Below are 144,179 nucleotides of genomic sequence, written 5' to 3'. Positions count from 1 at the left end.
TTTTTGTTTCCTCCCCTGAAACATTGAAAAGTATTTTTGTATTCTTCTATTTCCTGCCTTTTTTTAAAACCAATTTTTCTAGGGATAATCAGCTGTTCCTACCATCTGGCCATAGTCTCAAGAATTACAGAAGAGTTTTTAGTGATAAGAAGTTCCATCAGCACTTGTCAGGTATGCAGGCAGGGGTCAAGGGACCAGGGGGCTCCCAGGAGTGGCCCTGTTGGGTCGAGACGTTATTTAATATATGACAGTAAGTGAAGATGGGGTCATAGAGCTACCTGCACAGGGCAGACACACTCACAGCCGGAAGTGTGACCAGGAAGGAGGTTGGCCGGGCTTCTAATTCCATGGCTACCACTAACCTGCAGGGACATGCTAGAATAACAACACAACCTGAGAAAGCAGATCACATTATTCCAATTTACAAAAAAAAAAAAAAAAAAAAAACAACTGAGGAGCAGAATTATTTTTGCTCTGAATACCATATTTCTATTACCTGGAATAGTTAATATTTAAATTTAGACCCTGGTCTCCAATCTAACACTCAAACTTACATTTGAAGGGAGGACCATTCATATGGCTGGCCTTCACTCAACACCTGCACGGTTATACCCTTGATGACTTGACCCCATCCTCCCTGCTCCTCTGGTATGTACCTGCTCATCGGAAAAGAGAAGTCTGGCTCATCTACTCCATTTATAGAGCACACCTGTAGGTCTTCATCTCGCCTTTCATACAGCGTCTCTAATCAAATGTATTCAAGGTTAAGCCTGTACCAGGCCTAACTTGGTACACATGGGTTAAAAAGATACGATTTCTGCACATCATGAATTTACAGTGTAGTGGGAGTTTGGGAGAAACGGAACATAAACAGACCATTAAATAAGATACATTCAGATTATAATATCAAGTAAATAAATGGGGGATGTGATTCACAATAGCATTAGGTAGAGAAGGTGGGAAGTTATTTTGATAATCTACTTATGAAAAAAATTCTCAAATGATAGCAGTGAAACTAGGGGTTGGAAGATGAGAAGGAATGAGTAGGAGAAGAGTCTGGAACACTGGTCAGGAAGTGGGCAGAGCAAAAGCAGCGGCCTGCAGAGGGGGAAGGAAGGACTTCTGTTCAGAGGAAGAGGAGAGTCCCCTGTGCGGCTGGACCTTGGTGAATGGGGGGAGGGGGAGAGAGGGTGGGGCAGGACCCTGATGCTGGGGTGGTCATGCGGGCCTTGCAGACAGAGCCAAGGGCAGGGTTTCGATTGTATTTTAAAAGTACTGGGATGCCAGGGAGTTATGAAGCCCAAGGAGTGAAAGATCTGATTTGGGCCTTTGGAGACACCACCCTGCCTGCTGTGTGAGGACTTCTCAGTGACCAGGGGAAAGCAGAGAGATGTTTGCAAGATGGTGCAGAACAGGAAAGGGAGGCTGGAGGCTTGGTGGGAGGGGCAGGAGAGGCTGGAGACCAGAGGGCTGCATGATGCATTTCAGAGGGATTGCACAGGGTATGGTGGACTGGATGTGGGGGAGGCCCAATCTTCTCATAAGGATCACAGTCAAAATGTAAAACTTGGTTAAGATGGATAACAATGGAGAGGTGGTGGGAAGGAGGTGGGGCACGGGAGGGAATTGTAAAAGGGACCCAGAGGCACAAACCTTAAGGTAGGAGACCAGGAGATGTTGGGATCACAGAATGGAGAGGGAGAGGAATAGCCTACAGTGTCAGAGGACACCGGCGGATCCAAAGTGGCAACAAGTGGCTTGGATGTAGTAGGAGGGGTGGAGACAATTCTCTTGCTCTGCTGAGCAAAAGGGCAGTAGAGAGGGGACCTCAAGGGGTGGGGACCTGGAAAAGCATGGCTTTGAAGGGCAGGAGGTGAGTGTGGCCAGGAGAGGAGGCCCAAGGCCTGGGCAGGAGGTCCCAGCGTGGTGTCAGAGCCAAATTCCAGAGGAGGTGACCGCGTGGCAGATGGCCCAGAGAGCAGCATTGGAAGGACTGTCTCCTGATGCTGGGAAACTGGAATCCTAGGGCTGCTGGCCTCTCCTCCAGGAACATCTGCTCCCCTCTGATGTCTTAGCTGTCTTCCCTGCTTCCTTCCTCCCTTCCCTCCCTCCTTCTCACCTCCTTTGTCATCGGACTCCGTTGTTTGAAGTGATTGCCTAGGGCCAGGTGGGGGAAGGAGGCACCCTGATTAAACCAGGGTGCCCTCAAGTGCTGGTGGATGAGGACTCCACACACTTTCTGGGGTGTTACTACTTTAAGAGGACCCGTCAGTAAATCCGGCATTCTAATAAATTAGGGGTTCTTGAAATTATGAACAAAGGCGTTGTGAAAAATCTAGTGGGGAAGGCTGACGGATATGGAGTGATTGATGACCAGGGCATATCTAGATATGGAGCTTTGAATCTGCCTCCAGGGACATCCACAGTGCTAGGCCCACTCCTGGCCTGGGCCTGTCATTTAAAAGCTGCTCTAGAGATTCCCTAATCACAAAATGTGCCTAACACTGGAGGAGCACCACCCAATATGTATTTTATCAAGTATTCTGGATGATGATGATGATTATTATTATTATTATTATTATTATGCATTCTTACAGAGTAGGGTGGAGAAGGAGAGTGCAAAAGCGATACCAGGAAGCTGAGCCTGAGAAACAGGAGGATTCCATTAGGAAAGAGCTTGGTATCACCCCCCTGGGACAGCACTGCCTCATTCTTGCAGGAGACTCTATCTTTGAATGTCTTCTGCACCAAACTCCCTCCCACTGCCCCCTCCCCTACCCCGAAATTTCACAGCTGTGAGACAGAGAGACTTTAAAGGGCGGAAGGACAAGGGAGATTTTTTTTCCTTCTTTCATGGTTATATTAACAGCCATTTCCCAAGTGGTATTAATAAACCTTTAAACTTCAAAAAACTAACTTGACATTTCTACATCCTTTCCATCGTTTTCATGTTTTTGTTGTACAAAACATCTTACTCAAATGATTTCTGTGATACAAGAAGCCCTCCAATGGGTTTTTAGAAATGTGTGTATGTGCTTATGTTTCTATGGGTGCCCCAGGAATATTGGGGTACTGATTGTTATTCTAGAGGTGGGCATCTAAGAGTGCAAAGTTAGGACTTTGACTCCAAGAAGGTAGTTGTTATTAGTGACTTAATAATAGTTACAGGAAGAGAAAGAGGAGGAGCACAGAGTCAGAGGTAAGGTGGCAGAGGAGTGGAGGAGGCTCACACTCACAGGCTATTAGTGGCCAGGCAACTGAACAACCTCAAGATTTTCCAGGAAGACAAGGAATCAAGCTCAGAAAAAAAAAGTACAATGGATGGAGTAAAACAAACAAGTGAACATAAACACACATCAACAGCAGTGAAGTATAGTTTCTCTTGTGCTGGACTAGCTTATACACGGGGTAAGGACACGGAGTCAAGACCCAGACTCCGGGAGCTGGGTGGAAGCAGGCTTGTGGCGAGCAGCCTGCAAACTCGTTTATTGTGGGAACAGCTATACATTTTATAGGTTTCTTGCCCAATCACAATGTGCCATGGGGATCAGACCACCAGGTTCCTATATGGCTTCCCTTGGTGACACTGAGTCAACTTGGGACAGTTTTTTTACTTTCCTAGGTAGCCGGAGCGGAACGCTCCTCCCGGCAAATTTTCCTTAAACACTTGAGACGTTCACTGCTGCCAGTTAAGAACTAGGATTTCTCCCAACAGTGAGGACTCTACAAGCATTCAGACCTTGGAGAGCCAGAAGCTTCCATATTGCTGTAAGGCCCCCGGGGGGCAAGTCCACAAGCCTCAGTCAAGTGGCTAGGCCAGCACAGGGGCCTCTGAGCCTGTCTGCTGCTTGCCTGCAACTGGTGCTGGAGTCTCTCCTAGGAAGTGCTTTGCTGATGAAAAGCATGGACCCTAACAGAAGTATGGGTCATGGTGACCTTGATTCTAAGCGACAGTGAGATCGGGAATGGGGAGGAAGAACGCCATTGCTGTGGGGGTGTGGCTCCATTGCCTACCTGTCCGAGAGACAGGCAGAGAGAGAGGGAGACACTCTGGAGGTGCCGGTGTCCATCGAGGAGAAAATGGCCATTTCTTCACTTGGGGAAAACTGAGTGAGGGTTTGCAGCATCATCTGCAGGGTGTTGGTCACATGGCATTTTAGAAACCCCCGCGCCTGGCCTTTCCCTCCACAGTGATCGACTTGGTGCTGAGAGGCAGAAGAGCAGAGGAGGAGCAGAGCCTTGAGCCCAGGCGGCGTGGGTGGCCCTCTGCCCCCTCCACATACTGCCCACGTGGTCGGCAGTTTTCTTCTTTCCAGGCCTCTGCTTCCTTGTGTGTGCACATAGCCTAGTCATCCCGATTTGTAAGATTGGCAAAGAGATTGCGTGGAGAATCCTACCGCATGCTCGACACAGTGATGGACATCCTCTCTCCGTGATTGTGGTCTGCTCGTGAGGCTCCGAGAGCTCAGAGGCCCAGGCGTAACTCTCCCTTGGGTCAGAAATTCCCTGAGTGATTCTGTGCCATTAGGGCGTGAGAGTTCAGAGACACAGAAACAGGTGAAAGACGTGGGAGGTCACAGATTCCTCATTTTCTAGAATGAGCTCTTCTGCCTGCTTCCACTTGGCTCTCTGAGTCCCACCTTCCCCTCAGGCTGCAAAGGCAGTCAGATCTAGTTCTCGCTGGGTGGCATCCTGGTCGCATTCCTAATGCCCCACCCCCATCTTCCTACCGTCTCCAGGCTCCCTTCCTACACCTGACTTTCCACCTTGTGCCTCTTCTAGAAGACCTTGCTTGTTCTACCTGGACCTGGAATTCATCCTTTAAAACTGGGCTCTCTGGTTTGGGCTGCAGCAAAGACTATCTTAACAGACGAACGCTTTTACGCTTGAGCTTCTTACTGTCCTTGGCCTGGCTTTGATGACTATCATTTAGGTGTCTTTAGGGTCTTTAGCTCACTAGATTGACACTTCCACAGTGGTAAGGGTATTATATTCCATTCCTGCTGGAAAGAATTTGTTGAGTAGATAAACGATTGAATGACTTGGTTGTCAGTCCACAACTTCTTACTTCTCAATGTGATTCACAGACCACCTGCCTCAGCATATCAGTGGGAGTCTGTTAGACTGTTCTGAGCCTCACCCCGAAGTCTTCCTGGGTGAGACCTGATATCTACATTGCTAATGAACTTCCCAGGTGATTACAGTCCATCCGATGTTGGGAATAACTGCTGTAGTAGACAGAGGCAGAGAAAAGCTGGAGACAAATACACATTGGTGATAGCGGAGAGGCCCCTGTGGGGAGAGTGGGCAGATCCCTCATACCATCTTATTGTCCGGCTTCGTAACTGACAGTCTGACAGGTGTCATAGTGATTACATCATACTCTCGAGCAAGGCTTAAATCTGTAGTCAATAATCTCTGTTTAGGGAAGACAGTGGTATATAAATTCTTTCAGGAAGGATTCCATCCCAAACTGGAAAAGCTAGAATTTCAAAAGCTAAAGAATAAAGAAATGAGTTATTTGGAACATTAATGCACACAAAACAGTGTGTTGGTAAACTTCGTAGGAAACTAACACACAGCATATATGTAACCTTCATTTCAGGGAGTTCATTTTTTCTATGGCCATCCTCAATTCCCCTCAGCCAACAAGCCAAACAGGACCTAGGGGACCCATGGGCCAGCGTGTTAGGTGACATGGGTCAGTGCTGTGGTGGTAGGAGATGTAGGGCATTCAGAGGTGCCAACCTGGGCTGGGACCTCACCTCCAGCTCTTACTCACCTGGGGCCCTTGAGGATCTGTTCCTTCTACTCTCCAGTGGCAGGTGGCAGGTGGAATTTCAACTCCAGGAATCCTGCTAACCTGCAGCTTCATTTACCTACAATCAACCATAGTCTGAAAATAGTAAATGGAGAATTCCAGAAATAAATACCCCATGCATTTAAAATAACCTTTTATTAAATCATATGGTTGCTGTTGTTCTATTTTATTATTAGTGATTGTTATTAATCTCTTTTGTGCCTTACACATTAAACTTTCTCACAGGTCTGTAAGTATAGTAAAATACATAGGATGCTATGGGGTTTGGTGTTAGCCAAGCATCCCCTGGTGGTCTTGGGACATATTCCCTACAGATCAGGGAGCTACTGTGTACAGTTGTTAGGTGAATAATATTTGGTGGTAGTTAAATTCCAGGTACTTTAATATATTGTTATTATTTAAAAAAATTTCCTAGATGAGAAAACGGAGATTCGAAGAGTATAAAGCCTTCCCCACAGTTGTTAGCTAGCAAGTGTTGGCATTCAACTTTGATTCCGGCTTGGCTGTGCTAATGTGTGGAGCAATGTGCAGTTCTTGGTAGGATATTGATGAACTTAAATCCTTCCTTTCCCACAGCAGACTGAATTCTCAACTATAAAGCAAGATGCTTGGATCATCTCAGATCTCTTTCCAAACACGGTCTTGGCTGAACTACCAAAGCAGTCAGCATCCCTCTCTACTGAATCCTCTTCATCTGGAAATATTAAAGAGGTCTTGGGCACAGGTGACTGACATGGTGGGAAGGGCCAGCTGCTGGAAGCTTGACCTCAAAGGTGACGAGGATCAAAGTGGATGCAGGCTTTGTAGATCAAAGGCGTTGCCTCCCGCATGGGGCGACCCAGAGAGCCAGTGCCGGGGCAGCCTGCAAGCCCAGGCCGCTGGAACATCATGCTCCCATCGGTTCATGTTCCTAATTAGTCAGCCACGTGCATCAGCTAAGGCTCCTGGGTGGTCTGCATGTGACTCCAGTTGCTCATCATTGCTGGAACTCTGAGGAAGAAGTCTCTGGTCTACAGGGCAGTGGTCAGCCCAGCCAGGGAGAGGATGATCCTACTGTCCATCTGGGGTTGCCAATTCCCGTGGTCACTATGCTCTGGAGGGTTCCTCTGTCTCTAGGAGCCTGCTTTTAAATTATCTGTTGGTTTTATAACTCAGTCTTAAAGAAGAGGTGCTTAGGTCCCCCAGGTCCCTTGGCCTCAGGTGTAAGTTTGCTGGCTTTAGCAAAGAGCCTATCTTTGAAAGGCTGTACCAGGAGAAGCATAGTATGTGGACTCCCACACAGAGTAGAGAATAATTAAAACTTAGTTATTGAGAACTCATTAACTGCCAGAATTTGACACATGTCACTGTAATCATCACAGAACCCCTGCTGGAGGGTAAGGCTAGTCCTATCTTACTGATAATAAAACTGAGGATCAGAAAGATAAAATGACTTGCACAAGAACATAGCTCAGAAATGGAGAAATAGGACTTCTGTTCGTCCTTTCAATTCCAGATCTGCATCCATTATGTAGTGCCACATTAGTGGTGGGTGACAAACAAAATCCATTGACAGTCATTTGCTTTTGCTTTCTGGTCTAGGGGGAAGGTGGAGAGTTCTCTTGGTTAACACTGGGCTCTGCTCACTAGGACTGGGCTCATTCCAGGTCCTTGGTCAGCCGCTGGACTGGCTTGAGGTAGGTTTAGTTGGCATGATCTTGGTTGGGACAATGCTTCTCTGCTCTATGTGTCTCTCAGCCTCCAGCAACCTGGACTTGTTCCTGGGAGGTGGCAGAGGTTCGTGGGCAAGAGCCTCAGTACCCAGACCTGGGTTTGGAACTGTCACACTGTCACAGCAACCCCATTCTAGTGGTGAACATGAAGCGCATATTCAAAGGTGGAGAAACAGATTCTATTTGCAGAGGGGAAGGGGCTCTGAAGTCACACCCCCAAGGTGAAGTTTAGATGCACAGGGGACGTTGATCGAGGCCCTTAGCAATCACTTGATGACAGAAACTGTGATCTTTTCATATGCCAGTGTCTGCTTAGGTATATTAGGGATTTTTTTTTTTTTTACTTTTTTTCTATGTTTAATAAAGAAACTAGAACTTCAATATTGTCTTTCTCTGGGTTGAAGTAACACATATACTAAGTTGAAAGCTACAATTGATGGCTAATGAGAGATGGCAGAAAATGAAGTGTCTGATTCTTTAGTGGGGGGCGTCACAGAATTCAGAGTGAGACCTGTAAGTTCACAGAAGTACTGCAAGGGTTCTTTATCTGTTTTAAGAAAAAAGTGCGAAGTCCTCTTTCGTATTTTGGAATGTTGCCCACCTGGCCCTTCTTCTCCCAGACTCACCTCCCAACAGGTAGCGCTGCGGCTTCCTTCCCGTAGCCGCAGTGAGTGGCTGGTTTCCCCAGCGCCCCTCCCTCCCGTCTCCGGTCTCCGTGCAAGCTGCTCCTCTCCTCTGAGGTATCAGCCTGTTTTCTTCTGTGGCCACCTTCACAGCTCCTGGGCTCTTTCCTGAGCACACCCCTGAATTACAGCCACTCCGGTCTTGGTGGGCTGGGCATGCGCTGCCTCTTACCTGCTGGACTCCTCTGGAGTGAGTTGTTCTCTGTATTTCCAGGACCTCCCACAGGGATAGGAGGTAGAAACTCTTCTGTTTCTTTGTCAAATAAATGGATATGTCAATTAATCATCCACCTGCTTAAAATGTTATTTATTCTTCAAGGAAGAGAACTTTATAAATAAGTAGGTTTTAATTTCACAACTGCTTGTGTAACTTTTGCAATTAAAATTGTATTTTCCTTACTTAATCCCTCCCTTGATGTGTGGCAGGGACCTTTCTTAGCAGTTACATGTGTTGGGTTGTCTGGAAAGACAAGAACAAATCACGAAGAGATGCCTCAGCTAAGAAAACAGAGCATTCAGCCGAGTAAAGGAGTTCCAGGTTCATGAGCCATGCCAGAGTCCGGGAGTGTGGGGCGGGCAGTGTTGTGAGCTGTGTGGACCTGGGGCTGCCTTCCAGCCCTGCTCCATCCTGTTCCTCTCCTCTCCAGGTCTGTCTGAGCACCCGGGTGTTTGGCTGTCCATTCTGGAACACAGTCAGTACTGGAACAGGGCGTGCAGTCTAAAGAATGAGGGTGTGTAGGGGGTGCAGGCTTTCCGGTGACTAACCCTATCCCAGAGGGTTTACTGGAGAGGTGGGGTAGCATAAGGGGTGTCAAGGCTACAGGAATGGAAACCAAATGAACAAGTGCTGAATTATTTGAAAATTGTGTATGTTTATACACACATATCATAGTCTAGTATATGTTTATGCAAGTAAACATTTATTTAACATGTCAATGTGTATCTTCCTAGGTTTGTATATTTGCATGCTTATGTGTATATCTCAGTATATTTACATGCACCTGTGCATTGCACCAGTGTATACATATGTCTATGTGGCATGCTTATTACATGCACCTTATTCATACATAGCTCTGACATTCCACACCGAAGTATAGTAAGTCTTATTCATAATCATGCATGGATAAATATCCATATTCATAAATGTAATAATTTACACATATATGTAGTATATATGTGATGTAGCAGTCTCTGATTATTTATATGAGCAAGTATGCCCGAGTGTTTTTGTACATATACAGAAATGTAGACATACACCATAGCATGTTGCCTTATCAAGTCATAGACTTAAAATTTATAATATGGATATTTTTGTACAGGAAACATATTAAGGAAGAAACTTGAGATTGTGTTTAACATCTTTTTTATTTCCAAGTGTGTCTGGGCAAGTGCTTTGCATATAGCAGGCACCCATGAATATCTCTGTTGATTATATTATATATATTCAAAATGAACAGACTTTGGAAAAGTAGTCTTGGTTGCTGGAACAATCAAACCTAAAACCTCAGTGGGACTCAGGAATGCTGGGTCCTTACTGCTTACCATGGTGCCCTGAAAGTCCCTTTCCTTGGATTCGTTTCTTCCTGTTTTTACATGAGCATGGTGTATCAGCCAGCCCTCAGATTCTTTGTTCGTGGTTACAGGCTTTGCCTTTTTATTTTTGTCAGTCCTTAAATGGACACCCAGACTCAGCTATGCAACGTTTTTAGCAATTGATTTGCATGGACATTGACAGAAGAACTTGGAGTTCAACTGCTCTCTGTGGCCAGAGATGCCTTTAACTCCTCCCACCCCCTTGCACTGATCTCTTCAACCACAACTCATGGAGTTTTTGATAAGGAGAAGTTGTGAAAGCATCAGTCACAGATGCTCACTAACCTGCCATTATGGCCAAATGGTGCTGTCGGATGGGTGTGGATGAGGCAGGAGGATGGGGATTCCAAGCCTATGTGGTTGATTACCAGTTTTTATCTTTAGAAAGCCACGTGACTTTTTCTTACATGTAAGATAAAGATTATGGTACTGCTTTGCCTACCCATAGAGACTTGTTAGAGCAATCACATGAGATCACTTATAAGCTTTGCAAAATGCAAAGTGATTTTGTTGAGACGATAATAGTAATTCAAGGATTTTCTGCTGCTTGGGGTTTTGAAATGTAGCAGCGAGCAAGGCAAGCGCTTAAGCAGTTACTAGTACAGCAGTAAACCTTGAACATCAGCGATGTAACTGGCAGTCTTCAGAGGTTGGTAAAAACAAGCTCTGGGCAGAGGCGATAGAGGCTTGACTTGAGGGGCCGAAGAACATGGCAGAATCCGTGAAGGTTTCCCAGGAAGCGTGAAACAGTAGATTTCTGTCTATAGGGAAGAGATGGTGCAATGACCCCAAAGATACGATCCCCAGGCACCCAGGACAGACTCTCGTGCCCAAGCAGACAAGTAGAGTGAGATTATCATAGTGAGAGTCTGGAATGTGCTGGGCTAGATCAAGAGTTCTTAAGTTCTGGTCCATGAACCTTCTAAGAGGTCTGTGGATAGAATTCAGGAGTTTGTAACTGAGGATGGGAAATACTATGTCTTAATTTTCACCAACCTCCAATTGAAATTTAGCATATCAGTTGTAAATGTAGGTGACAAGCAATAATTGTAAAATCAACTGGTATTGTATATTTTCATATTCTGACAGTTTTTGTAAACCTGTGTTTATACTCATCCCATCACAGCTTCAAATTATGGTATTTAGTAGACTGCTAGTAGACTTTAAAAAAATATCATGTGTTAAAGAAACATGAACAGTACTATGTCATGCATCTGATTTTAATATGAGTAACTATTTCAAGATGATTCCAAAATGATTGCTTTAAAGGTATCCTTTTTTTTTTGGCACATTTATAATATTCTGAGAATTGGTTCTTAAGCCTTCAGCACACAGTTAAAGGTGCTCAAGGCACAGAAACAACCGAGATATCCTGGGTATAACAAAGGAGCAGTGTCATTCAAGATGGCTGAGTGCTACCTGGATCTTGAGCCAACGAGTGCTCCTATTGAGGAGTATCAATAATGTACCATAGATGTAAGGAGAAAGACGAAAGGAGGGCAAATCTTGTAGGAGGAACTAGAAGTCAGAATGGGGAACAGTTGGGAAAGTGGCGAGTGGAGTCACCAATTTAGATTTGTGCTCAGGTGTTAGCAATGACCGTGTGGGCCAGACTGAAAGCTTAAAGGAATTTTTTACATTTATTGTAGTAGCAATGACAGTGTGGACTGTCAACATAACTTAGTATTGTTAGTACCAGATGCTACACTAAGACTTACTTGGGTCAATTCATTTAACTCCAATTACCCCCCATGGCTCATATTACAAACTGAAGCTCAGATCAGTATATTAATTTTTCCATAATTATGCAAATGATAGAACTAGAATTTAAACCCACAGAGTCCAAATATTATGATCATGGGGTTGATTACAATACCCAGAGTTTCCTTAAATGGTGACCTTTCACGTCAACAAAGACAGATATTTCTAGAAGCCTGGAGTTCAGGATTCATTCCTAATGGCAGTGAGGTTCCCCCCAGCCTGCCTTCCCAACTCCACATGTTAATGGAAACAAAATGTGGGAAACCATGTCTTGATTGATCCCCATAAAAGGAAAGGAGTTACAGCTGAGCACAGAATTCCTGGGGGCCAGCCCAGCCTGCCTTGTCTAGGGGAGCGGTGCCTGCAGAGCTTCTGTCTGCGGGGCCTCACTCTGCCTGGTAAGCATTTCCTTGACAGTGACCCTCTCCTACTTCATTGGCTGCACTCCCAAGTCAAGGCATGGGGAACTCAGAGCATCTCGGGTGAATTGAGAGGATATTAGGAATTAACTAACTAGAATCCTTGACCAACTTTGTGTCTGGAGGAAAGGGAGGGCTGAGGTTCTGTGTCAGAGGGCAATCAACTTGCAATTATTTTTAAAAACCAAAATTAAAACAACAAAACAGCATCTTGGGACGACAGCATATACTTCAAATTCAGCGCCATCTCCTCATCCCATCTCTTGTCTACATAAAGCGTAAGAGAGTATGAGCTAACGGTGAAGAGGGCGATCCTGCATCAGCCTCCTGAGCAAAGCAAGGTGCAGCCCACTATCTGGGGTCCTTCTTATCTGGGCGGAAGTGAGCTCATGCCCAGGAATAGGAATGGCTGGAAAAGACTTACCTCCAATGCTACTGAATTCTTTCCACACACTTTTGGACCACCGCTTGAGCAACGTTTATTTGAATTCTTTCAGTGTCAGTACCATGAAAGTTGCTACCTCCAAAGGTAGCCAGTGTATGCTACCCTTTATCAATAGAAAGATTTTCTTCATGTGGATTCATATTTCTCTCATGCAACTTCCTCTCTAGCACATGTGATGACATCTGAGTTAATAATTTCAAATATTTTAAAAATATTTTAAGAGTGATGGCAGAATATATTTGTGGGTAATTTAATCAATTAACTGAAAAATCACTTAAGGTTTATGAGTCTCCCCTCCCCTGCCACACGCACAAGTGCGCACACACACACACACACACACGCATCTATGCACACACATTAACATACTCCTTAACTATTACTACTTTAGTTAATTTAGTTCTTCCTTGATCAAACACATAAGTCTAAGAACATTAGTTCTATTTTTGTATAACTTAGTCTTATAGAAATTCCTTTTTTCCTATTTTTTAAATATGAGCTCAATTTTGAAAAAAAAAATTTTTTTTATTCTTATGCCTCTTTTCCCAGGGCATAGGATACAGCAATTATTGAATTCTTTTCTTCGGGTCATATGCTATGTTTTCATTTACTCTTCTTAAGGATAATATGGGTAAATTTTGTTCTCCAAATTTTCTAGTTAATAAAAGCAGGACTCAAAAAATTCAGCCTGACATAAGGCATCATTCCCAGTAAGTGTGAAAGGCAGGCTTGAAATTCAGCTTAATTTATCTTAAAATCTTTAATCCTCATAACACTATATACCAACTATCTCTTATAACTTACCTTTCTATATTGTAATAATGTCTCATTTTCTTCTCTTCCAATATTTTTGTGTCCTTATAGGTAGAAAATGTATTTTCTTGTGTCTAATAGACAGCCTTATGCCAAGTAATTTACTAATAAATAAGGAAGTAAATGAGCAGATGAATCAATAGAAGCAGGCATGACCACTTTGTTTCACTGTCCACTGGATGCTCCATGTTTTGGAAAACAGAAATCTTTTGCTTTCTTAGATATACGAGTTCAAACAGCCCCAAAGGCCTGACTCTATGGATCACTGGAGGATTTCACTGCAGAGAGCGATGGGGTGGCTGGAGTCTGTTGTTTCTGTCTCGAGGCAAACCAGGTGATTCATCACAGGGGTGGGGGGAATTCTTGGAAAAGAGATCTGAGAGGATGTTAGGGTCAAAGAGAGGATGTGCAAGTTGAACCGTGGTTCACGCAAGAACTGGGAAGAACTCCAAAGGCAAAAGGACTTCCAAAGGAAAAGCATTTCTTTCTTTCTCCTTAGAATTCCATTCCATTACATGAGCAAGGTTTGGAGAAAGGGCAGGAGAAGGAAAGGGGAACAGACAGACTTTGTTTTCCTACGTTGCTCTCTGTGAGGCAGCTTTACTGCAGTGGAATGAGAAATAGCTGTGGAAGCAGAGAGATGGGTTTCAACACTGTGCTCTGACATTTATTAGCTCTGGGAAAATCACTCAGTGGGTTTGAATCTTCATTTCTCATCTGTAAAATATGGTTGATACTATTCAACCTAAGAATTGTGGTGACGATGAAATGAGACATCATTGTAAAAATGTCTAGCACGGTGTTGGCCACACAGTAAATGTTCCAAGAGTGTCTACCTAGATGACTAAGGACAGTCTTAGCTTCCTGACTACTTTCCAGGAAAGACTATCATGGCAGGGAATGTTCGCCAGGCAAATTAGTGAACAGAAGGAAGAGCCTGAATCTGTGTCCCCATGGACCATGGGCAGCTGATTAGTCTTGGCAAGAGTAAGTGAAGCAAAGGCAGACTGGAGGTGTGCTCTAAGCAAGCTCTCATGCCGAGGGGGTGCAGGGACAATCTTCCAGTACCTCTTTCCGTATGTGAAACACTGATCCCCCCATGGGTATTAGGTGGGAGGCACTGTACTAGACTCAGAAGGCAAAGATACAAAACCAGTTGTCCCAGTTCCTTAGGAACCTGTGCTCTGGTGAGTCAGAAGTCTGCTTAGTGGGTGTTCTGACATGCCAAGGAGGGAATTGTGTGGACTTGGTTGCATATTCAAATGGCCCCAACCCTTCAACCCCTTCTTCTTGTTGGTAAAGGTGGGGAGCCCTTGTCTGAAATGGTTGGGAGCAGGAATGTTTTGGATTTGAATGTTTTTAAAAATATTTACAGATGCATAATGAGATATCTTGGGAATGGGACCCAAAGTTAAACACAAAATTCATTTATGCTTTATATACACCTTACAAATATAGCCTGAAGGGAATTTTATACAATATTTTTAATAATTTTGCATGGAAGAATTTGAGTATACCTTTTGACTGTGACCCATTGCATGAGATCAGGTGAGGACTTTTCCATACTTTTTATATGTAAAGCACAATGGTGAAGAAATAGCTATATACAATCAAGGAAAATATTATTACAATTATTTAGTTTATCTGGTGAAGTAAGTAATATTGTCCTAACTACTCTCCTTGGAAATTCCAACATGAAAGAAAGAGGGGTGGAGGAGAAAGAAAGAAAGAGAGCGAGAGGGAAAAAGGAAAGACAAAATATATTAACCCCAAACTAGGGATGGATGTGAATGTTAACAATAATAGTTCGCTAACTATTATTTTACATTCAAAAGTAGTTTTTCTTTTGACAATATCGATTCTGACTTGACACCATGTTTAAATTGATTCCATATTTACTACCTCTCTTTAAAAACCATAAATTCCTCACTCATGACATCTTTATTCTGATTGTTATTTCCAGCACATTTTTCAGGATTGCAGATGTTCTGGTTTTTAAGATGCTTTATGATGAGACTCATTTCATTGCAGTCACCTTTGAGCACAGCGACTCTGCTGGGTAGAAAAATGTGGGGTCACACCCCTTGCTTTTCAAGTCTATAGAGTTTTTTATGCAGGTTTCTCATATTCTTCAAGCGTTGTCTGAAATTGTTAAGCTTGAGTTTTGTTTTCTAGTAATCTCAGTCTAGAAACTATTTTCTGCTGTGCTTCTTTACACTTGAAGTTTACTAACTTTATCAAATATACCTTAATCCGTTTTCTTCAATATTTATTCCTGCAAGACCATCCATGCTAGTTTCATTGTGATGCTATAGTCAAACCTAACAGTGCCTCATAAAAACCAAATCACTGTTGCGATTGAGCCCGAGGGTTTGTGACTCCTCTGGGGTTGACTGTGCTCTGCCATCTTGGGTTCCTCCCTGGCTCTGGGCTGACCATGTGCCCTGGTAACCTTCAGACTACGCTGCAGGAGCCCAGGGTGGAGGAGATTTGGAATCTGGAGCACGTTTTCTGGGGAGCAACTGAAGCTCGAAGTGATTGAAAACTGCCCAGTGCTTCTTGGGTGCCTCTGTGTGGGATGGGTTGCTGTCATTGCATCTGCGTTCTACTGGGCAGTACACCTGCCGTGGTCCACCCGAAGTCAGGGGGACAGGAGTACCCTCAGTTATGAGAGCAAGAGTGAGGTGGAATGCAGTCAGCTCTTCCTTTATTTTAGGAAATATATTTTTTTAAATTTAGATCTTCCCCCCGCCCACTTTGTCCTAGTATCTTTTTTGAACCTTAATCAACATGAGAGATACATACTATGTCTCTAGTGACTGTTCTCCATGTCTGTTTTTTGATCCCTGGTTCTTGTTTGTTTGTTTGTTTATATATTTATTCTTTCCTTTTTCTACTATCTTCAAGTCTGAAGAAGTACAAAAAAGAAAGATTAAAGAGACAAAATTAAGTGTGATAAATGTTGATGTACATGGGCAAACTCAGTGTAATTTTCAAGCGGGAGATTATCAACTTGAAGATTCTAAGTCAATGGAAAAATTGACTTAGAATTCATAAAGTTTTGGTAATTTTAGGTTATGTATAACCAGAAATAAAAATGACACAGTAAATAGGATGAGTAAAATGAGCTTAAACATAATAACCTTAAAGAAAAGCCATAATTTGGTATTTGCTTAGAAACAAATATTTGTGGTACAAAAAATTATAAACTCTTCAGATAGATGCAAAATAAGATTTGAATATACCACATGTGAATAAAAATATCTCAACATCATAAAGTTGCAGATAATATCTAAATTCATCTCTGTATTAAGATTAATAGAAATAATTCAAATGACATGAGGAAATGTTCCATTTCTCTGTAAGCATGAGAACTTAAAACATGTTTAGAAAAATAAGAATAATGAAGAAGGCCTTGTCCCATCAAATATTTAAACCTAATATATTGCCATTGTAATGAAAATATCTTGGGTTAGACAAGAAAGTTCATCAACAAATCAATGAGGCAGAATAGAGAATTCAAAAGTCTAAGGATGTGCACGATGGGGATTCAGTGAGCCATAAAGACAGCATTGTAAAAATTTTTAAAAATGTTGGCCTGTAGTAAATATTTTGGCAACAACTAACCTTGGGGGTCCTGGAGGAAGAATAGACCTTTGTCTTTGACTGGCTCGTAATAGACATTATATGTTTGAAATTTATTTCACTTATTGTTTCAGTCAGTTATTTCATTGCTGTGACCAAAAGATCTGACAAGAACAATTTTAGAGGAGGAGAAGTTTATTTGGGGCTCATGGTTTCAGGGGTCTCAGTCTATACCCAGCCAACTCCATTTCTCTGGGCCCTCAGTGTGGCAGAGGATCAGGATGGAAGGGTGTGTAGGAGGAAAGCAGCTCAGGACATCACACTAGGAAGAACAGAGAAAGCTCTGCTCAACAAGGACAAAACAAACCCCAAAGGCAAGCCCCCGAGAACCCACCTCCTCCAGCCACACCCCACCTGCCCAGAGTTACACCCAGTGAATCCTGCCAGGGGGTTAGTCTGCTGCAATCATTGGTGAATGTTTTTATAATCAGTTTGGAAGACATTTCTAATTTCCACCTGAAATCCAGAAAGTCTCAAAACAAGTTGATGGATCAGAGTATATAAAAATTTCAAACTTCCGAATTATAAAAAGCACCGTAATCGAAGTTCAGGTAAAAAACATTTAAAAAATAGCTTCGACATATCATGTGTAAAGGCTTTTATAAAATAAGAAAAAAATTAATAATCTCATAATGACTAGGGGTGCATGATTTGAGTAGATGCTCTTAAAGAAGATGATACAAGTGGCTGCTAAACATGTTCAACACACGCAATTTCATTAAAGCTTCAAAAAGGATAAAAAAGATAAAAAATTAGAACTTTAAAAAATATGTATCATTTACCAATACTTTAAGTGTCAATAATACAATAGAAGTTCTAATAATCTCCACTTGGCCACCTGGGTGGTTAAACCTCCACTTGGCCACTTGGGTGGATTAACTGTTGCTCTTGTCACACAAAATACCCTGCCATTCTCCAAAAGGCTAGGGCCCTTTCTTCCACTAGCCAACCGGACCTTCTCAAGACCGTCATAGTTTGTTTCCCAGCCGGTTTATGCCAGTTTACTCACTACCTCAATTATTAAATTTAATGAAATAACTTTTAAACTAGAGAGTGCAAAGCAGAAACTGCGTTGCTATGAAGTCGATTGCTTTGGAGAACATCTGCAAGTGTGAATGTTGAGTCAGACATGAGAAAGACAATTATTAAAAGAACAGAATAAGAGAAAGCATATACCTCCTGAAGTAGTCGGCATGTAGATTGTCTACCACGTGTTTTTAAGTCCCTGTGTTCTGTTGGGTATAATGGTGCATGCCCGTAATCTCCATGACTTGGGAGGCTGAGGCAGGAGGATCACAAGTTCAAAGCCAGCCTCAGCAACTTAGAGAGGCACTAAGGAACTTAGTGAGATCATGTTCCAAAATAAACAATAAAATGGGCAGGGGAGGTAACTCAGTGGTTGATCTTCTCTGACTTTGATCCCTGGTTAAAAAAAATTCCTATTTTCTGTAAAGTAATTGAATTTGAAAATGATAAGGGATCAAATATGATTATTTTGTAAGCAAAAGGAAAAGCAGTGATTGTCAATGAATTATTGGACAAAAATTATGAAAGGTCTTTGAGCTACATCCAAAGACTGGCCCACTGGAATTTCAATGACAAATGTGTAAAGACATAAATGTGGGTAAAAACTTCATGGTATGAATACGTTGTGCTAGGAAGATATTTTGGTTCAATTAACTTTTCCAAACATTTATAAGGAGCTGGAGTCATTTTTCAATAGAGAAATATTGATTGGAGAAAAACTCTATAATTAGATGAAATAGGTCTAAATTATGAATTATCATCTCCAGAATATGTCATACAAAGTGGAGCAGGGACCATCAGGAAACCAAAATTGGAAAGAAAAATATCATGTTGCCTGCAACTGTTTGGCTGCAACTCAGATTGCCATTTCTTGTTTTTAACAAACCGTAGAATTCTACCACTTTTAAAAAAAACGTAAATCATTTCTCATTGCAGGTTTCCTGATGCTACAGTCAGCAAGGAGGGATTCTGACCCACTTCAAGAAAGCCTGCTCTCTTCCATGAATTCTTACATTAAACTCTCCTGAACAACTCTCTGTGATGAACCCAAAAGAGGGTTCTCTTTTGCCAGTCTCTGTGGTCCTGGGTTGTTTGTGAAATGCTACTAGTAAAAGATTCTTGCTATGTTTTGGAAAAACATAACAGACATGAATGTTATTTCTTAAAGCATCATTTATAATTATCAACTTTTTTGGTGTCCTTTATAATGTAGCATAAGTATGGAATAAATTTCCTAGTACACCTCCTACTATAACTTCAAACACTGGTCTGAGGTTGACTATATTGCAAAGATCCCTGAAGTATGAGACAAAAGAAAAGGCATGATTTGCCAACTGATCTCAAATCAAATGAACAATCTCCACATCTGGAATAAAAGTTCCGAAGGCAGAATTGTATGCATCCCTAGGGATTAGATTTGTATTTGGCCTTTCATTGGCACATCATAAATATTTGCTAAAAAAATGAGAAAAATATTAAAATATTTGATTTCTGAGGTCCTTGCAGCTTCAGCGTTCTATGGGATTATTGTTTTAATATTCAAGAGAGCAGAGACTTTGAAATGGAATAGGAATTCCTACTCTCAATTTTCCTACTGCGTGACATCGGTTCAGTTATTCTGCCCAAGGGCTTCAACTTTCTCATCTACCAAATAAGAATTTGACCTTTGGTACTTGTTCAGCAGATTAAGTGAGACACTATATGCAATTTTTCTAGTATATGGACAATCCTTCATACGTAGCAGAGGTGGTGACCGTAATGATGGTGATGGTGGTGTAGAGATCAGAGTTTCCACGTGCTCGAGGAGAGCAGAGTGCTTGCTGGTCTCGTCTTCAGACAGCACTTCCATGCTCAAAAAAGGCCACAGTCTCTTGGAGAGGAAATTACTCAGCCCAGAAACAGTTCTTCAGCGGGTCACATTGCAGAAGCACTACTTTGGCAAGCCTAACAAAAGCGCCATTATTCTCTTCCACAGACAACGCCAAGAAGGTGCTGGGTGGTCTAGAATCCAGGAGACAGATAATGTAATGACTCCATTCATCAAAAAGTCGAGTGTGCACACCAGCTGCCCGCCAGCTGGAAAATGAAGCTCTTCTCCATCCTGAGGATAATTTACTTCTGCTGGGGAGACTCTGAGATACCCTTCACCTTAAAGGACCAACGGAATTCCAGCAGGATCGTGTAACATTGTGCTGACCCAGCAGAGGGACTCAAAAGGAGAGCAAAATAGAACAAACCAACAAAGGGGCGGGAGGGGGTGTTTATCCTGCATGTTGGAAAGAGAAGAGCAGAGCAAATGGCACCTTCTCTAAGTTAGCTCCATTTTGACCTTAGATACTTAGCATTCTATAACTCTTTGTGTTTATCTTTGTTCTTTAACCATTAAGAATTTTAATGTCGAACGTTGGTGCTCATCACACCACACCACAAGAAATAAAGGATGCATGTTTGTACAGAGTGTTTCTATGGCCCTTAGTGTTTTTCTACTCCAAACTTGAAATTAATATAACCCATAATCTCAAATTATTAACTTCATCTCTTTATTTCGGGTATCATGAGATCATGATTTAGACCTGATACATGGTAAAGTCTATGTTTCTCTCAATAGAGCTCACATATGATGAAATTCTTAATATATCTTTTCCAGATTTCGAAAAATTGAGGTTTTTCCTTCAATTTATTGAACGCTTTCTGAATTCCAATTAATGTCAACTGTATTGTGGATAAATTATCTCAACGGGTCTTCAAAACAACACCTTCATGGGTTCTATTTAATTTTTGCATTCAAATGATGGTCCTGAGAATGATATTAAATCATTTACCAAAGTCCAATAGTGAAAGTCTGATGGATCGAAGATTTAAACCAGGATGTATCTGGAACCAGAGTCCTATTCACGAGCCATTGAATCAAGCCCAGCCACTCAGTGCGGATCAGATCCCAGGTACCAGGCAGCTGCAGTTTCTGAGGCTCTGTAAACCAGCCAGTGTTGGTTTGGTGATTTGAAAGGAAACTTAACTTCTCTTTCTGAAAAAGCATGTGCTAACTCACATACTGAGCAGCACAAAGAAGTTCTGGAATTGGGTGTTGCAGTCTCCAGGGTAAAATAAAACAACAATAGAACCAGAGAAGCAATGTCATGGAAATAATGAAGGCATTCTGGCATAGTTTTCATGAGAGGAGGGAATTATTCATGGGAGGGAAAGACAGAAGTGAAGGCAAGATTCCACTCTTGGAAAGGAACAGAGGATGGAATTGACCTACCAGGGTGGGCAAGTTCAGTGCAAAAGCTCGGAGCTTAAAAATGTAGAAAGCAATTCCAGACAGTAATTTAGGTGAGGTTAACTATGCTTGCCCCAATCCTTTCTCCAGGGGTAGTCTATGTTCTGCTCATGATAGTTTATTTTCTAAGAAGAAAGACTCCTCACGCTCCAACATGGAAATAATCATCTTAATTGGGAGAAATTCAATCTTTGGAAAGGAATCATCTGTTTTAGTTATATTTTTCCATTAAAAATGATATATCTGACCAGTATTTTTGCTGCAGCACAGTCAGGTTTATACATAAACTCAGAATAAGTCATTAAAGTCTTACTATTTTCAATTCTTTCCTGTGGGCATCTTTTCTAAACAACAGCCAATAGGAATGATTCCCCCCCTGGGTGCCATCTGGATTTTTGTATCTTCCACTGATATCTCAGTGGGTTTGTCCCCCTGCTTGTGGGTTTGTCCAGTCTTTGCATCATCTCCATTTTTCTGTTTGATCTATGAGACCTCTGAATAATACCTGTGCTAGTCACAGGTGACCAGTCACTTAATCCCTCTGTACCTAATTCCATAGCAAGCATTCAATGAAACAAAATCAATGGTGCCTGCTTCTTCCTAAGGAAGAGTCACATTGAGACTAAAAGGGTTTCTCACAGAACAGAAAAGAGACTGTTATTTACATGGAAACAATTTAATTGAAGAAACTGAAAATGAAGTCATGAAAGAGGATTCACTTGAAAAATGGCAGACTTGGTCAAGCCATGTAGCAAGAGAAAGGGGAGCATTTCATGAGACAGAAATGCTAATATGAGATAGACCAACATGAAGCGTATTCTGTGGTGATGACCAGGCTACAGATGATGAGGAAGCAGAATGGGAGAGAGAAAAAAGAGAGGAGAAGGAGAAGGAGAGGAAGGGAATTCAGAGGAATTAAGAGGAGCTCATTTTTGTGAACAATTATAAAAGGAGGTTACTCAGTATGTATTTGTTTTTAGCAGTCAGCTACTAAACAACTATTAAAAAGTTATCTATCGGCCAATCTGGGTTATAGCTACATATATTTATCCATCCCACAAACTGCTACCACGCTTGAACATGGTGGTATTATCATGGCCACCTCACTATGGAGACATTTGTATGAAGACATTCAGTTGCTAATATGTCTCACTGATCTGATACACATCAGTCAGGTGTCAGAGGAGGAGACACATATGTATCACAGAGACATATGTATCAATAATCAAAATAAACCTGAGCCAGGTGCAGAGGTAGCAGGACTATGGCCAGTATAGGTAGGACTGTCCTGGTCCTTCATATGTAGCTCTGTCCCCCAGAGAGCTGTTTCATGGACTTGCTGACCATCCCCTTTCCTTTCAATTTGCATGAGAATCACCTGAGAATCTTGATAAAGCACAGAATTTGATTCAGTAGGTATGAAGTGAGCTGAGATTCTGCAATTCTAAAGTGATGTTCATTGTGCTGACCCAGGGAACACACTTTGAATAGTGACGTGTCACCATATGGCAGGGACTTGCTCACCTCTCTAACACTTGCGAGTAAATGTTAGTTCCATTTGATTGAATCTTAATGGGGTCATCATCTTTCTTCTTGATGATCCGACACTTTGGACATGTAGCTGCAAATACGTTCTTAGGACATAGGGAAGCTGAGTGCAGCCTGGGCGGGTTAATAAGGTACAGACTTCTGTTCCCTGATGCAGGCCAGTGTCAGAAACGGTGGACTAACCCTGGCCAAGGAGGCAATCTCAGACCACGCCTGCTCCTGTGGTCTCACATGGATAGGGAGGTGGGCTCTGCCACTGTCTCCCACACAGGAGTGACTTAGCTTTTACCATCTATTTGGTATAACTTAAGAATAAGATTTTCAATGGTGACCTTTCATGAAGAGGACCTTTCGGGTAGGACAGGCAGTCCTGCCCTGTGCCTTTACAGCACACGGACGGATCCTTCAGTGTGCTCCTCGGTTGGCCGTCTAAGTGAAGCCGGCAGACACAGGAACTCCTTAGAGTCTTTCATCCATGTTTTTCCCGGTCCCCCCCATAGAACTAAGGGGAGGGTCACCGGACTCTGCTCACACATCACAGTAAGCTGGCTTCAGGAATGATGCCCACACTCAGCACCGAAGGGAGGTGTGGGGCGTGGAAGGAACATTCCTGCTGAGAGATCAGCAAATACACGAGGGAGGACCAGTCTGTGAGTAAACCCAAGTGCCGGAGCGCAGACTGTGGGACAGGAGGGAGGCGGGAGGCGAGACGGAGAGCCAGGCAGGCATAGTGGTAATGGGGCACGGGCTTTCCTGGGAGCAGGAAGACCCATCTGGAAAGCTGTCATGTGCAGGCGGCACCTCGCTGTCAGGTCCAACGACATTTCTCCTGGGAATTGCCTGTGAGCCTGTAACCTAGACCTTTCCTCCATCTCTCTATCTGCCTCCCAGGAAGACCCTGTGTGGCGGGCCGGGACTCCTTTGTCCCCTCCCACTTTACGGTCCTCACCTCTTCCTCTCACAAGGAACACAGGAAACAGAAATGCCCAAACTGACAGTTCTGTCCTAGGAAAACAGAGTTTGGAGATTGGAAGTTTGAAGGCTTCAGAATACCTCACACTTTCCGAACTCTGACATTAAAAATATTGAAATATACTTTGACTTTTATGTGTCGTATGTACATATATATACTTCTATACATCATATGTATTTCTTATCATTCCTTATCACATAATCCAAAGACTTTAGATAGTGTCTTTTCTTTAACATGTTCTGAACATAATTTGAAGTTGTCTTGACAAGAGAGAACATGAAAATAAAGAATGTAACTGAGAAATAAGAATTTCCACACTTGAAAATCATGTAGTTTATTTACATTTTTTCCAATCAAAATAAGACAATCTCTTTTGCTATTTACATTAACCCTTTAGTAACTTCAGTGGAATTTCTGTGAAACCAGCACAAAAAATATTGAGTGTGTATTTGAAAAAAAAAAAAGTTATATATAACATCTGTTTCCATTCGTACACATGGTACATTATTTCATCATGATGTATTCTTTGTGGTATTATTTTAGAAACCTATTACCCACAGATCACCAGAGGATCTCTTGCCCTGTCATCCTGGGGATAATGAACATTCTCCATATGTGTGAATCTGTCAGGCCATGCCTTCCTAGAGACAGGTTTACTAATTTACAAATCAAAGAAACCATTCCTGCCTTTTCCAATCAGTGACTGCTTTACTGCAGAAACAGAAAGGTCATCAGCTTGAACTGTAAAATAACTGATCAAAAAACCAATCAGCAGGAAGCAGTTTAAAAGAGATTTTTGAAATCAAGAAATTCAATTTATTGGAAATTTTTGGAAAAATAATCAATAAAAAGAGTTCTGCATCAAATTCACCTAGTAAACTAAGGAGCCAAAATTAATCTGGCAATAAACTATTTTGTCTTGTAATTCTTCAAACATCTATGGCCAATGCCCAGTATAATGTTTAACAGTGCTCTTGTTGCTCTATGCTAGAATATTCTTCACAAGGCATCAGAACAGACTTGGTTTTCTCGAGCAAATTCCAAAGAATTGCAAGTGAGCAAGTGGGAAAATAGAAGATCCCTGCCAGTGGAGTAGGTGCCACCTGCTAAGGCCCCACTGTTGCATAACGACGTAAGCCTCTCCGCCTGCTGCAGAAATCCATTAGATGAGTGTTGATTAAACGTGTGCTGTGTGACAGGTTCTGTAAAGAAACTTACTGTCACTCCCTACCCCAGGTCTGCACGGTAATGAGAAAAAGCCCAGAGAGAGATCAACCACCAAGACTCTGAGATTTCGGCATTTTGTTTGAGACTCTTCAGGCCAGAATGTTCCATCAGGAAAGAGTCAATGACAGGGAGGGCCAGAGGGCAGCTGGCTTCCCAGAGAACTCGGAGAAAAGGAGAAATCACACAGAGCTCTTAGCAAACCCAGAAACTGAAAACAGGGGTTTGGGATTAAATCTGAAAAGAATATCATAGATAGTGTCTCAGAAAAGTTATTTCTGAATAGTTAATTTACTCAGTATTAATCAGAGCAAAGTCAAGGTGTATAAAAACAGAATAATCAAGTAAAATTTTTTTTCTCTAATAACATCATATCCTTTAAATTTTGAGCTAGTTTTATTCTGTCACATTATATTATTAAAATTTTTGTTGAAGCCAAATTTTAATAATTCCTAGACTATTAAAGCACTATTAGATACATCTAAATTGGGGGGCGGGGTGGAAGCACAGTCTCTGCAAATAGAAACTTTGGATGTTTATAAAAAATCTGTTTGTCTTTAGTATTTTTTCCAGGTTTAAGATAACTTTTCTTTTTTTTTTTTTTCTAGCAAGAAAAAGTGAAATCATGTGCACTTATGTTTCCTTTTGACTCAGGAAGAAATCTGCTTGCAAATCTCCATGAAGTTACCACTAGAAGGAAGTACCTAATCGTCACTGAGGCCCTCTACTGATCATGGAAAGCAGAGAGGTGCTCCTGGGTCTGATCCCAAGTTTCCCTTAGCAGGTGAGAGTATTTCCCAGAACATCCATTAAGACAGAACTGGAGGGAAGTGGTATGTGTTGGATTCTTGCCCACACTTCTTTAGAGCTTTAATCCTCTTTTCCTTCTGTCTCACATCAAATTTCGCAAGTGTCCATGGAATTGTTCCATTTGTGGTATTCTTATTAACTTTGAAGTTGATGGATTAGAAAGATGAGAGATTATTTGATTGTGTTCAGAAATCAATCCTCATTGAATGGCATAGAATTATTGTATGCAAGAATATTTGTCCTTTAAGGTGACAGACAGATGAGAGCAGAGAACTCTTAACAGCCCCTGCACATCGATGACAATAATCACAGACATCTTTGGGGGAAAGAGAAGTGCCACAACTCAAGTGAGGAAATTGGGACCAATGAATGAATGTGAAGTGAAATCAGTTTTCATCTAGATTGAAAGAAACCCTTTCCAACCCCAACAAGTGATTAATACAGGCATGTGGTATTTTGAGGATAGTGATCTCACCATCAACAGATGTCTGCAAGCAAAAGTTTAGAAACTCTTTGTGGGGCCATTTCTTAAAAGAATTGAAGCATTGAAAGCATTAATAAATTAAATGGCCTTCTAGAGTCCTTATGGATGTGTCTGAAGTCTGATCTGGTAAAAACCTTCTTCCCTTCATTCTTTTTCTTCTGTGGCACTTCCCAGGTAGCAGATAAATCGGGTTTTCAGATCTTCCCAGATTCTTACTGGAGAAGCAATTCGGGATGTACAGGGAGGCCTTCTTGCTCACACCTTTCCTGGACCCCAGAGTCTTAGGATGCAGCATCTTACTTGTGAGGAGTTTAGAAAGAGGGAATGAGACCCCAAAGGACTTCCCAGTCCTGGCACAAGGGCACTGAGAGCATGCGCTGTTGAGATAGGTGGGGGTGATGGGCTGCTCACCTCTCAGCCTCCAGGAGCCTCATCTGGTTGACCAGGTGTCGGCTAACCCAAGTTCAATCTTTTACATTCTTTCTCAGGAATGGCGACTGAAATGTATTTCCCCTGCCTTTCCTGAGGTTAGATTAGTTCATGCCATTCTGAAATGGGAATTTTTATTTCTTTCTTGTTTGACCTTTCTATACCTCCATACTGATTCCATTATAATACTAATTCCATAATAATTCCCTAAAATATCTTTTTTAGCATCACTGAAGTTTTTTTCTACAACCAGAGGAAACTCCACAGTAGTTTGTGCACAGAGAAGAAAAAAATGAGTCACACTCGGGCCTTCTTTCACGAAGGCAGCAAAATAGATTTCATGTCATTATGGCACAGTTGCCATTTTAAAGAGTGGGGTAAATTTTGTGCTGCTTACCGGAACAACAAAAGGAGTCCTCACCGGGTCTGAGGGTACAGGATGGTAGTGTCACAGGCACGTATGGGGCTCTGCAGCTGGGCAGTAGGAAACTCTCATCCTGCTGAACTTCAGTTTCTCTTCTTCGAAAAGAAGAGAAATCAGTTGATTCCTAAAGTCACATTCTAAATCCTTAAGACTTTAATGCAGATAGCTGAGGCACAGCACAAGTTGGGACGAGTATAGAGACTTGGACCCAAAGACAGTGTTCTCCAAAGTGCTTTATGACTTCTGAGACTCGATTAGTGAACTTTGAACAGCAAAGAGCACTTGTGCCTGGCAATATCCCCCAGTGTGGGAGAGACGGAGGTGCCCCAAACGGAGATGGCTATCAGATCAGCAGGGCCCTCTAACTCCAGCTCACACCGTCTGCAGTTTCAGGATTTGGATTTCTTTCTCCCAAGTTATTTATACATTACATTCGATGGTCACAATTTTTTTTTTTTCTGCTTCCTACAACAGCCCTGTAATTTTTCACTACCCAGTGTCTACTCTGGAACGCTAACAGCAAACGCCAGCGTGTTGTAAAAACTCAGAGAGAACAAAAGCAAGCTCCCCCAACAACAGTAAATCCTGACCTCACACATGTTAATAGCTCCATTTTATTTGATTTTCTATTTTGAGACAGAAATGATTTCCTTTGAACGGTTACCACATCTACTTCTATTGTCCACCTCATCCCACTTCCAGAGGAAAATCCACACCCCTTCCACATGGAATGCGGCTTCTGTTTCCAACCTGCTAGCTCAGTGCCCAACCCCGGCACCCGACTGCAGCGAGGGAAATGAGGTCAGTCTCCTGAGGAGGAACTCACTGTGTTCTCGTGCTGGGACAATATCTGGATGTGGGGACCAAATAAAGACAACACTCTCCTCACCTGTGGTCCCGGCTCCACCCCTGCTGACCATCCCACCTTGAGAAGGTGACTTAACTCTCCAAGACAGACAGCCCCTTGGGCTGTAAAATGGTAGAGCAAACACTCACTGTGGATCGTGCTGGGCGTCGGAAGCCCTGTAACTTTAATGGTGGCTGAAATAAATCATATTTACAATACATAAGAATTTATTTATTTCTTGAGAGTCAGCTGTTTTGAATAGGACACACGAATTTGAGGTTCAGTATTACTCAGGTGATGACAAACGTCCGTCACTGCACCTTGCTAAGCTCACTCTCCTCCTGCTTCTATAAGGTGGTGGAGTTGAACTGGATGCTTCCAAGGTCACTTCCAGCTGCAGGTCTTGTGTGTGCTCCAGAGACTGTCCTGGAGTACCTGACTGGATAGCGCTCGGGACAGAGTTCCTGGAAGCTGGTGGCTGAGGCTAAACTGTGTATGTCTTGGAGCAGCGGCAGACAGAGGTCTTTCTGGAAGTATCAGTGAACATCCATCACAACGAGCTGGATGTGGCTTCATGAATCTGGCTCTACACAAACAAGAGTCTCAAAGAAGTCGTCTGTTGTCTAGGAAGTAAGAATGTCAGCAGAGAAGAGGAATCTTCCTATACATCCAACCGGCATTCCGTCAGGGCCAGGGTGCCCACAGGTGACCACACCCATGGAACCTTGAGCAGAGGCAGCGGCAGGCTCGAGACCAGCCGATGTCATTATCTTGTTATGTTTTGTTCTTTCAGGATGCGTTAAGTTGCATACATTAACCCTCCCTCGGCAATACAGGGGAACGGTCAGACATTTGCACCCTATTTTTACTTTTCTAATTTAGGGAAAAACAGAACTGCGTAGACTGGATGTTTAGATCTCTGCGATTGTGCTGAGGGCCTCTCTGTTTAGCACCGTGAAGCAAGTAGAACGCTGCTCCCTCGACTCAGGAAGCGGCATGGTACCCCAGAGTTCTGGCCCTCCTGGTTTGAAACAAAAGACAAGACTGGCGCCGGAAGGGGGAATGCACAGTCCACATCCCCCGGCTTCCTGTGGTTCCATCCATGTCCCTACCTCCCATTTCTCCTCGGCAGTATGTGTGCCCTTGAAAATGAACAGCATTCGGACACACTTGCCCTGGAAGGACCGAGACACTTCAGAGGTGACTAGACTCCGCCGGTGGGAAGCAAGCCTGCCGCGGTGACGTGTTATTAAACTGGTCAGGGCACAGCCTTCTCATTTCCCTTTAATTCAGGGGCACGGGGACTCGAGCTGCCTGAGGGGAAGACAATGTTATGACATCCTGGGGAAGATGATGTTGAAACAGGCTGGCCTTTCTATTTCAGAGCCGGGCTTATGGGAAGATGTTAAAGGTGCTAAAAATAAGTGGCAGTGTGCCATGGGAGGCTCCAGACAAACCTGAGTGTCTCTGACAAGGTCGTTAGATATTAGCAGGCAACCTGTGGTCATTGCGGCCTTCTACAATTTTCCAGGGATGATGAGGACATTTTTGAAAATTCCTGCATGATTTACTGCCCGACACGTATTTGTCAATAGGGCAAAAACTCTTTGGCCCATGTTCATCTTGGAGGGCGTGGTAGGAGTAGCACAGGGTATGGGTAGGACCTAACCAAGCCAAATTCAATACCCAGGAGATGCTGCCATTGCCAGGCTGGGGAACATTTTCTGAACTTGTGCTTCAGGCCTCAACATTGGATTTCTACATTGCAAAGTGCAGATTTCAACATCAACTTTATTTCTGTTCCTGTCTTTTCCCTTTGTCCCCATATTAAGATATCCTACTCTAGCCTGTAGTCTCTATAGCCATAAGAACACAAATATGGAAGAGCCTCCTAGGAGAGGGAACGGTAACTTTGGAGCCAGGCTAAGTTGGAGGTGTCTTCCAGTTTTGCCACCAAGGGGGTTCCGGAAGCTGCATTGCATTTTACCTTTCTGCTCTAAGTCTGATTCTCCATCTAAGCAAAGCAGAAATAATGCATTTAGAAATTTGGCATGAGTGTCCCTGAACCTGAGCTACAGTAGGTGTGTGGTGGCTTGCAGCACTGTCTGAGGGCCGTTTGTGAATGATACGCCTATTGCTGCCCCCACCTGGTTGCTCCTGCTTGGTTCACACCCTTTCAGTCATCAGGCCTGGTCCTGGGCTTTGAGAACACCTGCTAGATGCCGCACTGGATGGTCCAGCAAGGCTTGCTCCTAACTCCAGCCCTTGCCTTCTGTCTGCTCTTTGATCGGAAGACTAGTTACTTGTCTTAGATTTTTATTTTATCTGTCACAGGACTCACCAGAAAGTGCTTGCCGAGGCCCTGCAGAAATAATTGCTCGTGCGTCTGCAACCCTGGATGGCCAGCCAGCTCCTTGAGGACCAGGGGCGGCTCTGATCCCCATCTGCAGGCTTGAGTGGGTGCGACATGTTAGATGTGCTCCCTGATTGCCCAGTTCCCTGGGAAGCTGGGTTTACTCTGACCGTTGCCACTTCCTCCAGGGCTTTGAGGCTGCATTGAACTTCCTGTTCTCCCTGTACCTTAGCCTAGTAAAGGGTGGGGTTCCAGAAGGCAGCACCCCCCTTCCACCCTGACGCTTCCCTGCTGACCAGGATCCTACAATGAGATTGGCTTCCCCGTAGTCAGTTAGCAATTCAGTCACGTATCGATCGTGGTGAAATGAGGAATGGGACCTGAGGAGATTTACAGTGACAACTATAATCGTCATGATTTATATATTAAGGAACAGGAAGGAAGGAAGGAAGGAAGGAAGGAAGGAAGGAAGGAAGGAAGGAGGGAAGGAAGGAAGGAAGACAAGAAGGCTAGGAGCCAACAGGAAGGAAGACAGAGAGTCGTTTTAGGAAGCTACCTGGTGATGAGTCCCTGGCCAGGCACTTTTACAAAACCCCGGAGGAATGACTTTTGATTTTGGTTTTGCTATAGAGAATGACAGAGTTACCGAATTCTCAAAGCCATCTATGCAGTAAGAGGAAGATGCTAAAATATACCTGATCCCCCCAAATATAATAGAGAAATAAGAAACAACCATCCATGGAGCCAAAAGATGGCCTGGCTGTAGTGTAGATTGCGACTCTGGGAAAAGCCTCCTTCACTTCATAATGGATGGTATTAAACGTTACTTACAGGACTGGTCACGAGCCTTAGGAAGAAGAGTCACCAAGGTTACATTCCCAAGTATACGGCTCTGATGTTAGACAATTCTTCAAATTCTATTTTCTTCCCTTCCTTTGATGTCTTAAGAGTTCTCTGTCTCCCGGGGTGGGGGCGGGTCACATAGCCTGTTTGCTCCCTGTGAAGTTACTGACATTTCTCCCCTTCACTCTGCATGGGTCACATCTTTAGATGAAAGTTGAAATCCACGGAAATATATCTTTTTCACATGGTCAAAAAAAAAAAGACTTCGTTGCCTGAGCAGCCAAAAAAAAAAAAGTTCTAAAATGAATATAAATTAAGAATCACTGGGTTCTTTTCTTTTCTTTATTTTTTAAACTTTTAAATTTTTTTCCTTTTAGTTATACAGGACAGTAAAATGTATTTTGTATATCATACGTACAAGGAGTATCAATTCCCATTTTCATGGTTGTACATGATGTGGAGTTACATTGGTCATGTGATCATGTATGAATACAGGAAAGTTGTGTCAGATGGTTCTAAGGTCTTATGCATATTGCTCAGTGTTTTTGAAGCAATAACTAATCTCTGATAACAACCAGATATGATTAGAGCATGGTGACCATGAGGTCAGTAATGACGGTAAACAAGGGTCCCATAATTCAAGGTTCCTTATCTTCTGCAGGAAGCTGGTTTCGTCTGGTCAGTCTCACCAACTCTTCTCATACAATAATTTATTGCAACTGCATTAATTCAGAAATGTTTTTCCAGAAACACCTAACTTAAATTCATTCTCTTCCAATTTACTGCTGTGTGCACCAACACGGGTTCTCTGAAATCACTGGATAACATGGAAAAGACCAAGAGAGTGTACAGAGGGGCTCATAGTAAATGGCATTTTGAACAATGGTGGTTGGGAAATGTTTAACATTTGGTCTCCAAATAAATAGATCTTATTTTGTTGATATAAAATATATATAGTGAACTATCTATAAACAACAAAATAAGCAGCACTCTTCACTGGGTATTCCATGTAGGCAATAGTTTCTCACAGTATGATTTTCTTGATTTTTGCCCAACTCTTTTATCCATAGACAAAATATGGTTTCAATTGACAGACAAGTACAGTTCCAGCATGAATGTCAGTGGATATCTTCATTTATCTTAACAAGGAAGATGAAAGTGAAACAACAAAGACGTATGTTTGAACTTCACTCATTTGTCAATGATGTGAGTGATTCCTTGCTGGATGAATAATTGTTCTCAAATGCTGGAAGAGTATTTGCTTAACACTCACAATGCTTAATATTTATGCACAGTGTTTTGGCAAAAGACATGACACATATTTAAATTTAATCTGCATTAACATTTTGTCCATAACATTCTTAAGCCTGAAAAATCAACAAAACAATAAATCAAACAATATATTATTCTTAGCATTTGCCAATTTCCATGGTGTAAATGTATACACTCCATGGCTGATTTTAACTCATGAACATGAATCACCAAATACTGAGACTGAGTGTGAATAATACATCATTACATAGTATTTCTAAAATAGAGTTGTAATAGACATAATAATTTTAAGTGCACTGATGATAGTAAAATGTAGTAAAGTAATTATAAAGTAATAATTTTCTAGTATTTATTACCTTTGTTTTTAATGTAATTCAATTATAAGCTTTTGTGATTTAATATTTAATATTGACTGTATTTAGCAACTACCTTGCAAAATTCCTGAATATTTAACAACTCTCCTGCAAGCTGGTAAAAGCTACCTTTAGCCAATGTTAGCAAACAACTGAATTTGGGTTGAAGGGGGAAAGTAGTTGATAATTTAGTATATTTCAAAGCATGAATTTCAGATTTGACACTGTTTTAAAACCCAGGTTTTAATTTGTTTAATTCTAAGCAAGAATTCTGTCACAGGCATTAAAGGGGATCCTACTTCCTACCTTAACTTTCAGAAGATGCATGGTTACTTAAACTTGACTAATGAGGAAATATAAATGTTTTGCAAAATCAAAGATTCAGGGTTTTGTGGATGAGCTCAAAAAGGAAAGTATTCATTGTAAATATTGAATAATTCATTCAAACAAGCACCTAATACATTTTCCTTATTCATATTAATAATTTTATTCAAGTGATAATTTTCACAGCAATTCTACAAAAAAATTAGAAATTGAAGAAAAAGGAAGATTACCAACTCATTCTAAGAGAGTAGACAGTAAGGACAAAAGGAAAACTGTCATTGAACTGTATCTCTCCTAAACACCGAGGCAATGTTCTCAGCAAAATGTCTATTAACACAGCACATTTGAGGTACACCAAGACTGCAAGGTTGAACCTTTGAAAATCAGAGTAACTGACCGTATTCACAGCTTTTAAAATTCATCAAATTCTCAGTTGATGCTAAAGAAGTATCTGACAAAATCCAGAATCTTTTTCTGATAAAACCCCTCTGCAATTAGGGACAGAAGGGAGCTTTTTCAACCTGAGAAAGGGTGAGATTAAAAACTGCAGCTAGCATGCCTGCAAATGGGGAAAGACTGAACACTTTCTGCTTGAGAGAGGGAAAAAGGAAAGGGTGTTTGCTTTCACCAGTTTTATTCAGGTTGTATTGGAGGTTCTAGCCAGTGCAATGAGGAAAACAAACAAACAAAAATACCAGCCAGCATCCAAATTGGAAAAGAAAAGTAAAACAGTCTTTATGTGTAAGATAACCCAGTCATCCATGAAGAAAATTCAATAAATTCTGCATAAAAAGATACTGGAACTAATAGGTAAGTTTAGCAAAATTGCAGGATACAAAGCTATGTCGTATTTCCATAAGCTAGCTATGAACAATCACCAATTGAAATTTAAAATGTCAATTTCATTTTCTCTAGCATTGGAAGATATAAAACACGTGGGGCAAAGTCTGTGAAAAGATAGGTATGAAGTGAATAGTAAAAACAGCAAACAACACTCAGGAGGAATGGCCCATCTAATTATCACTAAGAGAAATGAAGAGATACACTGCCTTCATGGAACACAGACTTTCCCCATACTGATCCTTAGGTCCAAAGAAATTCTAGTCAAAATGCTCTAAGGGTTTTGTTGTTTTGTTATGTTTTGTTTTTGCAGAAATTGACAAGTAGACTTGAAAGTTCAGCTAGAAATGCAATGTACTTAATACCAGCCAAACAAGTTGGAAAAAGAATAAGTTGAAGGAGGCATGTAAACTGATTCTAAGACTTATAAGCTAGTATGTTGTAAACTACCATGTGGGGTGAAGGTAGACAAATACCTCAAATTCACAAGAGTTCAGAAGTAGAGTGACAGAGATATGCCCAACTAATTTTTGGCAGCAGTGCAAAGGCAATTCAATGGAGGAGGCATGATGAAAGAATTATATTATGTTATATTATATTATATTAAATAATATATACTTATGTAAAAAAGATATACTTGAATCCACAGTCACATCGTATACGAAAGTCATCTCAAAACAGATTGCAGACATAAGTGGAACATAAAACTATACTGCTTGTAGAAGCACATGTGAGATAGAACCTTTGTAATTTGGAGTTAGGCAAAGATTTCTTAGACACCTATAAAAATATGATCCATTAAAAATAAAGGTTAACTTGAACTTCATCAAAAGTAATAACTTGTTCCTAGAAAGACACTATTAAAATAATGAAAGGATATAAAGCTTGGGAAAGATATTTGCAAATCACATATTTGAGAATATAATATAATATATAATATAATATAATATAATATATAACCAATAAAACCATAAACAACCAATTTTTATGGCTTGTCAAAGAGTTTGACCCAATATGATAGTCAACATATAGGAGTTATAAATTAACACCTCAAAAATGCTGATATATTTGAAGCTATTAGGAGAGTGAAAATTAGAATCTCAATGAGAATACTGCTACACAATTTTAGGAATGTTTAAAAATTAAGGAGCTGTAACATGTGAAATGCTGGTATGAATATAGAATACTCGGACTTTCTTATATTGCTGATGAGCATGTAAAATGTTTTGGCTATTTTGAAAATCTCCTTGACTGTTTTTAAAGTAATCTTTGACTTACCATGTGGCCCAGCCATTTCACGCCTCCGTATCTTCCCAGGAAATATGTCCTTACAGAGACTGGCACGTGAGTATTCACCATGATGCTATTTGTAATAGCGTAAAACTGGAAATAACTCAAATGAGCATCAAAAGGTAGATGGATAAACACATTGCGTGTATCCAAAGAAAGTTCTGCTATTTATCACTAACAGGGAGTGAGCAACAATAGGTATGCCCTACAACATGGATGAAGTTCAAAGTACATGCACCAAGTGAAAGAAGCTTACACAAACATAACGTATGATTCCATTGTGTTGTGCTTTAGAAGACGGATACCTGTCTTTCATGACAGAAAACTGATCAGTGATTACCTGCCAATGGACCTGGGGGATGGGGCTGCAGAGGGCATTTCCAAGTGGCACCGAGAGACTTAGAAATGATGGACATATTTAATACATTGATTGCGCTGTGCATATACCACTTACGTAACGGTACCCTTAGTCCTATGCAGCTTATTCATGTAAACTGTCTTAGTAAAAATCATTAAAATAAATAAGTAAATAAAGTTCAACACAAAACCCATCTCCAAGCAAAACTTCTTCAGCTATCCAACGGGAATTTTACCTCTTGCCTTTGAGTATCTCCAGCATCCATTATGTCTACTTCTCATACTTTATTTCAATATCAAGTTTTGGGTCACATGAATCATTTCTGTTACTCTACTTGGTGAGCAATATTTCTTGGGGAATTAGTACATCGGACTCTTTCCTGTGCCACCCCAGGTCACTTTGCCCACTCTGACCCTGGTTCTTCATTTATGCAATGGAAGCTTAACATGACCTACTTGAGCAAATAAATGCATATACAGCTTTATTTTCTATTAAAAGCATGGTGTTGCTAGCTAACAGTGTGTCGTCTCCTTGGCGAGGAGCTTCTGGCTTCCTCTTCTCTGTAGCCTCAAGTGCAGGTCTAGCCCATGGACCAGAGGCTGACCAGTGTCTGCAGTAGGTTGATGGTGCTTTGCTGACAGCCCTGCCCACGTGTACCCAGTAAAAGGGTTTCCATGCATTGCTTGAAATTACCCTCAACAGAGACTGCCCCAGATCTGAGCAGTTTAAGCCCTCTGGGCCTTGGCACAATTTGTATCCCAGATTAATTAGTTAATGTTCATAAAGCACTTTGAAGATGGAAGACTCCAAGAGTGCAAAGCGCATGTATTAAGAATGATCATTATATGCATTTAAGTTCCAAATTCAGCAATCCTAATTGAAAGGGCCACCCAGTTGCTGACTTACAGCAGGGCAGTGTCCTGGATGTGGAAATTCCCTTGAGAGGTGTCGGGAGCAGCTCTACCCAGGAATCTGGGGCTTCAGGTGCTCCAGGGAGCAGGTGGGCATGAGTCCCTCCTGAATTGCCCCACTGGGAACGGTTCAGTGTTGCTACTTGCTTGCCAGTGGGGTTGTTCAATTTTCAGTGAATATGTGCTGAGAATCTGCTCTGCAGGAAGCCTTTTCAATATCTGGTAGAGCTCAGACCAGAAAGCTAAAGAGTGACTGAAGGTAGGTTTACACCCCAGCCCAGGCAATCAAACAGAGTGTGACTTTGGGACAGTTTGTTAGAAGGGTATCTGGTGTAAGGATCCCACTATCCCCAGGTTTAAAATTAGTACAAAATGTTGACCTCAGTGTTTCAGAGTTATGTCTCTGAAAAATCCAGTAAGAAACTAATACGCCCTGGGTGCCCCACAAATGGTTCGTTGTTTTGTTAGGGAAACAGGCCCATGATTCCAGAGACCCAGTTCTTTTGTGCTACATCCATTCATGTGGATTTTGGTTGCATTTGCCAGTTGTCTTTTCTTTTCCAGGGCTATCTCTTTTACCCCCCAGGAATGTTCCCCCACCCCTTGTCCCAGTGGCTTTTATTAGAGGAAGGAAAAGGAATTCCGTTTTCTGTTTTCTTGTGCTAGCTGCAGTTCTCAAGGCCCTCGGTAGCTCATTGTCAATGACCTACTTAGTTCGTGGAATAGCCCACTTTTGGAATAAGCTTGATGTCTCTGAGTGCTCTGAACACAGAAGTGCCATCAAATGCTTCTGAACCCTGGCCCAGCATCTTGGCCTCAAGCAAAGCGGTTAAAGGCACACATTTTAAGCAACTCTGGCTGGCTCTGAGCGTGGTGCTGGGAGAAACTCCCAAGGGTGCCCTTCATCAAGCCGTGCCTCATAACCCCCATGGCAACCAGCTGAAGCTGCAGGCTGCTCACCCCATCCCTCCTCAGCCTTAAGACCCTCTCCCTTGGTGGCCTCGCTGGAGCCCCAGGGCCCTCATCTGTACAGCTAAGCTCCACTTGAGGAAGCTCAGCCTGAGTCCTCTGCTGGCACGTCAGGAGAAAGTCCTTTGAAGATACACGGACTGTGAGTCACTCATAATCATCATGATTCATAAGCCAACTTCAGAGACCAGCTTCTCTTTAATACCCATTATCCCTTCAATAGACTGAGTTGGGCCAATAGTTAATTTGCAAATTGCAGGACTCAGTAAGGTGAGACACTAAAGACAGGGTAATTAATAAATTATTTTTTAAAGACAGGTTGGGTCCATTCAATTCTCTAAATTTATTACACATATGAGACAATCTTTTTAATCCCCTCCTCCCTTGAGGCTAAAGAGAGTTAGTCATCTCTCCATCCCCTGTCCTTCTCTCACCTATTCTGTGGAACTCCAGGTCTTGATCACATTTACCTCAAACAGCCACGAGCTCATCGGTGGAGCGTGTAGCTCCAATGGCAGCCTCAATAGGCTCCTGCTTGGAAGACCCATAACTTGTGCCCCAATTCTGTGCCTTTGAATCAGGTCCCATCACTAGCTTGGAGGCGCATCAAAATGAGCCGTGAAAGTCATTCACTCCCTGGTCTCTCTGAGCCTGCTCAGTCACCTCTGCCTTTGTCTCCAATCTGAGGCTCTTTCCTCTATTCCCGGTCGCCTTGGATCTGCTATGTGATGCAGCGTGGTACACGGTGAACCTTGTCCTACAAAAACCGAAAAAGACGTTGAAACCCTAACTCCCAGTACATCAGAATGTGACCGGATCTGGAAATAGGTCTGTTGCAGGTGCGAACGGTTCACACAAGGTCACCAAGGAGGAGGGCGGGCTCCTTCTCCAACACGGCTGGTGTCATTATAAGCAAACATCCACGAGGAGACACAGAGATGCACGGGAAGAACACCACGTGAGAACAGGATCACAGTGGTAGAATCACATGCCAAGGGATGCCAACGATTTCCTGCGAACCACAGAAGAGGCAAGGAGGGATCCCCTCCAGGTTTCAGAGGGAGTGTGACCCTGCAGTGCCATGATTTCAGGTTTCCAGCTCCAGGACCTTAAGACAGTACATTTCCATTATTGTCAGTCATACAGTTTGTGGTGCTTTGCTCCAGTGTCCCCAGCCTGCGGACACCTAGGACAGTGGCAGAGAGGTTGGGTTGAGGCAAGGACAGTGACAGGTAACCCAATCTAAAGATGAGGTAGCATTTAAAATCTTCCATTATGCCATAGATGCATCTTGGGACCCTGTCTCTTGGTGCAGGATTAAATGTGATTATGTTGACATATATCCCCCGGACAAACACCCGAGTGCTTGACAGTTGTCAAAGGTCCATAGTCAGCTGGGCGTGGTGGCACACAGCTGTAATTCCATGACGGGGGAACTGAGGTAGGAGGGTCATGTGTTCAAAGTCAGCTACAGCAACTTAGTGAGGTCCCACGCAACTCAGCAAGACCCTGTCTCTAAATAAAATATAGAAAAAAAGGGCTGGGGATGTGGCTCAGTGGTTAAGTGCCCCTGGGCTCAATCCCTGGTACTAAAAAAAAAAAAAAAAAAAAAATGTAAAAAAGAAAAAGAAAAGCCCACAGTCTATGAAATACTGGTATAAAAACAAAGGAGCCCTGGGTCACAAGACTAAAGCGTCGTGCCAGGAGCATTTACCTCCAAACTCTGGCTGTGGGATTCTCAGAATAATGTCCTGAGCAGAGTAGATCGAGGCACAATTAGGCGTTGAGTTAGGTACAACAGCAGAACCACCAAGTCAGCCGTGGTGTAGCCTCGCTCAGTCTAGAAGCCCCCCGGGGAGAGGTGAGAGGCTGGTGTTAGGAGGATGAGGAGCTCTGAAGTGCTGGGGACGGGGACGAGGACATTCCAGGCAGGTGCCCCTGGTATAAAAGCAGGAAGGCAGAACAGAGTGGCAGACGTGCTCAGGGAGGAAATCAGGAGAGAGCAAGGCGTTAAAAAGAGCAGCAGAAAGTCAGGTGGCAAGGTTCCGACGTCTGCTGTCCCCTAGCTCGGCTGACCACTGAGGCGAGAGTTGTCCTCTCCCCTCCCTTTCTCTCTCCTTCCTTCCTCTTCCCATTTTCTTCTCTCCTATTTTCCTCACCTTCCCTCCCTTTTTCCTTCTTTCCTTTAATATCGAACTCAAATGTCCTGACTGCCCAGGCAGAGCCCCCTGGTGGGCTCTGTGATGAAGACGTGCACCATGATCTGTCCCGCAGGAACCTGCAAACCTTGGGGCACCCTTGACAAATGTCCAGGAAGCATGAATAGCACGTATTCACCGGCAACTGTGATCCAAGGGTTTTTATCCACATCATCTCATTTAATCATTTCAATCATATGATGAACTGGTTGCTATTTTGCCTAATTTATACATGAAGGGACTGAAGCTTAGAAAAGCAAAGAAACACCTCTGTGGGCACAGCTGGTGGTGGCAGACCCAGGGCTCCTTTCCCGTTTTCCTAAACTTTGGCTCATGCTCTCTGAACCCCAGCATGGCATCTGTGGATTCTTAAACAGGAAGGACGACTTGGTCACCTGGCATTTTCCTGGTTGCTTTGGGGTCATGGAGTTCCACCACAGGACACTGGGTAACAGGGATGTCAAGTCAGTCCTCACTGAAGTTCTGCCCCTCCTTCTGTCCACAGGAAGAACTCGCTGCCCTGGAGACAGACATGTCGGACAGGCAGGGCCCCATGGGAGGGTCTGGGCTGACAGACAGGCCCTGTCCTGATGCAGCTGACAAGAGGCACACCAGCTAACAGTGATGGCGGCTGGCTGAAAATACACACTAATCTAATCTTCTGGCTGTTCTAGATGAATCTCAGGAATGTGGGAGGCTAGCATGTCAGATAGGCAATTATTGGCCGGACGCAGGCTTGCATAATGCGATGATGACTGGGGCCTTCCTGCTTCAGCTCGAACTCGGAGAGCTTGCCAGAAAGGATTTATCTTCCCAAGAGAAACATGCCAGCTTCGGGAGGATATGAAGTAACTGTTATTATGGGAAAAAAGACGGGCTTAATTTGAAAATAGCCAAGGTCTCTTAGTTTGTACTCTGCATCTCTTTCCTTTTTTTTTTTTTTTTGGCTCTTGCTTTGCTTTTCTGTCTTTTCCTGTCACTTGGTTTTTCCAGTGTCTGTCTTCTTTATCTTTCTTTTGTTTTGCTGTTATTTATTTATTTTTTTTTTCTTGCTTCCTGGCTCTTCATTCAAATCTTCACACCAATTTAATGTTTGAGGAAAGGGCCTTGATTCATGGCCTATAAAAGAAGGTGCTGATTAAAAAGCAGTGTCTGCCGCGGTTTTGTGTGGGAGGAATATTTTAGGCTGAAGTTTAAATAGGAAGGACTCCATTTGTTAATATGAAACAATCCGGTGGATCTCTTTTGATCACCAAACAAGCCAACTGCCCAGGTACCTTTCTTCGCCCCCAGGACACACATCACTGCTACGCGGGGGAACCCTGGCTGTCATTTGGGCTCCTTTGAAATGTGAACTCCTCAGAGTGGATGGTTAAAGGCTTCAGAGAGAAAAATGGCTTCCCCAAACTCCAAGGAATATGGGAAGAACAGGAAAGGTTTTAGAGATATTTATGATTATTTTTTTCAGTAAGAACAGTGAATTTCAGGGTGGCATTTAGTGAAATCTCAGGCACCAGCTCTGAGTTACCCAGCTGCCTGTTAAACGGCTTGAACCAGCAGCTGACAGGTCAAACTCCTGATCCAACTTTCTCTTCCTGTTAAATAAGATATGTTTGTACATGTGAGCATAGCTCAATGGAAGAGCCTTTGTCTAGAATGCTCAGGTTCTGGGTTCCAGCCCCAACACCACACACACAAAATTGTAATGTAGCAGCTAAAACGTTATGGAGTCACAAGACATAAAAGTGTATAAAACCTGAGAGGATTTGTGTTAAATAGAGAAAACCTCAATAAGTATTTATTATTTTCTAGGACAATCCCGTACCATAAAGAAAATGTTGCAATGAAGATGGCAAAAAATTAGGTAATAACACTTAGAAATTGGTTTAAATGGAGTTAAAATTCTCATAAAAACCTTCTTGGAATTTAAGTGCTCAACATTAATTAGTTTTCTAAAAAATATACCTAGTTCTCTCAAACAAATGCATGAGTGATTAACCACTTATTGAAGTTATTATTGGTCAGGCTCCATGACAGGCATATGAAACAATCTTACCTCTTACCACTTTTGTAATCTTTTACTGTCTTAGTTTTAAAAAGACAATAATCAAGTTAGAAGGTAAACAACAGGGTCCAGGCGGTGCAGGCTGTAAGTGGACAGGTCAACGTGAAATTCTGGTCTGCCTGACGCCTAAATCTCTTCCTTTCGTACCATATTCTCTCTCCATTATGGGCCAGGAGCTCCCCCAGACAGAGATAAAAGCAAGATCTTATTGCATTTTATTAAAATGACTCCACTCAATGCCCTCTGTGGATCTTTGAGGGTATGGAAGAAATGCAGCTGAATTTGACATCACTATGGCATAATTAACCGACACAATAGGCTTCCTTTTAAAGGCCTATCACTACTATGTTGCAAGTCCTGATTTCACTTCCAAATAACATCTATTCTTCCACTATCTACCTGTGACAACTATCAGATGGAGTTTTTCTTCAATGTAGAAAAAAATGCATTCTGTGACCATAGGTGTCAACTTCCTCCCTAAATCTGGTTAGCATTCAACTCTTGCAGCAAAGCGTAGATTTTCCCAGTGTGTTCTTTTGACATTACAGAAGTGTCCTGAATATGAAATAGGGGCTAATCGCACATCATGGTGCTTTATTTTATTGTATCCTTAAAGTATCTTCATGATAAAGGTTTTCAACCTCTATCTCCCTGCAGACTCCTCCAGTAGGAATCGCCCTTGCAGCAGAGTCCCAAGGTGATCCTGAGCTGGAACAGCAAGGATCCAAGAAATCCTACCCTTAGCTGAGGTTGGAGGGCTTGATCAGATACAAGTGCTGCCAGCTTTGCTCCCTTGTCATGTCCACCCTGGCTCAGCCTGAGCACCGGGCAGCCAGGGCATGGATGCTCACCACCCGGATCACATCACCTTCACCCTCTCCTCTCTTCTTTCTTTGCCCCTCTCCCTTGTCCCTCTCCTTCACTTTCTATCTCCTCTTTCTTCTGTCACTACCAGTCAACACTGCCATGACCAACATTTAAACTAATTCCTTTAAAGCAAAAAAATTGCAATCCAGAGTTCAGATAATTCACCCAAGTTCACAAGGCCAGTAAGTGATATGGGGGAGGAATTCACACCCAGGCCTGCCTGCCCGCCTGCTGAGACCAAGCCTCTCATGGCTATCTAAACATTAAGATTTAACCCTCCAAGACCCACCAGCACCTCGGGGCACCTTTGGCACCCCACGCTCACCCAGTAGTGACATCTGTTTAAACCACATCTTTGGCTGGGTGGATACTGGTCTTCTGTGGTCCTGCTGGGAAGGATTCCCGTGACCAGTGCAGCATCCTCACCTCTTCTTAGGCTATTTAAGCTTTCTAACCCATGGTTTCCTTTTCCTAGAACTGGAGTTCTAACTGTCTTATGCCCGAAGTTCTCAGAGTTAAGATATTTGCAGGAAACTTTCTATTAAAAATATATTAACTATGCTTTATTTATAATAAACCTCTTGCCTCGTAACAAATCGCCTCACCAAAATGTTACCTTCTTGAAGTGATTCCTGCTGGTGTTAGTCATTTCATCTCTAGCCACTGAAGACCCACCCACCTGTCAGCCCTTGAGAACACCTGCAAGCACCTAGTTGTGCCCACGACCTAGAGAAAAATCCCTTTTCTGGTTCCCAACCTGTTATCAGTTCCAACCCAGTTCCACGTGATTCTGTGAGCCTGCTTTGCAGCCGCTGCTGACCCCTTTGGACTTCGGCTCCCATACTTGGTTTCAGAACTGAGAACACCTCTCTCCCTTGCTGCCCTATGCCTTCCCTGACACTGGTCACCTTACTACTGAGATGGCCTGCCTAACTCCAACCCAGTCCCTTCCTAGAAAGGGAGATTAGACAGGTTTTTGTTTGTTCCTTTTAATGGCAGGAAAAAACAGAAAATATCTTTTCTCTGCCACTAAGCAACAGATACTTCTCAAACCCTCTCTCTCACCCCTGCACCAAGGATCTGAGCTTTGAACAGGTAAAGCACCACAGAACAAAGTTTAGAACTCCGAGACCACCCTGAAACAAAGTGATGGTACAAAAAGAACAGTTTAAGGAGAAAGATGAGTCCCGATGAATCTATGTGTATTTTCCAATCCTCTCTGACTTCACTAGTTTTCAAATAATTCTTTCCACTTGTCTCCTCCATATGGAGATGCTGAGGAAGATACAAAAACCTCCCCGGAGGCTGCAGCAAAAAGCTGGCTCTGAAATCCCAGATCCTAAACTCTACAGAGGCTGTGGGTAAGTCCAGGACCACAGCTGGTGCAGCAGGGGAGACCCGGGCACAGCTGGAGGCCGGTCCTGGGGCCCTTGCTCTGACAGGGCCTGGCTGCATTGTCCTGGCAAATCCCTTCACCTTGCTGCCTTCGGGATTCTTGTGTATAAAAGGAAGGGTCCTCTCCAGGTCATTTCCAGGATCGAGGTACATGAAGGAGAAGGGGCTCTGGGCGGGAGCAGGCCCTGTGTGAAGGGCTCCTCACGGGCTTGGCAGTGCTGGTGGGGGATGGCATCGGGTGGTCTCCTAGGTGGAATTACTGAGGGACAGCGCGTGGACACCTGTGAGCGTCAGTTCCAGGCATTTTTGGAGGCTGTGGAGAGGAGGGTGGGGCTGTTGCCCTTTGGCCTTGGCTGGTCTTCTGGCTCTGCGGGAGCCAGTCCATGGTTAGGAGAGAGGCCATCCGGTGAGGATACGCTTCCGCTCCTGCCATGAGTCTGCTACTCCTAAAATGTTTACAGAGGCTTCAAGGAGTGAACCAAGTTATTAAAAGAGTAGTAATTAGGGTGGCCCATCCCAGCAATTTAAAGTTTCCTGTCTCAGGAAGCATGTGGGGGAGGGGCGGCCAGGGCGGGGAAAGGGAGGGTGCATTCCTGTCTCCGGATTGGGCCTCCCCAGGATTCCCACTTCTCAAAGCAGACTCGGGAGTGGGGGAGAAAGGTTGCCTCATGCCGGGGCCACCCTGCCCCTGCTCCCCGCTCCTGGGAGGACTACCATCCCTGCAGATGTTCCAGCAGCGGGTTGGGCCCTTCCTCAAAAACAGTGTCTCCTGCTTCCTTCTTTAGGGGGATCCTGGCTCAGCTCGGGAAGCCTTTTGGCCACTTTCCCCTGCTTCCCCAAAGTAAGCTGGGCTGCAAGCTGCCTGAGAAATCCGTCTCTGTACCTGGGTGCCGGGGACCCCAGAGAGAGGCTGTGCGTGATGCGCCCCTGCTGTCCCAGCCCCAGCCCCGCCCAGGGCGTCATCTCTGACCGAATGAGCCTTTTGTCCAGTTTAAATTGACAGCGAAGACAGGAAGTGGGATGGCTTTGTTCCAGCGTGGCTGGCCACCCCTCCCTCCAGCCGGTCGGAACCTCCAAGTTCATGTCTTCCGTGCAACCTGAGCTCAAGCACCGAGGTCCAGAGAGTGGTTTTTTGATGGGCCTGTGGAGACCGCCCAGGGGAAAGGAGACTTTCTTTTTCTGAATTGATGTTACACAATGCTGGGCAGGCCCTCTGACTTGTGGTCATGGTTTCCCAGAACCCCCAGGGGCCCATCCAAGAAAACGCCCATGTGTCCAGGCCTTATCATCTGCGGGCTCCCGAGGGATTCCGTTTCCTTGATTGTGCTCCACAGAGCCAGGCGCCCAGGCCAAGTGATGTGGGGAGGAAGCCTTTCCTGTACACACTTCTGAATCCAATTTCGGACTCAGCACGCGGCAGGTTCATTGGCCCTTAGCTTTAGATCTGCATCTCTAAATTGAAAACAAGAAACCCTTCCTTGACACATTCTTTTTTTTTTTTTTTTTTTTTTTCACTTAAACCTAACATGATAGGCAGAAGGTAGGTAAAAGGGTAAATTCAGATAAAATATTTTTCAAAGATATTTTATTTCTTGTTTTCTGGTTTTATCGTATGTATGCATTTATTGTTGCTCTTTCCCCCTGCTAGCAATCTTTTTAGCCTACAATTCTTGTAGGAACCCCAAAAGAATGCTAAAAAAGTGGACTAGGGCTGTAGCTCAGTGGCAGAGCACCTGCCTAGCATGTGTGAGGCACTGGGTTCTATCCTCAGCACCACATAAAAATAAACAAATAAAATAAAGGCATACTGTCCATCTACAACTACAAAAAAGAAAAAATTTAAAAAAAAAGGATGCTAAAAAAATGCAAGAATTATAAACTTAGAGCATATTTGCTAAAAATAACCTCCCTGACTAGATTTGAGTGGACGCTTTCAGGTATGTGAAACCTAAAGGTTAAGGGAGATGTTCTTAGCACTAGAAATTTGCGACAGGACTCTGATCATTAAAAAAAAAAAAAAGAAAGAAAGAAAAAAAGTGGGCTTTTCCTATAGTTTTTTTGTTTCAGGGGTGAAAGTCTCCTTGAAAAGATTTAATGCTTAAGGACAAATGGCAGATCATTTGAAAGAGCAGAAGCGAAGGTGTTTACTCTTGCTTTCCAACTGCGAGTCTCTCTCCCCCTGAGGAAACCAGAAACCCAGAAACCATTATTTCCTGTAGGAAATGTGCAACATTTATTCTGAAATGTAGATCTCCTGCCTCCCACTCTAAATATTCTTGCAATTCGTGTTCATGCTCATGCTCCAAGAGAAAAGTAGCAAGATTTTATTAACACAAAGTGGAAAATTTACCCCTTTTTTCCTTTGTTTCTTCTTCTTCTCCTCTTCCTTCTTTTTCCATGTCTGTAACTGGTTAAGAGCAACCTAAGTGTACCTAAGCTCATGGCTCAATGTAAAACCTCATCCTAGAGATTTCCCTGGGATTCTATGTCTCTTGATATTATTTAGAAATGTGTTTGAAAGAGCAGGGAAAAGGTAAATTAATTATTATTGTTTTCTTCCATCTTTCTAGACCAGTGAGTCCTCATCTCCTCTTTTCCACCACGTCACGTGCACACATTTACACAGGCCCACACGTTCCTGGTCCAGGTTTTAAGGTTGTTTTTTCTATTTCTTAGAAGGATATCATTGATATTTCAATAAGGATTGCCTCAAATATGTGGATCACTTTGGCTAGTGTCAGCATTTGAAAAATATTAATTTTTCTAGTCTGTGAGCCTGAATCCATTTATTTGTATCTTTTTCAATTTCTTTCATCAATGTTTTGTGGTTTTGATTGGAGTGCTCCTTTACCTCATTGAATGAATTTATTTTTGAATATTTATATTTTTGTGGCTATTGTGAATAGGATTGTTCCCTTGATTTCTATTTTAGACAGTCTGCTATTAGCTTATAGAAATGTTACTGATTTTTTTGTATGTTGTCTTGAACTCTGTATCTTCACAGAATTCATTTATTAGCTCTATCAGTTTTTGATGGAATCTTTAGCAATATCTGTACTTAAGACCATGTTGTCAGCAAACATGGGCATTAGCTTCTTTGTTTCCAATTAGGATGACATTTATTTCTTTTTCTTGCCTAATAGCTCTGGCTACGATGTCCAGTTCTGTTGAACAGAAGTGATGAAAGTGGGCATTCTTGTCTTGTTTCAGATCCGTGTGAAGTTGGCTGTAGGTTTGTCATGTCTGACCTTTCTAGTGTTACGACTCTTTACTTCTATACTTAATATGTTGAGTTTTTTATCAGAATGGGATGTTGGTACCATATGATTCAGAAAACTTACTACTGGGTAAATATTCAAAGGATATGAAGTTAGGATGTGAAAGAGACATCTGCATTCCTGAGCTTTTCAGCACTGTTCCTAATGGCCAAGATACAGAATCAACCTACCTATCGGCTGGTGAATGAATGAAGTAAACATGCTACTACATGAAGGAGTACTGTTCAGTCATAAAAGAATGAAATCCTGTCATTTCAACAACATGAGTGACCCTGGAGGACGTTATGCTAAGTGAAATAAGATAGACCCAGAAAGACAAGTATTGCATGATCTCACTTGGATGGTGAGTCTTGAAAAGTTAATTTCATAGAAGTTAAAAGGAGAATAGTGAATCCTTGAGGCCTGTGAGAAGAGTGGGGTAGTGGAGGGACAGGGAGAGGTTGATTGACAGTACAATATCACAGTTAGCAGGAATAAACTGTGGTCTTCTATAATGGAGTAGGTAGCCAATAGTAATATATTATGTTTTATATATATAATGTATTTCAAAATATCTAGAAATTTTGAACATTTTGAATGTTCCTACAACAAACAAATGATACATGTGTAAGGCAGTGGTTATGCTAGCTACCCTGATTTGGTCACCATACGATGGATACATGCTTCAGAACATCACATTGAACTCCAAAAGTATATGCAATCTTTACGCGTCAATCGAAAGTATAATAAAACCTTAAAAAACGCACCTGGGTTTGTGGCATGGACGTCTCTGTGTGGGGCATGTAGGAGATGGGGGACATCTGGGGAAACGTCTTAAAAGAGCATCAGCTGGTAAAGGAATTTCAGGTAGGGGGAGATTGGTACTAAGGTGGAGATGGCTGCATATTTGCTCCCGTGAGGACCCCTCTACACATCGCTTTCCAGGGCTAGCAGCGGTCTCACCAAGCAAACCTGACAGCCCTCATTTAACAGGTGAGAGGACCGTAGCTGTGAGGCATGGACTGTGTGGCAAATGGATCTGTCCCTCCGAAGCAGCAGAGTTGGACTCAGGTCTGATCGTTGTAAATAACAGTGTCGTGTTTGAGGCTCCTATGGAAGTTCTGTGTCCCACTGACAGCTATGACTTCCGTCTCCAGGTCCCCAGGAGGACTCTGTGGCCTGACTTTTAGGAGCAGGCAACAAAACAAAGTTTTCCTGAGTCCTTCAAATACCCATGACTTATTCAGAACTGCTGAGGAGTCCACATATGTAAATCCTAAGTATCTGCTCCTCATTGTACTTTGCCAGAAACAGTAGGTAACAGAGTTTTTTAGTCTAAATAGCTTTTTTTTTTTTTTTTTTTGTCAGATCACAGGCTTTTAAGCCAAATTTGCACTTCTGGCAGCAATCTCCTTAGACTAGGTTGGGGATTGAAGCTAAATGCTTTGCTACCTTTTCTTATCTGACAAATCAGTTTTCTTACAAAAAGGAAAAGAAAAGTCTAACTGTAATTCTTCTGTAGTTTCTAGTCTTTTTTCAACTTTTGGGGAAGCAGTTAGTTTCTCTCCTCCTTCTAACCTTTTCTCTTACTCTGAATTAAACTTCAGCTTCAATCCTTTATGTATTTCATAGTGTCACTGGGTGGCCAGATGCTAACACTAAATCTGCAAGCTGAAATAAACCTTTTTTATTTATAAAGTATCCAGCTTCAGGTACTTTGATAGATGCAACATCAAATGGACTATTTGACTCAACTAGAGAAGAATCTGTATTGATAGGTATGAATTTCACAAATGTAACAGTTGAAATGATAAGCCTTTGAAACATTTACTTAAACTTCAGACCCCTATTTTCTCTAAGAAATAGGCATATTTCCTTCACTTGCTAAGTTGAGGAACAAATACTGCATATAAGCTGTCCAGTGCAAGAAGTATCAAGTAGATATTCAGAAACTGATAGTTTAGCATTTCAATTTTTATCACTGTAATTTAAAAATATTAACAGCACTAGTGGTATATAATGGTTTAATTTTGATGTTTAAAGGCATTACATAAATATATGCTGCTGATTTGAAATTGGTATATTTATTGGCATCTGTGCTGGCTCACTCTTCATTCACAGGCTGTAGGCAAGAGCAGTCAGGAAAGAGATTGAGAGATCATTTATTGAGCACCACTGTATAATGCATTATTATTATTATTATTATTATTATTATTATCATTAACTTCATCAAGTGTCTGTTGTGATCTCCATTTGACTGATAACTATTAGCTCCCTGAGTTCAAAGGCCACCTGTGAGCATCTAGGACAGAGCACAGCACTCGGTACACATCAGACTTTCAGTACATCCATGCAGAGTGAATGTTTGCATCTATTTTCCCCAGTAACTAACAGGCTGCAGAGCACATGGGCCACATCTCTGTAGCTCCATACCATAGCACAGACGCTGGCATGTCAACACATTGTTAAAAGCCAGAACTGAAAGCAGGAGGTTTAAAACATGGAGAGAATAAGAGAAAGAAAATGTGGACCTATTTCAGTTTCTAGAAAATTCACTGGTCCTGAGGACAGATTTCCACTGTTAACCTCATCATGTTTTTGAAAGACCAACACTGAACAGAGAGCCTGGGAGAGCCCAGGTTCTAGACCTAGCTCTGTCACTCACACACCACCTTTCATTTCTTGGGACCTCAGTCTATAGATGTCAAAATCAAAGTTGTCCAAGGATGTTTCCGATTTTCATATTCTCGGGTACTAAATATTGAAGCAGTGTGAGGTCGTGCTAGCTGGTGAGACTGAATGACTCAGGATTACAGGGTGGTCTTGGTTTGGTCCAGTGTGGCACCGGTCACATTTGAGCCCTTTGCTGTCCTTCCATCACAGTAGGCATGCCTCCACCTCCAAAAGTCAGCACTGGCTGCACCCTCTGCCTCCATGCTCTTTACCCAGAGATCTGCTTGTCTCATTCCTCATTGCTTTCAAAGTGAGCTCAACTCAACCTATTTAAAATTGGGAACTCCATCCACATCACTGCTCTCTGTACCATGATTTGTTTTTCTCCAGAACCTTCTCCTCTTCTACTAAAACCTCAGTTTACTTTATCTTTTCTTCCCAATGGTATCAAAGCTCCATCGTCATTAGGACTTTCTGCTGTATTTACCTCTGTGTTCCCAGTGGCTAGAATAATCCTTGGCACATGGTAGAGTCTCCCCACAAATGTCTTCAATAATGGACTGAATCTGCATGTGCTATTGCAGCCACTCTAAATCCAAAATCAAACAAGCCATGTTTCAGGGAAGAAGTGTTCTAACTGTTCTGTATGGAGTAGACACAAATAAAAATATATGGGGGCCACAAATGCTTGCTGAGCACCTACTATATGAAAAAGCTTTGCTGAAATCACTTATTTTGAATCTTACACTGAATGTAGCAGGAGGCTATTCCTACCTCCTTCTTTGGAGGAAGGACTCAAACATGTGGCTCAGGTACATGCATCGCCAGGTTTTCACCTGTATTTGATTCCAGTCATGCCTGTCTGACCCCAATGCACATGCTCTTTTACATGATACAGTGTTAGGGTTAAAAAAATCCAAAAAAGACTTGCGTTATGGAAGAGCTCTCTCCGGCTTATGTGGAGTTCTTTGAGAAGATGGGAAAGTGCCCTTTTTCTTTAATGGGCCAGCAACTAGATATGACTCCGCTGTCTGTGCAGTGGTGACCTTGAGCAGGTATGGAGCCTCCCTCTACCCCTCTTAGAGGAAGAAGGCTGAGTGAGATCACTTCTAATGTCACGGTCAAGTTCATCCTGGGCAAAGCATGCAGTCACCAAAGCAAGCATGGCTGAGGCTTGGGGATTTGGGGTTTCAAAGCTAAGAACAAAAAGAAGGAGACTGGGCTTGCAGAGAGCAAGAGGCATCTCTTTACTAGCATCCTGTAGTCAACACCTGTCCCCGTCACCCGGCCAGGATGCTGCAAGGATCACCTTCAATCGGTGTCCTGAAATAGCTCCGATATTGCATTTTTAATGATTTGAAGGAGAGTTTTAAAGGGACTGAGGAAGCAACACATGCTTTCTTCCATGGCCTGATTCTGGAACCAACTTCCTTTTTTCAGTTGGAAGTTTGCCAAGAGCACTGATCAAACGCAAGATCATACAAAGTTTTGTCAATCGATCCAAGCTGGGGATGTGCTTGCATCATAAAAATGATTCTGAAAGTGTGGGAAAACACACTTTGGAGTTGATATACAGAGTTTTCCTGGCTTTGCCCTGCACTAGCTTATAGCATTGGGACAGTTCAATGGGCTTTTGTGTGGCTTGGTTTATGTATCTATATAATAAAATTAAAGATATCTATCTTGCCTTATTTAAAGTTAAAAAACAAAATGTTAACATGTAAAACTCTTAGGAAAATGTGATTCAATGAATATTAAGACATACTGAGAAACAGAGTGAGTCTTCAGGGATTTTAATATGGCAGTAATGGTCCTTGGGGTCATGTTACCCACATGTACTTACCTATTCTTTTAAGATCTCTTGTCTTCAGACTCCTTGGGGTTCATGGCATTGGAAGCTGGGCTGGTCCAGACTCCCACTGGGGAGAGGCAGAGCCAGAGGTGGGGTTCTGAGGGGTCGATCTGAGTGTGCAGGCCCTGCAAGGGGGACTGGCTGAGCTGCACACCCAGTATCAGGTGCTTCATGATTAAGAATCTGAGATGCCAGTGGCGGAAGGGGATGGAAGACAAGTTAGAAGCCAAGGGATCAAGCAAGGGATCCACCCCATCACTTCCAACACTGGGGACTAAGTTAGCTGCTCGTCATGGTAGGAACAGGACATGGTAGGAACAGGAGGCTCCTGGCAACAGCAACCTTCTGGTAGGGACAGTAAGGTGTGATTCCGGGTTGGAGCAAGACTGAGGAGAGAATGGGCTGGAGAATGGGGTCCACTGCCCCGTGCAGTCATCTTCAAGGGACAGAATCTTTGGAAACAAAGTTTGGTGGTTTTAGGGAGGGCTTAAAAGAAAGAACTGTTGAAGGAGAAAACAAGACACACAGGTGTAAGAAAAGTGAAGAGTCATGTTGTTCTGCCACTAATGCTTCACAAAAGGAAGTTGCAAATTAAATGTGATTCACATCGAATAAAAGAGTGATCTTTTTCCCCATTTGTAAGCATTTTGACTTAGAAGGATTTTATTTGTGTTATATTTGGGGTAAACACAAGAAGATATGTCAGAGATACAATGGATGAAACAGGAGCAGGGGTCACTTTTCTTCTGATTAGATCTGATCTTCGTACTTGTGGGTTGATTGTTCTGAGTCATGTGGGCTGGGCCAGGTCCCTTCCCTTCATTGGTTTTCTTTGCTGATCTCTGAGGAACTCTGCATTTTCAAAAGTTTTTTTCAGAAATAAAACATGACTAGATCTCCAAGTCTCCCCATACCCACCTCAACAGAGGGCTCCATGTATAAGAATTTCATAAAATAATTGTCTCTGTAGTTTCCTTGGACTTTACAAATCACTGCCCTGAGTGGATCTGGAAACGCTTAGCCAACAGACGTGCTCTTGGAAATGCTGTATGCTGGGTGGTTGAGGTATAACTAATGTAAATGAGAAACTAAAGTTTTAATTTCATTTCATTTTAATTCACTTAGATTTAAAGGCCGGTGTCTATTGAATTGGACAGCCCAGTTCTACAGGGTAAGGATGGACTGAGTTGATTTTGCTTTCACTCTGTGGGCCAAGTAGACCGAGTATCCCAGAGTGGGAAGGTGCAGGATACCAGAGTTCTGGCAGGACATGCAAGGACCTCAGTAGGACTAGCAAGCGAAGGCTATGGATCAAGAGGTTGTGTGGACAGAAGAGTATGAATGACAGCCAGAGTATATGGGGGTAAAGGGATGAATTTCTAGGGAAGAAATAGATGTAGCTATCACACTTTCAAGGAAAAATGAGAAAGACTATTTTCTAATGATGATCATAAACATGTTTCTCATCCCACATTTTTTAAAGTATATTGTCACATTCTTCCTATACTAAAGGTGGAATTTGTTTCTTAATTTTAAATTGGGAAAGGCTTCCAACTGTGTTGGAATGACAGTTAGTGCCTTCTAAGGCCAGATCACAAAATGTCACACAGCTTCCACATGACTCCCTTGGGACACTGCGTCTAAAAACCCAGCTGCCATGCAGAGAGGGAGCTGGAATTTGCCTACATGCAGAGACAATATGGAGAACCCACATGTCAGGTCCCAGCCAACAACCATGCTGAGGTCCCAGCCAACAGGCAGCCTCAACTGGCAGACATGTAGATGGAGGCACCTCCAATGACTCCAGTCCATTGGCCATGGGGTCACACTCCCACCCCCAGTCAAATCTTTCCATCTAAATTCCAGACATTGCAGAGTAGAAATGAGTCCTCCCCACTTGGCCCTGCCTGGATTCCGGACCCACAGAATTCAAGAGCATCATGAGATGTTGGTTTTTTAGGCGACTGCATTTTGGGCTTATTATAAACATAGTCATAGTTACTAGAATTGTAATGCATTTAGAATAACCAAAAGAAGGTAATTTTAAGGCATATCTTCTCTTTCCACAGAAGGTAGTCTAACTTATTCTGAAAATCTTCCAGTGACTCCAAGAAAGGTAGAAGAAAGAATGGGAACAAGCAGGGAGGAAAGCAAAATTGGAAAAGGAGGAAATTGCTGGTCACTGCCGGGAAATGAGATGCTTCCTCCTCTCAGGGTCACGGGAAAAGGGCAAGCAAGGGGCACAGAGGAGGAGCAAGGAAACCCCTCAGAAGTTGGCACAGCCGAGTGGCTGAGAACTCCTGCGGGGCACCCCAAGGAGCTTCCTTAGGATCTTGCCTGGCAGTGACTGAGTCACCTAAAAGCTCTGGGTCTCAGTTTTCTCAGCTTTAAATTTGGCATCATAAAATAAAAATCTCACGACATATCATGGTGATACATGTATGTGGAAGTGCCTTGTACATTATAAAGGGCTATACCCAGGCACCACCGGCATGCACAAAATCTCAGAACCTGGCACTTGTGGATGCTGAGGGTTGAATCTATTCTTGATATGCAGACAGGCCTTTCTTCACTTGTGTGTTCTTAAAATGAATCAATGTCTCCCATAGCTTAGAAAGTAAAAGACCCAAGATAAGGGATTTATCTTCTTTTCCAACCCTATTTCATAAAAATTTCATTAATAATCATCTCTGAAGAAGTCTTTAAAAATTCACAGAACCTTCAAGAAACCGGACAGTGAAACTAGCTCACCTGACCCAATTATTCCTCCAAATGGTAAAGCAGAAGCAAAATACAATTTGTATTAATGTAGTGGGTTTGTTCTTCCTGCAGTGTGATTCACTGAGTTCCCGATCCAGTTAACTTTGGAGACTAGAAAGGTGAGATTTGTGTTTATTATTTTGTGTTGTTTTGTAAGACAAAACAAATGCATACATGTAATATGTATTTCTGAACTGGGATTGGGACGCCCCTCTTATTTCTGCTTATTTTAAATGGCTGCCTCTGAAAATGGTTTGGTTTTGTACCCTGTAGGCAAAGGCAGAGAAGGGGTGGCCTGTTTTCCTTCCTTGCTTCCTCCCACCCAGGCTCCAAATTAAAGTGTGAGCCAGGCCCTCCCGCACATGTGGGTGGCAACTCTGTTCTTGGTTCAGTGGGAAAAAAGCAGCACAGGCAAATAAGAGGCATTTTAGCAAATTGTGGAACTTGAAATCTTGCATTTGTAATAATCCATGGAAAATGTAACAAAGTCAATTATTGTTCAAGTACAATGGAGTCGATTGCATTCATCTGTTGTTTTGTGGGGGTGGGCTCAGGGCAGGCAGCCACTGCAAACTCTGAACCCCTTGTGAAAAGCTTAACTGCTGACAGTAAACCCCAGCGATATGCAGCCATTTTTTAAGAAATCAGTCTCCACTTGCTGTATGATGTTGGCTCTCCAGGATATCTGTAGAAATCAGAGCATGTAAGAATGCATGTCATTGAGAATAAGGAAAAAAACATCTGATAATAACTATTTGCAAAAATGTTTTTAAAAGTATGTTTTTAAATGTATGTTTTAAAAGTGTGTGTGCATATATATGTGTATATACACATATATATATACACTTACAAATTTTTGAGTGTGTGTGTGTTCAGATATCAAGGAGAGAAAAAAAAATTGACTCCATGTGGGTATATTTTCTTTGAATGTGACTGAACTTTTATTTTGTTATAAAAGGTATTGTCTCATGTGATACCCTTCACCTACCACCATTACACCGATCTTGTAATTATGTTATTTACTACTCCAGCACATGCATTTTGGAGTATAATTTGTAACAATGACAAAAAAACAGAATGGAAATCCTTGGGCTGTGGTGTCTCCATAGACTGAGTATGTTTATGAATCTTGGTTGTGGACTGGGTCATCCAGCAAGGCAGGAAGTTCCAAAGGCCCAGGACAGGTAGCAATATTCCTGTTTGTGTTGTGACTTCCTTTTACCTGCCATCTTAGCATGAGAAGATGAGATTTTATCATTGACCTAGAATTTTATGGACGTATTCCCCAGGTAGTGAGCACACAGTTACTAGTGGTTGGTCTGCACATGCATTCAAGGAGATGCACCCACTCACTCTGTAGGCATGTGAGCATGTCACTGTCTATAAGAAGCATATTTACTGACTATGTTTAGACTCCCAAATCTACTTCACTCATTCTTAAATCTCTCAAGTGAAACATATTCCCTTGTACCAATAACTTTTGAAAACTGAGCTTCCGAAAAACTAGTAACTCACCTTAGTTAACACTGGTCATTAATTTATAAAGCTAGAAATCTTAAGTCTCTGATGTCTATACATGAAAAACCTAATTGACAGGCTTATCTCCACACCTAGCCCTTTGGGAAATTATGCATATGTACAGTTGCTAAGGACAGTAAGGACTCTCCCCAAATGTTCCATCTGCAAATCCCTGGGACCTGTGAATCTGTTACATTCCATAGCTAAAGGGACTAAGGTTAAGGACTTTAAGACAGGAAGACAATGTGAGCAGACTCCTGGTAATCATATGAGACCTTAAAAACACAGTGCATTCTCACACTGGGGTCAGAGAGACGCAGTGGACGGTTTCGGAGAAGCTGATGGTTAGGAGGACTTTACCCACCGCATTGGAGGAGGACCCATGGAAAGTATGAGAAAGAAGGTGGCAACCTCTGCAGACAAGATAGGCCACAGCTGCCCACTGCCAGAAATGACTGCTCCAGAGCCAGAGCTGTGCAGGTTCAGTGCAGCCAGCCACCTGAGCCGGAGCTCTCAGGATGCAGCTCGGTGCTGCAGACACCTTGACTTTGGTGTCATGAGATCCTAAGCAGGGTACCTGGCTAAACCCTGCTGCACCCAGACTTCTGACCTATAGACTGGGGAGAGTTCATGGTCGTTGTTTTAAGCTGCTAAAAGAAAACAAACACAGGGAGTCTGAGACTGGAGGTGAGGAGCAGAGATATCTATCTATCTACTACCTTCCTACATTCAAATGCAGCCAACGAAACATCTACGGATTTTCCTCTGATTTCCTCCTAGCGCTACAGTTCTTAAGATTCCATTTTAACTTTATGTAATTTTAGCTCAAAAAGCCCAAAGGCTGCAATTATTGAGGAGGGATAATAAGGTATCTAATGTATGCTACCCAAAGAAAATTGGACATGTTAATTTTCATGGAGAGTCTCCAGTGAATTTCCCAAGAAATTTCATTTTCTAGCACCTTTCAGCTCAAAGCAATTTGCAGCTTGGGGATTTGCAGCTGATACAATCACTTATGTGAGGGCTACACAATCATTTTTCAATGAAAAGCTCATCACAACCACACCTGCAGTGAGGTACAAGGAACCAGAGACATACTGTCTTTCTGGAAAAGTTTTACTCCATTCCTGGATTGAAGTGACGACCTTGGCCTCACTGGCTGATAGTTCTGGCCACTTCAGAGCTGCCTCCCCCTGCCTTTGATCCTTCTCCTGTGCAGTCTTCTCCTGAAAGGATTTGTGCATGTTCTTTGTCTCTTCTATGCCGTATACTTCGTGGTAGAAGAAAGTGCATCTACCATTTATTAATATTTCCACAAGAGCCTAGAATCTGGCTTTTCAATAAATGCATAATGATTTGTATTTTTAAAAATTAACAGCTTTGAAAACTCAGCCACCCTGTTCTACACTATGCCTGAGACTCTGCTTGTCTCCAGGAACGCACTGAGGCATCCAGTGATTTCTGCTCTTGAGGCTCTCCCAGGTTCATGGGGCATGGATTCCCAAAACAAGTTTATAGCACACTGTGATAAGGTTTATAAGTGGCAAATGTGCAGACCTGCTTCTAACCAGTAAGTTAGAAGCCCAGATGGGAAATAACTGGTACCTCTTGTGGGAGAAGGGACCGTCATCTAAATTTCTGAAACAGAAATAAAGTTCACATATAACTTCATATATCAAGGGACGAGAAGGTGGTCCAGGAAAGAGCAACGAATCTGACCTCCAAGTAGGGTAGACCTAGGGAAGTGGGCAAAGAATAGCAGAGCCACATAGAGCAGGTTAAGAAAGGCCCCTGTGGCATGGGACTTCATGCTGAGGAGTGCACTGGAGTGAGAGAGCTGCATTTATGTGGCAGCACGCAGAGGCCGGAGCTGGCTTGCTGTGCAGAGGGTTTGCAGGAGGCCAGGGCAGCCATGAGAACCAGCAGGCAGCTCCTGCCAGGTTCCAAGGGGAGAGAGAGCAGCTACATGCTGGGCGGGGCTGTAAGGTGATAGCAGTGACCAGCACGTGGTATGAGGAATCCAGAACCACAGGTCAGAATCGCAGTGGACAAATGTGTCAAAGCGTGTCGCTTGGTGACACACGGCAAAGATGTCAGGCAAAACAGCGATGTCTTTGTTGAACTCAGCTTAGCTTCATTTGGTGATTGAAAAAGGCCAGTTCAGTCTTTCTGTTATGAAAGCAAACAAATTAAAAAAAATTAGAGTACCTCTACTTCTCCTAAGCTTGAACAGATGTGTTTATATCAATAGCACTTTGACTCCCACCTGGGGAGATGGGAGACAACCTCCTGTGAACCCCACTGAGAAAGGCATGAAATCACTCATGACAACCACGTGTTCCCAGAGAGTATTAAGATTTTTAATTCATCCATTTTTTAAAATAATGATTTTACATTCCCTGGTTGATAGACCTGTGTGTCCTCTTAGGAAGCATTTATGGTTGGTTCTCTGGATTTTAAGGCTTCCAGACAGAATTGTTTGAAAATCACAAAAATTGAGAAATGTGGTAAGGGTCTCCATCATTGCCCAGTCAGAAAACACCATCTTAGTTATTTCGAAAAAGAGGGAATTTAACATAGAGTCACATCCCAAGCCCTTTATAATTTTTTTTTTTTTTTTAAATTTAGAGACAGGGTTTTGCTAAATTGCTTAGGGCCTTGCTAAGTTGCTGAGGCTGGCTTTGAGCATGTGATCCTCCTGCCTCAGCCTCCAAAGCCACTGGAATTACAGGCGTGGGTCACCGCACCTGGCTACAAATAAATCTTAAAATACCAGAATAGGAAACAAAATACCTGTTTAAATCTGGGCAAAAGATCTGAATAACTTCTTCACCAAAGAGGATACAGAGTCTTAGGTAGCACAGGAAAAGACACTCCCCATCAGGAAGCTGCAAATCAGAACCACAATGAGATGCCACTAAACGCCCATGGAGTGCAAAACCCTGACCATTGTCAAACCAAAATAAGAATACAGGGCAATGGGCACCTCGAACCTTGGCTAGTGGGATTGCAGAATGGTGCTGCCACTTTTGGAGAGAGTGTGGCATTTCTCATAAAACCAGGTATACTCCTACAATTTGATCGAGTCATTGCACTCCTCGGTATTTACCCAAAGAAGTTGAAAACTTAAGTCATCTAGACACCTGTACAGATGTTTACAGCAGCTTTACCTGTAACTGTAGAAAACTAGAACCCACTCTGATGTTCTTCAGGAGGTGAAAGAATAAACAAACGGTGGTACATGCAGTCCGTGGAATACTATACAACACTCCGAAGAAACAAGCTTCCAGCCCCGAGAAGACATGGAGGTAATGCAAATGCATATTAATAAGTGGAAGAAGCCAACAGAAGGGGCGTAACTGTGTGATTCCCATGAATAACATTCTGGAGTGGCAAGAGCCTTGGAGACAGAAAAACAGAATCAATAGCTGCCAGAAGTTCACCAGGAGGGATGAATTGAGGGAGCAAAGGGGACATGTGAGGGAGGGGGACTACTCTGCATGACACTGTGTGGCGGACGTATGTCACTACACGTGTGAAAACCGGCTCAGTGTCCCACACCAAGAGCGACTCTCAGGCAAGCCAGGAACTCGGGTGACAGAGCCGGAACAGAAGGCCATTCCCACGTGGCCCGGGAATCTCGAGGAATGCTGTATTTTTTGCTACTGCTCTAAAAATAAAGTCCACTGCTAGAAAAAGTTGGGGGTAGAGGAGGTGACGACTCCAAATTGGAAAGTCTAGGAAGTTGTCAACATCCCTGAGGTCTTAAGAAAACGGGGCAGGTGTGGTTACACTAATGTAACGAATATAGACAGAGCCCACCACCACTCAGCTCCTGCTTCAGGGACACTGGAGCCACCACTTGCAGGACAGTGCAGAGGCCTCTTTGCACAGAAGCCCAGCAGCACTGAGCTGTCATGGGGACGGCACTGTGGGGCCAGGCAGCAAGGACTCCCTCGTTGACAGGCTTCCAACCGAGCTGGATGGTTCCACAGACAGAGGGGCCACTGGCCCATTAGGAGAGATCCCCACCAGCGTGACCCCCGGACTTTGTCCACCTGCAGCGTCCCCTTGGCAGAAGCTCAGGGGAAGCTAGCTGAACGCAGTCTGGGGTCTGGTTTGCAGACTTGCAGCCCTTGTCAGAGGAGAACATGACCAGGTGGAAGAAAACAGACTGGCAAGCCAGGAAGCAGCGCAGGAACGTGAGGGAAGACTGCCAAGGTTCCTGCCTTTTCTTTCTGCTAGTCTCACCCCTTCCCAACTGGAAGGACAGACAACCAATCCAAAGAAGAAAAGACAAGAAGGTGGAAGTCGCCATCACAGCCCAGGGGTCACGATGCCCTTTGGCTATTTTGCATTCATTATTTCGAGTTTTTATAACAACTTGGCAAGGTGGCCCCCTCCCCTCTATCTACGCAGAGTAAGAAACTGCCTGAGAGACCCAGTCACACCTCCAAGGTCAACCGCTCTGCTACGGCCGACACCAGGGCTGTGCTCCGATCCATCCCACCTGTGAGCTCTGCCTCATCCGATGTTGGATCTTCTTTTTATTTCCGAAACTCACACAAAGAATAGCTCATTTGAAAAACACAGACACACACTAGCAAAGTCAAAGTCACAGAAGGGCAAGTTGGAGTCCAGTTATTTGCTTGGCCTCTCCTCTTCTCCTGGTAACAGTCACTAACCTCACGATTTTCCCTCCCATCCATTATCTAGGGAATAGGTGTTTAAAACCCTGCTCCAAAGAGATGAAGATAAATCGGCCGGTGCTCTGACTGCTAGCAGCAGTTACCTTTGCTCTCTTCTCCACCCATAAACCCAGGCTCGGTGGACTACACACAGCCCCTGGACCCACAGAATGACAAGACTTCTGCTGTGCTGAAGTCATGTCCCTCTCTGCCAGGAGGCCTGGGAAGTCTCTATTAGCCAGACACCTGTGCCCCCATGGACACTCAGGGGCAGGTTGGTCTGTTAGAGGACCCACCGTCCCGGGGAAGAGGGCTCAGATCTGAGTCCAACCCTTGGTGAGGGTGTGTGACGAGATCTGGCTGTAAATAGCAAAGGTCAGGGTGGAATCCTGACGTTGCTGGCATTTTTGGTCTTATGTGTTGTGTGGTCTGAGGGGAAGAAGGAATGAGCACGTAGGACGCGGGAATGGTGCTTTAGAGTGGGCTCTGCTCAGAAGGAGGCCAAGAACGAGAGAAATGTATCTAATGCCTTAGCTCAGGCCCTGGTTAAAAGTCTGGAATGCTTGTGTTCAGCGTGGGTGGAGAAGTGTGGGTCTTTTCCTTGGACTCCACCATTATTATTGGGGGAAGCCGGGTCTCCTCACGACTTCAGAATCTCCCCCCTTCAACCTCAGTGTCCCTACCTGAAGATGGCGATGTGTTGGTTGAACTCAAATTATGCAGCATTATTAATCCTTTCTCTTTACAAACTACTGTTGGGTAATAAAGATGGATAAGTCATCTCCTTTTTACTCACAGAGTTTACAATCTAAGTTGTTTAATAAAAGGGGTAAGGCACGAAAAAATATGACCCAAAGAAAAGTAATGAAACTCCCACCAAGGGAAGAGGGGAAAAGAAGCCATTGTTGACTGAGAACCTCTTCATTCAAGGACCTTCTTGTAGGTCGTCCCATCTAAACCCCACCATCTCCAATGAGGTAAATACCATCCTCACCATTTCGCACATGAAAGTGGAGTTCAGAGAAGCCAAAGAGTGTTTCCAGAGTCACGTGGTGAGGACCCCTGGACTTCCTGTGGAGCTCTGCCACAGGTAGAGACCCACTCTTCCAAGATTGGTCCAAAATTCAGTTAAATGACAGACATCTCACCCAATGGAGGGCAGGGTTGAAAGTAGGGCAATGAAAATTTGTGAACTGAGCCCACTTGAAGCAGGACTTGAGACATATGGAGGCTGTGGAGGGACAAGGGGACATTCCAAGAAGCAGCAAGAGCATCGCGAACCCAGAACAGACCTGAAAAGGCTCAGTGGGAGGTGACTTTAAAAGACCACAGGCGCCCTTTGGAGGGACAAGCGATAGAAGACCAGAGTCCTCGAGTAAGCACCCAGGACTGGCCCCAGGCAGGGAAGAAGGCGGAGGTGGGAACCAGTAGGGTTGGGCTGACGTGGAGAAATTCTAAGAGCCCAGGGGTTAGTGGTGAAGCGCATCCACCGGTGTGTGTTCCTGTGTTTTCTGTGCAGGTGCCATTTATATTTTTCTTCTCTTTTTGTTATACTGAAGCCATAATTTTGAGAATTAAAGTTTCAAAATATGAACAAACGATCAACTGTTTTTTTTTTCTGTAGTACTCAGTCTAGAGGTCTGTTTTCCAGGGTCTCACTCTCCTGACTGTTGAGTATAATAAATAAGAGAAGTCATGGATAGGTCCCCTGTCCTCATTCTGTCTGTGATGAGTGTCAGGCCAAGACTGGCCCCAAGCATTGTAGGCTGTTGAGAGCAGAGCCTAGTTGGGAAGCAAGCCTCCTAACACCAACGCCAATCAGTATACGTTGATGTTCTCAACTGGTGTTTCATGATAAAAGCCCATTCCCACCCTGCAATAGGCTCAGCATCTCCTTGTTTAAGGTGCTCTGCTTTTTGTTACCACTGAGGAGCGTCCCAGAGCAGATAGAGACAATAAAAGAAAGCAGTAACTTTCTACATGGCAGATGAGCCTCTGCAGAGCTAGCCTTTGATCCAGCTCCTGTGATCCAGCAACAGGCAGGGACTGTGTGCCCTAGCTGGCTGCTGGTGACTGGGACTACTCTGTCTCCGGGTGAGAGCTAGGCTTCTGCCAGCTGCCAGTTGGCAGTCCCCACAGCTGCCTATCACAGAAACATCAGGAATAACACGCAGAGAAATTCCTCATGCATCTCCCATGCGTGAGTCCATGTCCAGACAACCCAGGATCATTACTGCAAATTGCTCATTACAGTTCTTCGCTGCATAACCAAACGCAGGCTTTGGGGCATTTCCTATAGATGAAGACCTCGTGAAACATTTTTGGGGGGGTAGCCGAGAGAGAGGGACCACAGTGCCCTATAGCAGCTGATATAGCAGGGGGTGGAGAGACACAGGACTGACTGCAGTTCATGTGAAAGGCAACTTAAAGATGAAACTGACGAGCCTGAGATTAATTACAAGTGCCAGATAACCATCCACACAGACGGAGTGCTTGCCTTTGAAATGACTTTGCAGGGAAGCCACCGCTAAACTGCACTTCCTTGGCTGTATAACAAGCACTGTCGGAGCCCCGCTGGGTCAGCCATGGATGCCCACGTCCGTCATGGGATGGCCCTCCTCTGGTCTGGCCACACGCTCTCTACCTTTAGCTCCGCCTTCCAATCCAGGCTATTATAAAAATTCAAATCCATTTCCAGGGGCCAGGGTCACTCTTATTGTCTTTATTAGAGAGGAAGGAGATGGCTTCAGGTTTCTTGTTATTTTTCTCAAACAAGAATCCCAGCATTCACCAAGTCCTCCCTTCCTGCCATCCGTCAGCCTTCTGGCCACACATCAGGTATCCTGAGGTACTTTTCACACAGGTCCACCCACCTGGTGCTCTACCAGGAGCCACTGAGGCCCTGAAGATGCAAGAGGAGCCCAAGCCAGATGAACCACCTGCCCTGGCTGCTTTAGAGGAAGGAGTGCAAACGAGTGCACAGATAATTACTCCAAGCTCGGAGCATGCTCAGTGACACTTAGGCAGCCTGGGTGGAGATCCAAGTAGGTGGGAGAAGACAGAAGACGCTCCAGGGAGGTGACAACCTGAGAAGGCTGAGCAGGACCTGGGAGAAGCACGGCAGCAGGGATCAGTGCTGGGCAGGAAGGGCTTGGAATACCCAGCACAGGGGAGACGTGGGGTCCTGCGTGAGCCGCAGGAAGGGCGAGGCTGTTCTGCAGGGGCTGCCCCCCCCCCCCCCCCCCCCCCCCCCCCCCGGCACACCGGGCACGGCCTTCTGGGAATGTGTTTGGGTTTTATCTTAACGGTAAAGGTTTTCTTCCCAGGATGAAGTAGTCACATGCTTTGGGACAGGTTTGCCTGGCGGTGGCGTGGGTGGAGACTGTGCTGCGGGAGGTCCCCGGATCAAGGAAGTGCTGGGATGTGTCACAGCATCTACGGAAGACAGGAGGGTCAGACTCACCAGGTGCGCAGGGCAGCTGAGGGCCCCTGGGTGATCCGAGGTGGATTCTGGAGTTAGAAACGCCAGGACTCGGTGATGCAGGAGAGCCGGGAACGACAGGGAGGATGTTGAAGATGGCAGTGTGTCCCTGGCTTCCCTGCCCACCGAGGGGTAACGTCGCTACACGAGTCTTTGCAGATAAAGTGGAGTTTGTTAGCTGGGCCTTCTACAACCAGAGCTATCCAGACTATCATGGGGCCGACGTTTGTAACGACTCCGGCGTCCCTAACACCCCCGGTGTCCCAAGCTCTTGCCACACTTATTCCTTTTTGCCAAAACTAAACCTGGTGCCGCACATCTTCCAAGCAGCCTTAGACGGGGCGCTCTTCCCCGTGCTTAGCTAGACCACCGCAGTGCTCTGCCTTCAAGACCAGCAAATGCCAGCTCCTCTGAGTCTCCCAGGACCGCCCTAGGCAAGGGCAGTCGCTCTTCCGTCTGTCCTGCTTCAGCTCTTGTCTCTTTTCCCTGCATGTGTGATACTGCAGAGTCCCCAGCAGGGAGAGTGGGCTCAGAGAGGCCGGGGTTCCACCCTGGCTTGCCTCCCTATGGCCTTATCACTTGGGGCAAGTTACTCGGCACCTTTCCCCCCAGTTGCCTCACTGGTATAATCAGCATATTAATATGCGTGTCCCTTGGATGAGATGCTGTAGGTCAATTGTTTAGCGTGGCACACTTGAAACACTGTGAACATTAATGAATATTAATCAGCATCATCTTTATTACCTGTGCCATATGGTCATTGATATTTTAAGTCATGTAAATAGTGTTTGCTCATCTTTTCTCGTACTCTCTAGACTGAGCATTGCTCATGGGAGTCAGGATACTCACTGTGAGGTCCCTGGCACCTAAGACAGTATCTAGAATAGTAGATACTAAGAATACATTTTTGAATGAATGGAAAAATAATGAACTCTGTGAGAGAGGGCTTCTTATAAAGTAGGTACTATGTTGAAGAAGGAAATCAGGGAGCCAGCAATTTCCCTTTAACCCAAATATTTTTGTTTATTATATAATGTAAAATTTATTACCAGGAAAGTAGACACATCTCCTGTTCTTAAAAGCCACTGCCGGTGGGAACAAACAGGAAATCCCATTGCATGTGGGCTTCTGAAGTGGAATTCCTCCTCTCCTCTTGTACTCTGAAGAGCTGTTGAGTTTTATGGGAGGCTGTAGAACTTGGCTTAAAAACTAGGGTTTGATGTCTGCAACACCTTCCTCCAGAAGTGAAAAGAAAGCCAGAAAGGGAGACCATCATGGCATGACGATGACGCTGAATGGCAGGTCACAGGCCATGCTGTTATATATCTTTCAACAAAAGGTCATTTGTGAAACTGTACTACAATAACAGTCTCTGTTTAGTGAGATGTCATAGCAGACTGAACTATACATAGACATTTATGAATGTCCAGGCATACGAGAAGGAAGTATTTTTCATTATTTATCACCCCTTGTTTCTAAATAGGATGGATCCAATGATGTGAAGTTTTGTTCTGCCAGGTAACATGGCGGCTATGTAGGCCAGTTTCAAGATAAAGATGGAGCAAAGCAGAATTCCCTGATCTCACACAGGAGAGGATGAGAATATCCACAGGAAGACTAAAGATAGACCAGGAAGCAGCAGAGCAGCGGGGAGGTAGAGGAAGAGGCGAATCACCACCCGGCCCCCACCACCTGGGATTCCCAGCACCACAGAGATGTCGAAGGAGAAGTTCAATTTGCTCTTGACTGGGCTAACGTAAACCCCACATTGGCTCCATGCAATCTCAGTAAATTACCCATTGCTCATGAGCGCTTTTGTGTGAATGGATTATTTTAGGGGGAAGCAACCAACTGAAGGAAACTGGAAAGAGTTATTTTTTCTTCTTTGAGAAAGTAGTAAGACACATTTTTAAATGAGTGGAAATGAGATTACAGGGTATAGTGCTTCCCAAGCAAAGAGAGGTCTTCATGTGCTTATTTATAAGGATAAAGGAATAAGAAAGAGCTAAGAGAAGCTAAAAGAAGAGGAAAATTCTACATGCACATATGTTTTGGTCCTTATCGAATGTGTTCTCCCGGCCTGTTTCTTTTCAGGCCACCTCTGCTGGTAGGGAACAAAGGGGAACAAATCAGTGAGAAACGATGACAGCGTATCAACCATCACCCTGGCCTGGAACCCAGTGTGCCGTCGTTTGGTGTCAGTTAAATTAAGATACTTGGAGAATACCGAGAGTGGCAGGGTACAGGCTAGTGGCCAGCTGTTTCTGCCTCTGGCACCCATTTTCATTGTAAATGTCCATACCCTTGCTTTATCAATTGTCAAATGTTTTAAATATTTTCCTGCCTCGGTGTCTATATTTTAAAGTTTATTTGATGTCGAGATGCAGTTTCTCAAGTTGGCTGACATTTGGTCTTTTCTCTCTTTCCTTATATCCACATCTCCTTTAGGCCCTAAGGGTTTTGACATGGAAGTGACAGCTAACAGTCCTCCAATTAGGCTTGTTCAGTTTCAGCATTATTGGTGCCTACCTCTCATACACCTTTTCAAAACTGAACTCTCTCTCTCTCTCTCTCTCTCTCTCTCACACACACACACACACACACACACTCACACACACTCACACACACAAACACACACACACACCAGATAATAAAGGATACAAGTAGCAACAGCTCTCACCATTTGATCCCGACTTCTTTGAAGTAATTAAGACATTTTATTTACAGGTGACAGATACTTAATTCAAGCTACCAAACCAAAGCAAAACCCTAAATTACTCATGAGTCTCCCCTGAAGTAATCCCGTTTCCTTAGAGGCTGGTTGGAAACATACCAAGGAGCTTTGTTTATCACAACTGGGAATATTGAGGGAGTCTGGGGCCAAGGAGTGTATGGCCATGGGCAGAACATTACACCCCATGGGGAAGGCTCTTACCCAAGATGCGTCGCTCTTCTTTGAGACACCCTGACCAGGTGAAAGAAGTGTTTCTTCAAGAATCTGTGTCTCTTGCCTCTGCTTTGCTCGAGATGGCTCTATTCTCAGGATGACTGTGGGGTTGGTAAAGCAGTCACTTGGAGGCTTAGGCTGACCGCTTGGCAGTGTCAGCAGAATGGTCTCCTTTCCCAGCTGCTTTAGCAGAGGTACCGATTCCAGTGACTAGGACTGACCCGAGCTGAGGGTGGAGGGACACAGGGCTCTCGCTGGCCTGACTGGGCTTAGGATGTACGTCTTCCTGCAGAGCCGGGGGTCAGGAGCAGCCTTCCTGACCCACGGGCACTGAGAGAGATGGCAGAAGCTCCCCAGGAAGAGCTGGAGTGATTGACAGAGAGAGGGCGATGGCGGGAAGGCGAGGGACACAGGTCCAGTTCTGTGTGGTCTGATGTCCTGGCCATCTCTTCAGTTACGCTACATTCCAGGGATCTCTAGTGCACCGGGCTTTAGCACTCAGTGTTCCCGTGTCCCGGGTGCCGTTCCTCATCACTTTTATTTGGCAAACTTCTATTTACGCTTCAAGACCCAAGTCTCACCTCTTCTGAGGAGTTTCTCTTTTAGCTGCCCCTACAAAACCCAAACCTTCCTCCTCTGTGCGCGATTAGCACTGAGAACACAAAAAGAAGGAATTGAGTTGATCAGAAAGGAGAAGAAACTGAACAATCCACGTCCTTCGGAAAATGCAGAGCAGATGCTGCTAGATTGAATAAGATGGAAAAATATCAGACCAACAAACGCCTGTTGAAGGTGTACGCAGAGTCGAGCGGAGGGTACAGAGGGCCCCGGCCGGGACTGAGCTGTCTCTTTTTGGCTATTGTGTGTGGATGTTCAGAATCACAGGCTTTAAGATTTTGGTTTCTTAAAGCTTATCTAGTTCAACCACTTCCTTATTCAGATCAGGAAACTGAGGCTGAAGTGGGTTTCTTTCTAGCTCAAACAGTAAATGATCTGACCACTAAAAGGAAGAAAAGGTTGGCCCAATGCTTGGCTGAAAAACCACAGCTATGCAGCTTAAGTTTCCTGCTTCAGATGCCATGCCAGGATGAAGCCTGGGCTACGTGGCCAGTGACCACTCGGGAGAGGAGCAGAACCAGAACCAACCTCTCTGTCTTTGGGAGAAATGGAAAATAAAGGGGAGTGAGCGGCAGGACCCCGGCGCTGGAACTGTGATTCATACATTTGGTGTTTCTGCCTTGCCGATGTGTCTGTAGAAGTAAACTCTTCATGACTCACTGCACGGTGAAGAGATGTAATAAATTTTGCTGGGAATTCAAAGCGTGCAAACAAGAGCATATATCAGATGTGTGGGAATTAAGGGGCATAAGATGGTCTAAAGCAAAGGGACAAAGGTGACTCTTCATGGCAAATGTCTCTTCTATTTTTATGACGATATCTGCATAGACAGTCTCTTTTGAAAGAGTTGAAATTGGCCAGAAATAGAACTTCATGAACTCTGCCATATCAAAATGGAAAGTGGAGATTTGTTTGGATCCCTGCCAGGTACACGCAGGAATAAACACGTAGAGCTATTTCCATAAAATATTTTTATGAACAAAAACCCCACAGGCCCCATCCTTCCCCGTTTCAGCCACATGTGGCCCTTTATCCCGTCTCTGCATTTAGAGTCCCTCCAGTCTCTGCCTCTCGTCACCTGCTTCCTGGCACTTCAGAATTTCCTTTTGAGCACTTGTGTGTCTGGTTCAGAAATGACCTTATGAGATAGAGTCCTGCATCCACAGCCTAGGGTCCGGGGTCCTGCTAGCTGACCCGGACTATCCGTGCAAGTTTTAAGCATACTCGATGAAGCAGCAGGGATCTGGGGCAGCGTTCCAGCAAGTACCATGCAAACAGGTAAGTGCCACGAACAACATAAAGTCAGGGGATGTGACCAGAAGCTCCTGGGGGGAGTGACAACCTTGGGACATCTGGGGAAGGTCTCTGTCTCAGGAGGCGACACCGAGGCCCAAGTAACAGAAAGGAGGTAACCTCTGGGGACATCCGGAGATGATCCCTCCAAACTGAAAGAGAAAATCCCTGAGCAGTGAAAGAATTTAATATTCACAGAATAAACACAAAATGGTGAGACGAGACGTGGCTGCGAGCAACAGAAGGAGGTGGGCAGAAGCCCCACCCAGGCAAGTGCTAACACCCAGCAGACAGAGAGAGAGAAGCGGGGTTCACTGGAGGACGATGGACGTCCCAGGTCCAGTTTTCCACTTGAAGGGACACAGGACACATTTGACCAGAGCTTGCTCTGTCCTCTCTGGGGGCCACAGGCTGTGGGGCAGGCAGCTTTGACATAGATCCTGCGGGTCCCCACCTTCTAAATCCCCACCGTGGCCGTTGGTTACCGTTTCTGATTTCCTGATTTGGGGGTCCATTTTCTGCCTTGTTTTCTGTCTAATGACTTTACTGCTGGGTAGTCAACCAGGCCTGGATTTTCTGTGTTGAGTTCAGGAGTCAAATTAATTCAACAACATGCAAATCATGGTAGTGATTTAGACTTAGACTTGTTTTGACACGTTTTCCTCAGACACGTCTAGAGACCCTCTCCACAGAGAGTTTAGGCCTAAAAATATGTTGCAACTCTTTGGGGGTCTTTACCAAATATCCTTGACGTTTAAAAGATCCCTCCTCTCTGCTGTTTCGACCTCAGAGGTCTCTCAGGTGTGTTCACTGTGCCAATGGTTTTCCTCAAAGAAGTTGACTGGAAAGGGACCCTTGAGCATCCTCCTAACCTGGCTTTGAGATCCCATCAGACAATTTTAACATGACTTTTTCCCACACCTCATTAGTAAAACCTCCATGAACATCTGGATTGTTGCTACTATCAGCTAAATTTTTATTTAGCATTTACTATGTCCTTTTTTACATTTACTTTGTCCTTTTTGGTTCAAAGTGCTTTCCGAATACGCACTCATTCACTGTTCACAGTGACTTCATGAATGTGTGAGCTTCCTGTGGCAACAATGGATTAGCATGAACCCATGGGGCTCGGACACGTCATCTATTCTCTCAATGTTCTGGGGGACAGAAGCCTAGACTGAAGGCATCAGGCGGGCTGCTGTCCCTCTGGAGGCTCTGGGGACAATGTGTTCCTTGCCTCTGCCAGCTTCTGGGGGCTGCCAGCATTCCTTGGCTTGTGTCCTTGTGGCTGCCTCACTCTGATGTCTGCTTCCATGTTCATGTCACTTCCGTCTCTGTGTGTGCTCCTCTTGCCATCTTGGATCTTCCCAAATCTTTCTCCTATAAAAACTCTGGTCACTGGATTTAGGACCCACTGAGGTCATCCAGGATGACATCTCAAACTCCTTAACTGAAGACCATTTTTCCAAATCAGGCAAGCTTCATCGGCTCCAGGGACTTGGTGGGGACATATCTTCTGGGGATCACCAAATAACCTGCTACAATGAACAACACTTATTTTTTTGTCTTCTGCTCCCTGATCATACTGGTAGGCAGAATTTGAACTAGGTCATCTTGTTGCAGAGTTCCTGCAGATTTTAAACTCTAGAATGTTTCATGATGAGAGTTAACACTAAGGTGTGTGAAGCACCAAACATTGTGCCTGACACACGGCAGAGTCACTGTAACTCATAACTTACTATTAATAAAGTTATTAGTCAAAATTAGGGTGATTGCTTATTTACTATGTGGTGTCCAAATTGCGTGGTGGAATTCCTGACCAAGTTCAGACAGCTGAGGTCCTTACTCCTCACGCCAGGGAAACTTCTAACCAACACAACTTTATTAGTCACCATTGAATTCTAAAGTGAGTCCTGAAGGAGCAGAGACTTAAAGCCAGAGAAACTGAATACTTCTGAGTGGTGTGACATGAATTCTAACTCTGGGGCTCCTTGCTGACTCTCAGAGACACAGGTGAGCTGGCACACTAAATAATTAAAGTGACATCATGTTGGCCTATGCCAGTTAGGATTTTAGGACCCAGTAGCTAGGAGGAAGTGAAGAATCCCCACTGAGTCCAGGGGAATCAAGTCCTGCCTTCTGCTTTCTCTTCATGGGTTCACAGAACTTGGGGCAGCACATCTGAAACATTTACAGCTACCATCCTTACAGCTTCACACTGCACATTCTCCACTTGCCCACCCGAAGCCTTAAGTATGAACTGCTCCAAACTTGGATGCTTCTGAAGAATGTCTCTCCTTGGCTTTGCCAGGGCCCTGGAGGCACTGCTCCTCACAGATACACACTGCCTCTCTCTCTCTTCACCTATTCAAAATGTTAGAATGAGGAGTCACTGAAGACTTCTGGGAACTCTGTGGAAGTTGTGTCTGTTATTTTCCTAAGTGTGGTGGTTATCATGTCAGTACAGCAAACATGGTGGACTAGGGATGAGCTCCTTCCTTCCCATGGTTAAGTTCCCTCCCTTGGCCCCTGAAACCAACGCACATGGTAGCTACTCTTGGCAGAGTTGAGGTCTATGGCTCCTTCTCCATGGTTCTGTAGCAGGGTGTGTCTCTCCTGCTCGATAACCCACCACCCTCCGTGTTTCTCAGGGTGCCTTACTACGGTGTAACCATGGTGGAGCATCATGATCACACTGGTGCTGGCCGCTGAGCACCAGTTCTATCATCTGCCAGCCGAGTGAGTTTAATCAAGCACGTCAATCTGTCCATGATTTAGCCATACTACTAATATTAGCTTTGTATAATCCAAGAGTCACGTGAAAGTGCCTTATAAACCATGAGGCTGTATGTGATAAATTATCATGTTACATAATAGAGAAAAACATTGACTTAATGGAATTCCTTAGCACTCACAAGTGTCCCTTGCAAACACAGCAACACAACAACCACGCATACACAGTAGTAACATAACCCAAAAGACAAGCAGAAAGACTTGTCAACTCAAAAAACCAAAGTAACTCAGAAAAGTTGCAAAAATAACCTGATTGCTAATTGCTCTGCCTAAATGAGCGTCTCTCTCCTTGACCTTTGTGCCCTTTCCACAATTGTTCATTTTTCCTAAGGATTCTTGTTTCATTAAATTGCCTATATTTTTTTTGCAAAGGTGGGATTTTGACTTGAATTCAGACTGAAACATCAGAACAGCGTTTGATGCGAGTGGAGAGTCCAAGTTTTGTTGCTTTAATCCTGGAATTGATAAACTTGTGTTTGAGCTAAGAATTTTTTTTTAATTTTTAAATTGTTGAAAAAACATCTAAAGACTGGTAAGATATTGTGACACACGCACTTGAATGAAGTTCATATCTCAAGAATCATGACTAAAGTTCTATTGTAACCCACTCGCCCTCTGTCTTTCACTATTGTCTGGCAGGGTCCGTAGTCGGGAGAGATGCCCCAAGGCCCACGAAGCATATAGTACTTAATTTTAAGTCCTTCACAGAAAAATTTTGGTCAAATTCATTTCATTCCTACATTCAGCCCACACATTGGGCATGCCCACATGTCCTGGACATTCCCAGGCTTCTAACAGTGAGTTAAATAAGACATGGCCCCTGTCCTCAAGAATTTCGTGTCCATTAGCAAAAAAAGACAAGTGACCATAGACTCCACGGAGCCTTGGAGGTAAAGGTGGGTAGGCACAAGTTGGTGGGGGTCAGACCTCCAGCTCAGGCAGATTACAGTCCACCCAGTGGCTGGTGGATCAGATGCTTTCCTCCCTCTTCATGTAAGGCTCCCTCTGCCTGCTAGTGCCCAGCACGCCTGCCTCTAGACACTGGGTCTATCTTCATTGTCTAGCAGATGAATTCTATATCCATCTGCCTTGCATGTGTGAAGGAACAGCTGGTGAAGACCACCTACCTTCTTATGCACGTTAGCTCCCTACTTCTACATTTGGATGTAGCTGCCTGGGTGCATCTGTGGGGTTTTTGCATAAGCTGTTTTGAAGGTGGTCACTAGAAACTCCCTGAGAGTTGGCACTGCAACTGGAAACTTCTCTTCCAGTACTGCTCCTTTCATTTGTGGTTCTGAAGGATACAGGCCTCCTGAGTACCTCCTGCCTCTTCTTCAGAGCTTCTGTATCCGGCCTTCCCAGGAAGTGTCTGTCTTCAGACCTAGAGCTCAGGAGAGACAATCTCCAGCTGCTTCTTTGTCCTTCTACAAGAAGAGGGCCTGGAACCTTGAGAGAGGGCCTCAACTACGATCGGGCAAGGCAGACGACACTCATCTCAGACAAAAAGTGAAGGGGGCACCCAAAACTCAATAATCACAAAAATAATATTTGAATGTAATGTTTAGAAAATCAAAATCAGTTCAAAATCCCATAATGAAGAGAAGACAGAGTCAGTCACAGTGCTGTGCTGTGCTCTGCTATATCAGAGTTTGAGGCACATGGAGAAACAGGAACAGGAAGTGTTCAGGACAGCTAAGCGTCTTCTTTTGTAAATAGTTAATACCAGGAAAATCCACAGATAGGGAGGTCTTTCTTGAAACTGGATCAATGTGGAGTTTTGGAAAGAACACTCAAATTTGAACCAGACAACAGAGGTTCTTTGTGTAGCTGTGCGCACTAGAAATCACAACCCTTCCCAGAGCCTCAATTTCCCTTTTGTAAGGGAAAGAGGATAGGTCGAATACCACCATGGACTTCATCTTGCTAAGAAATGTTCTGCATGCCAGTCGTTGTACACTGGATCTCACTTGGAACTTGAGTTAAAACACACAGGAATAGCATGGTTCCACTCCTGGACCCAGCTCAGGTGTGACCATAGACCCCATTTAAGCAGCACTCTGGTCTGCAGGGGTTGGAAACGGCCCTGAAGTCCTTTCAGTCACTGGGGCTTGAGTTCACCATTTCTAGAGCAGAAATTTCTGAAAATTTCTAATCGGCATGGACTCTGATGTGTAGTGGGGAGACACCGGCCACCAAGCAGCTCTGAGGTGGACAGCCATTTCCCAGTGGGGAGCCATCACGCCACTGGGGTGTGAAAGGCATTGTGTCCAAAGTATTTCAACACCCTGTTACAATCCGAAATCCACGCCCCACATCCAGTTGGCAAGCTTTAGCTCTTGGAAACAAGTGGGGTTAAAGATAGACTTTTCATTTTATGGGGTATATGTTGAAACAGGACACCCTGGCCTCCCGTGAGGCCCAAAGGCACTATCCGAAGGTTTAATCACAGATAAGAATACTCAGAGGGGCAAATACAGACAAACCATATCTGTTTTTATTGCCCAAGGATGTTGAATTTACTATTCAAAAATAATGTTTCAGATCTGCCCTCCTCTCTTAGATTCCAGTTCCTCAAGGGCAAGAAGCAAACACAATTAATTTCTGTATTCTCTTTGCCGAGTATAAATTCTGGTACAAAATACACAGCCAAATATATACTATCTGAAAGGAATTAAAATTCCTATAGTCGCTGCGTAAGGAACCTTGGAAATTCAATAGTTCATATGTCATCTGTTTCACAAAAGCAACCAGAAGCCAGATTCTCATAGGCATTTTGTAGAAGAAAGGGAGTCAGAGAAAATGCACTTTGCTTTTTAGTTCTAAGTCTTGAGCTTCTTAACAGACACTAGGAACCACCCAGCCCTAGGTTGGAAATTCCCCTCGCCTGAAGGTTCAACTGAAGATGGGTCTAACTTCTGAAAGAATCAAAAATATAGAAAGGAGGAATGTTTTGCTCTTGCATTAAATATGCATGAACTTCTACAAAGAAACACACAAGTTTAGACAGACAAACAAGTGAAGGAGAGTCTTAACGCAGTCCTGAGCATCTGCGTGACCTTAGGCAAGTGATTAAACCTCCCTGGGTCTGCTTCTTATTCAATAAAATAGGAAGCATCATGCTTTAAATTTTATAATTCTGAAATTGCACATCTATAAAATTTAGTATGAAATGGCTCCAAGGGTCAAAAGCTACGTGGTTCATTTTTAAATATGGATCCTTAGAAGGCAGGAAATGAGCAATGTGTCAAAATGCTTTATGTGCTCTCCTCCGCAGGGCTTCTCCCCATCGCATCTTCCCTCCAGGCCCAGGACAAGGAGAAAACGAGGCCGCAGGGGCCTGCTAAGGCTTGCTGCCTCAGCCAGGGGCAAAGGAACTGCATTTCCCTTGGAAACAAAGTGGCAAGTTTGCCAAACCAGGCAACTGGTGGGTTATGCAATGTGTCTTTGTCTTGCAATGGCTTCATTCTGGCTAAATGACTCATAAGATCAGCTTTACCGTATCCTAATTTTGCTTTGGCCCTGATAACTTTAACTTTGGGATAGCAAACTTCTCTGGATGAGTTCCCCAAGGTCTCATCTGTTGGAGGCCTCCTCCCCAGTCTGTGGGTGCAATTGGGAGGTGGTGGAGACTGTTGGAAGAAGGTTGCATCACTAGTGGTATGCTCTCGGAGTAGGTATCCGGAGATCCCGGACCCTTCCTTTCCTGGTTCATGCTTCCCAGCCTCCGTGAAGTGAGCACTTTTCTCTTCCATGTGCTCCCTGCAAGATGTTCTGCTTTGTCACAGGCCCCAAAGCAACGGGGCCAACAGACCTTGCACTGAAAGCCGTGAAACTTTAAGCCAAAATTAATCTTTCCTCCTGATAATTTCTCTATCTCAGGTGTTTTGTCATAGTGATGGAAAGCTGACAGGCACATAAACAGTAAACTCCGCTTTCAGATCTGCTTTCTAAACTCAGATCTGCCACTTACCATGTAACCCTGCACAAATTATCTAAAGTGTTTAGATCTAATTTTGTTATTCATAAACTGAAGAAATTCCCCACCCTAGGATAGATAATGAATAATTTAAATTTGTATCCAAAACTTGTAACTCATACTAGATGTTTAGTGAATATTAATCTACTTTGAAAAGCATACTTCTTTATTAACAGGAGAGCCTTCATTTAAGGATTATCACTCCATTTATTCACTAGAAGGTGGATTTTTTGCCTCCCTTTCCTGTGTTCTTGCAAGCATTCATTCCAATCTTTACCTGGACCCTTATCCTTGATAAATTTTGGTTAATTTAAAAACCAAAACTTTGCAGGATAAATCCATGAAACAGAGGTAGGCAGAAACTTTGGCTAACTTTTTCTACCTGTTACTGATAATTAGGGATCTAAAAGAGATGCTTCCTTGGAAGGAAAGTGTATAGGTATGTTTTATCTTGTGCATAATAGAAAATTTCTGAAAAGATATCAAACATTGGACTTATTAGATGTAGGAAGAAGTAACAAATATAATTATTTTAAAAAGCAAAAAAAAAATTAAATTTGAAATGCTGCAGGAAAGATGAAACTACAAAAAACAACCTTACAGTTTAGTGAAAAACCAATTAGTATATGCCTTGAGATGGAGTTACAAGAAATACGATTTTAAAATCAAATGCAGATTTGACATAGTGAGAAAAAGTGAATTTAAATATAGACCAGTTTTCCAGAATAAAGTATGTAAGGATAAAAAGATAAAAAATATGGAGATGAAAGAAACAGAGTTAGTGTGCTTAATATATATCTGACCAGAATTCCAGAGACGGAGAGACAATGGAAAAGGTACATTATTTGAAGAGAAATTAACTAAGCACTTTCCAGAAACATTGGGAAACATCACCTACAAATTCCAGAAGCCAGGAATATCTTAAATAAAATAAAATTAAAATTAAGACAAAACAAAACAAAACAAGACCCACACCTAGATACATCATCATGATACACAAAAACAAGTATAAAAATCAAAATAAAATCTAGTTCTTCAGTGTTCCTTAAATTCTGTCTGCTGATGCTTTTTAGACAATTTACTAAAGTTACATCAAATTAAGTTAATTGTAGTTGTCAATTGTTGATTTATAATTGAGGGATATGATAATGAAAAGTTCAAACATGGGCAAAAAAAAGAAAAAAAAAAACAAAGTTTAAATGAAGAGAAAAAAATTAACACCAAGAGAAAATAAAAATTACAATAAGTATACTAAATTAAGTTTAAATGTAAATGAACCGAACACTGTGGTTAACAGAGAAAGACTATCAGGACATAATGTGCTTTATAATGTTTTCCAGACATCTGTAATGGATGTGCAGGGCAGTCATCAGGGAAGGAAATAGAACATGCCATGTACTCTTTAGTTATGAAGAGGAAGCGAGAAAGCTGCTTTGTCTCCATTATATTCAAAAGGTTTTTAAAATTTTTTTGGTAGCCGATTGAACTCAGGGGCTCCTAACTACTGAGTCACATCTCTACTCTTTTTGAGACAGGACATCACTGGCTTACTGAGGCTGACTTTGAACTTCCAATCCTCCTGCCTCAGCCTCCAGAGCCGCTGAAATTACAGGCGTGCACCACCACACCCAGCTTATATTCAAAAGTTTTTAAGGCAAATAGAAGACTTACCATTTGCAATGAAAGTTACTTCATGATGACAAAACATTAGGAAAACGCCAACCACTTTTAATGGGTATTACTAAAATGTTACTTCAAAATGTGCAAAACAAAATGGGCATGACTTCACGTCAAATGGAGAAATCAACCACCCAGTGGGAGATTCTTTCAGTCACTGATAGAAAAATTAACAATGGTGGAACATTTTTACATAATATTTGATTAACAATTGTATGGATAGTTCTAATTCTTTCCTGTACACAAACATCAAAGATGAAATTTAGCTCTTGTTTATTAGACACTCTTCTAAAGCATAGTTATTACTGGGCAGAGAAACAAGCCTCAGCATATTTCAGCATTAAATCACACAAAGTGAATTTGCTTTCGTTAATAAATATGGAAGTTAAGATAACACTGAGCCAAAGGATTAAAAATAAGGACAGTTCAAGAATAATTGTAATTAAGCAGAAACAGAACACAACATGAGAACAGGAATATGTGAGGATACAGCTCAATGGGTGCTCAGGGGAAATTCAAGTTTATATGAGAGATGAAGAAATGAAGAAAATCTGTGAGCTAAACATGTATATCAAGAATTTAGAAAATGAATGAGAATATGGAGAAGCTATCATTCTTATATGCTGCTTGTGGGAATGTGAAATGGGTGGTCACTTTGGAAAAGGGTTTGGCAGTCCCTCCGTGGTTAAACCTAAAGTTCCTCTGTCATCCAGTTAATTCCACTCCTAGGCATGTTCCCAAGAAAAATGAAAACATATGTCCGTAGCAGGACTTGTGCATGAATGTTTATGGAAACTTTATTTGCAATGGCCTCAAATTAGAAGCCATCCAAATGTCCAACAATGTGTGGAGAGATAAATAAAAAGTGCATATTGATACAAAGAATATTATTTGGAAATGAAGGGACATGAAGTACTGATGTGTACTACAACAAGAAAGAACCTTGAAAATATTTTATGTGACAAGACCAGTTACAAATGACCATATATTACTTGATTTCATTTAGGTTAATAGTGGGGATTACGCAAATCTATAAAGACAGAAAGTAGATTAATAGTTGCCCAGGGCTGGGGGAGGGGAAATGAGGATAACAGCATGTGGTGCATATTTTCTTTTTGGTGAAACTCAAATGTTTAAAAATCGACTGTGATGATGGGTACGCAGCTCTGTAAATATATAATAGCCCTTGAATTGATGTTTGGAATGAGTGAATTAGTATATAAATTATCTCTCAATAAAGCTGTTAAAAAAACTTCAAAAGCAAAATGAGGGAAAGAGAAAGGAGGGAATAATAAATATAAATGAAGAAATTTAAAAAGTGGGAGGTAAGCACAGCCTATGAGTCCTTCTTAAGTTCTACAAGAGAAACTGTAATATCCTGTTGCAGAGATTAGCACATTTTTATTTTAAAGGGTGAGACAGTAAATAATTCACGCTATCAGACCATAAGGATTCTAGCTTTAGTTACAGCTATATAATGCTGCTCTTGAGTATGCAAACAGTGTGGGAGCTGCATAGAAGATGTAGAAATGCATGAGCAGGACTGTGCTCCAATAAATCCTTATTCCCCCAGTTGTTCCAATTCACCTTATTTCAACACTATAGTAGCCAAAGAAAACACAAACCAGGCCTGCAGCTTGCAACCTTTGACCTATGCTGGGAGCAGGAAGGAGTTTGCAGTAGAGAGTCCTGCATTTGAGTGGAGAACCTCACATTTCCAACAGATCTTCTTTGCAAACAACATGGCGGCTCTGCTTTCCCAGTCAGGTTCCTTAGCTCACTGACCCCTGGCCTAGGCGTCCACCATGCGTGGAAAGCCGACTTCTCTCCTGTGCTTCTAGACTGCCGTGAGCTATGTTCCATCCTTGGGGGAACTAAAGAGTCACTCAAATCACTTTCTGCAGGAGTTAATTGTTTTGTGGACCTGAAAATGAAAAAGATTTTGTCAATAATCTTTGTTATTTGGGGGGAAAAAATCTAGTAGAGTTGAAAATTCTCTTACAAACTTGATCAAGAAAAAGTACAAATTATCAAGTTGTGAGTCAAAAGGGCATCAGTTTAGAACCTGCAGATGCTGGAGGCTAACATTAGGGTGTTAGGAACAACTTCACCCAAGTACATTTGAAATATTGATAAGGTAGATCATCTTCTACCAGGCAGCGGAGGGAGGGTTTGCCAAAACTGTGCACGGAGAAATAGAAAGCTGGAGAGATATATATCATTAAATAAATTAAATCATTGCTTAAAAATTCCCTAGAAGGAAATCTTAGTCTCAATTGACTTCACATTCAAGGAAGATGTAAATCAAGTGTGAATCCAGAATAGAAAAACAGGAAACGCCTCTCAATTAATTTTTATCAGGCAAGCAAAACCTTTGTACATAGTCTAAAGAGACTATAAGATGAAAATGAAATTACTGGTAAGTTTCATTCATGAACTGAGCTGGATAAATTGTAAACAAATCAGCAAGTTGATTTTGGCATCAAATAAATTTAAAAAGATGTGAATCATGATCACATTGTATTTAATACAGGAATGCAAGAGTTTGGAGAGATACTCCAAGAAACCAATTCATTCCATTAACAAATAGTGAAAAAATACTCTAGAATCACTGTAATTGATGCAGAAAAAGATTAGGTCAAATCTCAATATTCATTTGTGGTTTTAAAACATTTTCTTGAAAATTAGATGCAAAAGAGAAATTATTTCTAGCAGAATATCACCTGTTAGAAAAAATAATAAAAACGACAACAAATATCAAACTTAATTACAAACTTAATTACAAACTTAATTACAAACTTAATTACATTGATTACCTTCCATTTGAAACTTAGAATATAGCAAAATATCCACTATCACTACCTCTATTTAACAATTTGCTAGAAATACTATCCAATTTGCTAGAAATAATCTGAAGGAAGAATATAAGAACTATAAACAAGGAAAAGAACTGTCATCACACACAAACAAAATGACTATGTTCATGGAAAATCTAAAACAACCTACAGGTAGATTGTTGGATTTATTTTAAAAGTTTGACAAGGTTGCTGAATATTAAATCAATATGCAAATAAGTTGTATTCCCATATATGACAAATAAATGATTAAAATAAAAATTTAAAAACAGTATTTAAAATAGCATAAAATATAAGGTAAATAGGATGATTATAACTAGGGGAGCATATAACTACTGAAATTTGACAATGTTTTACTGAGAGGTGTCATATTTAAATAAAGAGTCACTTCATTTGTAGGAAAGGCCTCACTGTTAAACTGTGGGCACAGCACAGTATTTTCAGTAAATGTGTTACGGCATTTGGATGTTCAAATGGAAAATAATTGAAAGCATTTGCGCCTCTTACATGGCATACAAAAATTTCTTGGGTAGATTAGTGTTCACATTGTGACAGAAACAACCACGAGGCTTCCTTAGGTCACAAGGAAGACTGTCCTCATGAGGTGGTAGTAGCAAAGGGTGACTCAAACATGGCCTAACAAGATAAGCCAATAAACAATAAGTTAACCTAAGTTGAAAGTCAGAAATTCTACTTTCCAAACGACTCCACAGGTAAGAGGAAATCCCAGCCACCAAGTGGAAGATGATCCTAATGCATCAAAAGGGGTGAGGTCCCGGTCGGGCGTCACCACAAACCATAAGCCCCTGGGAGTTTCCCAGACAGCCACCACCACCCAGGAGCAACCATGGAAATGCAAGCAATGCCAAAATGGAAGCAATGCCAAATGCCTACGAAATGTGAAAAACTGCTCAATATCAGGGAAATGTGCACACACGGCCAGAGAAAGCTGAAACATGGCTGACATTGCAGATGGAGACAGGGGAAGGGTAGATGGCGCTGGAGGCCGTGTCCTGGAGCAAACTTTGGAAACATTTTGCCGTTACCAACAAAGGGGTCGCTCTGCACGCACTGGACCTTGGCCTTCTGGCCCTAGGGACCTATGCAAGAGATGGTTTTCCGTTACAGGAGGCATTGCAAGAGTGCTCACCGTGGGATCACCAATAACAGCCCCAGTAAGTAGGCTCCACGTGGATGTGGGATATGCTGAGAAAGGATTCTCTACAGAAATGAGCGTGAATATCCTACTGCTATTCAAAATAAAGTGTGTGAAGATTACCAAACAATTGAGGGACGACCCAAACCCTTCACACAGCAGGAACACAGTGCAATTCTATTTATGTGAGGTTTTAAACCAGAGGACAGTGGAGCCACACCCCTCAGCCTGTCTAAGAAGCGCAAGTCCCCGGGATCACCCGTGGAGTGTTACAGTCTCCTAGGGCGAGGAGGGGTCTTCCTAGGAGGACCGACGGGAGGGCGGCTTGTGCCCTCTCCACCCGAGGGTGGGTTCCGTGGTTTGCACTGTTTTAGAGCTTTTGTTGGAAGCTTTCTGTGCTGTTTGGTATAAATCACATTTAACATAGGTAAAAACTCGGGTGTGAGGGGCACCTAACAAGGAGGGTGCCGCAGAGGTCCTCTTGGAGCGGGGTGAGGACTGCAGCAGGAACCTGGGAAGGGCAGGGCGAGGGCCAGCCAGGTTCCCTGCAGCATTGTCACCGCGAGGGACAGTCCTCCGGCTGTGGCCAAGTGGCCCTGAAGGCCTTCAGACGAAGTCACTCGGATGGAGTGTTCCGTTACTAAGTCTTCACAGATGCCATTTTTGCGTCCTTCAGTGACATGCTATTAACAGCGAACGTGCCCAGAGGGTTGTGAACACCATACCTCTCAGCACAGCCTGAGGTGGCCTTCCTCGACTCGCTTCCCATGCAGAGGAAGCTGAGGCTGGGAAGGCGAAGTCGGGGCCTCCAGCTTAGGTAGCCACTCAGGTGCAGCCGTATCCACACACACACTTGCGCTGCAGGCGGGCCTCACTGTCTCCTGTCCCTGTGATCCTGTCCTGGGAGACCCTAGAGGACAGGATTCCGGCTTATCCATTCATTCGCCAGGCACCTGTTTATTGAATGCATATTAAATTCCAGAGAGTGTCCCAGGTGGGGCTGACAAACAATTGTAAACTCTGGAGTTGTCTCTTTCCCCTGTGAATAGTGCAATAATTCAAAAACACTCAGAAAACTTGGAATAGGACCACCATTTGACTCAGCTATCACACACATTCTAAGTCAAAGGACTTAGAATCAGCATATGACAGCGATATAGGCACATCAATGTTTGTAGCAGCTCAATTCACAATAGTCAAACTATGGAACCAACTTAGATGCCCTTCAACAGATGAATGGATAAAGAAAATGTGGTATAGATACTCAGTGGAATATTACTCAGCCTTAAAGAAGAATGAAATTATGGCACCTGTAGGTAAATGGATGGGGCTGGAGAACATCATGCTAAGAGAAATAAGCCAATCCCATGAAACTGATATGTGGACACTGATTCACAGTAAAGGGGGTGGCTAGGGAAAATTAGAGATATTTTGCATTAGGTAGAAGGGAGTGAAGGGAGGGGGTGATGGATGTAGGAAGAATAGAAGGAATCAGACATTATTACCTTATGACATATGACTACACGACAGAGTGATTCTACATCATGTACAACCAGAACGAGAAGTTCTACTCCATTTATGTATCATGTGTCAAAATGCATTCATTGTCATGTATAATTAGAACAAATAAAAAAACACACATAAATATGTATATGTGATTAAAAATTAAAACTATGATAAATGCCAAGAAACAGTGGCCCCAATAGAAGGCAGCATTTTCAGGATGTCTGCTATGTTCCCTGGGGTCAGGAATAACTGCCTTGTTGCTGACGAGTAGAAGTGTCCTCGTTTGACAGAAAGCCAAGAGGAACCTGTTGCAGCCAGGTAAATGCCTTGCCGAAGGATAGACAGCTAGAACACTCGGGAGCTGGAGCTGCACCCAGAGAGCAGCGAGCGCTGAGAGTGCCGGCTTCTCCATCTGCCATCGAAGGCAACTGGACCCAGCTCCCTCCCTCCCTTCCCTCCCTCCCTCATTCTCTCCCTCCCTTCTCTCCCTCCTTCTCTCTCTCCCTCCCTCCCTCTCTCCCTCCCTTCTCTCCCTCCCTCCCTTCCTTCTCTCCCTCCTTTTTCCTTTACATAGTGTATATATGACATTTGATCTGGTTCATAGAAGCCCCTTAGGAGTATAAATGACTTGCAGGTTATTGTAAGATACTAAAGCCTCACGGATTAAAGCTGGATTTCATGCTCTCTAAGGAGTCATTCTCCAAAGGGTGGAATTAAAAAATGGTGGATTCATAATAGAGAATTGGGACTGGAAGAACAATGGGGTCAGGAGCTTTCCCAATACGATCCTAGTGACCCTAAGTCAAAGCACCCCTATAGCACTAGCCTCAGGTGATGATAATTCTGTTCATCACCGATGGTCAGCTAGGAAGGAGAACCGACTGTAGACAGCACATTTGGAAACACAAGGCCAACAGAAATATGCCAAGCCATGAAAGCCACTGGCCTGTCCCACCTCTTGCTCTCTAAGAAGGTGCAGTAGGAGGGACTTTGCTTTTTCAGAACTTCAGTAAGTCAATCATTTTTTAATTCCACAGCTTCCTCATTAAGGTTTCAAAGAAAACCAGGCCCTAGTGTCCTAGGCATTTATTTATCCAGTGGTCCAAATCAGCTGGAGGGTGTGATCACGTGTCCCTTGTCCCTCAGTTTCTGTCTTGGTTGGACTCCAAGGCTAAGCATTTTTATCATGTTCCCAGGTGATGTGATGAGGCTGGCCACTTGGCCATGTGGAGATCTACTGCTACAAAGCATGCATTGCCTGGGATGCAGTGCCTGGAGCAGATTCATTCACTCCTCTCCTATGTGGCATGATCCTTGGCAGAGCTGAGGAAAGTCATTCACATTATTTTCTGTACTCTGCAGATCAGGTGAGTTCTTCTGCTTGTGAACACTTTCAAGAGCAGCCAAGGATTCTCCTGTTCTTCAGACTCAGATGTCAAATATCTCCTTCACCATGGTCATATGGATTTCTAACAGACAGCTCAAAAAGAATGTGCCCCAACTGAGCTTCCCCGTGTCCGTATCATGCTTGCTTCCATCTCCAGGAACCCAATACATCTCACATGTTTTCCAGTTGTCCAGGCCCCAAACCTTGAAGTTAAATTTAATTGTGTTCTTTTGCTCAAAGCCCCTGTTAAAGTGAGGAGCACATCAGGTCAGATACGCTGAATCGACTCTTGAATGGGTCTCTCTGCTCCCACCCCATGGTTCACTTCCACGCCTTGTCCAAAGCCTCCCCTGACTTTCTTTCCCTCTCATTCAGAAGAAAACTCCCAGTCTGACCACGACTGGCACCACTGCCCTCCTGGTGTTTTCCTCTCTGAGCCTGGTGACTGGTCTCTGTCCCCTGAGTGCAGAGCTCTGCCCTGCCTGGGGAATCTTTGCACTTCCACGTCTCCTCCTTGCCCCTTACACCCCTTATTTCTGTTCTGCTTGGCTCTGTCTTTCCCTGTGTGCCATCACCTGTCATGTATTGTATTTGTTTATTTTTTGTCTCCTGCCCCTAGAATAATGTTGTCATGTGTTTTAGTCAGCTTTTCACCCCTGTGACCCACATATCCACCAACAAGAGCAACTGAGAGGAGGGAAAGTTGATTTTGGCTCACAATTCGGAGATTTAGCCCACTGCTCGGGGTGAGGCAGAGCATCATGGCAGAATGGCATGGTGAAGGAGGGCCGCTCAATTAGGGCAGCCAGCAAGCAGAGAGAGAGGGAAGCAAGGAAGGGGCTGCGGGAGGTGCCCCCTCCCAGGGCAGGTCCCCGGTGACCTCCCTCCTGCTCAGTTCACCCGCTCAGTCCATCCAGACTAGGACGGGTTGCTTGGCTACAGCTCTCACCGTCCATCTCTGAACACCTCCGCCTAACACAGGATCTTCCGGGGGACCCCTCACATCCAAACCACAACGTGGTGGGAGCAAGGGTTGTTTTCCTTTTAGTAGCCGGTCTCCAACATCTAGAACTCTCCTGGCATGCAGTCGGTTCTCAATTAATGGGTTTTTGAATAGAGAAAATTTTGCCTGTTGAAGGTCAGGGCTCCGGGATGGGATGTCTCCGGCTTTCAGACATCAACGGAGCTGGCACGGGATAGAACTTACCAGATCCCATCTCTCCAAATCCCAAACTGAGTTCCTTCTACTAAGCCCACACAGACTTAGGCTCACTCGTCTGCCTTCAGGAAAGCGGTGTGACCTCCGTTTGAACCGCGAGTACTTGGGCTTAAAATAACCGAGGTCGTGTCCTTCCCTGCTTCTTCCTTCCTGCAAGGCCTCCGTTTGTTCCCAGAGCCATTCCCCAGAGGACATCAGCAGTGTGGCGTAGATTCGAGGGTCCCTGGGAAGACAAGAGCTTGCATTCCTTAGAATGTGAAGGGAGCCGGTCCCAGGGCCTGTCCAGGAAGGAGAGGACGGGGCCGAGCTGGCCGATGTTTCCAGAAGGAGGGTCACGGGGGTCCGTCACTGCTGGGCCCTGGGCGCAGCTCACCAGCGGGATGTTGCTGGCAAGAGCACCGTGTGCGCGAGTCTCTGGGTCCAGAGTGGGTCCCACTGGCCAGCTTGCCCACCCCACTCCTCCCTGAGGTCATGGACTCCTTCATCCCACAGCTAAGGTGGCACTGTCACCCTCTCCCCCTGCGCTAGGTGAGCACAGCCGACCAACTGTGAACAACATCGACGTGACACCTGACCTCGAACACTTGAAAGAGACTGTAACTGTCCCCCGGCGAAGGGCCATGTGCAATGTGCACTGTGACGTAGACCATCGGAGAATCAGGAGTCAAGGAGTACTGAGGTCCAGAGACTCCAGCTCGATTCTCACCCCCTGGTTGTATAGATTAGGAAACTGGCTGAGGGACTGTCCCCTTTGTGTCCTTAAAGAGTGCTGATGATCACAGCGTGGTGCCTCTGTACCCCAGTGTATGATGTATTACCCGCTTGGCTCAAAAAAAAATGTTTGTTTCTTTTTGGTACAGCTCCCAAAGTGAATTCTCTCTAATCTTTAATGACCTGCTCTGGACCATAAATGCATATAGTGCATACAGCAGGTGAATGTTGATGCTCATAGTTTAGCAGGCGTATTATTCTCGGTGCTGCTGATCAACCCCCAAAGAGACGGCCTATCCGCGCCGGGAGAGAGCAGTTCTGCCGAGATTCCTCCAGACCTCAGCCTCTCCGTTCCCAGCCTCCTCCTTCCCAGGTCCCAGCCTCCTCCTTCCCAGGCGACACCTGTCCCAGCCTGTGCGTTGTGTGTGCAGCCGGGCGGTGAGGCCGGTGACAGCAGGCCCGTCTCACTGCTGATGAGCCAGGAGACCCTCACGCTGTGACCGCCACACCCTCTGTGTCGGGGGGACGAGAACTCAAGCACGGGAAATCCAGGGCTTCTCTGACCTACTCTGGCAGCGCGAGGTGCCCGCTGGTCTCTTCCTCTCTGAATCGACTCAGAGAGTCTACTTTCCATTTGAATTTAGGGTGGGCACATTCTGTTTCTTGTATAAGCGACACTTACTAAGTATTAATTAAAACATACTTATGTTTTCACAACATATAAAAGCATAACTATGCGTTTGAGTAATACGTGTAAGAAAGAATAATGTTTACAACTACTTGACCCTATGAAGAATTTTTCAGAGATCAATTTAAAATTTGAGAAGATGGCGTAGTAGCCATCCTCTTGGTCCCCCAAATGATCCCCACCCCCTGGTATTGACAGCCCGCGTGGTCACCTCGCAGGATGCATCAGAGGTGGGTGTGTGACCCGGGGCATGTGGTGGGGGTGGCAGTGTGTGGCTGGCCAGGCCAGGTCATTGCAGGTGTGTGGCTTCCTCCTCGGGCTCCTCAACACTTGATAGCTCCGTGTAGTAATGGCCAACGATTTCAGAGCTCTGCGCCTTGTGGGAGGGGTGCGAAGTCTCCCCAGGACCAGCAGGTGGAGGAGCCGCAGTCCAGATCACACTCGGCCTGGGTCTTGGGGAGGAAGAGGCGTCAGCACCCACGGGAGGTGAGCTGTCCAGGGAAACCAGACTCTTGGCAAAGCGCACAGAGAAGCCTCCCAGAGCGCGGGGGAGGGAGTGGCATATCCATTTGTCCCAGTAACAACCCACAGGAAAGCCCAGAGGCTGGGTCTGTTCTAACATCAGTGCCCTGGATCTGTGGTTGGGAGACGGGAGGCCAAATGAGCGCATCTCGCCAGGCTCTGTGTCCCCAGGACCTGCCGGCTGTGTCTCCAGGGATGCCATGCAGCGTTCATGCAGAGGACCCACCGGCGCCCTCAGGCCCACTCCTCACTCTCTGCAGCTCCATGGCAGGCTAGCATGGGGCCTGCACTCAAACAGTCCACTTCTCAACGTCTAAGCCAGGTCTCAGGTAGCAAAAAGCAACACTAAGATGAGACCCCGAAAATCAACTCACTGTCCAGAAAATAAACATGGATGCAAATGACTCCAAAAGTCATTAACCCTCATGTGGGACAAAGAGTCTGGTATTGAACTGGATCATGTCTTTGCCATCTGATATGTTTGAACCTTTGTAGAACTCAAAACAAACTATCACTACTGATTTGATTGAATTTTTCATTAGCACTTCTAATTAAATTGGTGGTGACGTAAATGACATGATGTGCTTTAACAGTATTAGGCCATCCTCACAGTGGGTGTACTTTACACCACAATCTTGAGTCAGGATGGATCCTTTTATTTTGCAGATGTGGAACCAAGCATTAGAGAGCTGTGTAGTAGCTCAAGTTGCGCACTGAACAACTGCAGGGAGTGCACGGCGCATTATAAGGAATCATGTGGCGGCTGAGAAGAAGTCACACAGCTCGTGGTAGAAACCTTTGAGCCCATGTTGATCTTTCATCAAAGCACTTCTTTTTTTTTCAGAGTCAGATGTTCTGCTGTTTTTTGTTTCTTTCACAATGTGCTTTTCATTGAAAAGAAGGTGAGCTTGGGGTTCAAAGAGAAACAAGGGAACTTTTGAAAACTTTTCCATGGAAGAAAGGAGAGCTAATGAGAAGGCGGGTGTGCGGAGGCCGATGGGTGCAGGGAGCTGGCGGGTTTGAGCTGGGAGGGGTTGGCACTGGGAAGGCTGGGGAGGAGGAAGCTCCAGGATCTACCCAGGCAGCTGCAGGACAGGTGAAGCCGCTGAGGTTGGACTCTCTGTGTCTGGTGTCAGATTGTGTCTGGACACTTGCTTCAGGTCATCCCTGGTGCAAAAGGACACCACACACATGCAACAAAGAATGAGAAGCGGGTCTCCCTCGGCCGGTGAGGGACGGACGCTCCGGGCTGGCATTTGAGCGCCGTCCAGGAGGGCGCTGGGGCCTTCCTCCTGAAGGTCCAGGAGTTCTGGGGAACCTGCTGCCTCGCAGGGAGCCGGGGGAGTGGCCAAAGGACAGCCTGGACTCCCTGGGCAAGGTCACAGGTGTGCCCCTGCCGGCTTGTGCAGCCTGGGGCGGCCCTTTGCAGGGGCGGCACCCGGGCCTCGGCCCCATGAGCTACCGGGTGGCTCACTGCCGGAGCGCGACAGTGACCACGGAGGTCCCGAGTCTTCCCACAGGTGACTCGTGACGCGCACGGCCCCAGCCCCGGGTCTCCTGACACAGCCATGTGGACAGCACGCAGGGGGATCCCTCTGCCGCCCAGGGCCTGGCGGATGTTCTCTGTGTCTCACGGAGAAAGGGCTGCAGAGCAGCGCAGGCGCTCGCCCCGAGGGGCCTTCGCAGGGCGGACTCAGACCTGAGGCTCTCAGTGGCCACCGCCCTGCCTCGCGTGGCCTCCTGTTTTCCTCCTCCTCCTCCTTTTCATGTGTGTGCACGTGTGTGTATGTGTGTGTGCGTGTGCGCGTGTGTGCGCGTGTGTGTGCGCGTGTGTGTATTCCCCGCTGTCCGTCAGTGCTGGGGCTTGCATCCAGCCTCAAGCGTGCCAGGCAAGCGCTCTACCACTAAGCCCCGCTCCTTTTCCTTCTTTTGGAAATAATTCCCTCCCTCCCTCCCCCTTTTCTTTTTTAAAGACTGGCAGGTGACCGCTACTTTATAGTTTGGGGCATTTCACTCTCCGTGGGTGAAAGAACATGAACCCACTGTATGAACGAACCCGGATCCATGCCTTATCTGATCTGCTGAGGTTACATGGAATCTGTGACGTGCATGAACAAACGCAGCTGCCATTTGTGGGTCCCTTAGGAGTCCACACGTGCCCAGGCCTTCCCCAACCTCCGCAGGATCCCGGGCGCCTGGGTTCTTGTCCTGCTTTGCCGAGGAAGAAACCGGCCGTTGTGCCCGACTGCTCCCTTCTCTGTGCCAAGGCTGTAGGGCGAGCATTTGCTGAGCGCTCTGGGAAGCCCCTCTTCAGGACCACACGGAGAAGCCTGGTGGGCTCCCGAGGGCTCAGGGCCACTGCTGCCACGTGCAGCCGGAAGTCCTCCTTACAGTTCCAGCAAGACCAGGGCAAGCCGGGCACCAGCCTGAGTGACAAGTGCTGAGTCGTGCTTCCTTGTGCTGGCGCTTAGTCTGTGCAGCAATCCCAGATCCCATGATGACCTCGATTTTATGGTGAACTTGAAACCCGGAGAGCTTAAAACCTGCCCAGGGACACAAAGCTACTATTGGACTGTTCAGATTTAAATGCAGGATTCCGGCCCAGCGAGCATGTTTGTAATTTACCGTGTACAGAAAGCGTGGAGCGTGGTGGCCTCCAGGACACAGTCTCTGCCCTCGGCTCTGCTGAGTGTTGGATTCACCTGGTCCAGGGTTGCTCTGCGTCCGCGGGTCAATGTGGCTTGCACGCAACAGGGCTAGCATACTTCAGCTACTGAGCAGGGTTCACGTGACACAGAAACCGCTCAGAGCCTCTCTCTGGACTCCATAAGCGCAGCACTAGGAAGGGAATTCAAGGTGCTAGTTTTTCTTTCCCCAGTAGACACCAAAAGAAGGAAAAAGAAAATAGGATTCGATCAATGGCCCCAAATATATCAGGTCTTGAACCCTGGAGACCGTCACTGTTCCTTCCCATGGTGAAGTATCACAGATGTGACTCAGGTGAAGTGGTTCTGATAGGAGACCACCCTGGATCATCAGGTATCTTCACTGCTATGGCGAGTGACCTATTCAGAGAGAGGCAGGTGGCAGCGAAGCTGGGTAGGCAGGTAGGGCTCTCTGGAGCTGCCCTTCACTCCCTGGCTCCATCTCTGCAGATCCTGCTGGCGTTGGCAGTTCTTTGATGCTTTTCTGGTCTGACTTCCCAATTCTGCATAGCAGAAATGTTGGTCTGTCACTTCTGGATGTGGAAATCAAGAGCCAATATGGTTCTGAATACAGGGTTCACAAAATAATAATAATAATAACATGCCAGTTGCCACTCCTGTCATCCCAGAGACTTTGGAGGCTGAGGGAGGAGGACCGCAAGTTTGAGGCCAGCCTCAGCAATGTAGCATGGCCCTGTCTAAAAATAAAAATTAAAGAGTTGGGATGTAGCTCAGTGGTACAGTTCCCATGTTCAGTCCCCAGAAAGAAAATAGAAGGGATCTTGGCTACCAAGGAACTTGAGGAACTCAAGAAGCCTGACCACTGAGAGTTTAATAATTCTCTGCTGACCTTAATCCAAGGTCCTAAGAGACAGATCTTTTGGCCAGTTTCATGAGAGAAATGGTTTTACACGCAGCAGCATGGCACAACAGAACAAGAAAAACATCTTTTCTCAAGTTCTTTTTCCTTTTACCAACCAACTAGGTAACATGAGGGACTGTTCCTCATGTCTCTGAGCCTGTTTTCCTCTCCACGGTCTGCTATGACTTGTACCCTAAAGCACCCCCCAGAGTCCGTGGTCTTTTGCATACGTGGGAGACATTACTCTCCCCCATTCTGTCCAAGGGCTTTAGTGTCCACCCCGCCCTCCAGCCTTATTTACGTGAGCTCTCTCCCCCTTTTCCATTTCTGCCATTACATTTCTCCAGGGAACAGGCAGCTCGGATATTTCTTTCCCTTCTGTTATGGCTGAATATTATTTATTATTTAGATTTATAAGCCAAACCCTTTTGCAATAAAGTCACTTCAGGGCACACACACAAGGTTAAAAGCTTTAGGTCAGATTCACAGAACTATAAAAATAAACAGCGCACACAGTAGAAATATTATTTAAAGAAAAGCGGTGACTTCAACAGAGTGGCCCTTTCAGTGGAAGTCATTTGAACAGATACAAAGATGAATGAATCTCCGGGAGCTTTCCAGCTGCTTAATTAAGGAATTGGAAAAAATAACCCACCCCTCAGAAATTGCTTCGAAATTTCAGTTGAGCCAAACAGGGCAGACAGCCAGGCCCTAACCAAAGTGAGAGCTCATTAGCGTTTCTCAAAACAGAGGGAGAGGAGCACACGCCTCCCAGGGTGTCCGCCCAGGACGGGTGTTACTGAATGCCACCTCCTGGAGGTATTTCAGAAAGCAGCAAGATGTCACCTCAGAGTGAGCAAGCGGGGCGGCCTCGTGACACCTCTCTTGGCCTTCACAGGACCTGCCACATTTCTCCATGTGTCTTCGCTTTCCTGTGCCCTTTCTCACTGCTTTTAAGACTTCGTTTGATCTTGTCAGGTTTGCGTCTTCCCCCGGCTTGGAGCCTCCTGCGGAGGGACTCTGTGTGAAGTCGGCACGCACAGTTCCTGCTCCTAAGTCTCCATCACTGTTCATTGCATGACTGGACTAGCCGAGACGGGCGATGGGCATCTTTCCCCAGAGATGCTTTTTGCAGAGCTGAAATTGTTAGGTAGGATGTTTGCATTTCAACAACCTGTGAAGCTTGGAAAACAGGAACTCGCTCAGGAGGTTGGAAGCAGCCAAAACTGAGGCTGTTTGCATTTTAGCTTAACCAAGTGTCAGTGCTGAGCTCACAAGAGTTTAAAGAGAAAGTGCAGAGCTGCCCCTGAGATCCAGAGATGGCCCACAGGGAGCCGGGTGGCTCCTAGCCATCCAGGGTTCTGCATCCTGCCTCCAGGAGCAGCCTGGGTTTCAGCCTTCCCAGTTGAAGATATTCATCCAGCAAAGGGTCTTCATCAGGCCTTGCTGAGTGGGAGGATTTGAAAGGTGGTTCTTTCTGGAAGGAGGAGGGGCCTTCCCACTGGAAATCAAGGTGGGTGACAGCTTATCTTCTGAAGCCCACCACTAGGTCTCCTCTTAGCTTAACCTTTACTGTCAATGATCTTGCATATGCCACTCAAGCCACAGATTTTGAATATGTAAAACAGGAATGAAATCAGTACCTTTCATAAAGTTGTTAATAGTAATTAAATGGATTAATGGGTTAGATCAATGCCTGGTGCATAATATGTGTTCTATAAATACCTGCAGTTATTTGTCTGTAGCTACTTTTATAATAGTTGTAAGAATATATAACAATAATTATTATTATATTAGTATCATAATAATATTGCAATCATTGTAAACCTATCATACTTTTTTAGGATCTCTTTGGGGTCCCTTGCTCTGTAATCAACATATAATATGCAAAGCCAGTTAATAATGTTGTTGTCATTGTTTCTACTTTGCAGGTAAGAAACAGGCTCAGATAGAGAGGTAAGCCACCAAGGCCACAGCGCCAGTCAGAGAAGGAATGGGACCTGAGCTGGAGATCCCCAACGGCCTTTCTGCTGTAGCGGCCGCCTCGCCTTCCCGCGTCTGCTTGCAGCTCTGAGGACAAGTCACCACAGCTCCGTTGGTTTTCAGCTGGGGACAGGCCTCCACCTGTTCCTTGATGGGACCAGCTGCTCCAAGGCTCCGGCTCAGCTCTCCAGGTCTCTGACTGTCTCCCCGTGTTGCCCAGAACTCACGAGGAAGGCCTGGTGGGTTTTGCTCCGAGAGAATACTTCACACCAAAACCTGTGCCCTTGGAAAATGTCGGAACTCAAGTCAGGTGGACTCTGAGTCATTGCAGATGAGGGACAGAGTAAGGACTACAACCCCTCACGGGCTCCAGGTCAGCCGGGTATGGACCAACTCACCGTGGAACTCCGCAGTTGCTCTGCCTCTCCCGGCCTCATTTGATAATGAGGGATGGGACTCGTGAGCTGCGGTGACTCTCCAGCACTAACATTTTGAGAGATTGTCATCGGTTTGCCGTCCGTTCACTCCTTCATTCTAGACTATGTGGTCTGATAGAAGTTTCTGCAAAGCTGGATCCGACTCTCGGCATGGTAGCTACCAGCCAGATGTAGCTCTCGGGCAATCGAATGCAGCTAGCACCACTAAGGAACTGCAGCTTCCATTTTAATTAGTTAAAATTTAAATAACCACATGGATCTCGTTGCACATACATAGGTTGGGGGATTATTTCTTTACACATGTACTTTTTTTAGGTAGTGACCCTGCCAAAAGCCAGGATCATTTACCACTCTTGTGACCCAAGCAAGTGACTCAGTGCTTGCTGTAAAGTAAGGTGAACTCCATATCTGTCCCTTGTGTTAATGACATCACCAAGAAACAGCAACTAGAACTATGGACATGTTTATGAAACTTATATGAAAATGAGATGCTAGGTTTGTTTGTGGGAAGGGTGCTGGGTTGAATGGTGACCTTCACAGTGGTATCTACACGCCAATTCCTGCAAACCTGTAAATTTCACTTCTATGGCAGAAGAGTAAATGTATGCTACCTTCTTCAGAAAAAAGTAGTGTCTGCAGATATAATTAAGATAAGGATTTTGGAGGAGAAGCTTATCCTGGATTATCAGCACCGCCCTAAATGTAATCACGTGCATTCAGTTTTTTGGAGGAGGGTGCTGGGTATGGAACCCAGGGTCTCCTTGCACATGGTAGGCAAGAGTTCTACCACTGTTACACCACAGCCCCTTCCGTGGATTCTTACAAGGTCATGGAGAAGACAGTCAGAAGAGGCAAAGGCAGCAGTGGGGCTAGGTGAGAGTTCACTTGATGTGTCCACTTGGCAGGGCCACAGAGTCCAAGTATCTGTTCGAACATTTTTCTGGATGTTTCTGTGTGGGTGGTTTTAGAGATGAGCATTTTAAATCGTCAGACTAAGTGAAACATGCGTCCTCCCCAGTGTGGGTGGGCCTCGCCAGTCAAACCCTGAAGAGCACCGGAGGCAGACCCTGGGGAGAGAGGGTATTGTGCCAGCATGTGGCCTTCAGACATGTCTTCCACCTCTTCCCTGGGCCCTGGCTACTGGCCTCTCTATGCAGACCTTAGAATTACAAACCTCCATACTCAGGAAACCCAATTCCCCACAGGAAATCACTTTCTCTCCCTCTATATAGGGGCATTGTATATGTGAGTCCCCTTTGCTCTGTTTCTCTGCGAAGCCTGACTAATGCAGGCCATGGGAAAGGATGGTCGCTGGCCACGAGGAGCTGGCCAAAACAAGGAGGGCCTCACCCTAGGGCCCCTGAGTGGTCGCAGTGCTGCCGGCACCTTGACTTTAGACTTCCTGCTTTCAGAATCATGAGAAAACACATTTCTGAAGTTGCACGTCTCTGGGAACTTTCTATGGCAGTCACAGGAAACCAAGAAAGCCTAAGAATGAATGAGAACCACACGTAGCATTTGAATCCCAGTTGTGGATTGGGGGGCTGTGCATGGGCATTTGCCTGTGGGGTGGGACAGGCATTCAGAAGGCAGCAGGCAGGCTGAGCAGACAGAAGGTGCAGAGTACGTGCAGGGACGGTGAGTCTTCTAGAAGTTCAGGGTCGATGAAGACCAGCAGTGGGAAATGAGTGTGGGACAGAAATTTGGTGAAATTGTGGTGAGGACTGAATATTTGTCAAATATTTACAAATTTTTTATTATCTTTATTTTTCTTTCTTGGAGACCACGGAAATCTTATTGCATTTTTGTTAAAGGGATCTGATTAGAATTATTCTTTGTGGAGTTGATTCTATAGCATATTGTCTAGGTAGTTCCTGGTTGGAGAAAGGTTAATGATTTCTAAAACCTGCATAAGCCAAAAACTAAAAGAGTTCACACTGTGGGGCCCTATGCTGTATTTATATGTGATAAACAGACCAGCAATGATACTCTGCACCTCTTCTTATTTCAAGAGAGAGTAATTTTATTAGAACAGTTAGACATTCTTACAATTGTGTAAAGCCTTAATATTTCCAAATAAGTTGCATTAGTCAGCTTTCTGACACTGTGACAAAATACCTGAGGAAATCAACTTAAGGGAGAAAAGATTTATTTCAACTCATGTACATGGTCACTTGGCCTCATCACTTTGGGCCTTTGGTAAGGCAGAATATTATGGTAGGGGGAGAATGGTAGAGCCAGGACACTTATGTCATGTTGGGAAACAAAGAGAAAGAGGGAGGAAGTGGTCAGGGACCCAATATACCCTTCAAAGACATGCTCCACATTGATCTACTTCCTGCAGTGAGACCCCATTCTCTAAACTTTCCATCCACCTCCCAAAGTGCCACTGACTGAGGACCTGCCTTCAACACATGAGCCTTTGGGGGACATTCCAAATCCAAATTATAACATGTATTTTCTCTTGCTCCACTCATAGCTCTGAGTCATAAATCCATCTATCCTCATTTGATTTTATAATTGAAAACAGTTAGACAACTAGTGGTTAGCCATAGTCTTTGAGATCATAAATTTCAACAATGTCAGGCTGGAATGGAGTCCAAGACTCATAGTTAGTTCTTTTTCTTTTTTGGATGAAACACTAATAATGATATAGTAGTCATCATTTACTGAGCCTGAGATAATGTGCTCCTTCCACCATTTGCATACATTAGCATATCTGGATATTCCTAACCTTGATGCAGTATGTACTACTAACCATTTCATTTTATAAATGACAGGACCAAAGTTAAGAGATCAATGAACTTATCCAGGATCACACAGCAAGTATGTGGCAGAGGAAGGATGAGAACAAGTTCTTCCGGGGGTGGCCGAGAATGTGTCTCTAGCCTAAGGATTGTGCATTGGTAATTGCAATTTTTGGGAAGATGGAAAAATCAAAAGCGGACGGGAGTTCACAGAAGTCAGTCAGCTCCATGTTTCTGGGTTAGCCGCGGAGACTTCCTTTTCCAGAAGGCCATGGGATTTCACGGAGAACTTACTTTATGAAGCGTGGGCCAGCTGTTCAGAAATGGCAAAGAACACCGTGAGCTCAACACAGACCTTTTTATCCTGGGCCTGCCTCTTCCACTTGTTCCTATTTATCTCAACACTTATCAGCAGACACTGGAGATTAGAGAGCGCACAGTCTCTTTTGAAATAATTACCTGACCCGATTATCTTAAAAGACTTGCAGACTTGCTAGGCATTTCTCTGAGCAGTGGTGGGTGGGATAATCGGCCCTGCGTTACTAAGTGTTATCCCGTGAGGAATAATAGGACCCAAACAGCAGTCTTTATTCCTCACTGAAATGTTAGTCATCCGAAGAAATTAACTCGAAACGCGAAGCCCTCTGCCCGCAACGGTTGTGTGGGCTGCAGTCAGTTAGTGGGTGAACCTGAAAGTGGATCTAATGTCTTTATGAGTCTCAGGCTGGAGAAGACAGAAAACCTCGGTAAGGTGGAAATCAACAGCCTCCGCCTGCCTGTGAAGCGAACACCACCATTTCAACCAGGAGGAGTTAGTAGGAGAAAAACCACTGCAGAATATCTGAGGACATTAAAAAAAAAAAACCTGTAGCCCTTTCTCCCTTCACCATAGAGGAATTTGTGGGAGGAATAAGCCTAACTGAAGTCTAACTATGGTGTGGAGGAAAGACATTAAAACCGAAGAAGGGACCTGGGCCCCAGAGCCAGGGACACCCCCTTTCCCTTTCCTCCTCCTTTTTCTTCTTCGGCTTACATTTCTATTTTCAAATAATTATAAAGCCACACAAAATTTAAAAAGTAACAGAGTGGTTATGCGGGTACCGCCATGCCCGCCTGCTTCTTAGGGGCAAGGTCTTCTCTTACCTATGGAACAGTATGGAAGCCTGGAGGTTGGGAACGGATGTTGGTTTTCCATCCATCCTCCTCGTGTTTGGCCGGTTTGTATGAACTGAGGCTCACGCGTGCGTTGTGCACCTGTGGCTCTCAGTCTGCTCAACTTGGTCACATGTGTCTGAGTCTCCATGATACCACAAAGATCTCCCTGCTGTTGTCTCTTTATATGCACACCAACCCACCTAGCCGCCTCCGCTAGCCTCTGACAACCACACACCTCTCTGTGCTCCGTCATTTTGTCTTTTAAGAATGAAATCAAATTCAATCAGTCCAATTATTATCACCATTTCCAAAATATTCTGCCATTTCAGATTTGATTGCAATCTGAATCCCTCTTTGATCCAAGAACGGTGTGATAAAAGTTTACAAGTTCTGGGTGATAAGGCTTTCCGGCCATCTCTCCAAATTTGATATTTTCGACTGCAATGTATTATTGTCTGAGACCTGGAAACAATTTTTAATTGTGTGCAGGTTTTATGTGGACACCATTTTCACTGATGGACACCTAGAAGTGTACCTGGGTTAGATGGTAACTTTATATTTAGTTATTTAAGGAGCTGCCCAACTGTTTTCCAGGGGAGCAGGCCATTTTACATCCCATCAGAACTGTAGCCAGACTCTGCATTCTCACTAGCATTTGGTATTTTAGTCATTTCAGTGGCCTGGGGTGATATGCAGGGCTTTTACTTGCACTTTTAGATGGCTAACGATGGCAGAATCTTTTTATGGGCCTACTTGCCATCCACATAAACTCTTTGGCAAACGTCACTTCATGTTCTTTGCTTGTTTTCTAATTGAATTTCATGATTTCTCTGTTTACTAATACATCTTAGGAATTCTTTATATATTGTAGATTTCAACCCTCTGTCAGGCACGGGATTTACAAATATTACTTCTCCTCGGAGACAGCACAGTGCTTTATGCTATTACAGTGCACACAAGGATGCTCAGTATTTGGGTTTTCACATGCAAGTCAATGAGCTTGGAACAGAATCCAAACATCATTATTATTTCCACTTTGACAAAGGGAAGCACAGGAAGGTTTTTTCTTCCCAGGGCCACCAGACAAGGATTATTAGATACATGGCGATGATCTCTGTGGTTGGAGAATTCACAGAGCTGGAAGAATAACTGAAAGGTATACTCCCGTCACATGGACAAACGAGCTCCCGGTATTCCCAGGCATTGACTTTGTATTGTATCTGAATTCCCCCAAGCCAAGCTCCGCTGTGAGGATATGAGTCTTCCTGCTGTTTCCAGACTCCCCCATGCTTCCTTGAGACAGTAGGAAACAATATGTTCTGTGAGTTGAAAACTGGTTTTGGACACTGATTTCAGGGTAATCATCTCCTAACTCTTCTCCTGCACCTCGGTTTTGGAGGTAGAGACCAAGACTAGCTGTATTATGTTGACCGAAGATGAGACTGGGAAACTGGGCCATGGGAGTGGAATAGCGACATAGAGCTGCTGCAGTTTGAGTAACAGGGAGTTCATTAACCTTACTCTGCAGGCAGGAAGCCATGGCTCCTGTTACAGTGATAAAATACTACAAACATAAGAAGGTACAGAAAATAATACAACAGGCAGCCATTTACCGCAGGACCACCACAAGCTCATGTCTTTGGGCCAAATAGGAAGGCCTACTTTCTGACAGGTGGAAGGAACACCACGGCAGGGGATGTGGTGGTCTGCAGAGCTGGGGCACAATAAGATCAGCCTCAAGAATCACAGGTGGAGGGAACTGTGGCCCACACTGAATACAGGTGCACCTGCCGCCATGTTTGTCTTGGTATTTATATGCATGAGTGTGTGTGTGTGTGTGTGTGTGTGTGCGCGTGCATGTGTGTGTGTTTGATAGCTCAAGAACTATGGTCTATGCCTGGCTCCTCTTTTCCTCACCTCTTCCCTTCCACATGTAACCATGAGTCTCATATTTACAGTGTACTGTTCCCATAAAGACATTTTACCTCCATGATTAAATCTTACACATTTCCAAATCACGCATTTTTTTTTTAAATGTATCCTACTTCTTATGAAATTTCATTAATATATTGAAAAGTAAGAATACCGAGAGGAGTTAGATGTGGTATCCCTCATCCTGTGGGCTATGTAGGGTACTGAGCCCTTTGGACTCAAAGCTGCTGTGCATCCTATCTCCTTTGTTATGGTGTTTTGGAGTATCTGTTGTGTCTGCATGTGCAGGTGCGTGTATGTGAGTGTCCATTTCTGTGTTCTTTTTTCATCTGAAAATGCATGTTTTATCACTTTTGAAACATCATCCACTGTTCTCTATAAATGCTGCTTTCCTATCTTTTCTTAGACTGTCTCTGGGCAATCAGTGTTGGGTCTTCCCATCTCATTCTCTCTTAGTGACATTTTGTTTTACCATGTTATCGTCCTTCACTTTATTCACCAAAAAAAAAAAAAAAAAAAAATCAAATATATTTCTCTTTGTGCTGATTTCTTAATCTGGTGAGTCTGATCTGTGTTTGGTTGAGTTTTTAATTTGAAGGAAAGTGGTTTCTCTTCTCCCCTCTACCTATTTCTTCATTCTCCTGGGTCTCCTTTTTCTTTTCTTAGTGTGCTGTTTTCCTAGTCTTGTCATTGTTTACTTCAGTTTTTTTTTATATTGACTAACGTCCTGAGGTTTACCACAACCCTCCTGTTTGCGTCTCCTGTCCTGTGCTTAGGAATGATGGTTTCCTCATGCATTTTATAATTTTGGTGAACTCAAGAAAGTGCCCCATCCCCAGCCTTCTGAGCCTGTGGGAAATCCTATGTAGCTTGTATTGCTGAAATTCCTCCAAAGTCTTTTATATTTATTTTTGCCTGGTGACTCAGGTGGTATAAATTTAGAGTCCAAACCCATGTGAGCTGCCAGTGGAGACAGATAAGCTTTCTGCTAGTTTTTAGGGGAGAGGAAGATTTATTTTCCAATCCACTTTAAAATAATGTTGAGATTTTGTTGGTAATAACAGTGGTCTTTTTCAAACCTCCTGGCTTTTTGTGCCCAGGGTCTCATCTCCAGATCCTGTGTGGTGAAAACACCCAACAGCCTATTGTTCTGGGTTTCGAAAACCCACTTGGGGTCAGTTGTGTCCTGTGTTCACAAGCCTCCAATTCCCATTTTCAAAGACTAATTAATTCAAGGATATGTCGTATCCTGTCTTTGTAAGTTTAGGTAGAGAAGATCCTTCTCCTTCTCTTCCTTGTTCTCCTCTTCTTCCTCCCCTTCCCCTTTTTCCTTTTACATTATCTTCATCTGCCACCTTGTCATAATTGGATTTCGGACAGGATTAAATGATTTATGCATTGCTTTAGCACCATGAGAAAATGCACTTTAAAATAATGCCACTGTCAAAGAGAATTTGTACAGGTGTCACTCGGGTCAGTGACAGAAGTATGGCATCCCAGCACCACCCTCAACATTTCCAAGTAAAACAGGCAACCAACATTTCACAGAATCATTTCTAGTAAGAAGAGACTGTGTAGAAATCACTTACCTGATGAAATGTTTATCTTGAGCAGAATGGTGAACGAACACCTGGGACCATTTGATAGTGAAAACTCAGTAAAGTGAAAAAGCAGGATGCCAAAGAAATGAGCTGCCGGGTGTGGACATCAGAGTGACCTGGGACAGGGCCACCTGGCTGAGCAGCTGCACAGCCAGGCCAGGCTGGGAGAAGACCATGGGTGACCCTCGACTTTCTTGGTCTGCATTTCCATGATCTGGTTACAGAGGCCTATTTCTCCATCTATGATTAATCCATCCTCTGTGTTTTATCAGCTTTTGCACTGCTATGACCAAAACACCTGACAAGAACAACTTAGAGGAGGAAGGTTGATTTGGGGTTCGTGGTTTCAGAGCCTCAGTCCAAAGGGGGCTGACGGACTCCATTGCTCTGTGCCCAAGGTGTGGCAGAACATCATGGGGGAGTGGCCCAGTGAGGAAGGCTGCTCAGCCTGTGGTGGAGTCAGGAAGCAGAGAGAGGAGGCAGGAAGGGACTGGAGGGCACATGCTCCATTCTGGGGCACAGCCCTATGACCAGCTCCTCTAGCCACCATCCATCTCCTACTGTCACCACCTGTCAGCTCATTCAAACTCGGATGGGTGGATTACGTTTTGTTCTCACAAACCAATCACTTCACCTCTGAATATTCCTCATGAACCGTAGCTTTTTAATCCATGTCCAAACCGCAACCTTCTCTTACCTTGTCTTACCTACCTACCTACCTACCCAGCCATCCCCTCTCCTGATCTACCACTGATACTAGTTGGATTCGGTGGGCTGTTTGAGCACAGAGGGGTCTCAACTAATGCACAGATCCCTTGGTTGGAGAGAATTTGAGGATTTCCCCGTCTGTCACAGGAGTCATTCCTGTGGTCACCATGCATCTGTCCTAGAACTTAACCCCCTTCAGTACTTTAAATTGCTTTTCTGTTCTGAATGAGTTTTCCTTGGAAGGAAGAGAAAAATCTGTAGAAAGTCTCACTTTCCTGCTAGGGATTTTTATTTTTGAAATTTACATGTCAAATTGTTCTGAAATTAGAAAATGGGAAGGTTTTTGCACATTGACAGGCCCCGGGGGCTGCTTGAGGGGGCACCTGAGTATCCTCCAGGGGTAAAGGGAAGTGCAGAGCAAGAGAGAAGGCTCAGGCAGTCACAGAGAGGCCCTGCTGGTGACTGGGTGTCAACTTGGGCAAGCTGTTCAAATTCTCTCACTTTCAGTCTCCACGTAAATATAGGGAATAATCGACTTTGCAGAGTTGTCATGGGAATGGAACACGTTGTGCCTAAGGGTGCTTGCTGCCTGTTAGGAATGGAATACATGGCAGTTAGTGTTGAAATTTGCCATGAACAGAAACGTTTGGAATGTCTTTGGGGAAAAGATCTCTTTCTTCATGAAGGGATCGTGTTAAAATCCTGACTTGGAAAGGGGACCAGATAACTCGTGCCGCTCTCCCACACTGCCTGAGGTTTCAAACCACACTCACTTTTAAAAAGGAGTGAACTGGAAGCACATCGACGCCCCGAAGGCATCTGTACTTCTGCTTCTTAGAAGAACCTGATTCGTGACATTGGTAATGATTCTATCAACTGTTTCTAGACTTCCGGGTACCGAAGTTGACTTCCTCTGTATCCTCCCAATAGCTGATGTGGTTGGGACTGAAGGCTTTCTGATCTCGCTCAATTGAAATCTCCACAAAACATTGAAATTTATCATGACATATCTGCCTTTTAGCTTTCTCTGTTCCATTAGCACATGGAATTCTTGACAGTACCACATAATTAACAATTATACATAAAGTGAGAATACATGCATCAAAGAGAGTTGCTTTATTGTGCTTAGCCCATTACTTTCTAAATTATGGAACACCTTTTAGCAAGGAACAGATTTTCACGTCTTCCAGAAATATAGCTTCATTAGAAACTCCGGAAAGGCTTCAGTAGACAGGTACCATCTGACTATGCACATTTTGTAGTTCAAAGTAGAATGTGTTAATCAAAATGTGTTAGAAATGAAAGTAACATGGAGGACAAAATGAAGTCCACTAAAGAAAATGGAAGGACATGGTTTATTTTGAGAATTTGAAATAGACAGTCAAATCACAAATATTCCCTGGGTTAATGTACATATTAAGTGTATTTTTGCAAATGACATCCCTCTCACCAGACAGGCCTATGTGGGGGAGAATCAGTATGATTTAGTGAAACTACAGAATTGCAGACCATCATGAATACAGTGTAACTTCATTCCTTGCACTCCTTCCTCATTACAGCACCAATAAAAGAAACACTGGGGGAACCAGTCTTCACCTAAGCTCAGGATAATGCAACAAAATAATCCAAACACAGGGGTCTGTGTAGCACAAGATGCCTCATGACTGCCAATGGCCTGGTACAGTTGTTCAAGCACGTTGGAAAGCAAGAAGGCCAACCACTGAGGCCTATGAGACTGTCCATCACACTCTACTATCTATGTTTAGTGATGAAATTTCATTTTAAAAAGTACTCAGAGAAAAGGAGTGAGTGGACAGATGAAGACGTCTAGCAATAGGAAGGGAAAAAGAACTCAAGTTTTTGAGGACTTGGGTCTGAGTGCTGGGTTGACTTGATCCCCCACTCCCATTCTTTTCTTCTGCAGACTTTTCCAAAATGGCAGCAAATTGAAATAGCTAACAGTCCGAGGAGAGTTAGCAAAGCATTGCTCAGTTTAGAAGCTCCAATAGGACTGTGGGAAATAATGAAAATTATTTTCCAACCACGAAAGTATTACGCAGGGAGGGAAGATGAGAAGTGTCTCTTCCTCATCCTCACAAATGAACTGAACAAGGAAAAGAAGAGCCTGGGAATAGAAAAGTGGTATTGACAGCAGGGGTGTCTAAGAGGGGTCCACTGAAGCATACCAATACCCAGGTAACACATCTATATTAAAATGCTAAAACAAAAATACAGTTCAGGCATAAATTTACCTGTACAATTGAAAGGTTGAATATTGGTAGGTATCTTTATATGTTAAGTTGTTAACATCCTAACTGAGATAACAATAATGCATATAGAAAAGACACAAACTCATTTTTGTAGACAGCTTCCTATCTTTTTCTTAATCATTCATGACACCTTTTCATTGAAAGGATTCTGAATTCATTCATTTGACCAGTACTAATGAATGTGAACCTGCAAAGTGCTGGATAATACCAGGGCAAAAGGAGAGAGAAAGAAAAAAGAAAAAGAGAGCACAGTCTATTTTAAGAAAACTCAAATTTATGTGTTTGTGTGTATTGCATGTATGTGTAAAATATGTGTATATGTACACACACTATATATTATATATTACAGATATTATGTTTGTTTATGAGTAAAATGAACAATTGATTTCTATTGAAAGGATCATAGTAAAAAAAGGCTATGACTAAGTTACTGTTGGTAAGATTTTAATACAAGCCATGGGTGTGGGGAGTGGGAATAAGGATGGGCTGAGGAAGGAAAGAGTGATTCTTTGCCTGTTTTCTAGTGGTTTGAGCAGGTAACGTCCTTCCTTCCTTCGTGAATCCTCTCCTCATGTGCTCATCCACTGCTTCTTTAGATGTCTCGGAGTACAGCTGCCACGGGGGAGGCATAGAGGAGGACGTGGTTCCTGTCTTGCAAGGACCTCACCTTCCATTACCAAGGATGGGGAGGTTAAAGAGAAGCCTCTAACAATGAGTTGGGATCTTGATGTGAAGCAGATGGAGAAACAGCTAAGTGGGCTTCAATTTCCTCAGCATGGTGACACCTGTGTCCAGTTATCATGAGGAAGAAACCAGATGCTGAACACAGAGGGTCCATCACACTTCACCATTCCTGTGCAAATCCAATCAACACCTCGATAGACTCGGTTAGTCTGCAAAGAGCCACTCACGACCACCTCCCAGCCTATGTCCTCTACCTTCAGTCTTCGCTTCTCTAGGAATTTCAAGCTTTGTCCCGCTCTCTCAGTAAGGTTGCTTCTCTCACGGTTCCTTGCCCCAGTGGCTTTCCCACCTGACAAGATCCTGCTTCTATGAATTTACTCCTCATGCTGCCGACTCAGTTCACACAGCACGGTTCGACCTTCTCCCCTTCCCAACGCAGTGGATTACTTCTTTTTCTTCGCACCCCTAGAGCATCTGGTGTCTCCAGAAAAGAATGCATCAACCCCACCCATCTGCCCCATTCACCTGGACCTCCTGAGGATTGAGTCCCTGTCCTTTCCTTACCACCAACACCCAGTACTGTGCCTAGGTGAGTGTTGGCTGTAAAAACAAATGTATGTGCAGAGGACACATTATGCAGTGAAAAAACTAGCAAATGAATGAGTGCTCAAATTAATGAGTCAGTAAATTATTGAATAGTGATTGAGGAAATGAAATGATTGAGTAGTAAATTATTGTCTAGTAATTTAATTAACAAATAAATGCATTATTTAGTGAGTGAATAAATAAATCAATGACTTACCTAAGGGAGCTCATTACAGGTTTTTTCCAGATCAAAGAGGAAACATTGCTTCATATTCTCACAAGCCCCCAGGACTTGATGGGCGTAAGTTTTCCCTCCAATCCTGCCTGCTTATTCATTACCATGTGGCAGGTACTACTTGTATGCCTAAAGAATTAAGAATAGGTCACCTATAACTATTCTGGAAAACTGTCAGAGAAGTGATAGGGCTTTATGTTTGTTTGTTTTTGCTTTTTGCAGTGCCAGGGATTGAACCCAGGGCCCTGCAGAGGTGAGGCGAGTTCCCCACAGTTGGAGCTACATGTCCCTAAAGTTGTAATTTAAACATTTCCAAAATCCCATTCTGTGACCCCATTCTGTGGACATGGCCCCCTGTCAAATGCTCAGAATTGTATTTATTTTTTAATCTCTCAGATACTGGTAACAGATAATGACTTGTATCCTATATCTGGACTGACAAATTGTGTTCTTTCAGGGCAAATAGGTCTTAGCTCTAAGCTCTAATTTACAAGAGTCAACCTTGACTTGGAATAGGCCAATTTTTTGTTATTGTGATATGATTCATCAAAATAAGACCAGGCCTATAAGGTTTCATTTGCACTAGCAAAACCATGTACTTGTGAGCCTCAGGGATGACCTGCTCCTGTTTTTAGGGCCACAAGGAGACATCTTGTCTTCACAATATGACATCATCACGTAACCTTTATTTTTAAATTTTTTAAATTTGTTCTAATTAGTTGTACATGACAGTAGAAAGCATTTTGATAAATGCATAAATGAAGTATAATTTCTCATTTTTCTGATGTACCTATTGTAGGAACACATGGGTCATGCAGTCATATATGTACATGAGGTTAACCTTGATTATAAAAATCATACCTAGTAATAATTGCTCTGCAGTTTGAGAAATTTCTTGTGGGAAATGAGGGTGAGATCAAGATTGGGCACAGACTTAGCCTGCTGAATGAACACACTGCAAGGCAGGGGACCTGTGCATGTGGCCATGGTGAACAAATGTGGAATTTACCAGCCTTGGTCATTCCCTCATTTCTGATACTCTGAGTAAAAATAAGCAGATAAGTGTGCATATGGTTTACCAAACTGCAGGCATTAGAGAAAGTACTAAAAATGATTAACTTCTAAAATTGCATTAACATGGCGAGAGGTAAGCTTGGGTGTTATCTACCATTTTGGTTTCATTTTTCAAAGATTAGGCTCTTCCAGGAACTTAAAAATTTATATATATATATATATATATATATATATATGTTTATGTATACATATAGATACATATACACAGAAATATCTGCTTTATATATATATGTATTATGCATATATGTATGTACATATACACACATATATATACATATAAAAGCAGGTATTTTTAAAAAGTTTGGAATGATAGAGATGAATTATCCAAGATCTCAATCCTCAAATTCAGCAAATGTTAGCACTTACTGTATTATTATTTTTATGTCTTTTGTAATGTACTGATTCTGCTTTAAATATATTTGATTTCCTCCTGTATCATTTCAAATGCCACTACGTTTAGCTTAATAGAAACATTTAAAATAACTTCATGGTTTTTCATTGTTGTCCTTGAGTTATTTAATTATATCCCCAAATCTGGTCATTTACTGTTTTCAACGTTTGGTTATTACCAAATAGACCTGAGTTATTCATTGATTTCCTTAGGATTAAGTCCCACAAAGGGAACATTTAAGTTTAAGTTTTGACAATTTCAAAGCACTTTTTACATATGATCAAACTCTCTGCAGAAAGAACTGAATTCCCCCTCTGGAAGGACCTTGGGTCTCAGGTCAGTGCTGGAAGGAATTGAAGTGTCTATCAGGTACCCTGATAGAACTCTATTCATGGTGATTTTTGGGTTATCTCAAAAGCTTTGTTCAGAAACAGTCTTGATGCGACACTGGAGGGAACCACTGCTTCAGAGTTGGCCGTGTGGAAGAGGCTATGGAGTTTTCTTGTCTTATGCTGCAGAGGGCAGAAGTGATTCCAAAGAGAGGACATTCAAGGACAGCTAGATCAACTCAACAGGAGCAGAGCTTTCTGAAGTTCTGCATGCACCTGGCTGACAAAGAGACTTGAATCGGGATATTATATCTCTGCAAATGTCCAGAGAGAGGTTGGATGGCCAACACTTTGGAGGATTTTTAAAGGTATCCTCATGTGATTTGGGTAGTCCAGCTACACAGAATGTAAAATCATGCCACGCCAGCTATCATCCTTGCACACAGCATGTGCTCAATTAAATAATTAGAGATGAGTACATCTTCAAAGAGACTGTAAACTGGATTTTAATCAGTTATTTCAACCTCTCCTCTATTAAAGCCCTTTTCAAGAACCACAAAAGTAACAGAAGGATAGTTTAGTAATTTTGTTAATAGCTTGGGTTTATTTGCTTCCATCCTAAACCCTTCACTCTCTCATATTGGACGCGAAAATGAATGAGAACAAAAGGCACAGAAGGAATGAATGTAAAAATCTCTATAAATTTTATATGAGATCTGTAGGTTAGTCAGCTTTCTGTGACCGTGACAAAATAGCTGAGATAAACAATTGATAATGAGGAAAGGTTTTTTTTGGCTAATAATTTCAGAGGTTTCAGTCCATAGTTTTTTGGCCCTGTTGCTTTGGGGTTGTGGCGGCACAGTGCATCACACTAAGAATGAGTGATAGAGAGGTTCTGTTCACCTCATGGTAGCCCAGAGCAAAGAAAGAGGAAGGGGCCAGGGTCCCAGTATCTCCTTCCAAAGGCATGACTCCAATGACCTCACTGCCTCCAACTAGGTCCCATATCCTGAAGGTTCCACCAAGAAGCCTTTAACACATGGGCCTTTGGGGGCATTTCACATCCACACTGTAACCACCAGGGATGGGGATGGAAATGCAAAACAATTTGAGGTCTTAAGGAAGTAGTGACCTTGATGAAAACAAGAACAGGTGTCGAATGACCACTCTGGCGAAGCTGTGGCATGCTCTCGGAGCTGGAATTAAACTGTTGTTGTGACTCCTCGAGCTGGCCCCTGTCCCTCCCTGTTCGGTTGACTGTCCTGATTCTTCTCTCTCACAACATGCACCAAGCACGTGCTACGCTATCTTTCAACGTCATGGGAACCGTGTCTCTCCTGTGGCAATAGAAGCAATCCTCAAAGGAATGCCGGGTATTTGCCTTGATGAAAACTTTGTTGGAAGAAAGAGATAGTTAGAAAATACTGTTCTCTTTGAAGAACCTTTTGAGAGAGAGAGAGGAGAGAGAAGGGGGCCGAGACATGTCCACGCATTCCCATGGATAAGAATTAGTAGAAAAGACCATCAGGCGTTCTAATGGAAAAGGCTTGCCAGATATGGGATATGGAATATGCCCCTGAGGAGCAAGGTTTCAGCCAAAACTTACTGAAAATGGACTAGGTATTCCAGCTAAGTGAAGGAAGTAGGTCAATTCAGTCCATCAGATACTCTAATTGTACGAGGCAGCAGGAAACCGGGCTGCCATAGTCCCTCGCTAGGCCCGGACAACGGTGGGTGTGGCCCAGAGTCACGATCAGGGTTCAGGTGAACCAGGAAGGGAGAGTAAGAGAGTCTTTCCAACGGGGTTTTAAAAGGGAGAACATTCCCCCAATCCACATTTTCGAATCTGCTGGGCGATCCTCTTCGGGTTCACTAAAAGAAACCCAGGCAGTGTAAGTATGTTTAGCAACTGGGCCTGTTCCCAGGTTCTGCGACATGCAGCAAAAATCCAGAGTTATTATTAGATCTAAATGGAGGCTTTGTCAAAAGGCCTCTTGAACTGTGAGGAAATCAGAGTGCAAATTGATAATGACACACAACACGTCCCTGGCCTGGCAGGTCCCCGAAGGCCACACAGACACCCCAGGAAGGGCTTCGGTGGCCTCCCGACAGCCACAGACTGCTCGGCACTTGTCTTCCTCTAAGCCAGCCTGACAGCTGCATTCTTCTCTTCCTCAGAAGAGGCGAAAGGAGATGGATTAAGGAGGATGTTTGAACTGAGACTATTAATTTCCCTGCAGTGTGTATTCAAGTCAGATCCCTTTATAAGAGCTTTTTGTGGTTTCATAAAATTACAACTTGGTGTATTTGGCTGGCTTTTCCAAAGCACACATTTGGCTTCTAAAGAAAACGTACTTCATATGAAGAAAGGAAAAAATGAGTCTGTAGTTATCTTAACTATATTCATTTTATATAATCACTCTGTTATGCACAGAAACAATTACAGTATTAACTACTTATTAATAAAAGAGATCATAAAACATAGCCTTCATAAAACTTATAAGGTTTCTTTCATATTTATTTGAAAAAAAATAGCAAAAACTCTTCCCTAATAGTTTGCAAATGCTTAAAAATGCTTTTGTAAGCTGTCAAGTTCAAAATTAAATGTCCCTCCCATTCTAAGATCATTATGATACTTTCTGATATTTCTTTTCTCTTTATGATTTTTTTTTTCTTTTTTGATACTGAGGATTGAACCCAGGGGTACTTAGCCGCTGAGCCACACCCCAGCCCATTTTGTTTTGAGATGGGGTCTTACTATGTTGCTTAGGGTCTTGCTAAACTGCACAGGCTGGTCTCCAACCTGAGATCCTCCTGCCTCAGCCTCCTGGGTCACTGGAATTACAGGCATGTGCCACCGGGCTCAGCACTTTCTGATATTTCAAAGATCAGGTAAGAGATCATTTTGTGTGTTAAGTGCCTGTGACTTGTGTCATTCCAGAACTGGAGACTGGGATGCTCCACTCCTTTGTCTTAGCGCTAGGGGCCATTATCATGCTTTAGGTGAGCCTGATATTCTGCTTTCTGAAGGAGAATGTTCTTCAGATTATTTGTAAGCACTGCACACAACCCAACACAGTGCCTCACACGTGGCAAGAAGTCTAATTTCCTTAATGTGTCCTTAAATGTAATACCTGGGAAAGGAGAGATTGGAATATCTGGAAGAGAAGAACCCCCTGTTCTTGGGGTTGGACAACCTTTTGACTGGTTGGAACTGATAGAAAGCTAAAGCAAATTTATCATCTAATGAAGAAAGACGCATTGGGTTTCTGGGTCACATCAGATATTGGTGCATGAACTTCAGGCACATGAGGTCACAGTGAGATTTTAGAAGGGTACTAGCTGTCCCCCACCCTCCCTGCTCATGTCTTCACTGTGTGACGTTCTGCACTGGGCTCTCTTCCTTCACCGACATGGCTGGTCCCCAACGTGACTGCGCACCAGAACCACACTGCAAACCTCGAGAATACCTGTGCCCTGTCCCGCACAGACCATTCAGTTGAGAACATCTGTGAGTGTGCTCCAGTTGTGGGTTATAACAAGTTGTCCAGGTGATTCAAAGTGAAGTTGGGTTGAATCCACTTCTCCGGGTCAGCATTTCTGTCTTCAGTGTGGACAGATGGCCTGGGATGGGAAAGCATACAGATCCCGACTGAGTGAGACTGAGGTGTCGCGTGAGCTTCTGCCTCTGGAACAAGTGCCCTGGGTCACTGATGGTCTCCGTGGCCCCAGATGAGGAGGATCTAAACCTGGGAGCTTGGGAAGCATGAATCTCAGGCTCCACCTGAGGCCCATGGGATCAGATCCTGCATTTTAAAGATTCCTAAGTGATGTGTAGCACTTCCCTGGCCTAGATCATCCATAATAACCCTCTGGCTATGATACGCGTGGCCCATAATGGGGTGGCCTTATGTTTCCTTACGTTCTCCCTGAGCTCTCTGGGAGCCTCCTGTGACTGTCCAGGTGTGCCCTGCTTCTTCCACCTCTGTGCCTTCGCCTCCTGCAGTAGAGCCTTCCTTTACGTTGAAGGGATCTCCTCTGGACCTGCTATTTCCTACTTATCCTTCAAGATTTAGGTATTCAGTCCTGCAGAGAAGCTGTGTGTAACTATTACCACACACCACACGCTGCCAAGTTAGGTGCACCTTCCTGTAACTTCCATTGACATTTATCATACAGAATTAAAATTACCCATGTACATGTTGAGTTCTCCATCTACACTCCAAATTTCTGAAATGTCAAAAGTATGTCTGATTAAGTTTTCTCTTAGCACCTGTCAAAGTTCCTGGTGGAAAGTCCATCCAATGATTAGTTGGAGAACCCACCAGGTTCTTCTCCCAAATCTGCATTTTCTGCCAGGAGACTGGGAAACGAAGCCCGGTGGCTGGTAGATAACCTACTGTAGCTTGGCACCAGATCTGGAGGGGATGTGGGCACCTGAGAGTGCTTAGGCTCAAGATGAAGGGGTTTGGGTGGGCTGTCTTCAGAAATGGTAAAGGATGGTTGAGAATGGTGTCCCCCCCAACCCAACTTGATCTCTCTGCTCCTTATATTTTTAACATTTATCAAAGCTGACTTTGCTTTCCAGAGGCCACAAGAGAAAAGAAGAAACAGATCATTTTCATCTGTCTTTTAGCTATTTCCCAGACTGACTGAAAACAATTTGCATCCTGTCCAGGTCCTGTAATTTCTGGTTGTTGAAGACAGACACAAGGGTATTGCCAAAGCCTCGTGAGCTCTTTACTCAGTGTGGTGTGACTCGAAGGATGTGGGAAACGTGGGGGTTCCTTTACTTTGACTTGCTTCCTGAGGCCCACACTGGAAGCTTCCTGTGATGGGGTAAGCATTGAGTTTGTATTTGTCTTCAACTTGATTTTGGATTCATATTGTGCATATGTACAAAATGGACATCTATGAGGTGTCCCTGTGTGTCAGACTCTTCCTCAGATGTTGAGGGGAGTGACCTTCATGAGTCATAGATTGTGCCTTTTGGGAGTTCCCATCGTGGATAGGAAGGCTGCAGGACTGAAGGTTATCCCGAAGAACAAGACAATACAAGAAAACAGAAGAAATCAATGAGCTCTACTGCTTATGTTATAAAAAAGATAATGGGGAGTAGAATGTAAAAACAAGACAAAGCAAAAGCAAAACCAACACTTAAAAAAGTGAAAGAAGTCCTAAAAATAGAAAGAGGAGAAAAAGCTTTCCAAATAAGAAAATAGAGCATCTCATGAGGGCAAAGCACAGTATTCAGCTTATTATAGCCTGGGAATTAAGATTAGTACCACCTCATCTCAAATGTAAATATGTTTATCATTCATATACCTTTCTGATTTTTGGGGCATCGTGCAATCATTTATTCATGAATATTCTGAGTAATCCCACAGTATACTAGAAAACATTGGGGAAACATTGGGGAAAAAGGTCAAATTAACACCTAAAGCATGATGATGAAGTCAATTTTATCTCAACTTGAATGAAATGTAACAAAGATGGTAGATCATGGAAAGTGGAACAAGGAAGTAAGGCAGGTGAAGATGTTCTGTTAAATGTAGGGTTGGGTCTTGGCCAAGCCACTAACCAGCCCTGTGACCTTGAATAAATCATACTGTCAACATAATTTTTTCTAAGATGAAGGATGAAAGGAAAAAAATCAAAGTAGAGAGAAAGAAAGAAGAAAGAAGGAGAGAAAATTCCAACCAGACATACCTCAAGAAATTGTTCAGCACTGGAAGAGACAAGAATCTAAACTTCCTCAGAAATGAAAGTGGACAGGCATTAGATTTCCCATTAGCAAAGCAAAATTCTAGAACACAGTGGAACAACACCTTTGTAGTTCGGAGGGATAGAGCTTTCACCAGAGGACCATGGTTAGCTGTGGTGGAACCTCCTGGAATCTTCCCCACCGACCATGTTTTCCTTCTCTGCCTGTAAGCTCATATCTGGTTGTGCGAAGGCATTTTCCAGCAGGAATATGCTAATGTGAAAACCTCTTTCACACTTCTGGATAAAAAGGCATCATTGGTTTAAGTCAATTAAGATGAAACCTTTGCTATTGATTATTTGAAGCATGGAATTATACACAGTTCTAAGCAAGAGGTCTTCAGGAGCTTCTGAGAAAGTTTGTGTTTACTTGGTAAAAGTCTAAAGCTATTCAAAAGGTCTCTTTCTCCCTGCAGCCCTTCTTCGTGCCTCAGATGCAGTTGTTTGAGTTTACGAGGCTTGGATGTGTGTCGTGCCTCTTGTGACCAGGAAGTAAGAAGCTGAGGTGTAAGAAGCTGAGGTACTGTGGATGGCCAGGTAGAATAGAGAAGCCTCTGCCCAAGATGGATACCCCAGAGCTCCTGTTATCTGAGATAAGTGAGTCTTTATTGCCCACTCCAGGGTGGGTATGGTCTGTCACTTGCAGCAGAATGCACCAAAGGGACACATGGGCCCAGTTATCTGCTGGGCTGAAACCACAAAGATATTTTCATTATCAAGTGAGGAAGTGGTTAACCATTTATTTCTTATGCACTTCATTTTAGGGGTTTGTCTGAGGACTTATTCCAGTAAATTGAGGAAAGAAATCAGAATCTACCCCACAGAGCATTAAGAGAGCCGTTGGGAGGACAGCATAAAGGACCAAACCAGACAGGACAAAATGGTGGAAGGATTCCAAATACAGATCAGGAAGCAGGCAGGTTGGGGGCTTCCAGGAAAAAAAGATTGGGTTCTGTGGGTTTTGCTCCGTGGTGGAACACTTGCCTAGCACACATGAGGCCCTGGGTTCCTTCTCCAGCACTGCAAGAAAAAATAATGTGATGGACTCAATGGATAGCGATGAGATCTGAGGGGACAACACACCTGTCCTACCATGTAAAAGCCAGGTATGAATCCTGCACATGTGTGTCTACCATTGGGGGACACAGGGAGTAAATAAGAAGAACTGGTGCAAATATGAAGAGAACTGTGCTCTTGTAGGTAGCATGTGGGGCAGATTAAAGAATGAGAAGCTACTTAATCTCCCTCAGCAGGGATGTTGAACTTGAAGAAATGAATAAAGACAGCATTGGATGCATATGGGCTTAGCAATGTACCATGTTGACATCATTTTAGATTTTAAATGCAAACAGATGCATTATAATCATGTAAATGTAATTTGTAGAATTAATGTTCAAACAAAGAACAGAAATTTGGGTTGTGGCCGTATGACACACAGATCATCACTATTGATCGAGGACAAGTACAGCTAATGTAGAGCGGGAACTCACACAGGCATCTTAAACTACGCTCTAGTAATGATCATTAGCTAATGGTTTCAATAAACTATTCAACATTAAAAGTAATTGATGTAATATTGAAGAAGAATAATATGATAACAAACCTTTTGAGGTTTGGTGAAGGTGCCAAACGGGTTAAGGGAGTGAAATATTCATCTTTGATATTGGAAGGTCTTGCACAATCCTCTTGTTCCTATTTGTCTTTCAGATACTACCTCTGATTGTCACCTGCTCTGTGGAAACTTCCAGTCACCTTCACTTGCAGGTGGGAACACTTCATAACAGTGTCTCCGTGGAGTTCATCCATTGAGTCGACAGTGCTACTTGAGGATTTGCTACCCCAGGTTCCATGGTGGTGCTAAAGAGGAAGAGTAGACAGTGCCTGAGAGCTCTGCACGTGGGACTGGCACTTTATAGGCAGGAAAGAGGGAAGGCTCTGACTACACAGTGAAGTAAGGACTTACAGCTATGACGGGGCCAAGAGGACACCCACGGGGAAGCAGGGTGTGCAGACTCACAGGACTGGGCCTCATTGGAGGAGTGCAGGCAGCTTCTCCGAGGAGGTGATGCCTGAGCTGCTTTGCTAGGCCACGGATGGAGGGGTTGAGCCAGGAACTTGGTGGGAGGGAGTTCGCCGTGGTGAACTGGGCACTGGGATGTGGAAAGTGGGGAGGAAAGAAGCTAAAGATGGTACTAGGGAGAGAGAGGGGAGCGGATGCTGGTGGGGACGTAGGAACTGCATATCTGAGGTCCTTGACAGCAAGTGGGGGATTGTGTCTTTCAAGTGAGAGAATGGAGAAACCACTGAGCATTAGTCTCCGTCAGCTGTCCTTGGGAATGGATCAGGCAGAGCAGCTGGGCCTGGGGCCAAGTCCAGCACGCCTGTCGTTAAGCGTGGTTCCCCTGGAGCACAGCTGCACTGGGAGTTCTTTATCTGTGGGTGCTTCCATACCATCCTGCCAGGGCGAGCCGTGTGACAGAGAGCGTGTAGGTCCCACAGACGAAATACTAGTTACTTTGCTCTTCACAAGTACATTGACTGACTGCTGGAGTTGACTGACCGCTGGAGTCCACCATCTGTCAAAGGATGCAGGGAAGCTCCTGCCTTCTGCTAGATCCGACTGCGCTGAGTCCTCACCTCCTCCGCATGCTCACCTCTGACCTCTGTGATGAGCCCTGAGCTCCTAAGGACAGGACCCTCTTCAATGCGTCTTGGTTTTTCTAACTTTGGTAAAATGATCAACGGATTGATTACATCAGTTCACTCATTTACTTCATTAACCATCCAGTCTGGCTGCTAATTAAGCTGATTTACAAATTAAGGCCAAGGGAGATGGACCTTCTCCAAGTTAGAACCCATCCTAGGCCTCTATCTCAAGCTGCCTGGCTCTCACTTCCTGTCCTTCCTCTAACTCACTGTCCAAATTAGTCTAAAAATAAGCAGCGATCTGAACATCAGTGAATCCAGGAGACTGAAGATATGCATCTACTTATAGAGTCATACGTTCAGAGTTATCATGACTCATTTATGTGAAAAACGTGCCTGGGAGCTTTGACTAAATGTGAGTTACAATAATTTCTGCAGAGCAGAAGTTTGTGCATTATCTTAGCAAGGGGCTCCATGGAACACCCCAGCAATCTCTGCAGACTCCACCAGGAGCTCCACCAGGAGGTCAGAGATGCAGAAGGCTGCGTGTTGCTGTTCCATGCACCTGCTCACCCTTCCTATTAGGAGGCTGCAGACGTGATTAGGCGACAGCACCACAGATGCAGCAGTTGACAATATCCAGAAGAAACCGTCGAAATGGGTAAGACACCGAGGATAATTTTGCTTATACAAAATAGCAGACTGCAAACTAAAACCAAGAAAAACAAACAGGCAGATGGAAGGAGTATAGAAGGCATTGGCACAGCTGTGAGCAGGATTTAGACACCCAGATGCAATGCAGTTTGGGGGGGAGAGATGGGAGAGGATGGGAATCGGAAAAAAGTTCTAGAAAGAAAAAATGATGCTGAAGAATAATGCGTTCCTCTTCTTTTCACCCGCAGGTGAAGAGTTTTTCACAGGCATCATACCATGGGTGCTGCAAGTCACTTTTGGGGGACGGGAGAAAAGTACTCAGGACAGAAGAATAATTAGGCATCATTCCTAGCAGAGGAACCAGCGGCCGTGAACTTGACAGCTATGATTGCAACAGGAGAAGAAAGGCATAACCATTAACCCAGAAGAGAGGGAAGAGTGGGCTTAGCTTTGCTGTTAGCAGAACTATGTAGATAACAGCACAGGTGCATGGCCGCCTCTCCAGAGAGCCGCCATGGGCTTGAGGAGGGGCAGGGAGGCAGGGCATCGTGCCCCGAGTTTCTGCTGTGCCTTAGCCGCTGGGATGGCAAGCGCAATGCCACCTGCCTTAGTCCTCCCTGACCATCGATGATAGCAAATGACAAACCAAACAAATAACCCAACAGCCTCGCGGGTGTATTGTTTCCCTAATTTTCTGGAGTTAGGAAGTTGAATCTCTAAGTGGGGAGCAGCTAAGATTTAAGCCCAGGTCTTAGATGACCTCGAGAGCATCCTCCACCCACTCAAGTACAAACACTACTCGAAGTTTTCAGGGAAAGCGGTTTTGTGAAGTGAAACCAGACTTAACACTGAAAGAGAGAAGCAATGGGTCCTTAGGCAAATTGTGACTGAGAAGGATGCTCGGCAGAGGGTAGCGTCCCTGCCACACTTCCAGAGCAACCTGTCCTCGCTTCTCTTGGAGCACTTGAGTCTTTTTTTTTTTTTTTTAATCTCTTATGTTTATTACTGGCTATTTGTACATTTTAACTCTCATTATAAAGTACAACTGGACATTTCTTATCCTTCCCTGGGAACCCAGCATGACTCGGCTCCCCGAGGTCGCACACTGTGGCGTGGACGTGTGTGACGGAACTGGAGCTGTGCGCCACAGGAGTCCTGCGCAGAGCAGAGGCTGGTTGGTGATGGGAAGGTCGGACTCCCCCAGCCAGCCCCCACCAGGTTCCCAGAACGCCCTCTCCTCTCCCTCTTCCAGTCCACCGCCTCCTCCCCTCAGTCCCTCTTGTGAGAGGACCTCTATCCCCAGAGTTGCTTCTGCTCAGAACTCATTCTCTGAGCTCCCTTGAAGTGGCCTGGTCAAATGAAGTGAGTCCTTATTTTAAACAAAAGAATGGGCTTCTTTTCTGAAAGAAGACTTCCTTATCTATAAAACACAGCCTCTACAGACCCCTTCACGCACCATGCTCGCTAAGTAAGATCATTTGCTTTATTGCCTGTTCCTTTACTTCTTCCAGCGCACAGAGATCAGCACAAAGCTGAGCCCAGCGGGGGGGAGCGCCCCCGTGGGTGCTTCCCAATGGCCATGAGGAGGTAGAGCCCCCTGTTTCAGAGGATGCTTCTCGTCATGGGAGGAGAAAAACCATAGCTTGCTGTTCCAGATCCTGGGCTGTTTGCACCAGCTATTTTGGGGAAGGGGAAAGCCATTCTCACAACACCATCCCCGGAGAAAAGATGCCAATGTCAACGTAACTGTTAGGAAACATCATTAAAGCAAATGAGAAATGGGTTGTGGACATTTTTATGAGCCCAGAATACTCTGCTTGGAGGTTTTATGGGGACCACAGGAAACCAGAGAGACAATCACATTCATAGCTGTTTTTAGAGTCTGGTGAGGATCAATCTTTTTGCTTAACACCGAGTGTTTGGAAAGCAGAAGTTGTCATTGGGGACCATGTTGAATGAAACTTCTTTCAGAGACCTGTGGACCAGAAGAGAGAGAAGGCTCCAGGCCAGGTGGCTGGGGAATCACAGCCCAAACCCTCCCAGAGTTGCAAGGAGAAGCCTTCCCTGTGGTTCCAGGACACTCAGAGAGCTAGCTTTGAGAGAATGGCCTTCTGTTTAAATCTCGGTGGTTGCAACATGGCATCTGTAATCTCTACATGTTGGTTTTCTTCTTTCGTCACATGACATGTGAAGCTCAAAAAGTTTGAGGCAATTACAATGACACAAAAATAGCAAGTGAAGGAATCAGAATTTTACTTAACATCTTCTCCCCTCCGCCTCCCAGTACTAGGGGTTGTACCCAGGGCACTCTATCATAGAACTACTCCTGACCTTTTTATTTTATATTGCTGAGTTGCTGAGGTTGATGTCACACGGTCCTCCTGCCTCAGCCTCCTGAGTCACTGGGATTACAGGCCTGCACCACTGTGCCCAGCAAGCTTCTAATCATGTTGTCTCCCTGATGTAAGGCAGGGATAAGAAAAGGGGGCACATGAAGCATTGTCCCCAAATGAAGCCTCCTGGGCCTTTGTTTAGGGTTACAACCTCTGCAGAGCTACTTTTCTCTGTAAATCAGGAGCTGGGTTTTTAGGCATGCATCCACACAGGGAGATAGGAGGGAGGTAAGCACATTCCTGGCGGGTTGCTTTCTGCCTTCAGAGTACTGCAATTGTGTGTTTTCCCTGGAGCCCTAGGAGAAGGAAGGGCAGATGGTCCAGAATATTCCTGAAACACTCTACTCTCCTATTTATACTGACATCTCGTGGCAGTGTTGTCCGACTGCAGTCTGCATTGTCTCAGGAGCCAAACCTTCAATGCTACCAGAATTCTTTTATTCACTCACACGTTATTGAACCAGAAGTTGCAATGCATCTGGTAGGTGCCAGGCACTAATCTAGCTAGGCACTGTAGGCACTGGAAATACTAAGACATGCTCACAAAAGGACTGTAGAAAAAGCCAGTCAGCAGCTCGACTCTGATGAATGTGAGTACTCAGACACAGAGGAGAGCGAGCACCTGTCCTGGGGAATGCCGAGTACCCAGTGGTAACTACGGTCTGTCCTGTTGTTATTCCCCCAAATCCACCCTAGCTGGTGAGGATTCTTGCTCAGATTTCAGACTTGGGGAAACTAAAGCCAAGCATCAAAAGCTTGTAAATAGTAAAGATAGGTTTTTTAAACCTTGACTTTTTCAGATCTCAAAGCCAGGACTATACTTCCCCGTGAATAAACAGCAAGGAAAGATGAACTTCAATGATCTGGTGACATTAGAAAAGTCTTCAAGAGTGACTAAGCTTATTCCATGTGATTTAGACCCTAAAAACAATGACTTACCAGACTTCCTTGATGTCTAGTGCTTAAGTTCTGTTCAAAATAATTCAATTCAAACAAAACCCACTGTGGACATCATTGTGTATATGCCTCGGCCGGTTTTTTTCTGCGAACTCCTAAGTGCATAAATATCTAATAAAATGGAAATCAAACTCTATGTACTGTTTTGTAACCTGCTTATTTTATCTAACTTACTAGTGTTCTATTGCTCGCTGCACTTTACCGCAAATTTGTGGCTTATGACACCATCCATTGTCTCATAGTTCTGTGGGTCAGAAAGTTGGGCAGACTGGACTAGGTTTTCTGCCTAGGGAAATCTCTCCATTTTAAGGAATCCTTGTCATTAAATTAGGTTTACCTGGATGATTATCCCTAACTAGTTGACCTTAGATACATCTGCAAAATTCCTTTTGTCACATAATACAACTTATGGGAATGTCACCAGCAGGCAAAAGTCATGGCCGCTTTAGGATTTTACCTATAATTTTAACAATTATTCTTTTAACACATACTATGCCTATTGATGTCTACCATGTGTTAGGTTCTAGGCCGTAGACCCATGACACGAGGACTGAATTCACAGAGTTGACATGCTTCTGTTCTGGAAAGATAAATATTTTCTATACTGTATTATAGAATATGATGGTCTTTTCATTTTTAATGAACGTGTGTAATCCCACTGTATAAATGTATCACAATTATAATAAATTACTCCAACTATTGAACCTTTTAGATTCTTTTCAGTTTTTGCATTTGTAAATAACAAAGCAATGAACATTTTCTTTGCACTATTATTAGATAGAGGCCTGAAAAAAAAAAAGTATGGGCCAAAGTATATGATTCTGGTAGGTGATAGTAAACTGTTTACTGGAAAACTTATACCAGTCAATACTCCTGACATATTATTATTATTTTTTATTTTTGTGCAAATATTTCTACTGAGATTGAACATTTTATCACAAATGTGATGTTTCATTATGCACACATACACACACTCACACACAAGATATAGACAGTACAGTTGTAATTCTAATATGGTCTATATTTTTACTAGTTTTTTTTTTCTTTTTTATAGTAATTTATTGGGTTCTTTAAATACTAAGGTATTAAGTTTGTTGTCTTATATACTGCAAACTTCATGCAAATTCATTTTCTTTTGATTTCACTAATGTCATTTAGATAAGTGGAAAGCTTTTATTTTAATCCAATTTATTCCTGTTTTCTTGTATGCCAAGACTAGGTGGCGAAATTTTTTTCATCCCTTTGTGAAAGAATGCACATATATTCTCTTTTGAATTTATTTTTATTATAGAAATATTTAACTTAGTTATAAATTTGGCATCCTACATTATTTTCCAGGCCATTGCCATTATTTCATGAATAAACAAAACAGTTCAACATGTCCTAAAGGTCTACAAATACTTTATTTTATTTTCACACTTCTGACCTTCCTGTATATTCTCCATGTAATCTTGAATGGAAGAGATCTATGATGTCTTAATGTCAGGTAAGCAAGTCCTTCCTCAATATCCTTTGGAAAAACATCTTAGTCAATCTATAGTTTATCTTTCCTGGTATGCCATAAATATGATTTTTTTTTAATTCAACTCCAGCCTTTTCTGTGTTCAGAATGAACACAGGAACATATTGAAAGGCCATGTCAGCTTTAGAGAGAAGCACTATGAATTGCCTTCCCATGTCTCTGTTGTGTCCAAGCCTCTCATAAAAATTCCCCGAGTGCACCTGTGATACCTCTCTTTTGATTCCCACTCTGCTGCCTCCAATCAGTTACTTCCACCAATTGCAATAGGTCTTATTTATATGTGTTGCCTGCTTCCCGATCTCTGCTGTCTTGGTCTTGAGTGTCCTCCTCTCCTCCTGGTCCCAGTGACCTGAAGACCATTTGCTATCTTCAGGTCCACCAAGTTTTCTGCAGGCATGACTACAGAGATTATCTAAAACACTCCTTGGATCCCATTCTGCCAAGCACAAGACTTCCAGTCGTTCTTTGACCCCTACAAAGTAGAAGCTCTTCAGCCTGACCACTCCTCACATTTTGGTCCACATCCATCTCTCCACCTGTACTCTTCTTCAGACTCGGTCTTGCGACTTCCTCCCATCTGCTTCTTGCTCCTTCTCCACCCACGGTACTCCACACTGCACCTCCACGTGCTTCTCCCAGGGCTCTCTCCATCCCCCAGCTTCTTGTACTGAGCATCTAACACTTGCCTGGCCTTTAAAAGTGGGTTCTGACTTTCTCTCTTTCATGAAGTTCTCCAGAAACCCCCATGTTCCAAACATATAGGGAACAGGGTAGTGACATTCTCTCTATATCCTTAGACAATCATCATCACCTCTCCACAGAGTATGATCATTATTTAGTTAGATGCTTATTTTTGATAAATATAAATGTTATGAGAGCTCAGGCCGTATACCACCGAGGTATGACTTCACAGTCCCTGTCATTCCATGACTGCGTAGCAAGCTAATGAACCCGTGTGGACCTATACTCTATTTCAGTTTCTGCAACAAGACTGACCCTCATCATCTCGGTCCATTCCTTCTTCCCTGCTCGCTGTCTCTAATTTCTCCTCTGTTTTGATCACAGCCTATGAAAGCAATCTGACCGCTGTCTTAGAAGATGGAGTCACCTTTTGCCTTAGGATATTTTGTTTTGCCAGTTGAACACCCATAGCATGGATTTTGTGAAGCCTGTGTCTTATTGCCAATTTTGGAAACTGAAAAGTACAAGGAGCAAGACATTTCTTTTTTCCTAGCTGAGGAGTATCATCACTACCACCTTCACACGTATGCCACTTCCTTGAGTGACTGCAGTTCCTGAGAGAGGAAAAAAAAGATAAAGGGCTGGCTCTGCAGACCTCTCGGAAATTAACTTCACGTGTTATCCAGGCCATCCTAGGTTGCCATGGAAACCAACATGTCAGATCAGCAAAACTAAGATCAAGATCTGGAAGAACTCACTAACACGGCAACCTCCTCTTCAGTCTTTCTCTGATCCTCTCTGGGCAGACACTTACGTACCTGTGTGCCTGGGTGCGTGTGTGTGAATTCTCCCCTTGCATCCCAGTCTCTGAGTTGGGACTGGACTCCCCAACCTGTCTTTGATATTGTTGGGGATTTTTCAGGTAGGTGGCCTCAGCAGTGAAACCACCAAAAGAACCTTTCCTATTAATATCTAAAAGATCTGAGGAGCAATGGTTATGTAAGGAGAACTAACCCACCCTCAGTCCTGAGGACTAAGTCACATTCCACAGAAAAGAAAATAAAAAGCTGCGGTCAGTGTTTTGCTAATGTCTCTGCTGTTAATCCAGGCTCCAGTCCAGGGCCAGGGAAAACATCTCATTCAGACCTTGGAGGCTCTTGTAAAGGTCCCTGTTTCAGCTTGGTCAGGGAATTACCCACCCAGGCAGCACAGCGGGGAATGTTTCCTACATAGACATTCCAGCTGCATGTTGCAGTGGCTTTGGGCTCCAGTTTGGAAAAAGGTACACTAAAAAGAAAGTCCCAATAGCTGGCTGATGCTGACTTAGCTTCTCAGAGGGAGGGAGAAATGGGCAGGGCTCTGGGTTCCTGAATGTTCTCCCTGATGGGGAGTGAGGGGCGAGGGAACAGTCCCCAAGAGCAACTGGGAGTTTGAAACCCTTAGGGAAGACACGAACAGTTCTGAGCACTGATTGAGTGCCAGGTGCTGTCCTAGGGGTTTCAAACATGGTATCTCAAAACTCACTTAATTTTCACATCAAACCTGAAAGCTGTGTTTTATCCAAGCTTTGCAGATACAGAAACGGAGCAGACACTGAAAATCGAAACACCCAGATGGCACAGCGAGGCTGGTGTGAGCTTGGCCCCCAGCCTGCTGGGCAGCTAACCGGCTGCAGCATACAGGTAGAGGCCACCAGCACCGCTCGTGTGCCCTGTGGCTGCACCCTGCACCTTGCCTAGCGTCCCTCTATTTGAAAGTTTTCAGAGCACTAGAGAAAGCCTTCATGACTCCAGGAGGGGTCGTTTCCCCCCAGGAAAACTGCCCAACTTCAGATGTCATGGGGAGACAATTAATCTTGGATTTTTTCCTCCTCATCCTCTTTCCTTCCTCCACCCTTCCCTCCTTTCTCCCTTCCATTCTCTTAATAATTCAACAAATGAAACTCGAACATTTATTCTGTTTCAGTCTCTGCATTTGGCAAAAAGGCTAAAGAGATAATCTTCTAGTTTTTGGCTTATCTTGTCATGCTCCTTGACAACTTAGCTCCGTGTGTGTGTGTGTGTGTGTGTGTGTGTGTGTGTGTCTGCACACACATTCTTAATTGTATTTATTCACAGTCATCAGTTCATCCTTTCTTTATTTTTAGTGGTGGTGGGCACTGAACCTGGGGCTTAGCAAGGCAAGCAACCTAGGGCCTCATCCATGCTAAGCAAGGTGAGCTCTCTACTTCACTGCTACACTCCAGCTTCCTGCTTTTTATTATTTTTAGACCTTTTTTCTTGGGTCTGGGGTTGTGGCTCAGTGATAGAGCGCTTGCCTTGCATGTGTGAGGTCCTGGATTTGATTCTTAACACTATATATAAATAAATGAATAAAATAAAATCTATCAACAACTGAAAAAAAAAACAATAAATCTTTTGTCTTCCTTTAAAGAAATTCCTACCTCATTTTGTAATGCCTCTTAATGACTGTATTTACAAAGTTTTGAAGTTTCAGCACTTGCACTGAAATCTTGATTGCACAGAAAGGTAACCTTTGGATAGTGTTAGGTAGCAATGCAAGTTTTCCTTTCTCCTCCACCTGGAGAAGCAATCTGCCAACCCTCAGCTCTGAAGAGTCCACTCCTCTCTCTCCCCTGTTGGACCAGCTGCCATGTGTCCTTTCCGGGGACCTTCAGATCTCACCCAGTGCCTCTTTTTCCCTTAATACTGATATTTATAAGATCAAACACCCAGCATTGTGTATTTTCATTCTGATTTCATTTTTGATACTCAAATCATTTACTAGGGAATTCCAAAAATATGTTTTTAGAAATACATATCAGGTGCTATTGACTTCTAAGATCTATTCTGATGAGAGATCAAGGTAGTGTGATATTCCTATTTTAAAATTTGCTGTGAATTAGTTTACGGTTTGCAAAATGGCCATAAACTTTCACATTTGCCTAAAAATTATCTTTCTTACAATTGTTAGATTAGATTCTATGTTTCTTGGTTCAAATTCATCAACAGTGTTTCCTTTAAATTTCTGTCTCTGCTTTTACTTTTTTTTTTTAATTCCTGAGAGGATTGGTTTAAAACTTTCATTATGTTTATAAATTTTCTTTGTACTCTTGTCATATTTTGCTTTACGGCTTTTCAATATATTGTTATGCTCATACTTTTTTTACTTTACCTCTTATTATTTTATGACCCATAGCTAAATAGTTTTCTTTTTATCAGTATCTGGTTATATGGCATGTATTTGCATATCCTAAACTTCCAATCTTGTTATATTCCTATGTTTTTGATATTTTATGAAATTCGTAGGCTGATATCTTTTCAATCAATCTTACACTCTAGTCTTTTGGTTAAAGATGGTTCAATACATGGTTAATTTGTTTCAAATATTGTGTTTTGTTTTGAATGTTTCTTCCCCCTTTCTCATTTTCCTACATTTAATTTTTTTCAAACATACCAAATATTACAATTATGTATCTGAAAAATTCTGCTACTTCTTGTTGCTGATGATTTTCACAGGTGGTTTCTTTGAGTTGTGTCTAGTGTCCAGTTCATGTTTTGAATACTCTATTTTTGGTGATTCATTGAGGTTTTAGTGTAGAAATTTTGTATTTCCTTATGTTAGGAAAGTGTAGTATAATTTAAAGCTGCGAGGTTGTGCACTTTTTCTGCTTATTTCTTTGTTTTTATGTAGATCGTGTGACTTTGGAATCTGGGGCTGGCTTGTGGGCCTGAATTCTCAGGGAATAAGTTTCTGTGGCCTTCTGCACACAGAGCTAATGGCAGGTGAGCACTGTGTGCCTCTGGAACCGGAATGTTCCACGGGTCCCCAGTCCTCTGAGGAAGTCCTTCTCAACAGGCTCCAGCATCATGCCTTGTCCTCAACTCTAATTTCCCTTCTCTGAAGCTCCAGGGTGTCTCTGTTCCTTCCTCGTGGGTGCCCAGGAAGCTGTCCTCCAGGGCTCTGGGACTGGAGTATTCAAAGGTTCAGGGCTCCTTCATCGCTTCCTGAACACTTATGATTTGTTACTGGCCTCAGCTGACCTACTTGGTAGCTTAGCTTCATGGTAAGAGCAACATTTTAATTTTGTCTCCCCTTTCTAGTTATTTCCTGGCAAGAGGGTGTCAGGATTTTCATCTTTCATCTTACCTTGTACCAGACACACTCAGAGCCCTCTGGAGAGAAGCTTCCTGCCTTTTGGAGATACTGCAGATGCCTATGTTCTGGCCACAACTAAAGCAATTAGTTTGTGCCAGGAAGTTTCCTAGGCACTGTTGATACGTCAACATGGGTATTTCTGTAATGACTTAGTGATAATGATGCTATTATCTGTACTATTTTATGGGTCCAAAATGAAGGCCCAGGGAAGTTGCATACTGCTCGACACAAGGGAATGAACACATCCAGGAATGAAGTAGAAATTCAGGAGATTCAAATTCAAGTCCCTGTGAAATCGAAAGCACCCCAGTCTGCTGCCACACTGTGTCCTGGTGAGTCCAGCAAAGTTTGAAGGCTTTTCTGACTCATCTCCTTTTTTGATGTTCTTCTTGTTGATGAAACTCCACCTGGCTAGTTCTTTCAGAAAGCTATGTTACAGAAAGACTGAGAAACAGTTCTGGTGAAATGAGTCCTGGAGTGAGCCTGGAGCCACACCTTGTACTCCAAACGTTTAAAACTCGAGACCCACGAAAGTTTCTCCGATGTCAGAGGCTCATGGTATTATGGATCAATATGGTGCCTTACAGTTCCTTAATAAAATATTCATTCCAAATTTCCTTCTAAGGAGCTGGAGATTCTAAGACACACTCTGCCATTGCTGGTACTTCCTGTTTGTGAGGCAGACATCATTCTGGCTAACCAACATGATTTTGGTCATTGTATATTTGCTAAGTGCATAATTCATATGGATATTGATAAGTGTTTTTATTAGAAAATGCAGTATGCCAAACATTGGGTCAAAATTCTTTTTTATTATAAGTTATTTATTTTTAAAAATTTTTACAGACTGTATTTTGATTCATTGTACACAAATGGGGTGAAACTTTTTGTTTCTATGGTTGTGCACAATGTAGATCCACACCATCCCTGTAATCAAACCTGTAAATAGGGTAATGATGTCTGTCTCGTTCCACCATCTTTCCTACCCCTGCCCCCGCCTCCCTCTCAGTTCCCTCTATGTAATCTAAACTTCCACCATTCTTCTCATTTTGACTTCCATTCTTGCTTAAGTCCTTTTACACATAGAGTGCTCTTGCTACTGATAACACACCCCGAACAAGAGGAAAATGACTATAAAGCAATGCATGGTGGTAGCAAAATAATTTCTCCTGTTATCACAGAATATCACCATCGTTGTTAACATTATACAAGTCAGAAATTCCTACAGCGTTCACCACAGTCCAATGGTAAGGAGTGCCAAGGGGATCTTTTCCAAATGGGCTAATCAATACTAAAAAATTGCAAAATTGCACAGAAAAATATTTTTAGTAAAGAGTCAATGTGTCTTTTGATGCTGCTTGTGCCTACATCTCTAATGAAAAAAACAACCAACAGTACATTCAAATAGAAAGGAAAAAATTAGCTTGCTGCCTAAAATGAGGAAGCAGCTTTTATAGGTAAGAAAATAAGTGGTGTCAGAGGTCATGATTTTTCATATTTACTGATACTGTGAAAATATTTTTCTACTCGTGGGTAGATGAGTGGGCAGGAATGCAAAATTGGTAGGAAAATTTCTCTGGCACAGTTTAAGTCAAGCTTTTTGCTGCCCTGACAAAAAGACCTGACAGGAACAATTTTAGAGGAAGGAAGATTTCTTGGAGGGTCTCTCAGTTTCAGAGCTCTGAGTGTGTAGACGACCAACTCCATTCCTCAGGGGTTGAGATGAGGCTGAACATCATGGAGGAAGGGTGTGGTGGAGGCAAGGGGCTCACATGATGATCAGGAAGTAGAGAGAGACTCCTCTCGCCAGATACAAAATATATACCCCAGAGGCAGGTCCCTGATAATGCAGCTCCTCCCGCCACACCCTACCTGCCTTCAGTTACCACTCAGTTGATCTCATCAGGGGATTAATTCACTGATTGGGTTAAAGATCTCGACCCAGTCGTTTCTCCCCTAAACCTTTATGCATTGTCTCACATATGAACTTTGGGGGACACCTTATATCAAACCAAAACAGACACTGAGTTGCAAAATTGACCCCCAGAGGTGCTGTGACCCATTCTCTCCAGCAGTCTCTTCTGGCTCTACAGACAGGAGTCACTTTGGCTTCTGTTCAGAGGCAGAATCCTCAGTCTTCAGAGTGTGGTTTACACCCTTGGCCATCCCTACAACGATTTTCTGTCTTTTCCTTTGCCTTCCTGTATGAGTGATTTAGAAGTAAGTTGTGGGCTCTGGGAAGAGATCATAACACTCATTTCTTAAATGGCCCAAGGATTACACCTATACCATGACTTTGATAGCAGTGAAACTGGGCTCTTAGGCTTCCTAGAACCTGGCTTTTCAAGGGTCCTGTGCCAAAAGTCCAGCTCCTGCTTCTGAACCTAAACTTGTGCACCAGACTCTGAAGTTCCTGAGCTCAGGGACCATACTTTTCTTCTTTAACTCTTGTTTTCTCAACAGCTAATACAGTTTTATATGGTAGCTGCTCAGTGTTGATCTGCTGAATGAAGGAGTGAATGATGTCCACACCTGAATCACATGTTTGCCAAGTCACTTTTACAGTATCATCTGCTGCCATGTTGACTGGCAATGAGAACCTTCTGGAGCTAAGAGAAGCTGCACCAAGGGAGTGCTAGGGAAGCCACCAACAAAGTTGTCTTCCACAGCTGCCTGAATTTTACATTTGGTGGCTGGGATGAGCCAGCTCAAGTAAGTTGTTCTACTTGGGAAACCAACTTTGGAGAATTCTTTAACTTGATCTTGGAAAGCACAGAAATGAATGCACTTCATAGACCAAGACGTGTACAAATTCCTAGCCATTGTCCTTCAGTGTATCCTGCGCAGTGCAGTCCATAGAGCGAATTCTGCTCTAGTGTCTGACTCCATCCCATCAGCCTGTGTTTCTTGGCCAACTATGACTTTGCTTCCCACCACCCCCAGGGAGGTTTCTAGAGATGGTTTTGGTTGTTGCTTGTGAGGAGAATGGCACCCAGCCGGTACAGGCCAGCAATGTTACTAAACATCCTGCTAAGTGAAGTGCATCCCCCACAGCAGGGCTATCTGCTCCTGGGCATCAGAACTGACGAGGATGAGAAAGGCTTCACTGTCTACACTCCGCCCTGTCTGAGTGTTCTGTTTCAGTGGGTTTCAATGGGCTATTTTTGTCCTGTCTTTAGCCTTTCTTTGTTGCTGTTGTTGTTGTTGTTCTTCTTCTTCTTTGACTTTGTGCTTATGGCACAGGTCATTGCTGGCCCTGGTCTTGTTCCTTGAAGCCACGCTCACCCTTTCTTTGTGATGATAGCATCATGTCTGTTTGCTTGTTTTGGCAGTGGGGATTGAGCTCAAGCCCTTGCACAAGCTAAACATGCCCTCCACCACCGAGGTATACTCCTAACTCCACTGTGTCATCTTTGACCCTCACGCCAAATTCTTATATCTTTCTTTCTGCTTGCATCTATTGCACTTTTGTTTGTTTTTAGTAAACTGATCCTTGATGGCTTCTCATTATGTTAGCCCCATTTTAATTCTTTGGGTTTGACATTGCTGTTTGGTTTCCTAAGCTGCAGCTTTTGAGAATGTGGCCACCAGGTAGCAGGACTTTCATCCCTGTTTTAAGGAATTCATTAGCCGACCTTTGTCCTCATACCTGACACTAATGCACTTGACCAATCATTAGCCTAAGCTCACCTATGTCGCTGATAATAAGTGGGTTCAGACACTTAGAGATGTTGGCAGAGGAGTCTCAGTGTCCACATAGCAGAAGCACACAAATACACGTTCACTGGAAATCGGAGGACACATGGCTGAGAGATCTGCCTGCCATCTGCACACCAGGAGCATGATGGGTAGACAGAGATAGGCAGTAGACATGAGCAAAGGTGGGGCCATTTCTCTATTGTCTGGTACACTCTGCAGGGTCTTAGGCTTGTGATTGAATTGTAGCCCTGTGTTTTAAACTGAGTAGTTGAAGTGTGTAGGATGACTTAAACGCCCTTTCAGAAGCTGACTCTTTCCTGCACTGTTAGTGTGCATGGGATGCTGGGGCCAGTTCTCCTGGTCTGCCTGCTTTCTTATCCCGCATAATTTGGAAAGCTCATGTATTAGCTTATGTGACAGTTAAAAATTCTCAGGGTGAAGGGTTGGGGACACACCCTACAGCTGCCTTTGCATGTTGTGACCATGAGCTCCTGTGCAGCCACTTGAAGTGAAATCCAAGTGTTGCATTTGCATGACTGTGAACCTCAGTGTAACGCTCTGTCAACCTGCCATGTGACGTGCCAGCTGCACCACGTAGTTTTTAGTTTTATTATGACATAGGGTAAAATGCACAAAATCTTATGCATTTTTATTTTATCACCTTTGCTTTGTAGCCTAAAAAAAAAAAAAATGCCCTTGTAACCGTTACTCACAGAATGTAAGACATGTGGATCCTGAAGCCTCCCTCCTTCCACCCTCCAGGTTCTCACTCACCGTTCTGCTCTAAAAGGAAATGACACTTTGACCTTCATCACTGTGTCCTATCTGTCTGAACTTACATTTGCTATAAATAAAAATAAACTGCTTTTCACTCTATATTGTTTATACGAGCAATTGCTGTTATTGTGTAACTAGGGTCCTTTCTTTCAGATATATGGAATTAGCATTTTAATTTATTCACCCATTGTATTTTGACTAACATTTGTATCATTTCTCATTTGGGGTGTTTATAAATACTTCTCCTATGCATTTTTGTGTAGTCTTTTAATGAGCATGGATTTTTGTTGATTATATACTTAAGAGTAAAAGAGCAGCTTATGGGATATGCAGGTGCTCAACGTTAGTAAGCACTGCCAAGTGCTTTCCTCAGTGTTTGTGCCAATGTACACATTTTCACTGACAATTGCACAGTCTCCTTCCTTCTCAAAATTTTAACCATTCTGGGGGACATATATGCATATATATCCTGTAAAACTTGGGTTTTAATTTTTATCTGAAAAAAGTCTAATGATGTGGATCACATTTTTATGTGCTAATTAGCCTTGCATATCTTCATTTACAAATAACTCCTTAAAATTGTCCAGTTGCAACTCTACATTTTATAATTGACTTCTAGGATTATCTATGTATTTAGGATATGAGCTCCTTCCGTCTGTATATGTCATAAATATATTTTCCATTTCCATTTCCTTCATACATTGTGACTTTTGATAAACAGAACTTGATTTTAGTGAAATTCAATTTGCCCTCTTTTCCCTTTTTGATTAGTACTGCCTGTGTTCTCTGAAAAGTACTCCATTTACCCCGAAATTCATAAAGGTCTCTTCCACCATCACCGTTGAGGCACTTTGCTGTTTTTTCTTTCACATTTAACTACATAATCCATCTGACAATTATTTATATGTAAAGTAAGATAAAAGATTCATTTTATCCAAGTCCTGTGGTGCTTACCTGTAATCCCAGAGACTCGGGAGACTGAGGCGTAAGGATTATAAGCTTGAGGTCGGACTCAGCAACATAGTGGGATATTGTCCCCAAATAAAAAATAGAAAGGGGTGGGGTATAGTTCAATAGGCCCAGGATTCAGTCTCCAGTACAAAAAGCAAACAATAACACCATTTATTTCATGTGGCTATTCAATTGACTGATCTCCTATTAGTAATATAGATATATGTTTTTTTACCCTTTTGTCATGTGTTTTAAGTTTCTTTATTTAATTTTGATTGGTGATTTATGATTACACCTGACAATAGGATCATTGTGACATGTTCATATACGCACATGACATAATTTGATAAATTTTCTTTCCCAAGTACCTCCTCTTTTCCTCCTCCCTCTGGTCCCCTTCCTGTGTTCATCTAGTCTCCCTTTTATTTTTATGAGAACCTACTCCCACCCACTCCCTTTCTATCTATCTATCTATCTATCTATCTATCTATCTATCTATCTACCTACCTACCTATCTACCTACCTACCTATCTAATTAATTTTTCTCTCTTGTTTCCGCATATACAAGCACATATATGATGCTCGACTTTCTGAATCTGGCTTATTTTGCTTATTATGATGCCCTCCATTTCCATCTGTTTCCCTGCAAAGGATACAATTTGTTATTTTTGTGACTGTGTGAGACTCCATTGTGTATAATACCACATGTTCTTTACCCATTCATCCACTGACGGGCACTGAGGCTTGCTCCATATGTTGGCTCTTGTGAATTGAGCTGCTAGAAACAATGATATACATGTATTGCTATATATATGATGCCTTATTTCTTTTGGATAAATACCAAGGAGTGGTATAGTTGAGTCATATGGTAGTTTTGTTCCTAATCTTTTTAGGGATCTCCACACTGATTTCCATAGTAGTTGTACTAATTTACAATCCCAACAAGAGTGTCTAAGTGTTTCTTTTCCCCACATGCTCACCAGGTATTTTATTTGGATTCTTGATGATTGCTATTATAACTAGATTTAGATGAAATTTCAGTGTAGTTTTGATTTACATTTCTCTGATTGCTAAAGAAGTTGAACATTTTTTTTATTATTATTCATTGACAATTTCAAATTTCTTCTTTTAGAAATGTCTGTTTGGTTTATTAACCCAAGCACTGATTGGGTTATTTGTGACACTAGTGGTAAACTTCGTGAGTTCTTTACATATTCTGGATATTATTCCTTTTTCAGAGGAGTAGTTGGCACATATCTTCTTTCAATCTGTAGTCTCTACCTTCATATTATTTCCTGTGTTGTGTTTCTCAGTTTGATGTCATCCCATTATTAATTCTTGGTATCATTTCCTGAACTTTTGGAGTCCTACTAAGGAAGTCGTTTTCTGTGCCCACAGGTTGGATTGTTGACCCTATGCTTATGGCTAGCAGTTGCAGATTTTTAGGTCTAATTCCTAGATCTTCGAATCATTTTGAATTGACTTTGGTCCAGTGTGAGAGCTAGGGATCTAGTTTCATTGTCCTGGTATCCTGTTTTGCCAGTGACATTTATTAAAAAGGCTGTCTACTCCAGGGTATGTTTTGCCAAGGATCCAACGGCTGCATCTGTGCAGATTGTCTTCAAGTCTTCTACTCTGTTCCACTGGTCCCCCCATCTCTATGTCTGTTTGCTGTTTTTGCTACTATAGTACATTTGAAACAAGTATGTGATGCCTTCAACACTGCTTTTTGTTTCACTAAATGCTAATTTTAATGAAAAATCAAGACTGCAGGTATACAATTGCAGGTGTACATACACGTGCAAATTCATTACAATGTTCAAGAATTTATTTTATGTCACTTTTAGGAAAGATGAATATTTTATTGAAATTAATTGTAGGACAGGCTAAACACAGCCCTGCTCAGAATTGCTTTGGCTTTTCTGATCATTATTCTTTTCAATGAATTTTAGGACTATTTTTTTCAAGTTTCATGATGTCAATGACATTTTGATGGAGATTGTATTGAGTCTGTATATCACTTTTGGTATGCCCACTTAAACATTATTATTTCCACCTATCCATGAACACGGGAGGTCTTTCAATCTTCTCACATCTTCTTTATACAAGGTTCTTAATCTTCATTTTAGAGGTCTTTACCTCTTGGTTAAATTTATTCTTATGTTTTAGTTTTTAGTTTATTAAGAATGGAACAGAAGTGCGTGTGGAAAAGATTTCTCCCACTCTGTAGGCTCTCTCTTCACATTCTTGATTGTATCCTTGCTGAGAAAAAGTTTTTTAGTTGGAGTCCATCCCATTTATTGATTCTTGCTTTGATTTCTTGTGCTTTGTGAGTCTTATTGAGGAAGTCTGATCCCTAAGCCAACATGATGAAGCTTTGGACCTACTTTGTCTTTTATTAGGTGCACGGTCTCTGTGGTCTAATTCCCATGTCTTCGATCCATTTTGAGTTGAGTTTTGTGCAAGGTGAGAGATAGAGGTTTAATTTCATTTTACTGCATATGGATTTCCAGTTTTGTCAGCACCATTTGTTGAACAGGCTATCTTTTCTCCATGTATGTTTTTGGCTCCTTTGTCTAGTATGAGGTGACTGTCTATTTTGGTGCCAGTACTATGCTGTTTTTGTTACTACTGCTCTGTAGTATAGTTTAATGTCTGGTTTGTGATACCTCCTGTTTTCACTTTTTCTATTCAGGATTGTTTTGGCTATTTGAGGTCTCTTGTTCTTCCAGACGAAGTTCATGATTGCTTTCTCTATTTCTATGAGGAATGTCACTGGGATTTTAATTGGAATTGCATTGAATCTGTATAGCAGCTTTGGTAGAATGACCATTTTGACAATGTTAATTCTGCCTATCCAAGAACATGGGAGATCTTTCCATTTTCTAAGGTTTTCTTCAATTTCTTTCTTTAATGTTCTGTAGTTTATATTGTAGAGGTCTTTCACCTCTTTTGTTAGATTAATTCCCGGTATTTTTTTTTTCTTCAGGCTACTGTGAATGGAGCACTTATCTCCAAAATTTTTAAAGAACTTACAAAAACTTTACAACAAAAATACAAAGAACCCAATCAATAAATGGACCAAGGGTACTGGGACAGATACTTTACAGAAGAAGACACAGAAGCAATTAATAAATATATGAAAAAGTGTTCAACATCTCTAGTAATTAGAGAAATGCAAATTAAAACAACTCTAAGATTTCATCTTACTCCAATTAGAATGGCTATTATCAAGAACACAAGCAATAATAGGTGTTGGCATGGATGTGGGGAAAAAGGCACACTTTTACATTGCTGGTGGAGTTGCAAATTGGTGCAGCCAGTCTGGAAGGCAGTATGGAGAATCCTAAGAAAACTTGGAATGGACCCACCTTTTGACCCAGTTATCCCACTCCTTGGTTTATACCCAAAGGACTTAAAATCAGCAACTACAGTAACACAGCCGCATCAATGTTTATAGCAGCTCAGTTCACAATAGCTAGATTGTGGAACCAATCTAGATGCCCTTCAACAGATGAATGGATAAAGAAACCCTGGTATATATACACAATGGAATACTATTTGGCCATAAAGAAGAATAATATTATGGCATTTGCAAATAAATGTATTGAATTGGAGAATATCATGCTAAATGAAATAAGCCAAGCCCAAAAAAACCAAAGGCCGAATGTTTTCCCTGATAAGTGTGGATGATATATGATGGGGGTGGGGTGGGGAAAGAGAATAATGGGGGAACTTTAGAATATGTAGAAGAAAATGAGAGGGAGGGGGGTATGAAAAATAGTGGAATGAGACAGACATCATTACCCTATGTACATGTCTAATTACATGAATGATATGAATCTACATTTTGTATAATCATAGAAACAAAATTATGAACCCCATTTGTGTACAATGAATCAAAATGCAGTCTGTAAACATTAACCTAAATAAAAATAATCATAAAAAAAAGAATGGAACTGTTTTCCTGATTTCTTTTTCAGAGAACTCGTTATTGTTATATAATGAGTTTTTTATGTTGATTGGTATCCTGCTACTTTGGAACTTAGTCTGTTCATCATATCTAGAGGTCTTCTGTCGAGGATTTTGGATCTTCTAAACATATGATCATATACCTGCAAACAGTGATAATTTGACATTTACTTTCCTATTTGTATCCCTTTTATTTACTTCCCTTGCCTACTTGCTCTAGCTAGAATTTTAAGTACTACATTGAAATAGGAGTGATGAGAGTGGGCAAATCCTTCCCTTTTTTCTTAATTTTAGTGGAAATAACTTCAATTTTCCCCCATCCAGTATTGTCTTTGATTTGAGTTTGTCACAAATAGCCTTAATGAGTGAGGCAAGTTCCTTGTATTACTAGTTCCTTCAGTGCTTTTATCATGAATGAATGCTGAATTGTTTTCAGACTTTTTCTGCATATATGGAGATGATTTTGTCATTTTTGTCCTTGATTACATTTATGTGGTGAATTATATGGATTGATTTGTGTGTGTTGAACCATCCTTGCATCTCTGGAATGAAATCAACATGATCATGATGTACAATCTTATTAATAAATTGTTGAATATGGCTTGCTAAGAGTTTGTTAGGAATATTTGCATCTATGCTCCTTAAAGATATTGATCTTTAGTTTCCTTCCTTGATGTGTTCTTATCTGCTTTTGCTATCAGGGTAATACTAACTTCATAAAATGAATTGGAAGTGTTCCACCCACTTCTTTCCCATAGAATAATTTTAAGGAGCATTCGTATTAGTTCTTTATTTAATTTGGAACCAGGGATTGAACCAGTGGTACTTAAACATTGAACACATCCCAAGTCCTTTTTATTTTTATTTTTTTTTGATATTGAGTCTTCCTAAGTTGCTTAGGGTCTCACTAATTTGATGAGGTTGACTTTGAACTTGTGATCCTCCTGCCTCAGCCTCCTAAGCTGCTAGGATTACCATGCCTGGCAGCATTATTTCTTTAAAAGGTCTGATAGAATTCATCTAAGAAAACCATCCTGTCCTGGATTTTTCTTTATGGAAAACTTTTAATTACTACTTTAATCTCATGCTTGCTATTTGTCTGTTTAGGTTTTCTTACCCTTTTTGTTCAATTTTATTAAGTTGTATCTGTCTAGAAATTTGTATATTTCTTTCAGATTTTTCAATTTATTGGAAAATAAAAAATAGTCTGTAATGATTCTCTGGATTTCAGTGGTGATATCTCCTTATTCATCTCTAATGCTGTGTAGTTGAGTCTTCTCTTTCTTATGATTAAATTTGTTAAGGGTTTATCAATCTTGTTTGTGTTTTCAAAGAACCAACTCTTTGTTATATTGATCCTTTGTGGTTTTTAATCTTCTATTTCATTAATTTCATTTCTTTTCTTACTTCTATTGGTTTTGGAATTGGCTTATTCTTGTTTTTTCAAGGCATCTCAGATATATCATCAGTATTTTAATTTGCAATCTTGGGATTGTTCTGGTTTTATTGATGGTGAACACTCATAGCTACCGATTTTCCTCTTGGAACCTGCCATCAGAGTGTCTCAGAGATTCTGATACATGTCCGTCTATTCTTGCTTGATTATGAGAATTTTAAAATTTTGCCCCTGATTTCTTTTATGATTCATTCATTCTTTAAAACTATATTGTTCATCAAAAACTCTACACCAAGAATACAAATAACCCAATCAACAATTGGGCTAAGAAAATGAACAGACACTTCACAGAAGAAGATCTGCAAATAATCAACAGATATATGGAAAAATGTTCACCATCTTTAGTAATAAGAGAAATGCAAATCAAAACTACACTAAGATTCCATCTCACCCCCAATTAGTATGGCGATTATCAAGAATACAAGCAACAACAGGTGTTGGAGAGGATGTGGGGAGAAAGGTACACTCATACATTGCTGGTGGGGCTGCAAATTAGTGCAGCCACTCTGGAAAGCAGTGTGGAGATTCCTCAGAAAGCTTGGAATGGACCCACCATTTGACCCAGCTACCCCACTTCTTGGCCTATACCCAAAGGACTTAAAATTGGTATACTACATTGACACAGTCACATCAATGTTTATAGCAGCTCAATTCACAATAGCTAAAGTGTGGAAACAGCCTAGATGCCCTTAACTAGATGAATGGATAAGAAACCATGGTATATATACACAATGGAATATTGTTCAGCCATAAAGAGGAACAAAGTTATGGCATTTGCAGGTAAATGGATGGAGTTGGAGAATATCATGCCAAGAAAAATAGTCAATCTCCAAAAACCAAAGGTTGAATGTTTCTCTGATAAGTGGATGATGATACATAATGGGGAGTGGGGAGAGGGTAAGGAAGAATGGAGGAAGGGTGGATTGCGTAGAGGGAAATGAGGTGTCGGGATGGGGCGGAGGGAAGAAAAGATAATAGAATGGACAAACATCATTATCCTATGTACATGTATGAATACACAAATGGTGTGACTCTACTTTGTGTACAATCAGGGAAATGAAAGTTGTATCCATTTGTGTACAATGAATCAAAAAACAATAATAAATATATTGTTCAATCTTCATAGATTTTAGTTTTGTCTATTTTTTGCTGTTGATTTTTAATTTCACTGCATTATGATCTATAAGAGGCAAAATATTATTTGAATATTTTTGTGTTGGCTAAGATTTGTTTTGTGGCCTAAAATATGGTTTATTTTGGAGAAAGTTCTGTGCCTAGCTCCTTTATTGAAAAAAAAACATTTTCTTATATGACAATTCAGGACTTCTTTGTTATAAATTGGTCACTATAAATAAGCAAACATGATAGCCTGCTTTTGGACCTTCTGTTCTCTTCCATGCTCTGTACCCACTCTTTTACCAATACCCGTCACTGTAATATATAAAGCTGTTACTCTCTGGTCACATATCAGCTGACCTTTTTATTCAAGGATATTTTTGTATCCTTGGACCTTTGCATTTCCATATAAGATTAGAATGAGCCTGTTGATTTCCTCAAACTATCTACTGGGATTTTACTTGAATTATAATACATTCATAGGTCAACAATATCTTAAAAACCAAACATTTTAAATTGTATGTTCTACCCTTTGAAGCTGATACATAGAAATTATTTTTTGTTATTGACCTTGTATTCAGCAAAATTTTTCAATTCAATAATTACCTCTAATAATTTGTTTTTAAAATTTTTATGTACTCATTCTTCTCTTTTGAAAATAGTTATAATATTATTGATTTTTGAATGATTTTTTGAATTGTTTTTGGTTTTGAATTTTGATTTTTTTATTTTTAAAATTTTTTTATGTTGATTTCAATGTTATTGTCTTTTATATTTTTCTGACTATGATCTCCAACTTGCCTTTGATAAGAATATTTTTTTTTCCTGTCTTTAGTAAGCTCTTTATCAGCTATGGAGTCATGAAGTAGAGAATGAACTGTCCTTTAACAAGACCACAAAGCTGTAAAGAAGCATGATTGAAATGAAAACTCTCTATAAAATAATTTTTAGTTACATTTGCCTGGTAGACTCATAACTCTAATAAATCTTAAGTCTATAATACTATGATACAAGTAAAAAATGCAGTTAAAAGGAAAAAGTACATTTTCAATATTTGAATATCTCCAAACTTAATAAGAAAAAAATCAGTAAGACATTTACTTAGGTCATATTTTAAGATGCCTTCAATTACATGCAAACCAACTTTGGCAGAATAATAAATGCTAAAACAAGGAATAGGAAACTGAGTACAGATGCATTTGTTTTCTGTACCACAGGATGCCAATTTGCTGATTTTGATAAACAATTTGTACTACAAAACTAATATTAAATCTAACTATTTTGTAAGATTGAGAGTTGTTATAGGTCCTTTTAATTTACATCTTGATATTTTGGTGTTTTCTCAGTGCCGTTACAAGTTTCCACATTGTAAGCTGTGATGTTTGCCTTTGAGGAAGATGGCTTCTGGTGTTACCAGTCACTGCTGATTTACATCTTGCTCTGGTGGATCTTTGTTTTAGGACTTATATGTTGACTAGACAGGCAGCAGACCTCTAAATATATTTTTGTGATTTAGGGTAAATGACCTCGTGTTTCACTTTGGAGTTCCATATTGATTTTTGATATGAATCTCTGTAAGTTCCAGATGAGAGTTTTTGATCTCTGTTCCGCTACTTTCTGTTCCTAATAAAAATTGTGACTTGGAATTATATCTCAGTGGGTTCCCGTAGAATATTCAAAATGATTATGTTTTTTCTTTTGTGACCCATATAAGAACAACATATAGATGAAAAGTGTAAAACTTAAAGGTTAAAAGCAAACAAACAAGACTAGGAAAACGAGCATTCATAGCCTCACCAAAGGCAATCATAATTAAAACTTTTTCCACTAAGGGTAATCACCAGATATACATGTGAGTTTGATTTTACAAAATAACTTTTCACAAATGTTTAAACATTTGTAAACAACTTTTTGTGTCAGTGAATATTCATTTATAATGTCCTTTTATGATGGCTGAAGGCCCGTTGTATGACTTTACCACAAAATCAGCAACTTTCCTGAAGTCGTACATTCATTTTCTAGTCTGAGGACGAGGAGGGTGCAGGAGCTTCCTCAGCTGTGCAGTAGATGGGCATGATTTTTCTGGGCTCTGATGAGTCAAACGTGTCCCCTGGGCAATGTAGGGCATGGGGTGGTGGGTGGTGGACTTTGCCTCTGTGCTTTTCCTGACCATTTCCATGTGTCCTCAGAGCTCCAGTTTGAACATCTGTATCTTTGGCTTGACCTGGTTTACCAACTGTGATCTGGGTTTGGATTTACATTTTTCTGAGAATACAGTTTACGAGGTTTCAAAGAGTCCCATCCACAAATAGCCATTAGTTATTTGTTAAAGGGGAAAACCTTCAAAACTTGCGAATCTAGTGGAACATTGACTAATATTTCTTGATGCCAACTTAATGAAAATTCTCATGGGAATTCTGGAAACAGTGATTCAGGAAGTGGAAGCGATTCATCATCTTAACATCGGGTATCCAGTTTGGGGAATTTGTCATTTTTTGAAATAAAAGAAAGGCGAGAATTGAGAGTATTTTGTAAATGTGCAGGTGTAGGAGTGTCACGTACTTATATGCTGTATTCTTGTGTATCGAGGCAGCAGCAAATCTCCATCGAAAGTCAGAGAGTGTTTCTCTTGACATCTTATTGACTCCTGTAGAAGCCACTCTCAAAGATTAGAGAAGAAAGTCTTAGATGCAATCCAGTTAATCAAAGCTTTATTTCAATGCTTTATTTAGGACATAGAGTGCATTTGATCCTAAGAATAGGATGGGAGAAAAAGGTGAGAAATAAAAACGATGGTCTAGGTCAAGCCTGTAGCTTCCAATTCAGACAGCACAATGACTCTCAAGCAAGTGGACATCACCATTTTGTATGGCTTCAAAGACAAAGGCCAGGAGAACTTACGCAACTCTTACACAATGTGGTCAGTTCAACGCAAAAAGTGAGGGTTTTAACCCAAGTGTCCTGGACTCCAAAGCCATGTTTTGTTCCCCTACCTTTGTGACTTCCTAAAATTGTGAGAGGCAGAGACAAATGACTTCAGAGGCTGACGTTGTTGTGGTCACCAATGATAGCTTTTTGAGGCACTGATCATGTGGTTTCAGTGTGAGGGGGTATACCAATTACAGCTAAGTGTGGTTTGCACAAGGGTCGAGGTTATTAATAGCCTCATCAAGGGAGAGCATGAATTGAATTCTACCCAATTCAATATGACTCAATTCAATTCAAGCTGAAATCACTTTTCAAGTACCAGTTACATAGTCCATTATTTGCTAGATCTCTGTTGAGGGCAAAAATGTTGAGGTTGGTATTGTGCCCTTTAGAATCTCTGGTCTGGCTAGTGACAGGATGAACAGTCTTGGGACACTTCATAGGCACTTTCACGTTAACCTGCAAGTTGATAACAGTGGCAAACGTGGTGGACTTTGAATCAGATATCTCAGGTGCCAGTACAAGTCTTAACGCCTCCTACCTGAATCACTGGGGAATTCTCCCATGTGTAAAATGAGGATTTAAAAACTCAAGAGATTATTTTAAGAACTAAACAAGTGCGACCTTGAAAGTCCATTTTTATTGCTTATGAACCATGGAGGTTAGTCTCTGTTAGAAGATGAAATTAAATGTGATGGTCATTTTACTCTCCATTTAATTAATTTCACCCAGACATTTAGTTAGAAGCTAAGACATCTCTTGGGGGTAAAAAGAGCAAAGACATTGATTCCTGAGGTTCAAAGGTAAAGAGTGAGTGTGTTGTACTGGATGGTCCCTGAATAACTCATAAATCCTTGGAAAGGGATACTGGTATCTAGCAATCCGTAGATGACTAGAGAAGAACATTTTGATTGCGCTCTCTGTGATACAAAGTGAAAGAGCTATAGAGTTCAGAGCTGAGGTCCGTTCAGACTCAGGCACTTTGACAGTTGGTATCACAAAAGAAGGATGCTTTCTATCTCACTTTGAGAAGCCATAATGACATGGGTAATTTAGGGCTTATGTATTCCATCTGTCAACAGAAATAGGTGTCTCAGTAATCTCAGTGGCAGGGTGGGAGCTAGACATTGAGAATGAGATGGGTTTTTATTTCACTGTAGTTTTGTACCACTTTTATTACTGCCTTTAATGATGCTGCTGTTATTGTTTGCACTGGGCTTCAGACTCCACCAGGGGTGCAGACTGGTTCAATGGCTGGGCAGCAAGACTGGCCATCATGCCGTTTTGCCCTGGGCATCCTCTGAATGCCTGCTGTCCAGTCCTGAGAAGAAGACAAGCAGATGGCATCGGTTATGATAAGAGGTTGGTCTCCTGAGACTCATACCAATACTGGGTCACAGAACTCTGTGGAAAGTTGGAAGATTTTGCTAGAAAAGAGGCAGAGACTTAGGAAAAAAAGAGACTAGGAGTAGAATGGAAGAGCAGTAAGTTCAGAAGTGAAAGGGTATAGGTTGAGGGTTTGTGTTTTGAGTAAGGCACATGATAACACACTAAAATACCACAGTGACACCACAGGGAAGTGGTACTATAACCATTACCATGATTTCAAAGGGCGCCTTTCCCAACATTTTCCCGAGTTTCCTTAATCCAATATTTTCATGGGTCTCAGTGACATCAACCCATGACCTTGACGAGGATGTCATCTGCTTGTCTTAGGACTTTATTTGTTCTCAGAGGTAGATAAACCTGGCAACTTAGTAAAAATTATCCAAAACTGACTTCACATTTGGAATTACTGTTACTTTGAACCCAGGTGAACTGAGAGACCTTCCGCAGGTAACGGATACAATACTGACCGCTGGTCATCTTTTCTTTGTCAGAGTTGAGTGGAGTCCAGATTTTCTCCCCATTCATTGTTTATAGGAAACAAGGCAGTAAGAGATGAGCAGCTTTTTATAGTTATATTTGAGGGCCACAGAGCACAGGTGGAGAAGGAGGGCCTTCAGCTGGCTCAGGGTCTTTAAGGTGCATTTTTAAACTACAAAACAGGACAACTTGCAATCAGACCCCTGGGAAACTCCACCTGGGGGTTCAGCAGGTGCTGGTGATCAGGAGGGCCCGGAGCACAGAAGCTGCCGGGTCGGGTGACTGGCCCTAGGCCCGCTGTACTCCAGGGCCTGGGAGAAGCACCTTCAGTGCGTTTTATTTGCCCTAATTCTTTTCCTTTAACCCAGTGGAACTCCTCTGCGCAGATTCTTCTCTTGCCCACCAGGAGGAGACGGGATGCTGATGGGCTTGGTCCCCTCCTCTCTTCTTTTCCTCTCTCCCCAGGCTCTTTCCCTGGCTCCTCCCCTTCTCCTTCCATGTCTCTTTCTCCCTCCCTCTTTCTCTCTGCCTGTTTTCTTCTCACCCTCTTCTCTGTGTTTCTATCTCTCTGTCCTGTCTCTTTCTCCTAATCTATCTCTGCTTCGAGCTCAACTGAATACCTAAATCCCGAGTTTTATTTGCTCTTTTAGACTCTCTTCTGCCCTTATATGATTTAGTTATTTGCTTTTCTCAGAGTCATACTAAGGTTTTCCAAACTAAGAGCCTTTTTTGTTTTTTGTTTTTGTTTTTGTTTTTTTTGCTTTCCATACTCTGTGAAAACCTCCAAGAGGGTAATCCGCCCTGAGGTCAATTCTGGGATCCCTGACTTGGGCCTAGGGTTCAGACAGACTTACCAATGTTCCTTGGAGGGCTGAGTTCACATTACCACGTGCAACACTAACATATTCCTGGAAGGTATGTTTGATTCACCATTACCCCATGGTTGCTAGTAATGGTGGTGGTGTGGGCTTAGGTAGTTTCTCTTCTCTGTAGTAAAACCGAGGTGTGGAGGGGGCCTTAGCCGTCTGAACCTCCCCCTCCCATCTTGGGATTCCAGTTGTGCTAACTCAGGCCTGAACAGGATGTGCGTGTTAGCATCCAGCCCACCTCTGGATCTGGGGCTCACAGGACTCTGTGTGGAAGGTGTCTGCTTCACTGTGAGGAGGCTGAGTCCAGAGGGCTTCCATGGTAGGCTTAATAGTGGCCAGCTGAGGACCCACCTGTTATCCTGCCTGTTATCAAGACCCTCTTGGACTTTGCAGCTTCTGACCTTTGTGATGTTATGCAATGGGAAAATGCCAGTGAATTCTGGTCTCATTAAGACGATTTTCAATGCCTTAAGTGGAAATAGACCTGACTAATAAGGGTGCCTTCAAAAATAGCATCAGTTCAT

Source organism: Sciurus carolinensis, chromosome 13, assembly GCF_902686445.1.
Source record: "Sciurus carolinensis chromosome 13, mSciCar1.2, whole genome shotgun sequence".
In the NCBI taxonomy this organism is placed as follows: domain Eukaryota; kingdom Metazoa; phylum Chordata; class Mammalia; order Rodentia; family Sciuridae; genus Sciurus; species Sciurus carolinensis.
This window is presented reverse-complemented; position numbering follows the sequence as displayed.